Source organism: Vombatus ursinus, unplaced genomic scaffold (assembly GCF_900497805.2).
Source record: "Vombatus ursinus unplaced genomic scaffold, bare-nosed wombat genome assembly UNPS02014832.1, whole genome shotgun sequence".
NCBI classification, from domain to species: domain Eukaryota; kingdom Metazoa; phylum Chordata; class Mammalia; order Diprotodontia; family Vombatidae; genus Vombatus; species Vombatus ursinus.
Window position 1 is genome coordinate 2827313 of NW_020954610.1, and position 132881 is coordinate 2960193.

At 37.5% G+C, this 132881-nt stretch overlaps 1 protein-coding gene across 4 annotated transcripts; it reads left to right on the forward strand.

Moving 5' to 3' along the window:
* The first annotated feature begins 10493 nt into the window (after positions 1-10493).
* Positions 10494-72614, forward strand: LOC114025898 (G kinase-anchoring protein 1). 4 transcript variants are annotated; one of them, XM_027839413.1, is made up of 12 exons: positions 10494-10581; positions 11320-11455; positions 22808-23067; positions 25824-25967; positions 39972-40049; positions 42639-42771; positions 51862-51884; positions 64203-64304; positions 67668-67731; positions 68596-68666; positions 69798-69875; positions 72214-72614. In XM_027839413.1, the coding sequence occupies exons 3-12, from the start codon at positions 22852-22854 to the stop codon at positions 72259-72261; spliced, it is 957 nt and encodes a 318-aa protein (XP_027695214.1). In that variant the 5' UTR covers positions 10494-10581; positions 11320-11455; positions 22808-22851; the 3' UTR covers positions 72262-72614. The 4 variants fall into 4 exon arrangements, with proteins under 4 accessions (XP_027695214.1, XP_027695217.1, XP_027695216.1 ...); XM_027839416.1 differs by lacking the exon at positions 39972-40049; XM_027839415.1 differs by lacking the exon at positions 11320-11455 and having other exon boundaries at positions 10501-10581.
* Positions 72615-132881: the final 60267 nt, after the last annotated feature.

Here is a 132881-nt window from a genome sequence, read left to right on the forward strand (position 1 = left end):
GCAGGATTATTGCACATTCCTCTCCCCACAGTGTGTTCCAGGTGCTGTGGCTCACTTTCAGCTCTCATATATGACATTCTACCTCCTGCCTCTGAACCTTTGCAGTTTGTTTTCTCTGCCTGTCATACATTTCTTATTCACCTCCGTATTTTAGAATCTCTATCTAGCTTCTTTCTAGATTCAGCTCAAGTGCCAACTCCTACACAAGATCTCTGCTGATTACTCCAGTTGCTAGTGGTCTCTTCTCCCCCCTCCCCCACTCCATTACTCTGTATTTATCTGTACTTATGTGCGTGTGTTCCCCATAACAGAACGTAAACTCATTCCACATGCCTGTTAACATCTACTTATGTACTCCTTTTAACTAATATTCTTTTAAAAATTTTCCTGTTTTATATGTTTAATTTTATAAACATTTTTAGAAGAAACAAGATGTAAATCCTAAATAAACAGAAGAAATAAAACATTGAAACAGCTGCCCAGAAGGCTTATAACCAAATGAGTCATTTGAAGACTAAGTCTTCTAGAACATATTGAACAGCAATTATCTATGTATACATACATATTCTCCATTAAAGTCATATAATGCGAAAACAAATAGTCTCTCAAAAGGTTATGCCACCAGAATACATGACAGATTTTACACCAAGTTCGATAAACATTAGTGGACTAGGAGTCATTTGTCCAGGGATCAACCTAAGTTCAGATGGGTTCATCATCAAATGATCAAAATTTTTGACCACAACAATTCATAAAAACAACCCTTTAAATATTACTTAAGTATATTATGAAATTCAAGAAATAATCATTGGAGGCAGGATAACACTGATGCCTATATATTTTCAAGCTTTAAGTTTTCCTAGAAGAATGTGTAATAAAGATTTTTGGTTTGATGATCTAAGGAGGGAAAAAACTTATAATGTAGAAAATACCTAAACTTGGTTTCAAACTAAAATATGCTTCATTTGCATTCATTCTGACTGAAGTTTAACAAGTTATCTAAAACTGCTAAGTCCTTAACTGAAGACAAAAGTTTGATTGTTGTCAATCTGCTAAATTTTAAAATGTTAGAATTATTCATTATTCAAAAGGAACTTCAAATTCCACAGCTCAATTTTAGAGTTGTTTGGTCCAAAGCATTTTCCTAACACCACTGCTGGAAATATTTCAGCTTTTTGCCTTTATATCCCCTGTGCCTAGCACAGTAAATGGCACACAGTAGGCCCTTAAATGCTTGCTGAATGAAGTTCTCTGTCAAGGCACTTAAGCTGTGTCTATATACAAAGTGGTGTGAATAAATTGAACATAACAACTGATATTTTAGTTATGTGCTACAAAAATCAGTAGCTTCAGGGAAGTTTTCACTTTTTTGTTGGTCTTTCACGGGGTAGTTGTTAGAAAAGCATATTGTAAACTGTAAAACAGTATATAAATACGAGCTATTATTAGTTATCATTTTTAGACTCAATTCCCAGATCTCTCAAATACTACCTTTCTCATTTAACTTAAAAATATATAGAAAAAGTCTTCCATGCCTCAATTTTTCTGTTCACAAAATGAGGTTTATTTAGTGTTTATTACAAAGTCAGAGAATTATTCTACACAAATCAACTAAAGATTTATTTGCAAGAATGAAGATATAGTAAAGCCACATTAAAGAACATTCTTGACAATTTAACTGCCAGTGTCTTGGTACAGGGACTTTTTCACAGGGGAACTCCTTATACCCATTATCCCAAGTGCAGTCTCTATCCCCATGCCTATAATGCAAATGGGAGTTGGGCTGGTTTGTCCTGTTTAGCAAACTCTTCAGAAGTAGTATAAATTATTATTGTAAAAAAATATTTCTGGAGAATTATTTAAAACATTCAAGGGATACAAACTTTTCAACCACCTTCCATCACCTAAATGTCCTTTACATACAAACAGCATAAATACTAATTATTCAGTCCTTGTTCCTATTTATTAATTAGCAGGGAGTCTTACGTGACACTTCATTAGCCCATATGAGATTACACTATGCATTTTTAAAAATGTTTTTCTAAGTCACTTAAAAGTAATAAAACTTCATTTAAAAAATATTAAGCCAGGCATGGAGGAAAAAGCTTGCAAGGCTGGCTGATGGAGATTCCTTGAGCTCCAAGAAGGATAAAGTGGATGAGGAGTGGGGCTGGGGGTTCTGCACTAAATTTGGGGGTATGATGGGGACCCTTGGAAAGAGGGAGCACACCAGTCTAGGTCCAACAAGAAGGTGAAGGCTTTCCACTGATCTCCAGTGGCAACAGCAGCAACATCCATCCTGGGTGAGACAGGAAGACCCTGACTCCATCCCTCTCCCCAATTAAATTCATAATTCAAAAACGGATTCTTTATAGTCCAGATAAATAATATGTGTATAAAAATACTGTGTGTGCCTACTAAGAAGAGGCAAGAATTTGGAACGGTAGGTAAGCATTATAAATATTAATATTTTAGCAGTGGTCAGTGATGAATCCAGAACAAAAAAGAATAGAAAATTTGAAGCTGCATTGTACTTTTAAAATTTACTAAAGTTTCTTCATTTGTAAAATTAAGGGTGTAGAATATTGAACATACTGTCAGACATATCTGAAGTATTAGTTGGCTTTGATGAACTGCTTTTCTAATATTTCTTTTAAAAATCCTTTTTTTTTTTTTAAAGTGATAGATCCCTGGAATATACTTGGAAATTACTGTAGTGTAAAATTTTTTTTTTTTTAAAATAAAATGAGGGGTTTGGATTAGACTTCTAAAAAACTTTTTGACATGGGTAGGGCACTCATCAAATTTTCTGGAATTAAAAATATTTAAAAAACACTAAAGACTTAAGGGATGAGAATTTAAATAATAAGAATAAGGCTTTGGGGATAAAATTCATTATTTGGTAAAAAAAAAATTGTTGGGAAAACTGGAAAGCAGTATGGCGGAAACTGGGCACAGACTAATATTTCAAATCATTTACCAAGATAAGGTCAAAATGGATATATGACCTAAATATAAAGAGAGACATTACAAGAAAATTAGAAGAACATGGAACATTATTACTTATCAGACTTATGGATAGGTGAATAAACGATATAGAGAGCAAAGTTAGGTATAAAATGGATAATTTCAATTACATTAAATTAAAAAGGTTTTATACAAATAAAACATATGTAGCCAATATCAGAATGAAAGCAGAAAATTGGGAAAAAATTTTATAGACATTTCATTAAAGATCTCTTATTTAAAATATATAAAGAACTTTGTCAAATCTGTAAGAGTATAAGCCATTCCCTAATTGATAAATGGTCAAAGGAGGTGAACAGGTGAACAAATCAAAACAATTTATAGTCATATGGGAAAAAAATGCTCTAAATCATTATTGATTAGAGAAATACAAATTGAAACAACCTTGAGGTATCATTTTATACCTAGAAGACTGACTAAAATGATTGAAGGGGAAAGCAGCAAATGTTGGAGGGGAATGTGGAAAAATTGGGACACTAATTCATTGTTGGTGGAATTGTAAACTGATCCAACCATTTTGGAGAGCAATCTGGAATTATGCCCGAAGATTATAAAACTATGTATACACTTTGACCCAGCAATAACATTACTAGATGTTTCCAAAGATGATTAGGGAAAAAAAAAGAACCTATACGTTCTAAAATGTTTATAGCAGCTCTCTTTGTGGTGACAAAGAACCAGAAATTGCAGGGATGCCCATAGATTGGGGAATGGCTGAACAAGTTGTGGTATATGATTGTGACGGAATACTACTGTGCTAAAAGAAATGATGAGCTCAATGATCTTAGAAAAACATGGAAAGACTTGCACAAAATAATGAAGAGTGAAAGGAGCAGAACCAAGAGAATATTGTATTATACAATATTGTTTTAAGAACAACTTTGACCCAGCAAAACTGAGTATAATCCTTCAGGGTAAAAAATGGTCATTCAATGAAAGAGGGGACTTTAAAGCATTCCTGAGGAAAAGACCAGAGCGGAATATAAAATCTGACTTTTAAATACAAGACTCAAGTGAAACATGGAAGAGGTAAACAGGAAAGAGAAATCATAAGAGACTTATTAAGGTTGAACTGTTTAAATTCCTGCATGGAAAGATATTTGTAACTCATGAGTCTTTTGTTAGTATTAGAGCAGTGGGAGGGAAAAAATTATATGTATGTATAGATAGATAAATAGATAGAGGGCACAGGGTGAGTTGAAGATGAAGGGGTGATATCTGGAAAATAAAATTAAGGGGTGAGAGAGGATTATACTGGGAGAAGGAGAAAGGGAGAAGTAGAATGGGGTAAATTATCTCACATGAAACAGACAAGAAAAGGCTTTTACAGTGGAGGGGAAATGGGGGAAGGTGAGAGGGAATGAGTGAATCTTATTCTCACAGGATTTGGCTTAAGCAGGGAATAACATACACAATGGGGTATGGAAATCTATCTTACCCTACGGGAAAATAAGTGGGGAAAGGGACAAGAGAACAGGGGGTTGATAGAAGGGAGGGCAGATTGGGGGAGGGGATAATCAGAAGCAAACACTTTTGAAGAGGGACAGGGTCAAAAGAGAGAATAGAATAAATGGGGGGTAGGATAGGATGAAAGGAAATAAACTTAGTTTTTCACAACATGACTACTATGGAAGTGTTTTACATGACTACACATCTATAACCTGTATTGAGATGCTTGCCTTTTCAATGAGGGTGAGTGGGAAGGGAGGAAGGGAGAAAATTTGTAACCCAAAGTTTTAAAAACACGTTAAAAATAAAATATAAAAAATAAAAATAAAAATAAATGCTATCCACATTCAAAGAAAGAACTATGGAGTTTGAATGCAGATCAAAGCATACTATTTGCTATTTTTTTCTTCTGTTGTGTTTTGTTTCGTCTTTCTGGTAGTTCCTACTATTAGTTCTAATTCTTACAACATCACTAATGTGAAAATGTTTAATAGGAATGTATATGTATATCCCATATTAGATTGTGTACCATCTTGGGGAGGGAGGTGGGGAGGTAGGGAGGGAGGGGGAGAAAAATTTAAAACTCAAAAGCTTATGGAAGTAACTGTTGATAAATTAAAATAAATTAAAAAATTTTTTTAATTAAAAAAAGAACAACTTTGACTGTTTAAGTTATTTTGACTATTATAAATACCCAAATTAAATATAACACACATATGAAGAAGAATGCTATCTGCATCCAGAGAAAGAACTGATAAACAGAAGTATCTATAGAATAAGTTTACACATATATACCTATTTGTGTTTAACGGTAGCCATCTTTTGGGGGGAGGAGAAAAAAAGGAAAAAAAAGGAAATTTACACAGTAATTTTGTGTGGGTACATTTGAAAGGAATAGCAAGTTGTGCATAGTGAGTTTGCTGTTTTGTGTGCAAAAAACCCCCAAAAAACAGTAATAAAAGAATAATTACTCCTTACAACATTGGTCTGTTTCTTAAAACTTGAATGTTTAATACAGATTGTTATTAGCTTATGGCTTCCTAAAAACCATGGAAGTAAAACTTTAATCCTTCATCTCTGTCTTTTTATTAGTTCCCAAAATTTATGTTTAATAATAGTAAGATAGCTAACATTTATATAGCACCTATTATGTGCCAGGCACTGTGCTAAGTGCTTTACAAATATTATCTCCTTTGATCCTCAGAATAACACTGGGAGGTAGACAGGTGCTATCAGTGATCCAGATGAGGAAACTATTTACAAAAATAGGTAAGAATCAGATTATTATAATTTATATTTCTATGCCACTTTCTAGCCTTCTGGCAGTCTTACTTGTTTTCCATTTTATAACTAACATTTTTGATCAATCCACATTTACTGCTATTTGATCTCCAGCTTAGGTTTTTAATCATTTATATTTGATATGGCAGACTTAAAATTGTTAGTACTTTTACTGTCTAGGTGGTGGCAGTGGAATAAGGAGAATATGAAGTTTATAAATGAGTCTCAAACCAAAGGATGAGGAAGTCTGCCTTTTTTTTCCCATCACATAACAGTATATGGAGAGATGGTAGCTAGCTGCCTGTACTGATCAGGCTCAAAAGAAGCTCCAGAAATTTCTGCCTTAGATATTTGAAACAACAAAAGCCCCAGTTAAAATCCTTTTATTATTTGGGAAGGATAACACAATAAGCCATTATTCTCATTAGCACCTAAATTCAAATTTACTGATCAGATTATTTCTGATCCCTTAAAATCATATGGAAAGGACAGTGGCCAGGAAAATTTTGACAGGAAGTATGGTTACTCAAGAAAAATCAGTAACATGGGAAACCAGGCCTTGAAGGAATGGGAAGAATTTCAATCTGAAAATCTGCAGAAGTTGGGGGGCAGCTAGGTGGCGCAGTGGATAGAGCACCAGCCCTAAAGTCAGGAGGACCTGAGTTCAAATCTGGTCTCAGACCAAACATTTGACACTAGCTGTGTGCAAAAAAAAAATTTGCAGAAATTGGTTGGCATGTGAGAGATGGGAAAAAAAAGGGCAGGATAAAAGTAATAACAATGACAACTAGTTTCTATACAGTATATTAAAGTTTGTAAAGCATTTTTACATATATTATTTCATTTGATCCTCACAATAATCCTGCAAGCAAGCCCAATTTAATTGAAGGGAAGCAGTGTGAAATGAGGCTGGAAAGATTGGAAGTGCCAGACTACGGAAGGCCTTGAATGCCAGCCTAAGGAATTAGCATTTTTAGCCTGCCCATAATGGAGAGCCACTGTTTGGGCAGAGGAATGTGGTCAGATATATAATGGCAATATTACTTTGGCAGAGTTGTAGAAAATGGGTTTAATGATTATATTTATGCAGATAACTCCAGGATCTTTATATCTGACGTTATTTCTTTCCTGATCACTAGTCCTGTATTACCAATTGTGTACTGGCCATTTCCAACTGCATGTCCTGCAGGCAGCACAAATGCAATGTGTCCAAACCTGAATGTCCAATACCAAATCCATTATATTTTCCCCTAAACCCACCTCTTTTCCAAACTTCCCTATTTGTGTAGAGAGCACAACTATCATTCCAGTCACCCAGGTTTGCAACTTCAAAAGTCCCTACTTGTCTAATCATTTCCTTTACCCCATGTATTCAATCAGTAGCTAAGTGTCTCTCATCTGTCTACTCTCTCCAGACACCACAAGTGCCCCTTAACTCTCTTCTGGACTACTCAACAGCACCCTTATTGGTCTCATGCATCCAGTCACTCCTCTCTCCAATCCATCCTCCACACAGTTGCTAAAGAGAGTTAACCTAAAAAGCACCTCTGTCCATATCACTCCCTACTCAATATACAATGGTTCCTCATTACCTCTAAGTTCAGACATAAACTCCTCTGGTATTTAAAGGCCTTCACAACCTGGCTCCAACCTACCTTTCCAGCCTCATTCTACATTTCTCTCTTTCTCCTAGTTCGTGGTCCAGTTCACCTGGCTTTCTTGCTCTTTCTCACACACAAAACTCCATGGCCCATATTTGTGACTTTGCACTGGCTGTCCTCCTTGCCCAGAACGTAGTCCCTTATTTCTCTCAAAATTCGGCTGAGGTGCCACTTTCTCCATGAAGCCTTTTCTGATTTCCTCAACTGCTGCTAGTGACCTTCCCTCCACACATGACGTTGATTTTATTTTGAATATACTTTAAAATGTATGCTGTCTTCCATGACAGCATATAAGTTCCTTGAGGGCAGGAAGTTTCATTTTTGTCTTTGTATGCCTGCTGACTAGCACATGGTATGGGCTTAATAAATGCTTGTTGATTGATAGTGCTTCTCCCCTCAAATGACCTTGCATTTATTTATTATTATATATGTGTATATGTGTATATGTGTGTATGCCATTTCCCCCAGTAAAATATAAACTTCTTGAGGACAGGAAATGTTTTAATTTCTGTCTTGATACCTCCAGTGCCTAGCACAGTACCTGTCATGTAGTAGGTGCTTATTAAATGTTTGTTGATAAATTTATTGAGGCAGGGAAGTCAATTACGTTAGAGTTGGTATGAAAGCCTGATCTGGGATGAGGAGAAGTACAAAGGAGGATACTAAGTGTAGACCTCCTTTGGACTACCTCCCTAATTTAGCACTCAACGATTTGTAGATTGGGAGCCCTGAGGGGTGGGGGTAGGAGTAAATATCTCCAGGGTTCCAAGGCACCCTCTGGGTCTCCACTCCTAAAACTAGCTCAAAAGCCCCCATTAGCGAGCTTACCTTTAACAGTCATTTAGTTCAAAGCCAAGGCATTTACTAAAATGGCATCGTAAGAATAATAGTTACAAAACATTGACCCTCCCCATAAATGAGGTGCACTCTCCCAGGAATACACAGTCAGTGAAAGTAGTAGGCACAACTTAAGAGTACAGTAGTAGTAAGGCACACATTAGGGAACACAAGTGGGCCAAAGAAGCTTCTCTCTGAAACATAGGGTCCTTCTTGTGGTATCTTCCTCTCCCTGTACCCCCAAAGCATCTTCACTGGGCAGGTCACTCAGGTCCACTGGTTGTGGTCTTCTCTGCAGCTTAACTCTGGGCTAGTGGGGCTGGCAGATAGCCTTTTAAAAGCTACCTAGGCATAGCCAATGTTCAGCCTACCAATGCTATTCACACTTTGTAAAAAAATAACAGGAAAGGTTTGTTTTGTTTTTTGCAATTAGGTTAACACATTAACACATCCTCTTTATCTGCTCCTAACTTTCTGGCCTCACATCAAGCACCAACTCCTTCATCCCTCACTACAGAAGCAAATGTGGTGGAGTTATGAGGTAAGACTTGGCAATTGGTAGACAAGATGGATGAAGGAATGAAGAATTAAAGTTTATCCTAAGAGAATGGTAATAGTATCATTAGAAATTGGAACTAAAAAGAAGCAGATGATAAATTCAATTTTAGACATGTTGAATTTGTGGGTTAAGGAACACCACACCAGGTACTTCTAACCTCCCAGGGTTGTTTCTCAATCATGCATGATCTCAAAAATCAAACAGGCTTAGTAAAGAGTAAATTGGAAATACTGGTTTTTATGGGGAAGGTAAGAGAATAAGGGAACAAGCATTTATATAGCTCCTACTGTGTGCAGGGCACTTGTGCTAAGCTGATCCTTTTTTTTTTTTAAACAAATATCTCGGTTGATCCTTACAATAACCCTGCAAGGCAGATGCTGTTATTATTCCCATTTTACAGTTGAGGAAACAGAGGCTGACAGAGGTTAAGTGACTTGCCGTGGATCACACAGCTAGTGTCTGAGGCCGAATCTTGAACCCAGCGATCTACTCACTTCACCACCAAGAGGCCAAATCTGAAAGTTCATTTTAAGGAGCCTCAAGCTGCCTGAGTAACAATCAATTTACAGCTTGGTAATACCAATGAAAAACTTTTGTTTTTTTCCAGAGCTAGCATGACACCAGGGACAATTGGTAACGACTGGCCACATTTAAATCGCGACTTGCTTAATAATCCAACGCTAACTAGATCTTTCCAAGATGCCAGACCCTCGGCTCCCAGACCCCTGGGCAGAGTTTCTAGGGGTCACAAGCCCCCGCTACACCGGACCCCTAGACTCACTGCCTAAGCCGCAGGCAGGCTATTTCACAAGTCACCAGGCAAACACTGGTTGGCTCCCGAGTCAAGACAAATGCAAGCCTAGCTCTGCTCAAAGACACCAGTCCCAAACGCTCACTGGCCCCGGGGGGACTTAATCTTTTGTGCTTCGACCTCTCCGGCCCCACCACCCCGAAGTCGGTGGCGACACACTCTCTGTGAGCTATTTCGACCCTGCCCGGCCCCCGTAGCTCCCCTTCTCCAGCAGGTGGTTCTGGTTTTCTCCCCCAACTCCAGCCGCTCACGTCACTTGAGAACCTCTGCCCACGCGCCACCGCTGCAACCAACCGAGAAAATAAACAAACCCCGAAACGGACCGCTGGGGCGTGCGAGGCCCCTCCCCTCTGCTCCGCCCTTACTCCCCCCTCCCGCCGGCCCCCAGGTCCATCCAGCACCGACCCAGGGCAGGGGCTGCTTTGCCGCCGGTGAACCAGCCGTTCTCTCCCTGCCAGCCACGTGAAATCTCGCTCACCTCGACCCGCACAGGGCTTTTTTGTGCCCCCTCCCCCGTTTTGTCGACCCCCCCCACCCTACCCCCCGGCTCCACAGCTCGGCCTCCTCACGGCGCCCGGGACCCGTTACACACCACCCCTTCACCCCTCCGCGGCCCTGCGAAAACGCCGCGGCGCGCGCAGAGCGAGCTGGGGTGAGTGAGTGCGCGTGCCGCGCAGGGCCGAGAGGCGCCCCCCGCCCCCGCCCCCCAGCCAGCGGCGAGCTCCCCTCCCCCTCCCTCCCGGCTTCGGACCGTCTCGCGCCGCCGCCGGGCTCCGCGCGCTCTCCCGTCTCCCGTCTCCCCCGCGCCCGCGCCCCCGCCCCCTTCCCCTCCCAGTTGACTGAGGAGCCAGAAACCCAACGCCCAGCGCGGCCGGCCTCGAGGAGCCGCCGCCGCGGCCACCTAGCCGAGGAAGAGGAGGAGGACGGAGTCGGGGGAAGCCACGGAGGGGAACGCGGTGAGTTCGAGGAGCGACCCGGCCGAGTCTGGGCGAGCTGGCCGGGAGGAACCCGCCTCCCCTCAGGCCCCGCAGCCTTGCCGTCGGCCTGGGGTGAAGGGCGCCTGGGGCAGCACTCGGGGGCGGGGGCGAGGCCCGAGCTCGCCCGAAGGGATGTGGAGGCGGCCGGCCGACCCAGGCCGCCGGGGAAGCGGCGACCCCCAGCCGGCGCCTGGCCCCTTGCAGCCTTAGCCTTCTCTCATCCCCAAACTGGGGCTCGTGGAGGAGAGGGATGAATTAGGGCTTCCCTGACCTGGGGTCATTGGGGGAAGAAGGGGAAGAGAGAAGGGAGTTCTTCGGAGGTATACCCCCATTCTCCAACGCCAGACCCCCTGCCACGAGTGGGGTTGTTGCGCCCTCCCAGGGTTGTTGCTCAGTGCGTCCCCCTCGGATTGTTGCCCAGTGATCCCCCCTTTGCCGATCGTTGCCCGATGAACTCCCCTTCCCGGGGTGTTGCGTTTCGAGCCCCCTTCCTCCTTGGGCTGGGTGCCGTCCCTGGCTTCACCGGCCTGAAGATGCACGGAGACTTGGGAAGCCGAGCTCCTCACTGCAGGTGCCTCCCCCGCCTTCGTGCCTGGGCTCTCCGCGGCGGCCCTGCGAGCCACCCTACCATCCTGGGAAACTCTCCCCTGGGCAGCCCCCGGGAGGGACCGGTTTTTGATTGGTTTGCATGTTTTTTACTCATTTCTTTTTCCTCAGGTATTGAATTCTCCTTCATGCTGGGCTTAAGTCTAGCCCAGTCAGATTCTTTCCTTGCTTTGCTTTGTGCTAATAAGATTTTGGGCACCTGTTAACACCGTAGGAGTGGAAAAGTTGGCTTTTGTTCACGAATGAGGTATAGTTACTTTTTTTTGATGATGTGCTGTTTTGCCTCCCACAGTTGATTGAGTTTGACTTGGATGAAGACTTTTTTTCCCTGGAAGAAGGAAGTTCTGGAAAATTTTTGCTAGGTTTTTAGGCATCTTTAAGGGAAAAAAATACTTTTAAGTATTTCCTACCCTTTTAGGTGTTACATTCTTCTAACAGCAAATGTCCCTCAGGATCTAAATAATTATTTGACAAGACTTTGGTATAAGAAAATTATATGATATGTAGCATTTGGGCCATTAAAACATTTAATTCTAAATTAATAGGAAATTCCGTTTTCCTCCATGCATCCTCTTTCTCTTGTTAAATCCCTCAATCCTGGGTGTTTTTGATATCTAAGAAAGGTTACTAATACTGTAATAATCCAAAAAATCTTTATTAAGCTTCTCCTGTTTTCAAGGCACTGTGCTAAACCTTAAGGATGCATTTGAAGGCAAAAAAGAAAACAGTTCCTGCCTTCAAAGAGTTTGTTTTAGGCAGGCAGGATGGAAATGTATACAAATATCATACAAAAGAAATTGTGGGGGGATGAGAAATGCTCAGATGATGTCGTCTGAGCATTCCTGAAGGAAACCTCGATTTTGAAAGATGATGATGAGGGAAGTGCATTCCAGGTGTGGGAAAGTTTGATCAAATTTGCTAAGTCAGGGGACTGGTGATTGAATTTGGGAAACAGCTCCTATAGGGTGTATAGCTGGGAAGAGGATGAAATAAGGCTGGAAAAGGGTCATTGGGAGCCAAATTTAGAGCGCTAAAAGTGCCTTCAGGGCTTATTTCATACTGATCCTATGATTTTTTAAAAAATCATTTTCTTGGAGTTTTAGCTAATTTTTTTCTTTAAACAATTTATATCTTATTTTGATAGCATCTTCGTTTCTGAAAATATCCCTTCTTTACCCTGCCCAATGAGACACCTCTTGTTACAAAAAAAAAAGGGGGGGGGTTGGAAAGGCAGTTAAGCAAAATTATCCAATATATTGTTTCTGACAGTATGTATACCCATATCCATACCCATAGTTTCCTGTCTCTGCACAGAAAGGTACATTTTCCCAACTGTTGTTCAGGGCCAGATTTTTCATTATAGTTGTCCAGTGCTTTTTCCTCTCATTTTATTTCTTGTAGAAATGGATTTTAAAAAATGAATTAGTGCCTTCCACAATGTTAAAAATTATTCATTATTTGGTGGGTTTTCTCCAGCAAGTCTTTTCCAGGTATTTTCAACATGCTAGATTTTGTGCTTCACCTTTGAAAGGCTGATGTCGCTTTCGTATTGTGATGGGGCATCAGGATAGAACTTCGTGGGAGATAGAGGAATTTGGCCATAAAAAATAAACCAGAAATACTCATCTCATTTATTGTGAATCACCCATAGTAAATATCTAGCTTTCTTTTGCAACTTTGCACACTTCTAAACTTTCTCCAACATACATCTAGAATTGGATATTTCAATCTATTAATAACTCATTTTTATGGCACTTCAAAATTCACAAACATTGTCACAGCAATCTTGAAAATAAATTATTAATAAAACATATTCCAGATATATTCCAAAAGTTAAATATAAATGGATTTAGAGATTACTAATTCTATGGCTTGCTTGCCTTGGTAATTATAGTTAAAAATAATTGCTGGCATTTAAGATCTGCTAAGGGCAAGAATTTCCTAACGTTTTGACATTGACAGTCTTTAATATAGAGTAGTTAAGTGACATTCAGTAATGTGCTCAGCAGAAATAGAGGACTGGTACTCAGGTGTATGCTGGTCCCACCTCCATATTTAAATTTCTGTGCTATTTATAGTCCTCTCTAGTGTGTTTGTTTAAACATTTTATTGATATTTCTAAAAGTTGTCAGTTATTGTTTTTTTTCTTTTGTGCTCTTTCCATCTGCTTACTTGATCTTTCTTTTATACCAACCTTATCTCACATTTCTCTCCTTAATATACTTTATATTCTAGTGTAACTGTACCTAGTAGCTAGTCACAGAATTCAGCATTCATTCTCCTCACCTCTTTGCATTTAAGCATGCCCTGGATAGAGGAAATAATTCCTAGAATGCTTTAAGAACAAAGCCTTTCTTGATTCCCATGAAGTTGTTAATTTGAGAAAGAAAAGGCATTTTGGGTTTTATTTTCTTTTGTTCTTGGATTTTCCCAATAGAAAATAAGTTACTTATAGGTGTGGACTATTTTTGTCTTTGTATCCCTAGTGTCTATTACAGTTCGGTGTATATAATGAACACTTAACATTTGATAAATTTCAGTTGTACATGTGTTACACTGAACCACTAACATTTTCCTGTGCTTGCCCTTTTCAGATCTTCTCCCAAAGTCCATTTTCTTATAAGGTTAATGTAATCTTGTTGTGCTTCATTCTTTTGCTTTCACAAGAGGAAGATTATAATCTTTATTGCGGGTTGATTTCTTTGATAGACATTCTGTTGTGTTGTTTGTGATTCACTATCCCATAAGTCACAGAACAGTGCTTAGCTTGTAAATAAAATGAACATCCCTCCAAACTGTTGAACTGTATTGATTAATATGTGCTGCTGGGCAGCAGCACACTGGATCTTCAAAGGATGCTGAGCAAAAAGCCACCTGCTCCATACTTCCTTATGCACTTCATGTGCCCCTCTACTCCCAACTTTAAAGAGGCTTCTGCCATAAAGAGATGTAGAGGAGGTGACTATTCACCCCAATGGATAGTGCAGGTGTTCTGTATCCTGTATAAATTGACATTCATCTTCTTGGTTGTCAGTGACCAATGCTTTCCACCTCCTTTATTGTTCTAATTTCCAAATGGCTAATTAAACCATTTGCCACTTTTCCTTAATTTCTTTTCTTTTAGATATTCTGTTAGTTTTATACTCAGGAAAAGCCAGGCCTTTTATAAACCTTGCCAACTAATTAAAGCATACCTTTCCCTTCTACATAAAGTTCTCTAAACTTTTCACAGAGTAATCGATGTCATCTTGGCTCTTCTCAGCAGAATTTGTTGTTACTATTTGTTCAATGACTACTTCTTTGCCTGCCAAATAATTTTTGGGGGAGGCATTTGTGTTTGGAGCCATTCCAGAAGCCTGACATCTTCTGGGAGTCTAGATGGATAACCATAGCTGAAGTTTTACATTTGATACTTCAAACATATTTAGTTGTAGAGTTAGGTATGCCTATTACAATAAGGAAAGCTGTTTTTAATGTGACTTCTGCCATGATTTTATTCCTCATTTGCCTAACACAGTCATTCATGTCCTGGCTTTCTTTCCTCATAAGGCTTCAAGGAGTCATTTAATCTAAGACATGGAAATAAATTGTTTCCAACAGCGACTCTGGGGAAATGCTTTCGACCAAACAACTCTAAAATTTGCAGTCCATTTAAAATAATGAATAATTTTAGAGTTACTAAAATTTAGCACGTTGACTGCAATCAAAATATTGTCTTTCAGTTTATATTTCTTCAAGTACCTATAGCACTTAAAGAATTTTATCACTTTTTAAACAAGTCTTTTGACTTGTTAAACTTGAAGCAGAGTGAATGTATGTGAAACATATTTTAGTTGGAAAGCAAGGTTAAAAATTTTTCCACGTTGCAGATGTTCCCCCCTTCATATTATCAACCAGAAAACATGCTTCTAGGAAAACTTCAAACTTGAAAATAAAATACATGGGTGTAATACCACCCCCAAATTACCAATTCCTTGAATTTCATGTTTCAGTGATAAGATTAAATTGTAATTACCAACATCTTATATTTACTTTAGAACAGTGGCGTCAAACTCAAATAGAAATAGGGGCCACTAAAACATACATAAAAAACCCTGCCAGATATTGACTTAGATGAACATTATCTATGTTCTATTGCATTTTTATTTATTTTAAGTATTTCCTAATTACCTTTTAATCTGGTTCAAGCTTCACTGAAAAGTGTAGCTGGCAGCAGACACTACTTACTTAGACTGATATTTATGTATTTAAATGCTTCACTATTTCACCAGTGTTTGTATTCTTTTTACTGGTGCATATGGCGACCATTCTATACGTTCATAGACTGTTTTTGTGAATTGATGCAGCCAAAAAATTTTATCACCTAGTGGCCAACATTTCTGGCAACAAAACTATTTGAACTTTGTTTGATCCCTGGACAAAAGACATGTAGCTTACTAGTACGTTTCCAATTTGGTATAGGATTTGTCAAAGCTTGCATTCTGATGGTATAACCTTTTAAGAAATTATTTTCACATCATTAGAACTTTAATAGAGAATGTATGTGCGCACATATATAATTTTGTTTAATATCTGTTGGAAGTCTTAATCTCACTTGTTTATGAGTGTTTGGGGCAGCTGTTTGAATATTTTATTTCCTCTATTTAGAATTTATATCTTGTTTCTTCTCAAAAATGTATTGCTTTATAAAATTAAGTATATAAAATAGGACAATTTTTAAAAGAACAAAAACTAGTCAAAAGGAGTATACAAGTAGTTATTATTGCCAGGTACCTGGAATGAGTTATAAAAGTTGAGCAAGAATTTAGCTCTTAATTTCTTGGCAACTCAGGCCAAGAAGGAAAAGATGGGAAATGTATGCACTTCATTCTCATTTTCTGATAAAAGAGAAACACAAATTATCTGGAGGGATTTTTTTTCTAGCATTGACCTAAGGGAGAAATTTATTGTGTGGGTTCTTATGTAAGGGATACTGGATAACATCTTCAACTGATTCTGCAAAAGACACAAACATTGCTGTTTAAATCAGCCATGGTTATAGCCAACATTTTTTTTTTTTAAGCTATAGAATCTTGGCAAAAGTATTTTTGCAGAGACCTAAGGTAAACTGGGTATGTTTTTTCTGATTCTCTATCATAATATAGGGAGAGGGAAAGAACTTAGAAACTCTGGGAAAAAGAATAGTCAACATGTTCATCAGAGGCATTTCTCCTTCCCCACACCTTCCCCTGCCTCTCTTCCTCTCTTCTTTCCCCTACCTCCACTCCCTTTTCTCATCTCTCATTTTCTCCAGATGTATGAACTTAACAGTACTAGACTTCAAGCAGTTCAGAGTTGAATTATCTGAGTTACTATTGATAATATTCTCAGCTCTTGATTAAAGAATTATAAAAGTATACTGTTAATATACAGAAGGCAAATTAGGTATTCTGTTAAAAGTTTCGGAGCCTAACTTCTCTTTACACTGGTAAATATGTCTTTAGACCCAAGCATCTATAGGAACTTATTATCTGGAAGAGAGTTGGATTCTAAGTTAAAGTCACAAATCTGCTGGCAGATCCCTTTATTCATATAGAGTCGGGGAATATGTGGCATATAAGGAGGACCACATATATGGCGGCTGGCTACAAAGATTCCTACATTTAAAAGTCAATAATTTCTTCAGCCAGGACCTTGGAATTTTCTCAAGCTCTCAGATGAGACAGAGTCCTGTTCATAGAAGAGATATTTTTGGCTTAAATAATTTTATGGACAGATGTTACCAGACAACTGCCTCAATCAGAGAAGAAAGTCATTTTTCCAGTTGGACATCTGATTTCAAGTAAAACTCTTATCTTGATGGATGTGCCAAGGTTATTTAACTTAAGTACGCATCACCCACCTTCCTCCAAATAGATAAATAAAGTGATGTATTAAATATAGGTAGTTATTTAGTTTTTATCCAGGTAAGAGTTGAAAAATGCTTGCCAAATTTGGTCTTATTAATTTTGGTATGTTGCAAAAAGAGTCTGTGTAAATAGAGAGCTGTCCCAAAGCCAAGGAAGACCTGAGTTCAAGACCAGCCTCTGACATTAGATGGCTTTGTGACTGGGAAAGTCTCAACCTCTCAGTACTCTGTGCAACTCTTTATGACTGTGCAACAGGTAGCATTTTAAGTTTTACAGATTTATAAGTTTTTTACATAATTTGTTTCACTTGGTCTTAACATCTTTGTGAATTAGGTATTATAGATATTAGCTTCATTTTAGAGATGAGGAAACTGAGGCTTACAGAAATTGTGGCTTGTCTGGTCAAAAAACTAGTGTTTCAGGGGCAAGGTTTAACTTCACGATACTTAAAACTTCAAATCCAGTCTTTTTTGTATTATGTATACTTTCTCATTGTCTTCTTGGTGATGTTAAAATTATATTATTACCATAAAGGAGGATACTTCTCTTTCTGTAGCCAGAAAGTATCTGTTCAGTTAATCCAAAAGCTCTACCCAGGGAATAGAAACTCAAAAGGGACCTTAGAGATCATCTAAATCACCTTGCTAACTGTTTTTGCAATTCTGTCAACATTCCTAGGTAGTAATCTGTCTTCTACTCAAATATTTCCATGGACACGACTACCACTACCTTATCAAATGGAATGATGCATTAAAGCAGTAGTGTCAAACTCAAATAGAAATGGAACCCCTAAACCGTACATAAGGATCCCTGTGAATGTCTTTGAAAACTACATATTAATATTATCTATACTTTATCTTATTTTTATTTATTAAATATTTCCCAATTTCATTTTAATCTGGTCCTAGGATGATGTTATGAACGACATCTGGCCCATAGATTTTACACAGGCTATACACCTCTGTCTTAAAGAACTCTTTCTTTCAATTCTGAATTTTTCTTATTGTTTCTGGACCTTCTTTCTCTCTGGGCCACCAGTCATCAAGTATCATCAAGAAAACCTAGAATTGCCAAAATGCTTTTTTATATTGAGCTCTGTAGGCTCAATAATCTATGCCATGTGGACTTCCTGCTCATATGCATTGTCCAAGCCCATCTTTTATTGTACAGACAGCAACTCACATTCAGGAAGGCACTGTCTTAAAGTATGCATTCCCAAACATTCTGCTTTTGTTTATTAGGATTTACATTCATTTCAGTTTAAAGACCAGTAACTGGGAATTCCAGTACATCGTGAGATAGATTGTTGTAATTACCAGAAATCTATACCTTTATTTTGAGCCCAAATATGCTTCTTGGTAATCTGCCTACAGTTGCTTAGTAAATGTTTATTGACTGGCTGACTTCAGACTCTTTGGGACCAATCAGAACAAATCTGACCTTTATCCAAATTATAGCCTTTCAAATACTTGAAAACAGACATTGTAATGAATGAAAGAAAAAGCACTTATATATGCTAAGCACTGAGGATATAAATATAAAAGAGTCTCTGTTCTCAAGGAGCTCACTTTCTAATGGGGCAGCATCATATATAGAAGGTTTCACCTGCAAGTGAGAGGAAAAGGTCCTTTGGTCCTTACGGTGTAGCAGCAGATGGTAGTGTATCAATTTCAGTGTTGTTTCCACTGATGAAAATCATATCAGTTTCTGATGTTGAACCATTTGCTAATGCCAAGTACTCTAGTAGCAAGAATTTTTCTTTTTTGAGTCTTTAGTAATCTATTGCTGCAGAACCTACAGGAGCAGTTGTCAGCCACTTCTCTATGGGGGCTACTTCCCAGGAAGATGGCTGTAAGGATTGTGCTGGAAGCACAACAAATTATCTAGGGGACACTACTGTTCCCAAGACTTGGATTCAGGGTCCTAGGCTTTTTCTGTCAATGTCTCAGGGGGATGTTGTGGTTGAGTGGTAGTAGTGGCTCAACTTGTCTGGCAGAAATTGCCTCCTTCTTTTCCCAACTTTTGTTAGACTGCTTTGCCTGTCCTGTAGGTGATCTACCATTATGTCTTTACTCTTCCAGAGAAAACATCGGTAATTTTTTCATTTGAGCCTTATTAAGCATGGTCTTTAAGCCTTTTATCATGTATTCCAGTCTACTTGTGTTTTTTCTAAAATATGGCACACTGAACTGAATATAATATTTCAGATCTTGCTTGATCAGTCTAGAGTGTTGTAGTGGTAGTAGTAATCATACTTTTCTTGTTGTATACACTATACCTTTCTCATTCCAAAGAATCTATTAACTTTCTTGACAGGCTGCTGTGTCTCACTGATGTTCAGATAGCTAAAATATCCAAATCTCTGTCACATGAGTAATTTTCTAGCCATGCTTTCTCTCTTCTTTGTGCAATTGATTTTTTTAATTAAAGGGGAGGAATTTAACCCTGTTAAATTTCATCTTTCTAGATTTAACCATTGTTCTGGGCAGCTGATGCCATTTTGTATCTGTTTTAGCTAACTTCATGCCATTTTATTTTATTGCTATCTTGGTAAGTTTGTCACTAATAAAAATGCAGACCAGTAACCAAGAACAGACCCCTGGGGTTATCATTAGAGACTTTCTTCCAGGTTGTATTAGCCCATTAATTTTAACTTTGGGTCTATTCATTCAAAATTCTGAATCCGGGGCAGGTAGGTGGCGCAGTGGATAGAGCTCTGGCCTTGGAGTCAGGAGGACCTGAGTTCAAATTCGACCTCAGACACTTGACACTTAGTGGCTGTATGACCTTGGGCAAGTCACTTAACCCCGATTGCCTCACCAGAAAGAAAAAAGACGAAAAAAAATTCTGAATCCATTCTATTATACTATGAACTTAACTCACATTTTTCACATTTGTCAGCAGTGATTTCATTTTTGTCAAACGCTATGTTAAAATATAGGTGGTATTTCTTGTCTATGCCAGTCCTATGTTCCACTAGTCTAGTGATGCTGTCAAAAATGAAATTTAATCTATTTTTGATGAACCTGTTTGGCTCTTAGGGGATCACTGATTCCTTTTTTTTAAAGTGCTCACAATCTCTAATATATCCTAGTGTTTTGCCAAAAATGTCAAGTTTACTGATGCAGTAGTTTGAATATTGTTGTCTTTGCCTTTTGAACATTGGGACAGCATTTATCTCCAGTCTTGTGGTACCTTTTCAAAGGTCAGCAGTTTAGCAGTCATATGTACCAGTTCAGAACTACATCCAAATGTAGTTTTCTAGGTCTGGTAAATTGAATTAATTGAAAGCAGCTAGCTGTGCTATTTAATTTCCTTATTTTAGGCTTTAGTTCCCTGTTAACCACTTTGGTTTTATCCTTTCCAGTCCAAAGATGTTCTCCATGGTTAAGAAAACAAGCAAGAGAAGAGTTATTTTCCTTCTATTGTCAGGACACATCTAACCAAGACAGTTGTCTTTTTTTGATCTTTCTCTTGCTAAAATTAAAATATTTTTATTTTGGCATAAGGTTGTGTCTGACCACTCATTTTAGCAAAATTAATCAACAAATTTATACAGATTGTCTTTAGAGACAAGTAATTTAGGACAAAATTCTTAGGTCTTAAAGATCCTTAATTGTGTCTCCCTACAGAATACTTCAGAAAGGTGCAAAATGACCTAATTAAGAGATACAGCATTGTATAATGGAAGTCTGACCTTAGAGTAATAAAGACCTGGATTCCAGTCCCACGTATTTTTGGATAGTTTTCCTTTCTCAGAAATTTTTCTTGTTTCAGGACTAAATTTGCCTTTTTATGGAACTTCTGCTCCTTCTAATTCTTCTCTCTAGGGACAAGAGGAACAAATTACTTTTACTTGCATATAAAACTCAGTATATCCCTTACAGAACTCATTATTCTCTGCTGTACCTCTCCATACCACCGCCACCCTCCATGTCTCCCTCTTCCAAACTTCCCTATTTCTGGTAAGGTCACCACCATCCTTGGATTCACATGGATTTTAAACCTGAGTCAACCTCAGCTACTCATTATCCCTTACCCTATGTGTACTTGCCAAGTCTTACTGATTTTATCTCCACATTTTTCAGTTGCTTTTTTCTTCAGTCAACTAGCCATTACCCTAGTTCAGCGCCTCATCCTTTTCACCTATTACGGTAGCCTCAAAATTAGTCTTCTTCTTCCAGTCCCTCTTTCTCCATTTAATTCTCCACACACCTGTCAAAGTGATATTCCTAAAACACAGGATTGTGTGACTCCTCTGCTTGTTAAGTTCTATTGGTTTCCTGTTACTACTAGGATAAAATACAAACTTCTCTGTTGGCATTTAAAGTCTTTCACCTGGCTCCAACCTACCTTTCCAGCCATATCATACCCCTTCACATATACTTCATTACAGGGAAACTGACTTTCTTACTGTTTCTCACATATGATATTCCATTGCCATGCCTTTGTATATCTCTTCGTAAATGGAATGAGTTCCCTTCTTCTGTCTCTTAGAATCCTTTTTTTCTTTCAAAACCCAACTCATATACCACTTCTTACATGACCCTGGCTCGATCCCCCCAGCTGCTAGTGCCTCCTCAACAAATTGCTTGGTATTGATTTTTTTAATGCATTATGTATATTCTTATACTTAAGGTGTGTATATGTCTCATTTCCTTCAACCACTGCTAATACAGCCTGAACTTGAACTTCTGCACCATCCTGATTGCCCTCTTCTGGGTGTCTTTCAATATCTTTTTTACACCATGACCTGGAGCTAGGTGGCAAAATTCATAGAAGGCTAGACTCTTGGAATCAAGAAGACTGCAATTTAAATCCTGACTTAGGCACCTAATAGCGGTGTGACTCCGAGCAATTCACTTAACCTTTTGTATCTCACTGTCCCCATTTGTAAAATGGGGGTGATGGTATCTTCCCTGCCATGGCTGTTTTTGAGGATCAAATAAGATAACATATAAAGCACTTTGTTAACCTTAAAATTCCATGTAAATTCCAGCTATTATTAAGCTGTACTTTTATTAAAAGGATTTGTTCTGTAAAATTTGGATTCAGTCAAAAGGCCGCACTTAAGGATCTAGGCGGCCACATGTGGTCTCAGGGTCACAGATTTCCCACCCCTGCAGTCTAACCCGTTTATCCAAACTCTCCCCCCTCCCCACTACATACAGTATATGTGCTTACACACAAACATATCCTCACAAATGTGTATATGTGTGTGTTTGTCCAGTGACTAATACACAATTCTGTCACCCATCTTCCTAACTACAGTATTGTAAAGATGAATGACTATTAAATTATTTCAAAATTTGCAATTCTTTCCTCTTTCTAGAAATGGATAACATTTTAACATGCACTATAAGTGTTTATAAGAGAAAGCAGATCCATCTTATTTTCTAGGAATTTGGGGAGGAATGTATTTAGAAAAATATATTTGCTTCAACTCAAGACATAATTTAAATACCTACTTAAGTACAACTGTGGTAGTAACCCTTCCATACCCTAATTATTATGGCAGATGTTATGATTTTTGTTTTTAGTTTATGCTACTGTTTCATTAATTCCTTATTTTAGTGATTTCTTAATACATAACTTACGAACAGGTCTGTGTGTGTATTTTAACACTGGGCTAACTAAACTTTTGGTAAGGAAAAACAGGCTTCTTGGAGAGCATGTTACATTGATTCCTTTTATTTATCTTTCATTTTCAGGAATTATTCTCGAATAGATTTTTCTTAAGAGAGTCATCTTTACAATGGCTTCAGCTGTTATCAGTTCTGTTCCCACTACTGCTTCTCGTTTCGCCCTCTTGCAAGTAGATAGTGGCAGTGGTTCTGATTCTGAGCCTGGAAAGGGCAGAGGTCGGAATCCTGGAAAGTCCCAAACTTTGGGGAACAAACCAACCACAAATGAAAAGAAGAAAGAAAAAAGAAGAAAAAAGAAAGAACAGCAGCAGAGTGAAGCGAATGAGGTAGCATGAAAATTAACTGGTTTAAGGGGTTTTTTTTGAATTGTCTGAAGACCTGTGTCCACACACTCTTTTCCTTATTAGGGAGGACTTGACAGTTTTTCCAAAAATTATTAGTATCAGTATTAATTGCATAATAAACATCTTAAAGTAGATTTTTCACTTGGGAAAAATATAGGGAAATAGACTACCATATGGATGGGCAAAAGCATGCCTTAACTTGGGAAGAACTGGGTTCAAGTCCAGCCTTTGGACACACTAGCTTTGCAACCCTGGCAAATTACTTTTCAGCTTCACAAGCAAGTTTCTAAGACTTTAAAATTTGAGAATAGTTGCCAGTCTGTGTTAGTAGAGGAAGTTTTCTTACTGGAGGTTCTGTATATTCCCAGTGATAGGTCTGGACCACCTACGCTTCCTTCTTCCCAAAAATAACGATGGAGGGAGTTAAAAACAAACAAACATTTGACACGTGAAGATCCTTAACTAAGTTTTGTTTCATTTTAGAAAAACTAATCAAGGGGCAGCTAGGTGGCACAGTGGATACAGCACCGCCCCTGAAGTCAGGAGGACCTGAGTTCAAATCCGGTCTCAGCCCAAACACTTGACATTAGCTGTGTGATCTTGGGCAAGTCACTTAACCCCAATTGCCTTTTAAAAAAAATTAATCCAATCATTCTTTTCTTGTATTATTTTTGCTCAACTTATTATTTGAGTCTTTAAGAGTGATCTTTCTACTATAGCCACTTTTTACTATGTCTATTTAAAATGTTTTTCCCTCAGATTATTTAAGAGAGAACACTTTCTAACATTTTCTGGCCCTCATTTAGAACATTTGGATGCCCCTATACTATTGCGTTGCATGGTTGTTACTTTTGAAGTTGAGAATGTGAAGAACAGAGTGTAGGGTTATATATCTGTAGTATTGTGCCAGTCATTTTTAATTTACAGATGAAGAGAATGAGATTCAGAAATGTTAGATGACATATTGAGGGTCAAAATAAGTCACTGGGAAAACCAGGATTAAAACTTAGGTCTTCTGATATTAAAATAGTACTTTATAAAAATTGTTCTACATATCAAATAATATGATGAAAGAGATTCTACTACAACACAACTTCCTCAAACATCATTTAAATTGGAATGTTTTCATGGTATCTCAGACACACTGGCAGGAAGAACAGGATGGAAACAGGTCCACCAGCAAGGAGGATTACTTGTAGAGCTTATGCCTAAGTATGGCTATAGCATGAACCCCAGTCCATTTCAAAGGCTTTATATAGTCTCTTCTAAATCAGACTGAAAAGGAGAATGAAATTGTCAGCTGTAGCATCTGAGCCTAAGGAACTTCTTTCCTTTTCCTATAGCCACACTTACTCTGGATCCAAATTTTTTATAGTTTATGCATAATAACCTCCTTGACTGATACCTCTTTTCTCAGTCCATTCTCCCTGCCAGTCTGTCCTATATACCATGAAAATAATGCAATTAAAATATGTGAGGTAATTGCACTATAGTAGAAGGAACATACATATTTATTGTTTTCTCGGATCTTCATCAGTATCTCTCATTAGTGAGGCAGGTTGTCAGGTATTAATTTAGAGCTAGATGACTTGAGTTTGAGTTTTGGGTTTGAGTCCTGGCTTTGCTCCTGATGAATAGTTTGACCTTGACTTAATTCTTCAGAGCCTCAGTTTCTTCATCTGTCAGTTGGAAAGAATACCTAATACCTTAACTGGGTTTTTAGGATCAAATGAATAATCTGGGTAAAGCACTTGGTAAGTTATGAAATGTTATGTAAATATTATCTTAATAATGGTGTTTGGATTATCTTGAGAACTCTGCTATGGCTCTCATCCCAATTGCCTTAAAAGTCAAATGAAAATTTATGATCCTGGGTTTTTTGAAGCCTTGCATTTTTCCTCTCTTTCGCTCATCTACTTTACCTTGACTTTTAAGTGGAAATACTGTGTAATTTTATATTGACTTCAAGAATTAATTCCTCTATTCATCACATCCAGGATGTCAGTGTTCACTTTACCCAGGGTTGATCAGGTTGTTAAGCAAATTTTTGATTTGTTAACCATTTAAGAGTAACTCTTCTATGCCTTGTAGTTGTATCTTAAAATCACACAGGTTTTTCTGTTCTCCAGTCTTAATAACTTTGTACTTTTAGAATAAAAGGAATTAAAGAATTGATAAAATAGCATTATGGCATGATTATTATTTTAATTGTCATTGTCAACCCACAAATACTAGCAAATTGGGACCTACAATAATGTTTCATTATTATATTCTGCTTTTTCATTTGTAAAAATTAGATTAGATTTGTTTCAGTTCCTTCTAGGTATAAATCCTGTTAATAGTGTAATAGTTTACAGTATACTTTGAATTATGTTGTAAGACCTTGACAACAAATCTGTGAAATTAAATAGTGAAGATATTCTCTTTTTTACAGATGAGGAAGTTGGGAGTGCACACATGTAGATAAGTCATTTGCCAAATGGCACATAGCTCCTTATTAGTTTTGAAACTGGAATTGAAGTATTCTTGATGCCAAATCCAGTACTTTTACCACCTATATCTCACTACCTCTCAAAGTAACATTATTAGTGCCCACAAAGATTTTAGCAAACACAATAGTTATTTATTTGGTTTTAATAACTGATTGACTAATCAGGATAATTTAAATTTCTAGTCACCAATAACCTAGAGTTTAATTAGCTGATAGCAATACACATGCTTTGTTATTGTCCTTTCAGCTTAGAAATATTGCTTTTAAGAAGATTCCCCAGAAATCCTCCCAGGTGGTTTGTAGCTCTCAACATGAGCTTTCGTTGCCAAACCCGGTACAGAAAGACTTACAAGAAGAAAATTGGCAAGAGTGGAGACAAAGAGATGAACAGGTACAATTTTCCAGATTATTATTTTTCTTCATTCTTTGGTGGAATTACTAATGTGAATTTGTGAATTTCAAGTTAACATAGAAATGAAATGTTAACAATAACATATCTTCATCTTTACTACCACTTTGTCAATGAATAATTGTAATTATACATATTCTAATGGAATGAAGTTTTTTACAGCTTTGTATAATTCCTTAAAGTTGTGCTATTTTTTAATACCAAAATTCCATCACAGCTGCCACCATGAAGTATTATCCTCTGTATCTATATTAGATGAGTCTAATCTTTCTTTCATGTTTGAAGGAACCTATAATGAGCTCTTCCTCCTTCCCCTCTCCTAATTTTCTCTTTTCCAAGTTAAATCTCAATTTCTTATACCATTCCTTATGTGACATAGTTATGTACTTCTTGTGTCTTATCTTCCTCATTAGATTGTAAGCCCATTGTGGATAAGTGCCAAAGAAAAGCTTAGAGTGACATGAGAGATTTGAGGGGGGAGGGATGATTAATCCATAGAGGATTAAGAGAAGGCATTTCATGGAGGAAATGTCACTTGAACTTGGCTTTCAGCTTGAAGAAATGGAGGGCAAATGAATTCAAGCATGTGGGAAAATGCATCTAAAGGTGCTGAGAAAAGGAAGGAAGAGATCTGGGAATGGAAAGTAGTGTCATTTTGTTAGAATGTAGTATGTATAAGGGAACTAGTATGAAGAAAGGGTGGAAAGGTAGGAAGAAGGCACATGCTGGAAGGTTTTGAATACCAGACTGAGAAGTTTCTGCTTTAAATAATAATGGGAACCCATGAAAAGTTTTTAAATTTTTGATTAGAATAGTTATATGATAAGATGACGTGAAGTATTAGATTGATTGTAGAAAGGAAAGACTAAAGGAAGGGAGGAAAAGATGAGATTACTAGGGGAGAGAAAAAGAGTAGAAGAGAGCTTTAGTGAGTACCTCTAATTTGGGAAGTAAAAGGAGCTAGGAGAAGACAGCAATGTTCAAAAAGTGTACCAGTTTTTAATTTCTTTTTTAGGAAAGGATCAATATTTTCCATCTTGAGGGGCACTGTCTAGTATATGCAAAACAATTGTCCTCTAATATACTTCTCTCCTCAAATGGATTTCTCTGTAGACTTGTGCATGTTTTTGATATATAGTGCCTACTCCACTCCCTCTCTGTTAGATTTATTTCTACTGAAAGTATGGTCTTTCATTGCCAAATTATAATCATAACTCCTTTCCCACGAAGTCTGTAGTAAAACCGTAAGTTTTCATTAAAAATTCAAGCTCATTTTATTAACCATACTCCGTTTTGGTATATCCAGTCGTGCGTAAGATGCAGTATACCTCCAGAGCGTACCAGCAGTTAGTGACTCAAAGCTCTGAGCATCAAAAATTCTTCCAAATTTGATTTGAGGCTAGTTATATCAGTTTACCTAGGAGTATAGATAGCAAATCCAAGCACATAGTCTCTCACTGCTCTGTCAATCAAGTACTGATTCTACCAAGCAAGTAGCAGTACAACGTACATTGGAAACAAAGCATAGTGCCACAAAATAAACACAGTACACCAACTGCCTAGTCAAACATCTTTTATTTACACATATTAAATCACATTATGAGTCAACTGTTTTAAATAACTACAATCCTTCAGCACTGTAGGCAACATTGAACAGTGTAGGAATTAAATGTGTTTAAAATTATTTAATATCATTAAAATACTATTGCCAAAAAAAAGTTCCCTATAGAAGTAAGTACTTGAAACATTTCAGGATTTATATATTCACCTGAGTGTTGTTCCTCAAATTTGTTTTGTGAAGATAGGTATTGTTCTAATTGTTAGATTGTTGTTTAGGAGATGATATTCTTTTTGATGAGTTCTTCATTCAACTTGGTGAAGTTAAAGCGTATAAGCCTTTGGAGTCATCGAGAGGAGTTTAGTATCTAGTGTGGATATATGCCTACTGGCACTTTGCTTTTAAGACACAGGAACCTTAGGGGCAGCTAGGTGGCACAGTAGATAGAGCACCAGCCCTGGAGTCAGGAGGACCTGAGTTCAAATCCTGCCTCAGACACATAACACTTACTAGCTGTGTGACTTTGGGCAAGTTACTTAATCCCAATTGTATCACCAAAAAAAAAAAAGACACAGGAACCTCAAGATGGTTGGTGGGCTGGGTCTCAAAAGAGTGAACTCTTACCAGAGGAGTTGGGCCCTTTGCCCTGTCTTATTTTCTTGTCTGTCTTTGTTCAGAAGACAGACCAGCACAAAGCAGAGTAGATCTGAATTGGGGCAGGAGGGGTGCTGAAGATAATCTCTGCCTATGTGGAGTTTTCTCCTTACCAGGAGCAATTTGATAGCCACTATTTGTAGAAACACAGACGTAAACATAAGCATACACACTTGCACACAGCCTAAGATAGTAGTTATGGGTGGTCCACTGGCAGTGTTTGTGAATCCCAACTTCTGTGGAGGACAGGGCAATTTCAAATTCCCTAAGCAGCATTATCCTATAATCTAGCTTTTTAAATAGAGAAGGGAGATTGCCAGGGTAGATGGGAAGTTTTGGAGAGTAGTCTCGTAAAAACATGACTTAACAAGTTGAGACACTTGAACCTTCTAGAAACATGGGATTTTGAGCTGCAGTCCACAAACTTATTTTTTATATTTTCAGTAAACAGTTACTAAGTACCTATAATGTGCCATGTACTGTGCTCAATACTTGGGTATACAATTAATAAAAAAGACATCCCTGCCCTCAATGAGCTTGCAATCTAAAGATTTTTATAACTATTTTATATAATTTTATATATAATATATTTATATATCCTATATTTACATATATGTAATTTTAAAATTATATAATTTTATATAATTGATTTCCTTTCCTATATGTTTTGTTTTATTCATTTAAAAGCATTATTCGGTGAAGGGCTTTATATATAGGCTTTATCAGACTCCTAAAGGGATCAATGACACAAAAAAGATTAAGAACTCCTTAAGAGAAGGGGATTTTCTCATGCAGTATGCTTTATGGAGAAGGAAGGGATTCATCCACATACAGTTCTGTTCAGCATTCTATTTGGAGAACAAAGCTAGTAAGTTATTCATAGTGAAGTTTCAATGGGAAGAGATTGCTTGTTCAGCAGCCCCCAAAGTATATTTACCTTCTGGGGAAAGTCAAGATAGGGTGGTACTAATGTTAGTTGTGAACTCTGTAGATGGAAAAAAAGAGACCAAGACGTCAAAGTGTTGTTTCATAGCATCCCAGTGTGAGTTCCCTTCTTGGAGAAGTCAATGAGCTATTTGAGTACTCTATGTTTTATTGTGTGTGTCTGTATGTGGACTCTTGTGTCATTTGTATCATAAACATTTTGTAGGATGAAATAAAAGTTATCCTGTACCCAGTATATATTTGGTACTTTGTTTGTAGGGGAGGTGAAGGCCCAGGCCCCTTTTACCCATATTTGGAAAATTCAGACACATACCATGTTGTGAATATACTAGATTTTTCTAGAGAAACTGAGGTAAGAGCTTTGAGCCAAAAAAAAAAATATTTTTAGATTAGTTTTTTTCAATTAACAAGCTTTTATTTTCTCTCACTTTTACTCTTCCCTCAAAAAGAAAAATACTCTTGTATCAAATGTCCATAGTCAATCAAAACAGATTCCCACATTGGCCATGACCAGACATTTATGTCTCATTTTGCATATTGAATCCATCTGTTAGAAGGAGGGTAACATTTTTCATCTTTTGGTACTGTAGAATCATGCTCATTCATTGTGTCAGAGTTCTTAAGTCTTGCAGAATTGCTTGTCTTTACAATATTGTTGTTTGAATTGTTAATTTTGTTCTGCTCATTTTCCTTTGCATGAGTTCATTCAAGTCTTCCCAGATTTCTCTGAAACAATTCCTTTTCATCATTTCTTATGGTATAGCGTTCTATTGCATTCATCTACTATAATTTGCCCAGCTATTCCCCAGTTGATAAATATTCCTTTACCTGACAGATGCTTTAGTTTGTTTTTATCTTTTAGTGATTCAGAGCATTTTTCATGAGACTACTAATAGCTTGGATTTTTTTCATTTGAGAACTACCTGTTTATATCTTTCAGTCACAGCCAACTCTTTGTGACCCCACTTAGGGTTTTCTTGGCAAAGATACTAGAGTAGTTTACCATTTCCTTCTGCACCTCATTTTACAGAGGAGGAACTGAGACGAATAAGGTTGAGTGACTTGTCCAGGGTCACACAGCTAGTTAGTGTCTGAGACTAGATATAAACTCAGGAAGACCCATCCTCCTGACTACAGACTCAGTACTCTACCCACTGAGCCACCTAGCTCCCTCTTACATCTTTTGACCATTTACTAATTAGGGAATAGCTCTTTTTCTTATAAATTTGTATCAGTTACTTTTATCTTGGAAATGAAATTTTTATTAGAGAAAGATTTTTTGCTTGCTGCAAAGATTTTTTTTTTGCCCTAAGCATTTGGCTACAGTCAACCAAAGAGATATCATGACCTTTTTTTATTGGGGGGGAGGGGTGGGGGGGGGCAGTATCAGTCTCCAACATCAAGCTTAATTTGTGTGAACCAGGGCCTTTAGGGCCAGGGGACAGCCTGGGTCCCAGGCCACATAATGATACTGCTATTGGTTTAATTTTTTTTTCCAATGTCTTCCTTTGGAATTATGTTCTTGAGCTTTACCAACTAGATTAAAACAATTAGACTAATTAATTTTTAGTTATATTATCAGAAAATAGTTATGTACTGTATTCACCGGTTGCATACTTGAATCTGATTGCTTTTTATAAAAATAAAAACTAATCCTCAAAGAATGAAGTTTCACTTCATTAAGGATATACTAAAGAAAGCTGTAGCCTCTCAAATGCTGTTAAGTTTCCTTCTTCTTTCTGCCCCTTCCATTTCCCAAAATGTCTTGAATAAATTATACTTTTGAATGGATCAGTGCTCATTTGGAAATATAAATTTTGGCAGGTATATTTGGGGAAAAAACAGTTATGGTACTTTATACTTACAGTTAAAGCTTCCCAGTTTGTAGTGATTATCACCATTATAAGGAGAACAGAAGCAAAATAAGAGTGGAATATTTTAGATTCTCCTTATTGTTACCCATTTTAGCATTACCCTCTCTACCCCATGCAGCAGTCCTATCCCTTCTTGGTTCCTTTTCTTTTCCCCAACTCAGCTATATAAAACCTCTTTGTTCTTACCATTTATTGCTGGACTCAGCACATTCTGAGCTTTAGCATTCCTGACACTGTTCTTATAGGATCATGCTACTCATTTATATTCATCCTAAATTAGTTGCCTTTCTATACATGTCTCGTTCAGAAATAAGTTTGTCAGGGAGTTTTCTGTGCACCCATTTTTCCTCTTTGTTCTTGTGTGTTCAGAATTTCATTCTTGAGAGTTTTCTTTTTCTATTGAGCCAGCTTGCCCTGTGATAAATTAATTAATTAGCCCATGGGACCCTCTCTCTAGACCCTCCAGAATTGATTGCCCTAAAATAAAGGATGCATATCCCATTATGCCTGGCTTTCTTCTCTCTCCTTTTTTTTTTTTAAAAATCACATTCCATGATATAGTAGTCATTTACTTCCAAGGTTCCTGTCAATGCGAACGTAAGCAACAAGTGCCACGTTATTCAGAATTACCCCTTATTTTGCAGCCTTTTGAAGGATGAAATCATAGTTAAGACAGTTCACAAATATATCACCTGCTATCTTGCTTTTGGCAGAAAATAAGAGTACCAGCCCAAGTCTGTATAGTTAAAGCCTAACTTCTTTCTACAATGTTAGCCTTCCATGCCAGATTTGTGATTTGTTTTCTGAATTCCTCATCTCATTCTTCCTTTCTAGGTGATCTCTAGTGTGGTGCTTCTGTGTGTTTTTCTGGTGATCCTCACTGTTTATTGATTGTTCTCTACCATGTTGCTATGTTCAGGTTCCTAACTTTCCTCACAAGTATACATTATTAATATGCAAGGTTATTCACCCTGTTCTTTTGTCTGTTTTCTCCCTTTCGAGTATAAGTTATACTTTTAATAGCCAAATTCCAGTTTTGAGTCCCATCCTTTGCTGTCTGTGATATCTATAAAGTCAAGTTTTCTTCTGACCATTAGTTCACCCTGTTTATAACCCATACTTTGAGCATTTATATATAGACACATGAAGCCATGGATTTTGTTGTTGTTTCTGTTCTTGGCATTTGTTTCCCATTAATTACTTATCCTGTCTTCTGTTCTTCCTGTATAGTATCTACTACTCTTCATTGTATGAGGCTTCTCAGATCTATGCAGTTTTCTCCTTCCTCTTTCTGTCAATTATAATCTAGACAGGTATGGTTTTTAAGAGATGTCAGGTTCATTCCATCTCTTTACAAGAGTCCAGCATTCTTGTATTTTAATCCATGATCCAAGAATCTAAATTCAGTTCTCATATGCTATCATTTTAGCTGCCTTTTCATTTCCCAAATCTTTTTTTAAATCCCATATTTTTAATCAATATTGGTAGTGAAAATTCCTTTGTTCCAAGGTGCCTAGGACATCAAATCATTAGCAGGGCTTCCTTGGTTCTTTCTGGTGACATCATACGCCCTTCATGAATTACCAGAACTGGGGAATGGTTTTCAGTTCATAGACTCATGGATTTAGAGCTGTAAAGGACCTGGAAGTTTTTTTAATCTCCCTCTCATTTTGCAGATAAAGAAACTGAGACCCAGAGAGGTTGTGACTTGTCCAGGGGTTACAAAGGCAATAAGTGGCAGAGATTAAAATTCGTGTCTTCTGATTCCAACTACCATGCTCTTCCCATTGTACCATGAGGCATCTCAAGACTTCTCCTGAGGTTCTCTGTAATATCCCATATATAAAGTAAAAAGCAGAAAGATAGTAGACCTCTTTGTTTATATTCGGTTGATCGGTAGCTACCTCAGTGTATCCCTTGCAGGTAGTTATCAGTTATGAAACACTTCTTCCTCTGACCATTATTAGACCATTTCTCCCCTATGTATATACACCATTATTCAGGAATACGAGAAGCCTCATATCCACATAGCCAAGGCCACTTCCTCTTTATTTAATTGTGAACTCCTCAAAGCTAATCTGGATTGAAGGCATTCTTTGGATCAGCATCTATTCAGAGCCACAGTTTACAACTTCCACTGATACTGCTTTTATGCCAAACCAGAGGACACATTAATTCAAAGCAAAATCTATTAAGTTATATAGAATAACAAGATAGAACGCTCCACCTCAGCCCCCAAAGGGGCATAGCCTCCCACAGAATCATATGTTGGTGGATGAGGGAAAATATGTAGTCAGGACAATTCATTCCTCTAAGTGTACATCCTTATTAGAGCTCCTCCCTACCTCCAGAGCTGTCATTACTTGCGTCATTTGCTGGTCTGCTTGGCCTAGCTAGGATAAAGCTACTGTCCCAAAAAGGAGTGGTCACATCTAAGCCATAACCTCTGTGTTGTTCTTGCTCTCCTGTGAATTAAACCCGTAGCTATACTGAGGGAACCAGCCAGTCATTCATTCTTCCATCTATCCGGTTTTTTTCTGTCTCAGTGGCCACTCTCCTAGTCTTGCTTTTTATTCTGGTTGAGGTAAGACAATTACTCTAAACCCCCAACATGTTATGAAAATTCTCTTAGAACTTTATATAGCGTGACTGGAATCAGGAGCAAATCAGGAATCGTGGAGCAAAATGAAGCTGGTATCTTTTGTCCTTCCTTCCTGCTTCCACCAAAATCATTGCTTCCCCTACATTTCATCTATAGCTCTAAGTGATCAATGGTCCTTTTTCTTTTCTTTCCCTTACTTCTCTATGGATCATTTTCCTATCCTCCAATCTTCTCGTTTAGTGCGAATTTCCTTCTGCCTCTTTGTATCACTTCATTTTTTGAAAAAAGTGTTTCTCTTTGAAGTACTTCTTCTGTTCTTTTGAGACACATTTAGTTCTCCCTGATAACTTGGAGTGTAGAAATATATTTATCCAGCCACACAATTACACATTAATTATAACAAAAGTACATGCTAAATATCTTAGTCTTAACATATAGGAGGTTCAGGGTGGGAGTAGAGTATAAATTAGGGAAGTAGGGAAAGTTATATGGAAAAAGTGGCGTTTGAGTTAAATACTATAATAGAAATATCGCAAGGTAGTGTTGATTCTAAATGAATGATACAGACTATATATGTGCTTTATAAGTTTAGAAGGAGGAGTACTCACTGTAGATTAGCGTGATCTGGCAAGGTTTCAGAGATTGGGGGATTTGAACTGAAACTTTCAATACTGTTAGGATTTACATAGGCAAAGAAGAGAGAAAAAAAACCACCTTGGGAGTAGGGCTAGAAGAGGCTAAGCAAAGATTTGGAAGCTGAAAAGCGTAAGGTTTGTTTAGGAGATAAATGATAGGACGCAATATAAGATGAATAGTACACAAGAATAGCAGTGCTGTGGGGCACCTAGGTGGTGCAGTGGGTAGAGCACCAGCCCTGAAGTCAGGAGTACCTGGGTTCAAATCCGGCCTCAGAACAAACACTTGACACTCACTAGCTGTGTGACCCTGGGCAAGTCACTTAACCCCAGTTACCTTTAAAAAAAAAAAAAAGAATAGCAGTGCTACTAAATGAGATCAGAGGAGTGGCAGATTAGCAAATCCTCCCACCGGATTCTCCTTTGCATTTTGATATCCATTACTATAGTGGGATGGGAATGTGGTCTGCCTTTCAGTAAGAGAAATGTTCATTTAACAGTGAAGGTAGATAACTTTCTCTGTAACTTAAAGAGTTGCCACAAGTACTGAGAAACTAAGTGAGTTGGTCACTCAACTAATATATTTCACAAATATTTTTTATTAATCTGTTCCTCTGAGTACTCCTCCCATTAAGCAAATTTTAAAAATGCCTCAGTACGTATCTGTTTAATCTTGAAAACAAATCCCTACCTTAGCCATGTCTGAAAATGTGTCTCTTTATGCATTTTAATTTCACATCTCTTTCAAAAGGTGAGTGGCGTGTTTCAACCATTCTTTTGGACTCATGGTTGATCCTTGTGTTGGTCAGAGCTGTAACATCTTTCAAAGTTGCTTTTCTCTATAACATTACCATGTGTATGAGTCATTTGCCTGGTTCTTATTTCACTCTATGTAAGTTCATAAAATTTTTGCCATTTCATTTAAAATTGTCCATTTCATCATTTCTCATGCCCCAGTAATATTCTGTTATATTCATCTACCACAATTTCTTTATCCTAAATCTGACTCTGACTCTAACCTTTAGTTTCCAATTTTTTACTACCTTGAGAAGAGCTGCTATAAATGTTTTTGTACATGTAGATCCTTTTCATCTTTCTTTGATGTCTTTGGGGTATAAGCCTTGTAGTGGAATTCATTCACTCTTACTGGTAGTGATTAGTTCATATTAAGCCTCGTGACAAAATAAAGAATAAGAAAGAAGTCTGTGGCCAGAATTTCTGATGTAACACTTAACTCTTCTGTGCCAATCTTCAGACACTAAAATATGTAATAAGTGATGTAAATAGGTGAATGTTCAGGGCAATTCAGTGCTTCATTCACATACTGGAAGAGTCTTTAAATGGCAACAGGCAGTTGATTACAAATGTGTGTCTATGCATGTATACATTTTCTGGCAAGCAGTATTAATTTGTGTACTTTTGTACAGGAAAGGGCAAGTGCAAAAATTGGAAAAAATATATACTTTTACACATTATAGAAAGAATAATAGCAACCATAAATCATTAAAAGAATTGTGGCGGCCGTAGTTGAGTAGTTGCTGCCACATAAGCATACATCTCTCTTCTGTGCCTGCTTGATAATTTATAGTCAGTAGATTGAATAAAATTATATTTGTAGTCTCTATCAAGGAATCTTTAATGATTAATATATGCCTGGGAAATTGATTGTTGAGGAACTTAATAATAAAGGTGCATTTTGTGATATAATATGTCAAATCCTTTTTTTAAACAACAAGCAGCAGACAGTGGGATTTTGTAGTCTTTGTACATTTTGGTCAGTTTGGGAATTATGAAGTTATCTGCTGTGGAAAATTAATTTGTAAAAGTCTGTATTTCTCATACTTTGAAGGATACCTTTGATATAGATATAGAATTGCCATAAAATTTTTGTAGAGCTGAGAAAATAGGTATCTTTTCCTCTTTTGTATCCCTGAATGCCCTCAAAATGTGTTCCCTTTCTGTACATATTACACCACATATGCTTGGGTTACTCAACTGCTTTTCTCATCTTTGTCATTTTAAGACAGTCAATACTATTAGTGTTTCCAATAGACACATTGAACAGAAGTGCTGAATACTACATGAAATAACAGAAGCATAATAGCCTGCTAAGCAGGACTCACATCTTGTTAAATTAGCTTCCTTAAAACTTTGAGTACAGTAAAGATTCATCTTGGAGTGCAAATTAATGCAGTTGGGTTGCATTTGTGAAGGAGTTGGCATCTTCAAAAGGTTTAAGAAAGTAACTACTTAAATTCCCTTAGAAATCTTACCGGTATAGTCCTTTCTTGTTCTTGAATTGACATGCTAAAATGAACAGATTTTACAAATCATTGAACAGAGGGAGCATCAATGTAAGCATGCAGTTTTAAAATTGTGCTTCAGTATATGCTATGTCTAAAATAACTGGATCAGAATTATTGCTTAACAGATCATGTTATAAAATACAAAGATCCCTAAGGAAACTTCAAATTATATAAGTATCATTCTTCTATTATATATAATTTATGTAGTATAAGCAAAAAGATTTATAAAAATAATGCCTCCCTCAGGAATTTCTCAAATTCCCAATATTTCCCCATATCTACGTGCATGAGTGGAGGCAGTTTTAATTTTTTGCATCGACAGTGTTAAATGCTATGAATTATTATTGATAATGAGGAATGAGAAAGGGATAATTTTGAAGCTGTAATCAAAGCCATTTAGTGCTAGTTTAAAAATAGAAAAGTAGATCAGTGGAGCAGACTAGATAAATAAGAACCAGAAGCAATTAAAAGTAGAAGTCTGCTGTTTGATAAACCCAAGAATATTAAAATTTTGGGTGGAAGGTTTGACAGAAGCTGCTGAGAAAACTAGAAAGCAGTTTAACAGAAATTAGGTTTAGACCATGTATCATAATAAGCTCCATAAGCATGTACAACCTAAATAATGGTTACATCATATTTTTTAACAGAAAACTCAAGGAGGTACCTTTTACACCTATAACTTGAGGTAGAATTTGTAACCAGTTGGGGTGATAAAATATTGTATAAAATACAGAGTAGACAGTTTGAGTTATTTAAAAGGCTTTTTTTTTTTTTGTTAACAAAAGCAGTGTAGGTAGAATAAGAAGAGAAACTATCAACTGAAATGGGGGAGGGGGTTGAATCTTTGCATTAAGTATCAATAATAAGTCTGGTATCCAAAATATTGACACAAATGTAGACAATTAAGAGCCATTCTCTAATAAGAGGTCAAAGGATATGAACTAGATGCAAATTATTTGTGACCTTATGAAAACATCCTCCAAATTACTAATAATAAGAAATAGATATTAAAACAATCCTTCTCACAACTAACAAATTGGCAAAGCTGGAAAGAACCAGGAATAGTGTTGGAAAGGCTATGGGAATATATATTAATATATTGCTGGAGCTAAAATTGGGCTGTTATTTTGGGGAAAAGTTTGGAAGTATTTAAGAAAAGTCAAAAAGGGTTCATACCCTTTCACCCAGTAATTCGCTCACTAGTGAGCATGTACTCCAAGGATATCAAAGACAGAAGGAGAGATCCAATAGGTCACAATATTCATAACACTTTCTGTGGTAGCAAAGTACTGGAAACAGTGGATACCCATTAATTTGCGAATGACTGAACAAAATGATGTAAGAGTAATAGACAATTATACAGTATGAAATGATGAATAAGAAGAATTTTAGAGAAACAAGGGTAGTTCTTTGTGAACTGGTAACAGGGAAATGTAAGCGAAACCCAAAGAACAATATACACAATGACTACAGTAATATAAGTGGGAAAAAAACACTAAAAGGAAGCCAAACTGAGTAATTATACAATCTGATAATGGTTCAGAGAGAATAGTTAATAAAACATCTCTCTCCTTTCCGCAGAGAGGCAAAGACTAAGGAGGACAGACTATTGCATATGTTGTCAGAATATACAGATTACTTTCATTTAACTTTTTCTTTGTTATGAGGGAGAATTTATTTCTGGAGTTAATGGTAGTGAGGCAGTATATACCCAGAAATTTACTAAGATGTGGACATAGAAGTCTTATAAATTACTATATTTAAGAGCATTAGAAAAGGAGGCAGCTATGATGGAGTGGTGAACATGCTGAGCATGGAGTCAGGAGAACTAGATTCATATCCTGACTGACATTTTATAATCTGTATGATCTTGGGAAGGTAAATTCAACCCTCCGAGTCTCAGTTTCTTTGTAAATGGTGGTGATGATAGTTACACTACCTACTTAACAGGGTTGTTATGAAAAAAATTACTTTGAAATCCTTAACTGTAGAAATATGTTTGGGAACAATCTGGCAAGGAAGTTAATCACAGGCGATAGAGCCACAAAGGAGCATTAGAAATCATCTGGTCCAAATTTCTCATTTTAGGGATAAGAAAACTAAGGTCCAGAGGTTGGGACTTGCCCAAGGCTACACAGATATTCAGTAGAAGAGCTGGGATTACTACATACAGTTTTAGTAAAGAGAATGAAGGAAAGAGTGTAAAAAGTCCAATATATATTGAGCTCTAAGGAATTATAGAGGTAGTATGAGAGAATCACTTTCTGTATTAGATATATTCCTTAAAAATTTCTGTGCATGTTTGACACTTACTAGCTGTGTGACCTTAGGGAAGTCACTTGACCTTGACTGCCTCACGAAAAAGCAAAAAAAAAAAATTCCCGTGACTGAGATAAATACGCCTTGGACAACATAAAAACTGCTCTCTTGAATTATTTTAAGCAGTGTTTTGTATCCCCCACTACAGTCTTATTCTTATGCCTTGTAATGGGTGTAAAAGGGACTACTCATTGTCAAAGATATGCTAGTGAATTATAGTTTCTAGAAGATAATGGCCTATAGATATATGTCTCTTGCTTGTAGACCCCTGTACCCAAGTTCAGATGGGATTATCATCAAAGGGGTGATTACTGGGTGTTTTTTTTTCTGCAGTAAATGGCTAAAGACGGTGTTAGGATGTGGTAGAGTTGTGATCTGTGTTTGTAGATGAAGAAAATATCCACAATTATTCAGTTGCAGGTCTTTTGAGATAATATGCTATGTAATAAAGCTTAATAGTATCATAAATTTAGGGCTAGGAGAGGTGTGAGAGGTCATCTCATTCAGGTGAGGAAACAAACTGAGAGAAATGAAATGACCTGCCCAGGTCACAGATTAATTAAGCCAGAGGCAGGTTGTTCTCCTCTCTGTCTGTGTCATATAACCTAATCATCCTTGCTTTGAACAAAGGGTTTATTTCTAGGCTTTCTGGTTTGTTGTTTTAAATGTAATAAAGAGGTCAGGACTGTATAGCAAATTATTGATAGCCAAGGGGGGAAAGCAGATAACAAATTTGGAAGATTTTTTTTCCTTGATCAGTTTTCTTTGATAAAATAAAGGTACTTGTATTTTAGTCACATTGATTAATTAGTATAATCTTCTTGGGACAATTCTCCTCTGCTCTGTTTTTTTCCTCCCCTTACGCTTAACCTATTTGCTTCCTAATCTTGCACACATTTACCCTTTTTTTATACATTTATTATAGTGCCATGCAAATTGTAAGCATTAAATAAATGTTGGATTTACCTGGGCATTTGTTACATCGTACACATGCATATCATATATTATACACGTACGTTGAACATATTGTACAGTTTATAATGTTACTATTGACATTTGACTTAATCATAAGTCTCTCTTTCCTTACCTTCAGTTGACATCTGAAATGTTTGAAGCTGATCTTGAAAAGGCATTGTTGCTAAGCAAACTAGAATATGAAGAACACAAAAAGGTATTTACATTAATTCAGCTGCAGATTTTAGAAATGCATGTCTAATATTAAAGCGTTGGCCATCAGATTCTTAAGTTGAACTTTAAAATTTTGAGTCAGTTCTTTTATAACAAACTATTGTAGATGTTCTCATTCCTCCTAAGATGTTTAGAGAGAATGAAAAAAGGATGAATTGAACATTGTCTGTTTCTTTCAACATTGTTATTTTTAAATGAAGAAAAGAAATCTTTTACTTTTTTTTAAACTTTGTCTGCATTTTTAAATGAAGATGCGAAGTACTACACAATCAGTTTAATATAGGGACTTTAGAAAAGAGGGGAACCTTCTCTGCTGATGACCCCTTTAATTTGCAGTTAACAAAGGGCAAAGGAAACCATTTCTGACATTTTTGCCTTTGGGGCTCAGAATTTATAACTCTCACTGATCTTTAATATTAGACACTGTGTAGAGATGCTTCTTAGAGCTAATTTTTTTAAAGGAAGCTTTTAATGTGTACAGAAGTATTTTTAAAAAGAAGATTATTACTGATCAGCTTTGCTTAAATTAGAAAAAAATGCATTTCTCATTAAGTTGACCTAATTCTTCTAGGTTTTTTTTTTAAGGTTACCTTTATAAGTTTTTCTTTGAATACAGTTGACCTCCTAATAGCTTAGGGGGGCTTCTTATCCATTGCTTTTGCTGCTTGCTCTCCTTCTTACTTGCTTTTTTTTTTTTTTAATCCATTTACCTGCCCGTTCATCCTTGTATCCAGGACTAGGAAAAGAGGAAATTAAGTTCAATATAGATGATTTTTCTCTTTGGCATTTTAGAGAAAAAGGTTAAAGCTAGTAGTAAAAATGAAATTTGTTAAAAAAAAAATTTCTACTTTCATTTTCCTATCCTTTGTCCTACTAAATGTATTTACTGTAATACTTTTTGTAACTTTGATATTCAAATCTATGAAACATTTGCTAAAATAACACGAATAAGCTACTATAGCAATTTAAAATAGACTCAGATTTCCCTGAAAAGCTTCTAACTCCAATTAAGAAATAGAATTGGTAGAATATTGATTTCTTACTTTTAGATGAATAACTAAACATTGAAGTTGAAGCCTTAATTGTGTCATATGTGTGTGTTTATATATATATATATATATATAAAATATGTATTTCGTATACTAGTGAGTAAATGAATCTATAAAATATGGTCTTCCTAAGTCATTTTCATGATAGAACTGTAGGTCCAGTACTCAAATTCAGTGTTTGTAGTATGTGTAATAAGCTTTGCAGTAAAGGTCTCATTTATTGATGGCAGTGGATTTTGATAGGTAAGATGACAGTAAGGAAGGCAGTTTTTTAAGCAACAACTAGTTCAAAAGACTCAGCCATTAATTTTATAGAACTTACTATAAAAATGCATCTATATTTTATTGATTTGGGTGTTCCTGTATATGTACTGTTCCTATATACAGTTCCGGTATATCACAATCCATGTATGCTTATCCATTCTGTATGTCTTCTCCATATCCTTCCGTAAGTTCTCCGCAAAGGGTCTGCCCAATATGATGGAGGCTTTTCTTAATTTTTTGGTTTTATTTTTAAATTTAAACTACTTTTTTATTATAAACTTAATAAGTATTCACAAATGTGAACATTTCCACATACAATGAGAAACAAAAAGGATTGCATGTGAAACAGAAGTTTTGTTAACACAGTTTGAGATTTTTAAAAAGTGTTTATTAAATTTAATGCAACAAATCCATCCTTTTGGTGTTCTCCTCTGAACTTCTTTTACTTTTCTTGTGTATGTTTTTCATGTTTTATTGATGTTCTTCACTATATGTATTTTTTTGCATCTCTGTCACTACCCACTAATTCATCCATCTTCCCCAAAAGGAGCTTTTACCTGTAGCAAATAAGTGTATTCAAGCTAAGTGATGTTTGATAATGTATGTCTTGGGGTAGGTAGGTAGTGTAGTGGATGGATCACCAGCCCTAGAGTCAAGAGGACTTAAGTTCAAATCCGACTTCAGACAATTGTGACCCTCGGCAAGTCACTTAACCCAGATTGCTTCAAAAAAAAAAAAAGAAAGAAAGAAAGAAAAAAGATAATGTATGTCTCATTCTGTGCTCCCTGGCCATCACCTTTCTTCCAGAAAATGAGTGGTATGCTTCATCATCATTAGCCTTCTGAAGTCATGATTGGTCATTATATTGGTCAAAGGCCAGTATTCTTTTGAAATTGTTTTTCTTTACATTATTATAGTCATTGTGTAAATTGTTCTTTTGCCTTCCTCACTTTATCTTGATATTGAAGAAATCAATGAATGATTCATGCTGTCTACCTGTTTCTCCTTTAAGACACTGTATCAAGAAAAATACTTTTCTTTTATGCCAAATAATGCTTTGTGATTTTGGAGGATACTTTTTTTTTTCAGACAATGTATTTAAAAAAAACAATAACATTGTTGGAGTAGGAAAATTTATCTTGCAGTATTTTTCTTTCTCTTGGGAATGTAGGACTTTAGTGATAACCTAATTACAAATTGATGAATTGAATTTGAAAAGTAAAATTAGTGCATTTGTTTTTGTGCTTAATCCATCTCAGGAATATGAAAATGTTGAAAATGCTTCACCTCAATCAAAAGGTATGAATAAAAAAGAAAAAAGAAAGAATCATCAGGGGAAAGACAAACCACTCACAGTGTCACTGAAAGACTTTCAGTCGGAAGCAAATATAGGTATGCATTGTTTTATGTGAATTAAACATTCAGCGTTCAAAGTCTTGGTATTTTTAATTTCTTCTATGATTATTATATACTCTCCTGGATTACCCCAAAATATGAATTTTGTTTTCATATGAACTATTTACATTTTAGAAAACCAGTTTCCATATAAGCTAAAACCGATTTTGAAGTATTCAAATAATTTTAGTATTTATTTAAAAACAAGATGCTTTAATACATAATAGTATTTTTTTAAGTCTTTGATCTGTTCTCTTAAAAACCTTATTAAATGAAATTGAATAATGTGTTTATAAAATTTAATCTTGAGATATGTTTGTTTTTTTAATATTGAAACATGTTGCACTAGCCCAAAACAACTGTTAAATATTTCATCTTTGCTTATCAACTTCTTCCTGAAGTTGTCTTGGGATAGAACATACTAAGATAGCTAGTTTTAGAATAGAACTTACTAATAAAATCTCGTATGATATACCACCTTAATAGTGCTTAACTTTTGGCTAGTGAGTACAGAGGGTAATTGTATCACCCATTGTGGTTTTTAAGTCAAACCGAAAAAACCACATTATTTTTAATACAGGAAGTGGTAAACCCAGCATGAAAAAGATACTAGCAAATGTATTGTATTTATAAATAGAGAAATTTATTTATCTACTATTAACCTAGTCTTAAAACACAAGCATTTGTTCTGGCCTTGCTTATAATGTCACAGCAATAAACTCAGGGAAAAAATGTAGGATATTTCATAATATACCAGACTTCTAGTAAAAAGCATTATTTGCAGGCAGCACTCTGCTTGGGTGCTGAGGAAGGTACATCCCTCAAGGGGCATATAATCTGAGCATAATAAACCAGCACAGAGCAGTATGCCTCACAATATGCTGTGGTAAGTTCATTTGACAATTATAAAGCAAAGTTTTATGTGAATTTAAAGGTACATGGAAGAGGTCATTACCACCTAGGTGCTTCAACTAATTAACAAGCATTTATAAGGTGTTCACTGTGTGCCAGCACTGTAATAAGTGCTGATAGTGTAAATAAAGTAAAAAGTAGGGTCCCTGCCCTGAGGAACCTCATATTCTAAGGGAGGACACAACATATAAGCCGTTGTGTACATACAAGACATATCCAATGTAAATAGGAGATAATTCCAGAGAGAAGGCACCAGCAGGAGGCAAGGGAGGAAGGAAGACCAGGAAAGGCCTTTTGGAAAAAGTGGGGTTTGAGCTGAGTCTTAAAGGAAGTAAAAAATTCCAGGAAGCAGAGGTGAGGAGAAAGAGCGTTCCAAACATGGGGGACAGCCAGTGAAAAGGTACATAGTTGGGAGGTGAAGTGTCATGGGCAGGGAAGGCCGGTGTCCTTGGATCTTAGAATCTGTGGATTGGGGAGTAAAGAGTTAAAAGATTGGAATTGTACGAAAGGGCCAGGTTATGAAGGGCTTTGAATGCAGAGGATTTTTTATTTGGTCTTCAAAGTAGTATGATGCCAATAGAGTCTATTGAGTAAGTGGTGGGGGTAAGGTAAAGGGTTAATATTATTAGAATTGAGTTTGGGAGCTCATTTTGGCAGCTGAGGATGCCCTAGAATGGGAACTTGAGACGAGGAGACCAATCATCAGGCTGTTTCATTAGTTCAAACTTAAGGTAATGAGAACCTGCACCAGGGTGGTGGCTGTATAAGTGGAGAGAAAATAATGTATAGGAAGAATATTGTAGACACAACAAGACTTGGTGATAGATTAGATATGTCAAGTGAGTATGAGAGGATGATGCCTAGTTCGCCAGCCTGGGTCCCTGTGAAAGGTAATGATGCCCTCCACAGTAAATAAGGAAATTTGAAAGAGGGCACATTTTGTGGAAAAAATATTTGGTTCTGTGTTGGGCATGTTGAGTGATTATGCCTATGGAATATCCATTTCAGGATGTCAGAGAGAGTTGGTAATGTGAGACTTGAGGTCAGGGATGGTTATATATCTCTGAAAATCATCTGCTTAGATGTAATAATTGAGCTTGTGGGAACTGATGAGATCACCAAGGTAAAGAGAATAGGGCACGGGACAGAGCATTGAGAGACACATAGGGAAGATCTATGGGATGATAGCTAGCAGATACACAGTAGTCAGTCAGTAATCATTTATTAAGCAACTGCTATGTGCCAGGTAGGGCAGCTAGGTGACCCAGTGGACAGAGTGTTAGGTCTGGAGTCAGGAAAACTTGAGTTCAGATCCAGCCTCACTTACTAGCTCTGTGACCCTGGACAAGTCACTTAACCCTGTTTGTCTCAGTTTCCTCCTCTGTAAAGTGAGCTGGAGAAGGAAATGACAAACTACTTCCAGTATCTTTGTCAAGAAAACCCCAAATAGGGTCACGAAGAATTGATCATGACCAAAAAACATGTGCCAGGCACTGTGCTAGTAAGAACTGAGGATACAAAAAGAAGCAAAACACAGCCCCTGCTCTCCAAGAGCTCACAATCTAATAGAGAAGATAAAAGCAATAGAATTTCTTCAAATAAGTTACGTGTAGAATAAATAGGAAGGAAGGCATTAGAAATAAACAGGATTGGGAAAGGCTTCCTGTAGAAGATAAGATTTTAATTGGGACTTGAAGAAAGTCAAGGAAGCCAGTAGGCAGAGATGAGGAGTGAGAGCATTGCAAGCATGGGAGACAGAGAAATTTGCCAGGAGCTGAGAGTTGGAATATTTTGTTTATGGAACAGCAAGGGCTACAGTTTCACTGGAAAGGGAAGTTGGGGCAGGGGAAACATAATGAGTTTCATTTTGGACATGCTTAGTTTTAAATGTCTTCTAGACATCCATTTTGAGATGTCTGAAAGGCACGTGATGTGAGATTGGAGATCAGAAGAGTGATTAGGACAGGATAGGTAGGTTTGAAAATAATTAGCCCACAGATGGTAATTAAATTCATAGCAGTCAATGAGATCACCAAATGAAGTAGCATAGAAGGAGAAAAGAAAAGGGCCCAGTACAGAACCCTGAGGGATGCCTCTGGTTAGAAGGCATGCCTTGGATGAGGATCCAACAAAGGAGACAGAAGGAGTGGTCAGATAGGTAGGAGAACCAGGAGAAAGTGCTATCTGAAAAACCTAGAGAGAAGAGAGTATCACAGAGAGTGATCAACATTGTCAAAGGCTAGAGAGGCAAAGAAAAATTGAGGACTGAGAAAAGATCATTGGATTTGGCAACTAAGAAATCATTGGTAACTGGAAAGAATTGGTGGAATGATAATGTCAGAAGCCAGATTGTAAAAGGTTAAGAGAGTGAGAGAAGAGAAAGTAGAGGCACCTATGTAGATGGACTTTTCAGGGAGTTTAACTACAAAGGACAAAAGAGATAGAGGACAGCAGTTAGGAATAGAAGGACTAAGTGAATTTTTTGAGAATGAAAGAGACAAAGGCATGTTTGCAGGCAGTATGGAAGGAGCAAGTAAGACAGGAAGGATTGAAAATATCATTAGAGAGTGGGAATGACAAAGGATGCAGTCTATTGAAGGAGATGGGATGAGATAATTTGTACTAGTAGATGAGCTAGCCTTGGTAAGGAGTAAGGCCAGCTCGTTATATGAGACAGGAGTGAAGGAAGAGGGAGTATAGTAAGCACCTGATTGATATGGGATGAGGAAGAGGAGAGAAGAGATTTGGGGTTTTATTGGTAAAAATTTTTTCTGTGGAATATGGGAGAGGGAACCATGAGAGATTTGAAGATGGATGAAAAAATTTTGAAAAGCCACTATGGAGATTGGGATATTGATTTAATAAGGGAGGTGTAGTAGGATTGCTTAGCTACAGTGAGGGCCTAGTTGAGGTTGTCTATCATAAATTTGCAGACTCAAACGGAACACTTGTGTAATTTTCTGTACCTTCTTTCAGCAGCACCTGTGGGAGTGAAGTCCACAGATGTTGGGAGACACTCGATACTGAGGCTTGGCAATATGTGATCAGTGATACGTTAAGGGATCTAGAGAGTCAAGAAAAGATAACAATGTAGAGTTGCGCTGATTTACCAAGAGGTCAAAAAGGAGGAAGGAGGAGAAAGTAGCTAGTCCAGGCATGATGAGCTGGGAGAATTTTGGGGTGAAGGGATTGAAGGTCATGGTGTAGATAAAGGTCAGAGTTTGGTAAGGGAAGGCAGAAGGGAGAGGTGGAAAGCCAAGAGATTATGGTTAGATAAGAAGACTTCAGAATTATTGAATGTGAGGGGTGGTGCCTTTGTAGATGATAACAAGATTAAGGGTATGACTATCTTTGTGTGACTGAGGTTGGGTCTCCCGGAGGGGTAGGTCATGAGATGTGTGTAGATTGAAGAACTGAGTGGTTTGGGTGTTTGAGGGAAAGTGATCATGTATGTTGAATCAGCCCTGGTATGAGGGCAGGAATTGGGAAGGAGAGAAAAATTATGAATCCAGTACTAAACTCATTGAGGAAGGAACGGGAGTGACCTGGAGGTCGATAGACCACAGCTACTAGGATTTTGAATGGGTAATAGATATGAATATCATGAACTTAAAAAAAGAAGAGATTCCTGGTAACGTAGATAGTGGTAGAACCTAGAAATAGTATTGGGAAACAAGGAGTATTCCACGTTGCCTACCTCAACCAGTGAGCCCAGAGGAATGAGTAAAGGTGGAGCCAGGGAAAGCTGTGTCATCAGGGGGAAACTAGGTTTCAGTCATAGCTAGCAGATGGAAAGAATGGGAGAGGAAGAGAAGTAGGATAAAGTGAAGTTTGTTGCTTATTATATAGGCATTTCATGGGGCACAATGGAAGGGTGGGTAGTGTTTGGTTGTAATTTTGGGATGGGACTTCTGGATCACATTGAGCACTAAGATTGCGGACTAGACTTTTTCTCCAATCCCTGTGACCTCTCTAACTTCTCCAAAACAGAAATGATGCTCCAAGGATAAATTAACTTCAGCTGTTTAGGACACCCAGAATCCAAAAAGTTAAACCCAAAAAACCAGGAACTGACACTCACTTGATTGTGAGCTCACTAAGCATCCCTCCCCTATCTCCCCATGGTATTGGGATTGAAGCTTCACTAACAGACCCAAGGAAACTACACAGGCTTACAACAAAAACATCAAAATCCACCCTTACACTCTGGTTCCCCCTCCTCTTTCCAGTGCCATGGAGACCCAGGCTTCAGGCTATAGAGGTTTGCTCAGGCCTTGACAGCCATCTTGGTCTCAGCCCTTCAGTAACTAAAGCTTTCTGGGAACTGAAACCAGGAAATGCTAGCATTGTAAAGTACTACCAGTGCCTGGGAAATCAGGCTGTGATCTGCTGGTGCCTGACCAGAGAATTGAGAAACAGGAAATGGGACAGGTTAACAGAACAGGACATCACACACATGAGCGACTGTAGCAGTTCACCAAGTCTGAGAGAAAGAGCTCAGCATCCAACTGGGGCCAGTTCTGACCACCTGCAACTCATTTGGGGTACACACCTTGGTGTGTACTGTGAATTGTGTGAATGAACTGTGAATTGCCTAATGTGGGAGGATTCACTTTCTAGCCCGCAAGGAAACCACCACCAGAGGAAGTCAGAAACTGAGTGATGAGGAAAAGAAAAGGGGGGGAAGAGAGGGAGACTGAAAGTACTCAAGATTTTAGGAAGATCTTGACTATATAAACAGATAAATCAACAGGAAAAACAGTAACAACAGAAGAAATTATGGCCTCTAGACCTAGTAAAGAAGTTCAAGCATCTATGAATAAGTACTGCAAAATGAAGAAAAATGAGCAGATACTTGAAGAGACAGAAGACCGTGTGTAACATGAGAACATGGAACAACAACATGCTATTCATGAGTAGTTTAAAAGAGAAATGAGAATTATGAGAGCAGAATATATGTCCTACATAGCAAAAATAATGAGCAGAATAGAAAAACTTGAATTGTATCTTTACCAAAGGAACTTCAGGGTGGGAGGGTTAAGAGGAGTCGGAATAAGGAATTGCTTGGTAGGGGGTGGGGTTCAGACGATGACCTGTAGAGATTCAGAATCACTGGGCTTTATAGGGTATTACTCGGTGTAAGAAGATTCTTCATAGAGTCACAAGTCACTGCTCCTCAGGAGCCTGAAGACTGGACTGAGAGACAGTGGAACATAAGATAGAAGGCACACAAATCATCAGCTGAGAGGCCTCTTTCACTACTGAAGGCTGGAGATGAGGCAGAGAACTGTGCAGCAGAAGATGGGAGCCCATCTTCACTGATAACTCCTCTTTTTCTTCCCTCAAGTGACAACTGTAGGAGGAGAAGGAAGGCCTGAGTTCAAAGGGGCTGGTTGCTGTTCTTGTCACTGGAGGTTCTCTATATCTCGGTTGTGAGATCAGGGTGGCAGCAAGAAGTGGAAGTTGCCTTGTGCTGGCACAGATGGAAGTTATTCCTCTGGCCTTTAGCAGTTTTCACTTGGGACATGTGCAGCAGAAATGGAAGGCAAGAAGTCAGAAGAAGGTCTTGTTCCTTTTCACACCTGAGGCTGTAGATCAGGTGGGCACAGCAGGAAGTGGAAATAAGAACTAGTAAAGGATTTTTTAAGGATGAGGAAAACCTTGGTATGTTAGTAAGCAGAGTGGAAGAACCACTGGATGGAAAATCCTCCACTTTGGAGGACATAAATTGGTAAATCTCCAAGTATTTGAAAGCTGTCAAGTGAAAGAAAGATTAGACTTTTTTGCTCTCTCCTTTTCCTGCTCAGAAAGCAGAACTAAGGGCAATGAGTGGAAGTTGCAAAGAGAGACAAATTCAGGTGTTTTTATAAGGAAAAACTTCCTGATAGCTAATTGTTAGCTGTCCAATAGTAGAAAGCAGAATTAGTTTCCTTGGAACATTTGTTTGCAGGGGGAATGGGAGAGAAGCAGAGTTGAGACTAGACAAAACTTGTACTAGTGGTAATTTAGAAATAATTCCTGTAGTTATGGGATAGAATAGATAACCAGTAAAGTTCTTTCAAAATTGTAGATTGTGTGATTTATTTCTGCACTTGCTTTATTTTTTTATTCTGGGATCTGTACGTTTATTGGTATACCGAATTCCTAAGAAGGAAATTCTATTAATGCAACTTAAAGTATCAGGCACTGTATAATGTCTCAGATTCTGAACAGGACTGCTGCACTGTAGCACCTAGTGAAGATTTAGTGCTATTAGCTATACAGTTATTTTTTTTAATTCTGTAAAGTCATTGGTCTTTATTTTTATTTTATCTGTAAGTTCATTAATTTTAAGATTTGAGCCCAAAATCAATATTTTGAACTTTTTGGAATTTTCTCTCCATGATATTAGTGAATAAAAAGTATTTTTGAAACAGTTTGGTAATGTAACCATTAATAGTTGGCTTTTGGAGGAAGTTGACAAAAACTGTGATTTGATTTTTCTGATGTTTTCATTCCCTAGTAGTATAGTGCAGTGTAGCTTTATATGTGAGTGTGTGTGTGTGGAGACCTCTGATTTCATTGGGTATAGGGAACTCCTGGTGAGGAAATCCATTTCAGCAACTATTCTACAGCGTAGAATTAGAGAGTTATTTAGGGTACTGAATGGTTAATTGACATTCCTATTCCCAGGTTCCTATAACCAGTACATGTCAGAGGTAGGACTTTAGAAGTCTTTGATGACTAGTAGACCAGCTTTCTACTATGCCATGTTGCTTCTCTTGTAGCATTAGCTATCTCTATGCAGCTGGTGGAGAAGTAAATATAGTGCCAGGCCTAGAGTTAGGAAGACCTGAGTTCAAGTGCAGCTTCATACACTTAATAGCTATGTAACCCTCGGGCAAGTTATTTAACCTTTTTTTTGTTTCAGTTTCCTCATCTGTAAAGTGGTGTTAATAATAGTACCTACCTCCCAGAATAGCTGTGAGGATCAACTGAGATAATAATTGTAAAGCTCTTGGCACAGTGCCTTACATATAGTACATACTGTATAAATGGTAGCTATTATTATTATTGGTTTATTTTTTAATTTAAAAATAAAAATTTAAATTGATTTGAAGAGAGGGAAGTTTATTTAGGAAATTAATAATGTTATCTTGAGAAAAGAGAAAAACTGAAATATCTCTTAAAAACCGGTTTGAGATCAAACTTGCATTAATTCAGTTCAGCAAACATTTGTAAAGCAACTACAATGTGTTAGGTGCTGAGGATACAAAGATGAAAAACATGATCTTCGGTGTCTTCCAATAAGCATGACATAGAATAGATTAAGATAAAAGGAAAGAGAAGGAACCTAGATAGAGAATGTGAAAAAAAAAAAACAACTTAATCAGGAAAGTGTTAGAGAAACTGGCACCTGATGTAGGATTTGAAGGAAGGGAATTTCAGTAGACAGATGTGAAAGGAGGAGTTAGAGGAATGAGGAGTATCCTGGTTATATGTGTGAAGGTGGGAGAAGATACTTAGTGAATTCAGTTTGACTGCAACAGAACGTTCATGGAAGAGTTTATAAACTGGATGTAAGGGTAGGAAGGAGAAGGAAGTGTCAACTTTCATTAAAGCCTTGAACCTGAGTGACTATAAGAATGGTAGTGCTATCAACAAAATGAGGAAGGGACAAAAGGAGAGAAAGCCAAGTGTGAGAGAAAGAGGAGTGCAGTTTTGGACATAGTTCAAAGGGGCACAGGAGGTAGAGCGCCACCTCTGAAGTCAGGAGGATCTGCGTTCAAATGTGGCCTCAGACACTTAATAGCTGTATGGACCTGGGCAAGTCACTTAACCCTGTTTGCCTCAGCATTCTTATCTGTAAAATGAGCTGGAGAAGGAAATGGTAAACCTCTCCAGTTATTTCTGCCAAGAAAACCCCAAGTGGGGTCACAGAGTTGAACATGACTGAAACAACCCAACAACAACAGAAGAATTCAAAGGGAGCAAAGTGAACAGAGTTACAATGCAAAATTTTGGTGTGTCCCTAGATGTTTTTGGTGATGTCTCTAGACAGGTAGGAAATTCACTTTTGCGTAACTAAACCTATATGATGTTAATTTCTCTCTAATTTGGAAACCATTTAATCTTTAAAATGTAAATGTCCATTTTGTTTAGGGAATTATTATATTTTTTCTTTTTCTTTTACAGATCACCTTAGTAAAAAAACTGAGGTAAGTCTTAACTAGCTTTTGTCACAGGAAGTATTTTTCTTTTTTCTTTCTTTAAACTTTTAATATTTGATAATTTTGTGATATTACCAAATGAATCATTCATTAAATCATAGTGCTGTCTTGAATAGAACTAGCAACAGCTTTGAAGAGTTAAAAAGAATATGCTACATCTTAGTAAATATGCAAATTCATATTAATACAAAGTACCATCTGACAGCAGTCTTTTCTGTTTAGTCAGAACATACACACTTAAACACAACTCACTGGAAAAGGAAACTCACTAGGAAAGGAAAATGATAAATTTTATGTAGCCTTTTCAAACATACTGTACAGTCTCCATAGAAATGAAATTGTTTGGAAGTAAAATGTATGTCTGAAAGAAAATTTTGGAAGTTATGAAGCCAGTATGATTTTCACCATCTCAGATTAACATAATTTTCTATTCCAGAGAGCTATTTTATTGAGGTATGGCATAGTGCTTTGTTGTTTCCCTATAGCTTCTACAGACTTGGTAGGATTGGAGAGTACTACTCTTAGAAACTGTGCTCATGCTTTTAATTGAGGATAGTTTTATTTAAATAAGTTTGAATACTGAAAAAAATATCAGTGATCTTCTGAATTATTTTCAGGGAGATTATGTTATTACATTTCTACATATCTCTGTATAATATTACCAGTAGTCCTTATCGTTAGTATAGTCCCCATAGTCAGCACAAATAAGGAGTGATTTTATTATTAATGTACTTTGATTTCTGTCTGGAATAAATTTTTTTTTTATATTTCTTTTTTTACCTTGTTTAGATTATTAGGCCAAGGAAGAAAACTATAAATGATGATTATAAAACATTTTATAATTATATGTAATTATTATAAAAACACTTGTGGTTATAAAAGAACACCCAAAATTTAAAGCCTAATAATTTACCTTTTTAGCTAATCATAATTTTTAGAGCTGAGATAAAATCATACATAATTCTTTACAAGCTATTACATATCTTAGTTACCTAGATGTAATTTAAAATAATCACCTCCAGTGTTGATTCTCTTTGGAGATGGAAAATTTTGTGTATATGGAATTGGGTTATTATTTAACTTATTTTTAAGCTATTTTACAATTTGTATCACAATATCTCCCAAAATAAATCTTAATTGATATAGCCTGGAAAATAAGCAACTACCCACCGTGTTAGGCACAGGTGCTTATATTGAAGGTGAATATACCTATCCCTTGGCTATCCTTCCATTGTTTGCTAACTGAAATGTGTTCTAACAAAAAGAAAGTGGGCTGTTTAATAATAAAAATAACTTCTGTTAGATTCCTAATATGGTTGAGGGGTCAACTGAATAGTACAGTGGATAGAATGTTGGCCTTGGAGTCAGGAAGACTTATCTTCCTGAGTTCAAATCTGGCCTCAGACACTGAGTGTCTCAGTGAACCTGGGCAAGTCACTTGACCCTGTTTGCCTTAGTTTCTTCCTCTGTAAAAACAGCTGGAAAAAGAAATGACAAACTAGACCAGTAGCTTTACCAAGAAAACTCCAGATGGGGTCATGGAGAGTCAGATAGAACTGAAATCTGAACAAGAAGAAATATGATTGAAGGAACTTGGTACCTTTGAAAATTCACCCTTAATTCTCTTTTGTGAGACTATAGGAAATTAGTCAAAGGAAAAATTACATTTTTGCATATTTAATCATTTAAAATACACCATCAAGTTAAATTGATATATTTGGAGTTCTTAATTCTCTAGGACCTGAATGTTTAGATATCCATGGTACGTTATGCCCATTTCTTCAGAAATTTATCAAAGCTATTCTACATGTGCAGATGACTGTAACAAAGGGATATCACTGTTTTGTATCCTAAAACTGAACATATTGCTGTACTTTATTACCCCAGTCTGTATTATTGCAGCAGCTTCTTGGCTGAAGTTTCCCTCACTCCACGTGTTCCTCTATCTAGTTCATCCTATAAATTTCTGCCAGTTCTTCTTCAAGCAGTTTGGGTTTTTTTTGTTTTTTGTTTAACCATGTCACTTTCCTGCTTGGAAACCTTCAAAAGCTTCTTTTTGACCAATATACCAGATCTAAACTCCTTTACCTTACTTATAAGGCAGCTCATAATCTCTCCCTGCCATAACTACTCAGTCTATTTCCAAGTATTACTTTGTTTATACCCTTCCTATCAAGCTGGTTAGTCTGATCACTACTCTGCTTCCTCAGTTCTGGTCTGCCTTTTACTTTTGTTGTTTCCCTTCTCTGGCGTGACCTTTTCTTACCTTTCCACTATCTTAAATCCTGTTCCTCTCCTCAAAGTCCAACGTCTTCTGTGCACATTTCCCAGAACTCATTAATGCCCTTCTCCTTTGAATTTCTACAAGGAATGATCTGATAGGATTTTCCTTCTTGAAGAAAGGTGGACATTAAGATGGATAGGACAGTCTGGAGGATTTTCTCTTAAATATAAAGTTATTTAATCCCTTTTTTCAGCTGATATTATTAGGGTTTATTGTTAACATTGTTACAAATTGGGGTCTGCAAGTTCTGCATATGAGGACATGGTATATGTAGAAGAAATATAGAAAAGGACTTAAAAGAGGTGTATAGAAGGTATGGATGGGGTAACTTAAAGAATAAGAATGAAAAAGAAGAGTCCGTGAACGAGAAGGAGGAGGTAAGAAAGATTAGGCATAGTGCTATTTACTTTGACTAAAGACAGGGTTAGCTTTTTAAAAATTACTGTAATTTTAGTTTCATAAATACCTATCAGTTTCCCTTTAGGTAACAGTAAAAACCTTTAGAAAATTTAGAGGATTACTATTGAATTCATCAGACATTTACTAAATACTATATATCTCTGTTTACATACACATTTACATATGTGTATGCATGGTCATATGCACATGTGTGCATATGCACACATATGTACACACATGCAAACGCACATATAGATGTCTGTGTGATTGCACACGTATGCATGCGTATACGTGTGTATACACACGTATGTTTTGGGGTTGGAGGAGGTATAAAGTTTATATAAAACATTGTTCCTGTCTTCTTTGAGCTTACAGTCTTCTAAGTGTGTATAAATTACAGATAACTGGTGCTTAACATAGGTGCTTAAAAAGCAAAAAAAGTGCTGCATAAAAGCTTACAAGACATAATTGCTAGGAGAATGAGGAAAGGTTGCATGGAAGATATGACATGTTTCAGATAGATTTTTCTCTACGAAAAATTTAGGTGGAAGAAAAGGTGGTAGCAACATCAAGGGATCCTATAGAGGCGAGAGAAAGGAGGATATAGCCAATCCTGGGGGAAAAGGAAAAGGCATGAACACAAACTGGAAACCCTGCTGCATGGGTCTACAGCCATACCACTGAGCACTTAATTATATGTGGTTTTTTATTTACTATAGTTTTGTGAGTTCTGTCTCTCCAAGTAGAATGTAAGCTCAAAAACAACAACAAAATGCTGCCAGTCTTTGGTTTAGGTAGTTGTGAAGCAAGCAGTTGCTTCAGGTTGTGAACTGCCACAATAGGTAAAGTGGGCATGAGAGCTTTTGAATTTTTATCAGTAGCCTTTCCCCACAAATGTAGTATTATCCTTGATCTGACATCATTAGAAGAATATTTAGAGTACATAATTTAAATTGCTTCTTCAAAATGATTTTTATTGTTCTATTCATTATAAAATGAATATATACATAGGGAAAATTAGATTGGTGAATTGACCTTGTGTTGTCTTTCATTTTATTTGTCCTCTACTGAGAATATTGTATCAGAGTAAAATTCATTGGTGTTTCTAATTTTAGTTCTTATAGTGGACCTGGAGATGTTGGATGGAACACAACAGTATTTGTAGAAGTGGAATTATGTCTTTAGCCCTTTAAAATGATATTTTAGTACATTTTTGAAAACATTCAAATGTTAAATTATCTTAATAAATTCTATTAAACATTGACTTACTACAGAATTAGAAGGTAGAGTTTTTGAATGTAGCAACTCTTAAAATTACTTAAGTCAGACAACAGGCATTTATTTAGTACCTACAGTGTATTTATATGATGATTAAAAGGTTCTTTGGGAGGAAGAGTACTAGCAACTAGGAGGATCAGAGAAGACTTTTCATGTAGCTGTCACTTGAAGGATGACACTCCAAGAGACAGAGGTGAGGCAAGGGAGTACATTTTAGACATGGGAGCAGCCTAGTAAAAATGCACAGAGATGGGAGAGCGGGTGTCATGTATGAGAAACAGCAAGAGGGCTAGTATAGCTAGTCCTCAGAGTATATGGAAGGTGGTAATGTCAGTAAAGGCTGGAGCAGTAGGGAGGGACCAGAAGGTAAAGGATTTTAAATGTCAAACTAAGGAATGAAGGTGTAGTAGTCTCTGCTAATAGTAATAATCTCTCCAATGAAATAATAGACCTTTTGAAGTTTGAAATATCATATGGCTAAACAATTGCCTTCAGACACTTTACATTCCAAAACAACGAGGGAAGAACGTCAGTGCTTAGTGCTTATTGAGCTTTCTGTTTACTCAGTAATAAATACATAAGCCTATCAAAGACTAAGGAAAACTTTTGGTGGTGACTCAACCTTATTTGAAAACACGGGAATTCAGTGTAATTTAGGGAATAAAAGTGACTTGGCACTTAAGCCTTTTCTCACCTTTCTGTCTCCACAATAGGAAGTTAGGGGAGAAATGAAATTTACCCATATATAGACTGAAATTTCCAGCAGTGTGTAGTTGGGAAAATATTTGGAAGTTTTTCCTTAACTAAACCTGTTTTGTCTATGCATTGAAGACATCAAATTGTTTTAAAACCATATCTAAAAGATTGAAGTATTTAACTTCAGAAAACAGAAGAAGCACCAGGGGATAGCTGTAAGGCCTTTGTGTTTCTCTCTGCTTTTTCCTGAATGGCATTCTGTGCCTCCCTACCTTCTCTCCTCAGGAGGGATGTGCAAGAAAAGGAAGGAGAGAAGTGGGGGACTACTTCTATCCTTGAGCATTATGTGTTTCATTTTCTGCCCTACTTTTGGTGGGTGGGTAGTTCTATTATGTTGACCTTTATGTGTGGAATGATAGTAAATCATAATTCATTTTGGCAGGAATTGAGTTCTTCCCAGACTTTATCACATGATGGAGGATTCTTCAGTAGACTGGAAGATGATGTTCATAAAATTCTTATTAGAGAAAAGAGAAGAGAACAGCACACAGAATATAATGGAACAGATAATTGTACAGCCCATGAACACAGCCAGGCATGTAAAGTAGGAAATTCTCTTAAAAGCACAATGAACATTTTAATAATGAAATTAAAATGTGTATTTTCCAGATATAACCAATTCAGTTATAACTTTACAGAGTAAAAAATTTAGCTGTTTCAGTCCCCTTAAGTTTACCTATGTAATTTTATTTTGAAATATAGTTTACTTTAAGAAAAACATATGTACCCTGAGTTCCAGAACACAGCATACTTAAGAGTCCAGCTTTGTTACCTCCTAGCTTTGTAACCTTTGACAAATCACTCGACTTCCTGATCCTCATTTTCCTCCTCTCTACAATGGAAGTAACTATGTTTTTACTGCCCTATATCATGGTGGTTTTATGAGGATCAAATTATACCTAAAACTCTTTTAACTATAAGTATTAGCTATTTTTGCTTCCGTGAAATCTTTGCAGAAATGACTAGGGCTTGGGCTGAAGGAATTAATGGATGAAGAGAGAGGATATTGAAAAAGTGGGCTTCTCAACTACTGGTCTTTAAAACTTTTGCCACCTCCAGAGTGGAATTTACTGTGAAGGTGGCACTGACTGAGAGGTTGTGAGGGTAGTGCTAGAATTGTGGCTGAGAATGGGGCTAATAATAATTCACAGTTACGAGTTGTTGGGGTATTGCTACTTTGCTCCATTACATTGATTTTCTTTCTACTTAGCACTGAAAAAATTTAAAACCATTTCTAAATAAGCTTTCCTATGAGTTCAGTAGAAGATATCCCTGGCAATGGTCAATAACAGTCAATATAAAAGTTTATTTATACTTATGGTACAATAGCATATCTTTCATATTGACTTTTATTTACTAAGCACTAGCAGTATCTATACAAAAAGAGAAAAAAGTAAAGGCTCCTCACTTCTTATGTGAGCACTCATGTAACCGATTAGTGGATATAGGACAGGCTTTATTTAATCTTACAGAAAATGTAAAAACTACAGGAGATCCATAAGCAATCAAGATAATTCTTTTCCAGTGGGTCTTTATTTACCTAGGGACCTGGGTATCAAGGGGATGATCCAGGTTTACTCTTGCACAGAATGGATCTTTACCTTGGTTTTCCTCAGTTGCTATCTAGGATAGTTCAACCCATACCTGAAAAAATTCTTTGCTGTTTCATAATCAATAAGTTATCCAGGCTTTGCCTGAAGACCTCCAGTGAGGGAAACCCATTACCCTTCATGGGTAATACATTTTACTTTTAGACAGCTCTAATTGTTAGGAAATTTTTCTGATGACATCAAGCCAAGATTCGCCTCTTTGCAACACCTACTCACACTTCTGTTTTTGCCACATAGAACCATTCCAGTTCCTCTTCATCATTACAGTCCAGGAAATATTTGAACACAGCTTTCATATCCCTCCTTAGTCTTCTCTAGGTAGAATGTTCACAATTCTTGTAATTGATCCTCATGACATGGACGCATGTCCCTTTATCCTGCTTACCCTCTTCTGCTCTAACTCATTAATGTCCTTCTTAAACCTTTATCACTCAGAACTGAACACTACTAAAGATAATGACTAAGGCAGAGTATAATAGGACCATTATATCCTTATTCCTGGAAGTGATAACTTTTCTTCTGCCAGTCCAAGATCTGATTCACTGTTTTAGCTCCCACATCATATTGCTGATGTCATAGTGAGTTTGCAGTCTACCATGACCCCAAGAGATATTCTTCAAATAGATCTCCCCCATCTTGTAATTATGAAGTTGATTTTGTAAGACCAAATATAAGACTTCATGTTTATCCCAGTTGAATTTCAATATATTAGATTTATCTTAGTGCTGTATATTTGTGGAAGCTAATTCCTTTATCCACTGTTAGTTATTCTTCCCAGGTTTATTCATCTGTGAAAATTTGATAAACATTCCTTCTATACCTTTATCTAGCTCATTGATAAAAATATCAAACAGCACAGAACCAAGTGCGTATCTCTCCCTGGATGCTCACTCCACAGGAGACCTTCTGTCCAGTTGACAGTGAACCCTTAATAATATTTGTGTCCAGACATTCAACCAATTCCAGATCTATCTAATTGTATTATAATTTAATGAAATTTTTTCCATCTTTTCCACAAAACTAGTTGTAGTACTTAATACTTTGCCAAAATCTAGGTAAACTAAATTTGTAGCATTCCCCTTCTGCTAAGTGTGTCACCTGTCAAAAACAGAAATAAGTCTGGTGTGACTTGTTGATGAAACCATTCTGCCTCTTTTGTACCATTTCTCTACACCATTTCTTTTTCTAGATATTCTCTATCTCTTTACTAATAATGAGTTCTAGGCTTTTCTAAGGAATTGAAATCAGACCATGTGGCCTACAGTTTGAAAACTTTATTCTCTCTCTTTTTTAATTGAATCACCATTTGCCTTCTTCAGTTCTAAGACACTCTTCCATTCTTCATAATCTTTGCTTGGTCTAGGAACTCCTGGATGGCTCCACTGTTACTTTCACCTGCTGCTATCTCTGGGACCATGTGGTTTCTTTTATGCATTCGAGTAGTTATATGATACCATAGAATTCCCTACAGAGAACTGGAGTCTTTGTCCAATTAATTATCTCCTATATGTCCCTCCAGTCTCTTTTTGAAGGCCAAGTCCAAGAGTATAGCCCAGGTGTTAACGATTAGAAATGAAGAAATGCCTGTGAACTTTACCATCATAATAGGATTAAGTGGTATCTTAGAACGAGGCAAGTTCATATCTTCTTTTTGATGATGCCAGAACAAAAGCCTCATTCATCCCTGGTAATCATGTTAACATAGGGTTAACCTTACATATGGCTAATATTTTGAAACAATACCTTTAATTACTCTTGGGAATTGTGGAAGTTAGAAATGTGAAATGTAGATGAACTCCATTTTAAACAAATCTAGTATGTGAATATCCCAGTTTGCAAGACAGATTAATTAGGCATTAATATTTTGGGGTTTATGAAGTTTTCTCTTTATAAAAAGATTTATTTTAGAATTCTTTGAATAAGAAGTTCCCCTGGTATATTTCAGATACAATGTAATTTGCAAAATATTGTTTTTAACAATTTCAGAACTGTTTCAGAACACATTTGGTTAAGGTGAGGTACAGTTGGAAATTCAAGAGTACTTTAAGTGGTATTAGAGCCATATTGGGTTAATAGAGTAGAAGTCATATACTGAGATCCTAGTCTAGGGCTTCATGTAGTTAGTTATTGAGGTGACCTGAGCTTTTGAATGCTATGCCAGAAGAGCACAAGTTCTGGCAGGTACTGCAGAGCTGGAGAGGTTGCTCGTGTGTGACTGTGTATTGTCTGGAAATCAGCCTAAATTGACTTTTTTTGTCAACTTTTTAAAAAATGGGTTTTTTTGGCCATAGCCCCTAATGCCATCTACTAAAGTGTAGAAGAATTGTGTTCTGCATTGGTAGAGGAAGGGCTCTTACTGACATAATCATGGATTCTTAAAGTACTGAAGTAGTGTAAAGATGGGGGTCAGAAGTGTGTGGCATCTGTCCTTATCTTTTGAGGTCAAAACCATGTGTAGAATGATACTGTACTTTCCAGTAAAATTGTGTTGTGGTTTGTCCTTCGTTCTCGAAGAGGACCATGACATCAGGGAAATGATGACATGACTTGCAATTGGCTTTGATTTGAGTGAGGGAGGGCTATGCAAAGTCACCAGCCTCACTTTTTCCTCCAGAGCCACCTGGATCTAGTGGCCAGGTGTCTATCAGGATGACTGGAAATGGCCCAGGATGCAGTGGGCCTCCTGACTCAGAGTGAATGTGAATAGTAACTCTTTCTCTTTTGGCCAGCAACCCTGAGGCTGAGGGTCTTCTCCCAATCTGATTTTTTTTTTTTTTTATTAAAGGGGCCATCTCTTGACTCAGTTCTTAAAGAGGCCTATTCCCTGAATGGGTGTTGCCTTACTCAAAGTAAGAACCTGAAAGGACCTTAGCTTAAAAGGACCAAGGTCTCCTCCTGCATCCTGGGCCATCTCCAGTCCTGATGAGTATCTGGCCACTGGACACAGATGGCTTTGGAGGAGAAAGTGAGGCTGGTGACTTTTCACAGCCCTCTCTCAAATCAGTCAATTGCAAGTCATGCCATCAACTTCCTGATGTCATGGTCCTCTTCGAGAATGAAGAACAAACCACAATCTGTGAGTAGTTCAAACTACCTGAATGGGGACCCAGATGGCCAGTTCCAGTTGGGCAACTTGGCTCATCCTCACCTCAGGGTGTTCTGCCCAAAGGAACATAAAATTTTGATGGTCAAAAGCTAACTATTAACTTGGAGTTTACTGGCTAGATTTCTTTCTCAAAGACCAAGCCTTAAGCCCAATTCACTCTGGATCTCTTGGATTGGACCACAGTAGGTCCCTGCCCAATCACCACTTTCCAGTAAAATATTTCAATACCAAAAGAGGCAAAAAATAAAAATGCCAGATCCTTTTAAAATAACCATAACAAAATAGTTTAAACACAAGAAGAGTACAGTCTTAAGACTAGGTATGTAAAAATTTTAGAATAATAATATCTGCATCAGACAAATCATAGTTACAGGGATTAGAGCTGAAAGGAACCTTAGAAGTAATCAAGGGTGAATCCCTTCATTTTATAGATAAGGAAAATGAGGCCTAGGGAATTTAAGGGATTCATCCAAAATCATACTCAGGTAGATCGTAACAGTTTGTTTTATAAAGGTAAAAAAAAATTTTATGATGATAAGCTCTGCCATTTTGGAATTTAAGGGTAGCATTGTGATGTAAAAAAGAACAGTTGTTTTGGAATTGGGAGAATTAGACCATATGTTTAGTTGTGCCTCCAACTACCTGAGTGACCTTTGCAAATAATTTTATATCCTTATGCCTCAGTTTTCTCATAGGTGAAATAAGGTTTTGGGTCTAAAAATGATTATAAAGTGTGTCTTCTAACTCTGAATTTGAGTAGCAGTAATTAGGATTCTGATTAAGAATATTAGATACATGTTCATAGTAGAGACATTACTTCCTTGCATTTTTCTGTGGAGTTTTTAACCTTTGCAGATATTAACAAATCTGTTTAATGTATATTAGGCTTCTCCAAATACTTCGTTTTGTGGCCAGGTGTAAGGAAAAGCACTGGTATCTAAATTCAGCATTGAGTATTTTTATATATTAATGGTATCATGCTCTAAAACATCTTACTGTGTTTTTACTCCATAGATAAAGAATGCCTTTTGTAGGAAACATGAGAAAATTGAACCCTTTAGGATTTTTAGAAGTTTGGTGAGTGAAGAGCATTTACTCAGCACATCACTTTGGGATGTCTGCAGACAAGTAGTAATACTTTGCAGAGTCGTTTCCTTACTTTTTCAGAGTATGGCAGACAGTACATGAGTGAAAGGTTTTCTGACTTTAGTTTGGACAGGATGGAGAGTAGACAGCATATTTCTTGTTGCATATTCAAAAAATATCATTAAATTGGAAGTGAAGCTGAAGACAGAAGAAATGGAAAGAGAAAAGTTTAAAGAACCCAGGTAAGCATGATTTTAAAGAGTTTTCTGTAGACTTGTTTAAGGAAAACAAGTCTATAGAAAGTTTGGGTCTAAGACCCAGCTGAACCAAACCACATCATCCCAAGAGTGTTCATATATTAAACTGGAATGAAGACAACATTAAATGGAAAATGGAGCAGATGTCACTATTTTCTGTAACAATTTATTTTCATCATCAGTGGCAGTGGAACCAGCATATTTGGATTCTTAACACCTTGTTCTCTGACATACCGCACAAGGAAGTTAAAATGGCACTTGAAGTCAGAAGATTAAATCAGGAAGATGATCTGTGAACACCAAAGAAATTGTGTTGGAGGTGACAATCTTGAAGCACTGAGGAATCATTTTATAAGATATCTCAGGGTGGGAAGGATATCAAAGGAATGGAAAAATCATGGACAATAGTATCCATAACTTGAATTTGAGGAACAGAAAGGGCTGGTTATACTTTGGATATTTTTCAGTGCTTTCAACACTTCCAAGCACTTCCCTGGCACAGAGACCCATCTGTTTGACACCGATGTTCTTCTAGTGATGCTATGTGATTGTGAATCTTAGAAGACCAGTCTCTGAAAAATCAGAAGTTTCAGGAAACATGGAGAGTCATGTTGAGCAGATGTAGACTATAATATATTTCCAGTAATTCTGTAAGTCTTAGAAGTGGCATAATAAGGTCATTGAGGAGATGTATGATAAGGACAAGAATTAACAAGACTGAGGAAGTATTTGAGTGCTACAGTGGTCTGAAATATGAGAGACCTAGGAGAAGGCCTCCTGCAAACTAGCAGATCATCTGTGGAGGATGGATTATGAATGAGAATCACCTGTAATTCTGTGGAAGATGTTTAGATGCATTTTTATCTGGATTGATGGAGGGAATACCACGTAGATGTGATCATTGATTTGTTGTGCTGAAATGAAGTAAAGACATTAATTTCTAACTAAACATGATACATTAAAGAATAAGTACTATGAGAAGGGTAAGAGTAATTTTTCGGAGTTCATGAAAATGTGTTCTATTTTTATATATTCTTAAGTCACTTTCTGTAGAGATGAAATCTAAATCCAGACACAGTTTTGTTTTGGTACTATTCTTTTAAGCTCTAATGAATATGCTCTTAAGGTTGAAAAGCAAAGATAATTTTTAAAGAGAATTTTGTCAGAATTATGCATGTATTAAAAACTAAAAAGGGCTTTCTTTTAAAGGAAAAAGCAACAGTGTATTCTTAATGTGATTATTAATGATGTGTAAATATGTCAGAGATATGATTTTATGTGATACACTTGAAGTTTTAGATTGATCACGAAATTAAAATTTAGCTTATAAATGGTTATTGACATATTAACAGAGAAAGAGGGAAACCTTTGGAAATGGGAATATAGGAATTTGAATTTACTTTTGAAAAAGAAACTCAAATCAAGGCTTTCCTTTTTAGCTAAACTTCCAAAAAGGACTTTTTGAAATAAAGCATGATGGGAAATTTTTACTTCTAAAGCAATGGATTTTGTATTTGTTTTGTTTTTTAGGAGATATACTTAAAAGATGGAAGAACTGAAAGACTAAAGTTGGAACTTGAAAGGAAAGATGCTGAAATTCAGAAGTTGAAAAATAGCATCACTCAGTGGGAGGTCTGTGTTTAGTTACTATTGCAAGGTGAAATGTATTATCTATTTTTGTTATCCTAAATTTTTCCTAGTTGTAAGTAACAGTTGTTGGATTGGTAGTGATGTCCTTCTTAGCTCCAACATTATGTGTGTTTTAAAAACTGTAATCAGTGATATAATATCTGAATAGTAATCATACTTTACTACAAACCTGTTATCTCCTGGATCTAATATAAAATCTTCTTTAGCATTTAAAGTCCTGTACAAGTGGCCCTTCTTACTTTTTCAGTCTAATTATGCTTTACGTTTTTCTACCAACTCTCTGGTTCAGCTGTACTGGCCAACTGGCTATTCTTCAACATAACACTCCATCTCTTGACTTTGTGGTTTTCACTGACTGACCCTCAGGGGTGAAATTTCCTTTCTCCACACCTATGATAACCTAGCTTTCCTGTCTTCCTTCAAGATGACTTCAAACCTTTCCTTCTGCAGGAGCCCTTCCCCAGTTCTCTCTACCACTATTAGTACCTTCCTTCTGAGATTACCTGCTATATACTCTCAATAAATCTTACATATATGTAGTTATTTATATGTTGTCTCCTCCATTAGAATGAACTCCTTAAGGGTAAGTACTGTACTTTTACCTTTCCTTTTAACCCCAGTGCCTAGCATATATAAGTGCTTAATAAATTCTTATTGACTAACTTATTGACTGTGTTCCACCCCACACATCAATTTTTTCCTACCTCTAAGGCAAGGGTTCTTAACCTTTATTCTTTCATGGATCCCTGTGGCAATGTAGTGAAACCTATGGACTCTTTCTCTGAATAAAGTTTTTTTTGTTTTTTGTTTTTTGACAAGGTAATTGAAGTTAAGTGACTTGCCCAGGGTCACACAGCTAGTAAGTGTCATGTGTCTGGTCTGAGATTGGATTTGAACTTAGGTCTTCCTGACTCTAGGGCTGGTGCTCTATCTACCTGCGCCACTGCCTGCCCTTCTGAGTAAAATTTTTAAATTGCATAAAACAAAATATATAGAATTTTAAAGGAAACCAATTATATTGAAATAAAGATGTATTTTTTTCCCCATTGGAGTCCATGGACCCCATGAAATCTATCCGTAGACCCTTTGGGGAACTTTGGACTATGCAATTCCACTATGCACTGTGGAATTCCAAATGATGACTTAATTCTTTGTTTAAACTAAAATGTCCTACAGTTATAGCATTTCAATATGTCCATCCCCATCTTCAAATCTGTTTTAAGATTAATTTCTTTGGTGAAATTTTTCATGATCTTACATCATCTTTCTCATTTAGCCCTTGTGTTTGCTTGACCATATGTAAATTGTGTACTTTATACAATATTACAACTGTAATGTCTTGTATGTGCCTCTTGATCTCTTATATTTTTGTATTTGTGTTGCCTACCTCCTTAGTAATCAAAGCTTGAAGTTCAGATTTTGAGCTGGAAGGGACATTTAAGCCCGTTTCATCCAGATAGTCTGGTGAAGCCAGTGAACTTCTCAGAGCAGTGTTTTAGGTGCATAAAATAAAATATATAGGATTACAAAGGAAACCATTTTTGTGGAAATATAGTTATTGAAATATTAAAAAGACAAATCGATAGACCCTAGGTTAAGAATTGCTGATCTAAGGGGCAGCTAGGTGGTGCAGTGGATAGAGCACCAGCTCTGAAGTCAGGAGGACCTGAGTTCAAATGCAGCCTCAGACCAAACACTTGACTCTTATAGCTGTGTGACCCTGGGCAAGTCACTTAACCCTAATTGCCTTAAGAAAAAAAAAAAAAGAATTGCTGATCTGCTCCAACTCTGTACAATTCTTCTAAGGCATAATTCACAGAATTCTGCACCACAGAATCAGGAAGACTTGTGTTCAAATCCTGTTTCTGACACTATCTTTGTGACCAAATAATTCAGATGTTCTGAGCCTCAATTTCCTCATCTATAAAATGGTGATAATCGTACCAGTGTTGTGTACCTCACAGGGTTTGTTGGTTGTAAATCTCAAATGAGATAATGTATATAGAACGCATTTTCAAATTTGAAGATGGTTTGTAAATGCTAGCGTTTATTATAATTATTTATATCTACCATGGTGCCAAGTTTTTTTGCCATGCTTTTACATCTGTTATTCAGTAGATATTATTAACTAATTAACTGATCATAGAGAGAACTTGAATTTTCATTTTATATGTTAAATAACCTGTGTGTTTTTCCATATGTGTTAAGGGGAAAAAATAAATTTCTTATACAATAGTCTTTAGATGTTTAAAAAAATAGTTTCCTAAATTTATTAGTAATCTCTAGCTTTACCAGTAGAACCTGTAATAAGACTTCAACTTAAGTTTCTCCTCTAAGACAATATGTGAGAGTCCCTAGACATTTGAAAAGGGGGTCTCAGGCCTGTTTCTGTAAATTGTTATTGCATGTCAGTCACACAGGTTTCAACTTATGAACTAATTCAGGCGCTGAAATAAGTAGATAATTAGTGTGGTCTGTGTATCTGAAATAATATTGAAAATGAATTACTTTCTTGTCTGTCTTTCTTTTTGAGAATGAAGAATGAAAATCTCTTTAAGGAAAATTTTCTATTATGTTAACTTCTCTCCTTTGCCCTTATCCCTTCATTCTTCATATTGAATCATTTGTAATATTTAACATTTTTATATAGATATTATATAATAATTTTAAATCAGGGCTTCATGACTAAAGTGGAAATATGTTTAATATGATTGTACTTGTAAAGCCTGTATCAGATTGCATGCTGTCTTGGGGAGGGGAAAGAGGGAGAAAAAAATTTGGAACTCAAAAATCTTATAAAAGTGAATGTTGAAGGGGCAGCTAGGTGGCGTAGTGGATAGAGCTTCGGCCTTGGAGTCAAGAGAACCTGAATTCAAATCCAGCCTCAGACACTTGACACTTACTAGCAGTGTGACCCTGGGCAAGTCACGTAACCCTGATTGCCTCACCAAAAAGGGAAAAAAAAAACTGAATTTTGAAAACTATCTTTACATGTAATTGGAAAAAAATAAAATATTACTAAGTAAGGAAAAAAACTAAATATTGAAAACTATCTCTATATGTAATTGGAAAAAATAAAATACTATTAAGTGAGAAAAAAATAAACTAATCAAATCATAGATCCAGTGCCTATTCAAATGCAAAAAATAAATAAATAAATCAGAGCCTTAGTTGAGGACAATATACAATGTCCTGTACAAATAATTTTCATACACTTAATTTCTTCAACTGATTTATGTCCATGAGGAAGCCTAGAATTTTTAGTTCACTAGTTGCTGTAATTTGATTCACGTATTGTACTATTTACCTTTAAAACTAAACAGTCTTGTTCTCTTTGACAATTAGGCAAAATATAAAGAAGTAAAAGCAAGAAATGCTCAGTTATTGAAAATGTTACAAGAAGGTGAAAGTAAGTAATTTGTATCTTTATATGTTTTCTAGATTTAGAACAATCATATTTGGGATATTTCATATTTTTAAAATATAATTTATAAATTTAACAGTATTGACCCACAGAGAGATTCCAAAACATCATACTTAATCATTCCTGATCATTCAGCTTTTACTAGTCATGCTTGAAAGACTTCACTACCTTACAAGATAATATACACTAAATAGGATCTTTGAATTTCACTTTCTTAGAAATTATTGAACTATTACCTATAGAGAGATTCTTAAGCAGATATACTTTCTGAAGACACTGCTTCTTTTAGTTCTGAGGGAAGAGAAGCAATTGAAGGGGGTGGGCAGCCAGAGTTAAGTGACTTCTGAGTCACACAGCTAGTAAGTGTCTGAGGCTGGATTTGAACCCAGGTCTTCCTGACTCCAGGGCTGGTGCTCTATCCAGCTTCACCACCTATGTGTTCAAGAGAAGCAGTTTTTTGACCAGTGATGAACATTAATGTTTCTACACCAACAGTAAGCTCCCGTGTTTGTGGAGGATAGGCAACCATGAACCTTTAACAACAATGTGATTTGAGAGTGGATTGTTTATTCTTGTGTATGTATGAAAGAGTTTTCCTTCTGAAAATAATTTATCAATAAATTCTTGTTTTCTATCTGTCCTTGAATTTTTTGACCGTGCTGATTGGCCACGGTGCATGTGGGTAAGCTCATGAATAGTATTTTTGAACCCAGGATTAGTCTTTTGGGCAGCTTCGTCTTGACAGACATTCAGAAAACTTAAGATTTAAGAGACAGATATATCCTGACTCCTGTGCTGTGTGCTTGACAGTTTTAAGAACTCTTCTGTTTTTTTTTTCCTTTTTGTCAGTGAAAGATAAAGCAGAAATACTTCTTCAAGTTGATGAATCACAAAGTATCAAAAATGAGCTAACCCTACAGGTAAGGAAATTTGTGATATCTATTTAAAGTATAGCCGTAGTACAAATAAGGCTTTGCTGTAGGGTGCTGATATGAGTCAGGGAAGGGGTTTTGGGGGAAGAGTTTTCCTCCATGTAGTAAACACCATGTTTACCGTGCAGTCTTCTGACCCACACTTTTGAGGTTCAACTTCCCTGGATCCATTCCCACAGAGTCTTATCACCATGGTGTCCCTTTTGCAGGATCCACATTTTGCTTTAAATCTCATGGGGTTTTAGTCCCTCCATGCCTGTACAGCTACTGCCAACTTCATTTTGAATTAACGATCCTCTTTCCAGCCAGGGACAAGGGCTTCAGTGCCTCTCTCTCTCTCGGCACATCACACATCCATACCTGCAGTCAAACTTCCTTCCGTGCCACCATTGGCTACTCTGCCCTTGAAAACTATTTTTTACTCTAGAGAAAATATTCTGAACTATAGCTCTGTTAAAATATAAAATGTACATGACTAATGTGAAAATGTGTTTAACCTTCACGTGTATTGATATCACATTTCTTTCCTTCTCAAGGAAGAGGTGGGAAGGAGGGAGAGAATTTGGAGCTCAAAATTTTTAAAACTGACTGTTTACATGCAATTGGGAAATGGTTAATGAAATAATGAAATAAATAAAAATGTTAACATAAAACAGAATATACTGCACCTTAGTTTCTTTAATAGAGTGAGGGGTTGAACTGGATGGCTCTGAGGTCCCTTTCCAACCTTAAATCTGAATCTGTCCTTGGAATTACGAAGTCCTTTCACTGTCTGCTAAAAAATGAGTTGTTACGAGGTGTTTTTCTTCTGTTGAGCTCGCTATGACGTGTGTGTGTGTGTGTGTGTGTATTTGTTTAAAAATCATTCTTAGGGGCAGCTAGGTGGAGCAGTGAATAGAGCTCCAGCCTTGGAGTCAGGAGTTCAAATCCAGCCTCAGACACATGACACTTACTAGCTGTGTGACTCTGGGCAAGTCACTTAACCCCAATTGCCTCATCACAAAAGAAAAGAAAAGAAAAGAAACAAAAATCATTCCTGTCAGTCACTATTAACATTCCTTACAATAGTCATTTTTTAAAAAGGGGGACTTTTTTTCTCATCGATTGTTTGGGTTGCAGGTGACTTCACTTCATGCTGCATTAGAGCAAGAAAGATCAAAAGTGAAGGCATTACAAGCAGAATTAACAAAATATCAGGTAAGCCTGTTATGATTCTGTGGATGATTTCATGAGGATCCCAGATTGAGAGGTGGAAAGAACCTTAGAGACCATCAGTCCCAACCTCCTCATTTTACAGATGAGGAAACTGAGACATAGAGGTTAGATTGCATAGCTTAAATTTTAAGTAAGGTATCTGTGAGAAACAAATTTTGTGTGAAGGTTAAATTTTATTCATTTTACCAAATATATTACAGAATTGAATACTATCCAGATAAAAATTTAAAAATTTGCTAAGGCTATAGCTATGAATACAAGTAGAAATAACTAAGGGAACTCAGTAAGAGTCTAAGAAACATTAAAAGATTTTGCTTTCAACTCAGGAGAAAGCAGTAATGGCATTCAGAATTTTATGAAATATTTTATTTTTAAAGATGTCTGCAATATATCCCCTCAACCAAAGTCCTACTACTGTGCTAATTGTGATATAGAGGTCACCTTGGGTATTCAGAGGCCATGCCAGTGGTACAAGCTCTGTCATATATTTACCAAACTAGAAACCCATAACAGACTGTGCATCTTTATCTGAGAACCAGTCTCTAGCTGAGCTCAGAGTCTCATGGCGGTTCGTCATGGGATGAAGAATTTTTATCCAGTAGATAAATTTATAGAGGGGTATAAGCATAAGTGAAAGGAGTTCCTATACTAGTAAAATTATAGATGCTTGGAGTGTTGAAGTATATTAAGTGTAGAAGTACATTAAGTATGAAGAAATGAGGAAAGCTAAGAGTGATTTATTTTTAGCTTCCACAGATTGTTAATCTACCCACAATTCGTTACACAGCAATCATTTCCTTATCTAAAGAGTTTGTAGATAAAAGTGTATAAAGTTGGAAGAATAAAATTTTATTTTAGCCCATATTTGAGAGCTTCATAGGTGTGTGATGTGTGTATATGTGGTTTTTATTTTAAAATGTAAAAAGTATTTAAAAATCTGTTAGTAACAAAATCTTTTGGAGGAAAAAAGTGCACACTCTTTCAAATATAGTTACTGGTCAAGAAGTTAGGGGGTGGGCTGCTTCTCAACTGAGATCAGTAGCAGTGGCTTTTTGTTGGGTAGAGGAGCCTTTGTAGCCTGCAACAGCCCCACCCACTACCATTATGTAAACCCTCCCTGTAAAACTCGAGGTTGGAGCAGGCCCACCTTTTTTTACATTAGAGCTAGGTTCCTGTCCATGGCCTGGAAAGCCCAGGACCAGTGAAAATTGTGCTGCCAAGGTGCTCCCCAGGCTACAGCCCTAGCTTTGAAGTTTGCCAGCCCAGGGAGAAGGGACTGCCTTCGCCTGGGAGGCCTTGGGACAGGCACTTGATCCAGGCCTCTGCCTATAGAAAAACTGTTGCCAGTTGAGAAGCAAGGTAAGAGTTTTATGCTATATGAGCATGCACCTAGTTTGCATAAAATATACCTCACTGAGCTTTCCTTCTTATGGGGGAAGTCAATTCCATTTTTTCCCTGATTACATTACATAGATTAGTGATTCCAAATGTTTCCTTCCACAATTCACAAAGGTCTTGAGCATCTCTCATGGCTCACATCAACTTTTCTCATACCTTTCCTTTAAAAAAAGAAAAAAGCATAGTAGGATTTTCATCCATTTAAAAATTATTTGAGGGCAAAGTTTATTAGTGAATACTTCCTAAATATTCCTGAATGGTTGTTGACAAGAAGGGAACACAGAAGCAGAGCAGCAGAAAAAGAAGCAGCAATCAGACCCCAGGTGAGTGTGTAGAAAGAGTAGAAGATGCTGCCACTCCGAACAAATAGCAAGTCTGAGACTGATGTGACCCAGTAATACTTAATAATACATAGCCAACATTTTAAGAAGCATATTGCACTAAATGATTTTAAAATTAACCTTTTAACTGGAAACTAGTCTTGTTTAAAAGCCTTGAAAAGTAATTATTTCATGGCATTTTTAGACCTTAACTATTTTTCTTTTGCCTAAATCCAATTCAGTAAGGTTTTTGCTCTATGTGTAAGGGATTAAGTGTGGCTGTATTGTTTCGATTTTTTTAATCTTGATGTTGTAGAAAAGAGAAAATTTGCCCTTTAAAAATAATATAGTAGTTACGAAAGCATAGAACTTACTAAGTCATCATGGTTCAAGTTGATAAAACTGTCCCAAAAGCCACTTAAACCTGTGAAAATGTTCAACTAAAATTTTTCATAGAAAAGGTATACAAGCTCAAGTTTAAATTGAACTCAGAGAAGCTACCTTTTCCTCATACTAGAAATTTACTTAATCATGATTATTCTTAAAATGAAAATACCCAAAGAAGAAAATTCTTAAATAATTTGCTTTATTTTTCTTTACAGGGTGGCAGAAAAGGGAAAAGAAACTCCGAGTCTGACCAGTGTAGGTGATCACATTAGCCATTGAGAGATCAGCATACACACACACACACACACACACACACGCACACGCACATGCACACGCACACACACATGCACGCACACACACATGCACGCACAAACTTTTCAGGGTTTTGAAAAAATGTATATATTTAATGCTGTACAACTGCTGAACTATGCAGTTTTTGTTGGGGAAAAAAACTAAAAAGACTAATTGGTTAACCATCTAAAAATATTTCATTTTTCTGTTGGTTTAAAGTGAAAAGTAGGAAAGTAGAATTCCAGAAAAACTCAGTGATTATTTCTGTTTACTGTCCATGCTCATCACTTTAGTTTTTCATCAGTCAATAAAATTTACTCTTCCATTTGTATGTTTGATTTGTTTTTTTAAGGTCCCAGAAATGTGTGGAAGTATTAGCTTAGAGTTTATCGAGATAAACTACATTAGACCAAAGCTATGATTGCTGCTGTTTATCTGCTTGATGTTTTTATAGTTGTTTAAAATTAATTTAATACAGTAGAATGCCATTATAGTGACTCAATGTGAGACAGATTTACCCATGCCCTTGCAGGAATTATGCCCCTCAAAAGGTAACTGCTAAGTACAAGATGGGTTATGGAGATAGAGGGATACAGATAAGGCCTGGATCTGTGATTTCATTGGTCTGGAGAACTCCCAGATGAGGAAACTGCCACTATCATTGCAGCTTATCATGTTCTCAGCAACTTTGAGTCCTAAGAATCATCTGAAACCTTGAGGGGTTAAATGACTCCCCACAGTAATACAGCCAAGTGTATATTAAAGTCAGGACTTGAACTCAGATCTTCCCGGCTTTGAGGTCCACTTTATCCATCATGCCACACTGCCTGAATTCATGTTATATCTACACACGTACATACATATGTATGTAGGTGTGTATGTGTATGTATATATATACATATATATACACACATATACATATATGTATGAGAGAAAGCTGAACAAGAAATGTTAGTCTTCTTTGTCAAATTCAGTAGTTCTACTTTAATATGGCACATGAACCTATTTTGCAAAATACAATTATAAAATAAATACAAATGGCATATAAGACTACAGTCCTGGCGCTGAATAGGCCCTCAGCAGCCACCTCGTCTAATCCCCTTGTCTCACAGATTCCACAATTTAAAGCAAGAAACATTGAGTGACTTCCCTTAGGTTACATAAGTAGTAAGTGGTGAAATTGGGATAAAGGTAAAGTTAAATGGAAAGGTAATAAAAGGAGAGACAGAGTCATTATATACAGTGTGCCCCTGATGTGATCATCTTTACTCAGGAGCCATTTGCTCTTAGTAACTAATTGGCAGTGTGCTTGGGTTGCAATTCGATCCTACAATTCTTTTCTTCACATTCTCAAATTTTACAGGATAGTAGGTAGGGAAATATTAGACATGTACACAGATGGTGTAAAAATAAGTTGTACAATGCTGTGACAGTTCACAGGATGAAAGGATCAGTTTTTGGTTGATCCTTTGAATTAGGGCAAGTTGTGTGGGAAACACGGAGCTTGAGCTGGACCTTGAAGGGAGAATCATATGTAAACTGCAAGAGACTTGAGGCCTCAGGAGCAGAAAAAACAAGAGCTTAAAGGTGAGGACATGCACCGTGGAAAACTGGTTTGACTAAAGTACTGGAAATAGGAAGCAAGGAGTACTGAAATGAGGTTTAAAGAACAGATTGGGTTTAGGTCATGAAAGATTTTGACTCTCAATTTAATGAATTTGAACTTTGTGAGGCAGTAGAAGACAATATCATGAGACCTATGCATTGGAACGGTTAATGACTATTACACAGTCGTCAAGGAAAAAGGGAAATGACCAGAACAGTGTGGGAGGGAATGGAGAATGGAGAGAAGATGAATGGGAGAAAGATGGAGATAGAATTGATAGCACTTAACCATTGATTGGATATTAGGTGTCAAAGATGAGTAGAGATACTAAAGTGTGGGTTTCTGGAAAAATCAGAGTACTGTTAACAATAGGTAAGTCAGAAGAATTACCGCATTCTAGGAAAAGAAGAAGAATTTGGTTTGGGACATGCTGAATTGAATGTACTGGTAGGACACCAGCAGGCAAATAGATATTTGGAAACACATACGAAACTTGAATAAGAGCACTGAGGAATAGAGGGAGGGCCAAGAACATTCCTCCTTTCAAAATGGGTGAGGGGGAAGCAGGGAGACACTCAAAGAAGGAAAGCCACTTAATGTGGTTGGATAATGTTAAAACCATGCTAGAAGTTCAAGTCGCTACTGATTCTAAGTGCCCTTTTCTACAAAGGGATTTTGCTACCCCCAAGTTGTTGTGCTCTTCCCCCACTTCCTAAAAAAGTTTTCTTGTATTTACTTAGTATGTGTTTTGTGTTTACTTCCCCAGGTACATGTTTCCTCCAGTGAAATGTAAATAACTTTTGAGGGCTTTGTATGGCTAGTATTTAGCATAGTGCCATGCTTAATGGACTTAGTTGAATTGAATTGAACCTTAGGAAAGTCTTCATTGAAGGATGAGAGGAGGAACAGTAGAAGCTAAGAGAGGAGAGATGATCCAAAAAGAGAACATAAGGCTTCAGAAGGTCCAGGAGAATGAGAACTAAGAAAAAGCTATTACAGTTAGGGAGCTAAAGGTCACTGATAACATCTGAGAGCAGTTTCAATCAGGTATGAGGGATGAAGCCAGAATGCCAAGCATCGAGTGAAAAGTGGATGTGGCACCTTACAGACCATGAGAGAGTAACAGGATCAAGAGAATGTTTTGTGTAGGGGGCTAGAAAAGATTAAATGTTTAAAGAGGTGTAGAGATTGTAGACACAGAAAAAAAAATGAGCAGTTGAGCAGAGTCCGAGCCAGGGTAGAAGTAGAGGGGGATGAGGAGCAAGTCAAGAAGTTAGCGGGATAAGTAGGAGGACCACTTAGGAGAGAACTTGTGTTGGATACCTTATACCTTATTTCCTACGTTTCCAGGGTGAGAGTGAGGAGGCCTCAGAGTAGAGAGTTTGAGAAGAGAAGAGTGGGCAAGTTTTGAATAGCAGCTATGAAGAATTAGGTAATGGAAGAAGAATAAAATAATTGCTGAAGGTCTCTGAGGCCAAGGTGAAGTTATGTATCATGACTAACATAGAGCGCAAGTCAGAAATGAACTGGTTTGACCAAAACAAAGTGCTTTAGTCTATCTCTGCTCTCAGCTTTAATATTATCATTGAAAGTATTCTACAAGTGTAAGTGTTCTCAAAAGAAATTTGTTATCTCTGGCCCAGCAGTTCTGGATTCTCAGTATACACAGACCAAGGCTGATATTGGGTGCTTCCTCCTTAAAACTCTGGCTAATTATGCTTCCTCCCAGAGTTTTCTCTGGGAAATTTCCAGTTAAGTTTCTACATCTCACACAAGCACTGAAGGTAACAAATGGAGGAGTCTGTTGTTCAGGTACTCTTCCCACTTCAAGGAATTGCAGGTGTCCAAGCCAAGTAATTAATCCATAATCATTGACATCCTTCAGTATGATAGTTTGGGTAATCAATAGAATGTCATTAATGAATTGAAGTAATGTAAGAATTTTAATGTGAGCTCATAGACTGATTATAGAAGTAATAGTGGAAACAGCAAGTATGATCAGCATTTAACCTTGGGATTTCTTTTATGGCCTCTCATATACAGCAACTTCTACCTTTTTGAACTTGACATTACTTGCTAAAACTGTAGTGAATGTGTTTCATTGTTTCATTTCATTATAGTGAGTATGTTTCATTTTGTTCTCACCTAGCTGAAGCAACTAGTCTAATCTAATAATACTATGTACAAGGTACATAGGTACTACTAGATACTGTGTTCTACTGGGGGGGTATAGCATTTGCACAGATAAATAAAAATAATGAAAAGAGGAAGAACTAACAACTAGGAAGGTCAGGATAACCTTCCTTTGGGACAGGATTCTTAACCTTTTTCATCATGGCAAAGTATGAAGCCTATAGATTCCTTCCTAGAATGAAGTTTTCTAATGTACTGAATAATAATATGCCTAAGATTGCAAAAGAAACCAATTAAGTTGAAATATGATTATCAAAAACATTTTTTGAAGTTCATGAATTCCAGATTAGGAATCCTATTGTAGGAATGGGTACCTGAGTTGAACCTTAATAGAAGGTAAGGATTATAGGATTCAGAAGTTAGGTATTAGTATGTTGCAGACATGCAGTACAGCCAGCTCAGAGTCATGGAGGCAGGGAATAGAATTTCAGGTTTGGGGTAATAGTTTGACTGGAATATAGGGCCATATATGAAGAGGAGTAATATAGAAGCTACAGCCATATTGAAAGACTGAAATTTGTATTTTAGCCTAGAAGTAGTAAGGAGCTTTTCAGGGAAAAGAACGATGACTTGTATTTTAAAATTATTTTGACGTATTTGGAGGATTGTTTGGAGAAGAGAGAAATTGGAAGCACGGGTGAATTAAAATAGTATTGCATTGGGCAGGTAGGTGTCGCAGTGGATAGAGTTCTGGCCTTGGAGTTAGGAGGACCTGAGTTCAAATCCGGCCTCACACACTTGACACTTAGTAGCTGTGTGACCCTGGGCAAGGCATTTAACCCCCATTGCCCCCACACACACACATACACAAGGCAAAAAAAAAAAAAATCCTATTGCATTAGTTCAGGAGATGGGTAATAAGTGCCTGAATGGGGACAGTGACTATGGGAGAGTACAAGACAGATTAGAAGGAATTTATAAACCTCTATGTAAATATCAGCTAGACTTGGTAACTGATTGGGTATGGGGTGATGGGGTTAGGGAGAAGGAAGTGTAGAGGCTCAATCTTAGGTTGCTAACCTGAGTGACTGAAAGTATGTTAGTGGGGGCAGCTAGGTGGTGCAGTGGAGTTAGCACCATCCTTGGAGTCAGGAAGATCTGAATTCAAATCCGGCCACAGATACTTGACACTTGCTAGCTGTGTGACCCTGGGCAAGTCACTTAACCCCATTGCCTAGCCAAAAAAAAAAAAAGTATTTTAGTGGTTAGTAGTCCTGGTAGAAACAGAATTATGAAAGAGCGTTGGGTTTGGGTGGGATGATAATTCCATATTGGACACACAGAGTTTGAGATGCCCATAGCACATTTAGGTGCATAGTATATCAGAAAAGTTCCTTATTTGAAAGTCAGGTAACCATCATGTAGAACCAGTTTTTACTAATAAATGTCATCTAAGTATGTGTGAAACAATTAAATTATGATTTATCATTGTCATAAGACAAAACTTGCCACATTATATAGGTGGGTGTTAAAATAAAACTTCATCTCTGTTGCTATTACAAGGTAATCTATTCTTTAATTATGTACAATTTAAACTGAAGTTAATCCCAGATTCCATGATGTACTTCTTATATTCAGTCTGACCAGCACAGTTTTTCTTACCCACTGCAGGGAAAGTGGAAAATAAAAGAAGAATGTACATGGTTAATTTGTTAGTTAAAAGCCCTATTTAAAGTAGTATCTTTCTAATATTAATATATCATTATTCCCAAAGTTTCTACTAGATTATGTCCTATAAGATTATTTTCTCCTGCTTTCACTTACTTACTTCAATACACTTTCAGATTGAATAACTCTGAAATTTCCTTATCCATCTTGTCATGACCTTTTGTCATTCCATTATGTCATCTAATCTCAGTGGGGCCGTCACTACAATAGGGCAGTTCTCCATAATTGATTCTGTAACACGTTCACCACAGTAACATTACCAAACTTCTATTTTCCTGAAGCCTTACAGAACACGCCATTGCCTTCATCCAGTTGAGGATCTTTCTTTATACTTTGCTAAAAAAAAAATTAATTCCCATTCTCCTAATTTCACACCCCCCAATATCATCCTCAGGTACCCTCTTCAGTATAGTTTCTGATGACGTAATACTTCTCTACATACACCTTGATGGCATCCCTTCCCAGGTTCCCCAGCAGATTGCCCCAATTCTCTAATGTTAAGATTCTATCTACTGCCCATTTAATTGCTACCTACAAACAGCCCAAGTCTCTTCTATCCTTGAAACAGTCTAGATCCTGCTAACAGTCTCCCTAGTTACCGGCTAAACTCTGTGGAAAAGATGTCTATACTAGGTGCCTGGACTTCTATCCTCAGTCTCTTCCAAACTAGCTGCAGTCGTGCTTATGCCCTGTCATTCCGTTGAAATTGCTCCGCCTCCTCACTTCTGCCTGGTAACTCTCTTCTGATAGGTTTTGTGACACTACTCTCAGATCTCTGGATTCCTTCAAGACTTAGCTCAAACACTACTTGCTAAGGGATGCCTTTTTTGGTCCCTTGCATCACTACTATCAACTGCTAATGGGTTCCCCTTTATAGTTTACCTTCCATGAGGGACTGGTTTTGCCTTTCATTTCTATCATCAGTGCTTAACCCAGTGCTTGGCATATAGTAAATCCTTAATAAATGCTTGCTGATTAATTGATCCAGAATGGAAGCTCAGGAATGAGATTAGGGCTGGATAGATAGACCTGGGAATCTTCTGTGTAGAGATGGTGCAGTCAGACAAGTAAGAGAAAAACTAGGAAAGAACAGTCTCACAAGAATTTGCGATAGTGATATCCAGAAGAAGATGCAGTGTTGTTGACAGTGTTGAATACAAGAGAGGTCCAGAAGAATTGAGACCAAGAAAAGCACATCAGATTTGGCTGTTAAGGGAAATGGTTGGAATCTATGGGGAGTACAATTTTAGTTGAGTTAGGAGGTTCAGAAGCCAGATTATAAATCTTACCCAGGTATCTACGTCCCATATCCCTTCAATTGCCAAGTCTTGACAGTTCTGCCTCCACAGAAATTCTTGAATCTGTAACATTGCCTCCATACAATCCGTCTTCCACACAATTGCCAAAATAATCTTCTGAAGCGTACATCTGATCAGGTCAAAGCCCTACTCAAAAAATTATCAGCAACACTATTGTTTTCTACAATTACATTTCAATTTCTTCACATTGGAACCTTTCATGTGTTGACTGCAGACTTCCTTTTCAGCCTTAATTCATATTATTCTCCGTCATGCAGTCTGTTCAGTCATTTCAGTTATGTCCAACCCTTGGTGACCCCATTTCGGAGTTTTCTTGGCAGAGCTAATGGAGTGGTTTGCCCTTACTTTCTCCAGCTTATTTGACAGATGAGGAAACAGGCAAACAGGGTTAGGTGACTTGCCCAGAGTTACAGAGCTAGTATTTGATGAGGCCGGATTTGAACTTCGGGCTTCCTGACACAAGGCCCAGCACTATATCTACTGTGCCACCTAGCTGCCCAGTAGCTATTTATTCAGTCTACCTTCTAGTCAAAGTGATCTACTTACTGTTTGCCTAAAGCACCACTTTGGTGCTTTTGTCCAGGCTGCCCCCAGGACTGGACCTTTCCTCAAGGTTGAGCTCAGATACCTGTCATATAAGAAAGCTTTTCAGATTGTCCTCAGATTTCTTTGTTTTTATTTATGTATATATACAGTTGCCCCGCCATATGGAGTAAACTCCCAAAAGTCAGAGACTGTTTTGTTTTTGTCTTTGAGTTCTTGGCATACCTTGCACATAGTAGAAACTTAATTCTTCACATTTGTCATTCTGTATGGCACTCTAACATTGCATACCATTCTCATGCCACAATTAAGTAATTTCTCAATTGGCCCATGGCTTTTTCCCCCAGTTTTTTCCTATTATGAGAATGCTGCTATGAATATTTTTGTATAGATATTTTTTTTTATTGTCAGTAACCTTTTATTTGTATAAACCTTAAATAGTAGGATTACTGGGTCAAAAGGTATGAATATCTTTGTAATTTTCAATGTAAAGTTCAAATTGCTTTCTGAAATGACTAGACAAATACATAGCTCAACCAGCAGCAAGTTTGCTTGCTGGTTTTCCCATAGACAGCCCTGTTACCTTTTTGAAGGGTTCAAGGTGAAGCCTTAGTTTCATTTACATTTCTCTGATTATTAGCAATTTTGAACTTTTTTTGTGGCTAGTGATAGTTTGTTTCTTCATTCAAAAGCTGCCTTTTTATAACTTTTGACCAGAACTTGCTAGTTAGAAAATGACTCTAATGCTTATGAATTTCCGTCATTTTCCCATAGACTTCTTTGATGTCTTATTGCCAGACTTTTTACCAGCAACATTTTTTTTTTTTTGGCTAGGCAGTGGGGTTAAGTGACTTGCCCAGGGTCACACAGCTAGTGAGTGTTATGTGTCTGAGGCCGGATTTGAACTCAGGTCCTCCTGACTCCAGGGCTGGTACTCTATCCACTACAACACCTCGCTGCCCCGACCAGCAACATTTTTGCAAAGATTTTTTTCCCCACCTTTCACTTTATTCTGTATTCACTGATGACTTTACTTATGCAAAAGCTTTTTTTGTATCAGAAAGCCTTTTTTATTTGGTCATTACCTATGTTCATTTGCTTTTAATTTTTTTCTTTCTACAGTAACAAACTTTTTATAATGTTGCTTTTTACATTTAGATCACTGATTCATATCAAATTCTTTTTTGGTGTATTCTATTGAATATAAAGTTAAGAATTGAAATAGTAATTGTTTGGCCATCATTATGGTGCGTTTTATCTGTGATAAACCATCTAATGGTTTCTACTAATGGATGGTATCCTTATTATAACATCAAAGTAATTGGCACATCAGAGTAGTTCTTGAAGAATGCTAATCAATTTGTGACGTTCATTTAATAATTTTAGCCTCGTGAACTTAAAGTTCAGAAGGTTGCTTATTCATTATTAGATGTCACTACAAGGTGAGCGGTGTTGCCTTGATTATATAATCCTTGAACAGAATGATCACTTTCCACAGCATAATTGAGAGTGATAATAAGATGATAGTTTTGAAAGTCCTTTTGGGATCTCCTTCAACCCCCTCATTTTACAACTGAGAAAACTAAGGCCTAGAAAAGTTTACTGAGTTGCCTGAGTGGTAGAGGTCATAAATGTCAGAGGCAGGATTTGAACCCAGGTCCTTGATTCCAAATCTGGTGCTTTTTCCACTGTTTTTACATAGCATGCTATCCTGTTGTTATCTCCCCTGCCTTTAAAAATAAAAATGTTATTCTTTATTAGAACATGCAATGTGGAAAACATACAATTATAGAGCATGATTTAAAACAGGTAAACAACATGGGCACAATCTAGTGCCTTTTTTAATCTTTAGTCATTATCAATCATGTCATAATATTAGGCTTTATCTTGAGCTTTGGTAGAATAGTACTACTTTGTAATTTAACTTCAGTCTCTCTCAAAATCAAAAGGCTCCTGTGTGTGCATGTCCCAGAACTTGAGGATAAACAGGTGGCAGAAGTCTCTGTAAGTAGTTTTGTTTATCTGCATTCACAAGTTCATTCAACAAATTTTGTTATTTATGAAAATGACCATCCGTCATGGCCACCGGAGGTCAGATGTACTGGTAGGTTGATAAATTTAATAAAGACATAACTTTATAATTCCTTTGGCCTCACTGTTTCTAAGTTTCATGCTTTCTCTATTCAGAGACAGGGGGAAAAACATAGTAATACAGTGTTCCCTCTTATCAGTACCATGAGCTCCTTTGACTGCCTTCTACCTAAAAGATTTTCTCCCCTTAGTTACCCTTCTTATATTTTTATCCTTTTAAGGTAACTTCCTATCAAATATTTGCCATTTGTATACAATGGTGATCTTATCATACAACTGTAAAATAAACATTTCAGATCTAAACCACCTCCTTTGAAAAAGAATCGTCTTCCTTTTCAGAGATCAGAACATTTTGAAAAATAAATTTAATCAGAATTTTTAATGTAAATTTTACTTCAATTGCCTTTGACAATTAGAGGTATTCTGATAAATAGTATGAGAAAAGAGGAAAAGGTGAACCAAAATAAACGCAAAAGAGGAAATTGTTAATGACAGTAGATAGAAGTATTTGTAAAAATTAAGTTATTTACCTGTTGTTAACCCCCTCTAAAAAGTTGTTCATGTTAATTTTAATATTTTCCCATATACTTTTTCCCTTTTTTCTGATCCCTTTTGACCATCTTTATATTTATACAACATGGATTTGTTGCTTATGGCTACATAGTTGTGGTTAGTGGGTATAGTGTTCCTTTGGTTCTCCTTTCACTTTACATCTTTCCGTATGTCTTCCCATGTGTCTCTGAAGTCTTCATTTTTGTTATTTCCCAAAGGCCTATATTATCCCTTTTCATTCACATACTATAATTTGTTCCACTACCTGAGGTATTTTCCTAGAGTTTTTTGCTGCTAAACATTTTGTACAGAGGTCTTTTTTTTTTTCTTGCCAGTAATTCCCTTAAGGTATGGTTCCAGGGATAGTACTATTGGGTGAAAGGATATGCACATTTTTGTAACTCTTTGTTAGTATATAAGTGTCTGTTGATTTCCAGGAAAGATTGGACCAGTTCACAGTTACACCGGCAGTTTAATTATGTGCCTGCTTTACCATAGCCATTCCAGCTCTGAATTTCATCGTATGTTATTATCTTTGACAATTTGACCTTGATATAAGGTAGAATCTGAGTTGTTTTTATTTGCATTTTTCTAAATCAAAACTTTAGTTAAATTAAGTATAGTCTAACATTAGTGGTTCCTATAAATTAACTATTAATTAATATTGCTGTTATTACTGTTGTTATTCTTGATGGAGATATGAAAAGGGAGGTCAGGTTTTTGCAAATGATATTCTACCACTAAATACATCTTAAAACAGTACAGTTGATTGAAAGATGTTGAGAATACCAGATCTCACTGTGTGTATTATTTCCTTACTATGAAAAACATTTGATTTGTTAGAGCAAAATATAGCCTTTGTGGCTCACCCTCCAATAAGATACTTCCCATGCATATGTCAAAATCATATAAAATTACTTTAACAATGTAACGAGAGAACTGTTTTGACAACTGACTGATTACTAATATTAAATGAATACTAAAACGGTGAAATACATACTTGCAACAAATGTTCATCATTGTCATGAAGGATGTTCAGCAAAGATTCCAAACAGAATATTCTTTAAGGATAATAATAATAAAGCTCTTGATGGGCAATGAATGAATTCAGTCAGTGATAGATAGACAAAGCAGAATGGATGAGATGTACAGACTTGTTTATGGAAATGGATTTATTATGGCAATTTAGGACTAAGACATTAGACATTTTTGAAGGTTTAACCATATACTAATTGATTAGTGCAGATTATGTAAGGAATAAAGAACAGCTGTGCAAAGAGTCTACAAAGGCTTAAACATCTACCAAATTTCTAGCAAGACATGATCTAGTATCTAGAATTATGTATCAGAAACTACCTTTCATGGATTAACAAATGACAAATTCCCATACTAAAAATGGATACCTGAAAATACCTTTGAGAAATCAACCAATGAACTATTGAAACCAGAGCATTATCACCAGGAGTTGCTGGTAAATCTTTAATAACCAGCTTTCTGGGGGGGGTGGAGAATGCAAATAACACAATGTTAAGTTTAATCTTCATTTATTAACATTTGCTCCATCACTTAAGTCTAAACAATCAACAGAACAACAGATCAAGCCCTGATCTGAAGTGTTTGCCAATTCCTGAGGTATGAATTAATGTTTACACTGAAAATTTAACAATCTGGTCTCAGGAGCTAGTCTTAGCTGGCTCCAGCATACCCCTTATTTATCAGAGAACAAACTTACCTGCAATCACCTGGATATAGCATTGATGTAATAGATGTTGCCTTATCACATATTAATTTCCAACTTACATGAAAAGAAAAGCTTTTGAAATAAAGAGACCTAACAAAGAAAATCAAAAGCACATAGGAACACTATGAGGTACACATTCCCTTTCTGCTGTCTGATACCAGAATTAAGCCTCATTTCAGTGAACCTACACAAGATGAGCTTACATCCTAAAACTTTTATCCAGCTATAAAAGCAGTTATTTTATCTCACTGTGCAGTTGTTTGTATAATAGTAAACATAAAAAATGCTGGATAGTGACTTGTCCCATTATCATCTCAATTTTAACTCTACCACAAAAATGAATACTTTAATGAACTTATAGGTAGCTTTAAGGTTTTAAATCAATTTTACATACATTATTTCATCATTTGATCCTTACAAAAACCCTATGAGGTTATATTACTATAAGTATCACCTTTTGACAAAACAGGGTAAGTGAGTTGCCCATACAGCTTAATAAGTGCCTTGCAGATGACACTGCTGATTAGCTCAAACTCTGGAGCATTGTATAGCCTCTCTAATTGATATCCATGATTACTCAAAAGAATTTGATCTAAATATCCACACGTAGGAAAAGACAAGTGGAAGAAGAAAGCCTATCATTCATCTATAGGTGGAATGATAACCCATAAAGCTAGCCCATCAACACATACCTCTTAGACACTATAAATAGACAATGAGCTGGCCCTAGAATTAAACTGAGGCAAGAGAGTGAACTAGACATTTTGGAAATTGCAAGATTTTTTAGTGACACCAAGCTCTTCGCAGAAACACAGATTATTACAATATGGCTGTAAGTAATTGAACATTATATGAATTGAAGGTGAAAATCACCCAAAGGGCAATGGAAAGGCACATGATGGGTATGAGCAGGCTGCAATAACATTACAAATAAGGAATTTTGGGGGGAGTAATAGTGTAAAGGATGTTATCAGAGAAATGAATAGGAAAAAAAATGAGGTGGTCACAAAGGAAGAGCAAAGAATAAGCAATGGACATACAATAAACCACACTGGTAGGTCGCACAATACCAAGAGAACATGAAGAATTGCTCTCAGGATGCTGGGTGCACCCTCTGTGGTGGATTTATGGGAGTACATGGACAAAATTTGCATATGAGGAGCAGGCACAAAACTTGTTTCAATTACTAATAAATGAATGCTAAAACAATGAGTTAATGGTTTCCACAAGTGTTCACCACTGTCATAAAGGATTTTCAGCAGAGACTCCAAATAGAATAAATATTCCTTATGGATGATAAAAATAAGGCGCTTGATGGGCAACATACACATGAATTCAGCTGATATAGACAAAGAATGAATCTTTGGAGAAAAGAGACGTATCAATGAGATCACAAATCCATTGGACCTTTATGGTTTATGGGAATGGGAGGAAAACAGCAAAGATAAAATATAGAAATTTAGCACAAGAATTTTAACTTTTATAGAATAAATTTGTAATGTTTATGAATTCTCTCTTTGAAATTGCTCGGCATGGGATATAATTACAGTAACATTTACATAACGTCATAGTCTTATCCTGTTATTTTAAAGACGAATTTGTTAGTCTAGGATGAGGAGGAGCCATTGTACCAAAATATTTGTTGTAAAGAATTCACTGTAATTGATTAACAAAGTAATTAGCATGGTCCATCCAGTGAAGTGTGGAAATAACTTCATTACATCAAACTTTATTTTTCCTTTATTGTAAAGGGATAAGATTTTTACTGCTTATTTTTTATTTTAGTACTTTAGGGATACAAGTGCTAGCAGTTGTATTGTGCCATATTGTTTTTTTGGTGGCAGCTTTCCAATTGTAACCTTTTTTCCCTTTCCAACAACACTTGTACATCCATTATTGGGATTATCTTCAAGTTCCTACTGTTAAATGAAATGTTTTCCCCATTGCATGTTTGTTGATTAAAAGACTTGCTTTCCTTGAATGTTTTCTATCTCTTCCCGATAATCCATACTTTTCTATTCAAAATTGACTGCCATCTTCTAAAATAACAGACATTAATTTATTACTATCAGGTGGAAGTGAGAAAAATGTCTCCTTCATAGTTTTTAACCATCTTATTAATACACATTTCTATGAAGCTAAGTTATTTTATCCCTAAGCTACATTGATGGATTTAGAGGTGGTTTGTGGGTCCTAACAATGTCTAGCTTTGTTCTCCTTGCTAGGGGGTACTAACAGTGTTTGAAAATTAGTGTCATTACAATAGCACCTGGATCACATCATGCTATTTGATCCAGGTCAACTTTTCCCTATTGCTATAAATTGCCATGGCTACTACAAATTCAGCAAGTAAGGTTGCTCTAGTTAATGCACGCTTCCTATCAGATAATTTTTGTTACATTAATAGAACACTATGCTTTTAGGTAATAAGAATACCCGTTTTTATCAAGTCAGTCCTGGACCACATGGCTTTTTCTCAAGTTACAAAAGGTCCTTTACTAAAAGCAGGAAATTGGCTGTTATTACAGGAAATGGTTTCTTTGCAGTAATCACCTAGTTCTTCCTAAAAATGACTTTTGTAACATCTTCTTCATATGCTTCTTAATCTTTTTCACCATCATATTTTTGAGTGTCATTCTCTAGAATTAGTTCTTTTTATTCAAGGTGGCCCATGGTGGGAGGGAGGGGTCAACTTAAATAGAGATGCTTTGAAAAGAGCAGTCTGTCTCTAGCTCTTGAGTTGACACCATTTATGTTGCAGTCAATGATTACTTCAATGACTAATATTCACTTTGGCCAGAAGAGAGCCAGATGAAAGTAATGCCCTACTAGTATAGCTGGCAGCTTTCATCAAGTCAACAAATGTTAAGGTGCCTACTATGTGCCCATTACCATGCTCAAAGGCAAAAATAGTGTGAGCTCAAGGAGCTCACAGTCTAATGGGGGAGAGACAACATGAAAACAATTATATACAAACAAAATATTATGCAGAATAAATTAGAGGTAGTCTCAGGAGGAAGGCACTAACACCAAGGGAAATCAGGAAAGGTTTCTTTGCAGAGAGTGAGCCCATCTGGAACCTGAAAGAAGCCAGGAAACCAGGAGGTATAGATAAGGAGAAAGTGAATTCCAGGCACAGAGGATACCTAGTCCAGAGGTGGAGTGTTTTGGTAAGAAAGAGCAAGGGTACCTGTGACACTGGATCACAGAGTACATGGAGGGTTCCAAGGTATGTAAGACTAGAAAGGTAGGAAGGAGGTAGATCATGAAGACTTTAAATAGAGGATTTTATTTTTGATCCTAGAGATAATAGCCTCTAGAGTTTACTGAACGGGCGAGAAAGGTACAATGTGTGACATGGTCAGACCTGTGTTTTAGAAAGATCACTTGGATAGTGGAGTGGAAAGTGAACTGGAGAGGGAGAGACTTAAGGCAGGAAGACCAACCAGAAGGCTATTACCTTCTAAAGGTAAACAATTTTCCCTCTAGTGATCCAGCAAATTCTTTATTACTTGATGAGCAGTTCTTTTTCACTTGTTTCCTTTGATATTTTTTAAAAGCAAGAAACCAATACAAAATGTAAATATGAAAAACTTCAAAGGTTTAATGATTTTTATGGAATTTTAGAGATTGAAGGGAAAGATCTACGCCAACTCCAAAATTTTATAGACAAAGTAAACTATGGTCAAGAGAGATTAGATGACTTAACCAAATTCAATTGGTGGCAGAGCCGGATTAAGAACTTGGCTCTCCTGAATTTCAGTTCAGTGCTCATCATATCACCTTGCCTTTGATAATGATGATCACATCAGAGGCATTCTATTTCCACTGAGGGCTGAATGAGAGGAAATACAGGAAGATAATTTACTTGGCCTTGAGAGTGATTGACAACATTAGAAGAGATGATCCAATGCACAGCACAGCTTGTCACTAGAGATTTTAAATGTTTTGGCCATGAGTCTTCAACCTCTTTATCTCTAAATATCACTTGTAGAATCAAGACCACACCAAGGTATCAGACAAGCCTAAAATGTTTTCAGGGAAAAAGGAAAAAGTGGAAGAAGAAATAATGAAGGGTGCACATGATTGGGAGTGTTAAAGTGCCATCACTAATTGTATCAGCCACCACATTCATTTTTACCAGTGCCATAGGCTGCTGATTTGGGGGCAAAAAACATTTCATGGTCCCTTAAATGAATCTGGGGAGGCTACATTTTTGATGGTGAGTTTTTTTAAGTCTTAATTTGATTCAATAAATAGGACTACTTAGAAGTACTTTGTTGTTTACTAGAGATTCTTTTGATAAGGTAACTATACATTAAGGATTGTATAATCTATGAATGCCGTTGTCTTTATGAAAATTCAGGCTTCTTAATTCTTAACCTGAATTTTTAAAGTAGACTAACAATTTTTGTTTTCATTGCTTAATATTCAGTCATTTCTGTTAGTATTGACTTTCATTCCCTCTGTCCTATTTGGGGGCAGATTAGAATCAGTGTAGGGAACTCAATGGTATGGAAATTTCTTCCACCAATATAGATCAGCAATTACCTATAACTTACAGTCTAAGGAAATTGCCCGGCCTACTGAGAAGTGACTTACCCAAGGTCACACAGTGAGTATGTATCAGGTACAAGACTTGAATCCTAGGTCTTTACAACTGCAAATCCAACTTCCTATCCACTTACATCATGCTGCTATTTTTTGACCTAAGTATTGAAGAAAAATGCAGTAAGTTTTTGTTGCCATTTGAGGTTTTGATTACATATTATTCTGGCCAAAAATCTCGTGTTAAATATATTAATCTTATTAATGTCTATTTCTCATCATGGTTGGGATGCCCATTCCAAAAAAAGGGTTCCTACTCTGGATATAGGCAGGCCAGGTTCAGTCCTGAGGGAGCCTGACCCAAAATCAAGGGTAGTAGACCTTTTTCTTTCTTTCTGTAGCTCATTATGTCCCCACACCAGAGTTATGGGGAAAAAATCCTAAATCTTCTAGAAAGTTATACATTACAAAATAGTAGATCTAAGATACAGAGTTGCTGTTTCCTCTATCACAAAAGAAATGCTTAAAACACAAAAAACTCATGAGCATGTATTAATAGTAAAAACTTAAAACTTTGGGGAATATTAAATGGTATTTCACTTTCATGTTTGACCTATCTGTACAACTCACAGATCCCAGAGCCCAGTACTGCACAACTTGCCCTTCAGCTGGGCTGCTTCAGAAGCCTCCTGCAATGGTACTCTTTCTCCTCTGAAAAGCACAGCAGTGGCAGCAATCACTTGCCTCTAGCAGTCAGCTCCAAACTCCAGAACTGCCAAAATCTTGTGCTCACTAGGCAGCCACCAGGAGTGGAAATGCCCATCTTTCGTTTGCTGTTTGACTACCTATGCTTGGAAAAAGGAGCACAAGCAGCCATGGATTTGAGGTCTAGCCTCAGGTACACCCAGGGAAGCACATGTTCCCACTGTCCTGCGTGGCTCCATAGCTCCTGGGGCAGGGGGAGGGGAGAGAAATCCCTTCCCCATCATTTGTGGGAAGTCCATGAGAGAGCTGGCACTGCTTGTGCTAACAGAAAGCTTTCCCCAAAAAAAGACTGGTAGCTGGCTCTGGTTGATCCTTATGGCTCACAGAGCTCTTCTTGATTCAATTGCTTTTTGACCCAGCCACCACCTCCCCCCCAAATCACAGGAACTAAGGGATCAATCAGAACCCCTGACAATATCCTACTTTGGGGGAGTAATGATATCAGAAAAGTGTTCACAGGATCTCTAAAAAGCAGTTAGCAAAAATGGCATCTGCATGAAACAAGTTACCTAATCATTTTAATTCAGTTGAAGTCTAAAAAATAAAGATGCTATGGCATTATTACCCCATTAGTGTCAGAGGTAGAATTTGAACTCAGGTCTTCCAAATCCTAGGATCCACACTATCCCCTACACTAACTACTGCATCCGGGACCGTTGCCAGTTGTCCTGACTTTTGTGCTGCCAGTGGGCTTTGATGACTCCGGAAGAGAGAGTGAGACTGAAAACTCTGCAACTCTGCCTCACAAATCCAATTCATACATGAGTCAAGATATCACCTCTTGATGTCATAGATCTTCTTCAGAGCAAAGGATGAGCAGCAACAATAGCATTAGTATAATGTCATAATTTGGGTTTTGACTCCCTCCCTCCCTTATTTTCAAGGCCTTAAATCATATAGCATAAGGTGTTAGGAGCCCAAAGGACATACTAAGCTATGTGTGAATCTTTGAGACAAGGGATTGTATTAGAATAAGGAAAGCATAGTAGGTACCCAATAGTTACATAATTTTGTAGGAAAATAAGTGAATTCTTACCCACATTTGAAAAGTACACATTTTAGTAGGTGTGAACCAATAAAGTCAATGTTCTAAGGGGAAAAAAAAAACACCTCTGATTTAATCTATTTCAACAAGTGTATGGAAAATCTCTTTTCTTATAACTAATTTGTTAAATAATAAAGCCATTAATGGCTTCCCCGTGTAATAAATAAAGTGAAACTCTACTGGCCCAAAGAAACCAGAAAACTCCCCCTTTTAAGCCTTCTTTCCCTTAATAACCTTTTTCTCCACCTGGTCCTCTGAAAGAAAAAAAAAACCCACCCTTTTTATAATGAAAAAAAAATCTGACATCAAAATTCTGAGCTAAAGAGTTATGTGATTTGACAGGACTCGAAATTTGGCATTTTAAGGGATTCCTATACAATAGGAGAGAGGGAGGAGATGGAGAAAGGAATGAATTTGAAGTTTTCTTCATCCCCAGGGCAACTGCATCAAAAGTGTTCTGAAAGGTCTTTCAAAAATCAAAACAAAACAAAACAAAAACCAGGCAACACATTCCTAGGAGGAAAGCAAATGTAAACTTTTTCTTTTTTAAGGTTTTTTAAAGCTTAGAATCTTTAAGTCCATGTGAAACAGGGCAGTTAAGAATCTTCATGCTGCAAATTTTTTTTATAAGTGAATATAGTGTTCCCGTGAATCTACCTGCTCTGCTATTACCATTGTCAATTTTTCCCTTGTTCTATTACATTCCTCTTGAGAGTATAATGGAGATATTAGAACATTAGAGCTAGAAAACACCTTACAAATCACCTTGTCTAACCCCCTCATTTTACAGCTGAGGCAACTGACACTCATTGTTCATGGGACTACAGAATGATTTTCTACCTAACTGATGTTAGCCTCTGCTAGCTTTTCTCTTTCGTTTTATGTTACAGGTAGAAGAACATCAGAGAATCACTCAAGTGTTAGGACATTTTTGCTTTTAAGTTAAGTCAACAAGTATTAAGTGCTTACTATGTGCAGAAGCAGCTAGATGGCTCAGTGGATAGAGCACTGGGTTAGAGCACAGTGGATGGAGTCCAACACGACTGAATAACATGTGTTGGACTGGTAATACAAGCAGAAAGAAAGATAGTCCCTGCCCTCCAGGAGCTTAAATTATAATGAGGAAAGATTACACATAAAAGTACCCTGTGCATTGAGTGAAGTGGGTGAGTGGGGACATGATGGTGAAAATCAAGGGAGTCAAGAGTGGAGCATGGGGACGAATGAAGACAGGGTTGGCCTGGATGTTTTCCTTAAAATGGAGGTTGTGGGGGAAAGCAACCAATCAGAGGAAGGGGGCACAGGGTCTGAGTATTCTTAGTCTGAGAAATCTAGGGGTAGAGTGAATTTCCAGGATGAGGAGGCTTCTGTGGCATGACAGAAAAAGTCCTGAAAATCAGGAGTAGAGCCTGAAGTGCAATTATTTTTCTTTTTTTTTTAAATTATTTTTCTTAATAAAAAAATTTATTTTGAGTATTGTATGTCATGGGAAGGATGAAATACACTCCATATGGCATTGAAGGACTGAACTAAAACTCTTTAGTGAAAAGGAGTCAGATTTTGGCTTTCTATAAGAGTCAAATCAATCAAAGCTGTCCAGCAACGGGAAAAGACTGCCTCTGGAACACCATTAGAGTTGTTCAAAAAGAAGTTGTATCTACTACTTGTTGAAGTGGATATTATAGAGGGAATTCTTACATCAAGTAAGGATGGGCAGAATAACCGTTATGGTCCTTTTCATCTCTTGGGATTTTATGACCTTCCTGGCCTTTTTACCCTTGTTTTGTAGATTCTTCACTTAGAGAAGTCATTTCACCTTTCTGTGCCTTAGTTTCCTCATCTGTCAAATGACAGAGTTGGACTACATGATCTCTATGGATCCCTTCTGGCCCTAATATTCTATAGTTTCTGGTACAATGGAATGAGAGGGCAATTATTTAGCAGGGTTCTCCTATTCCCTTCCCACTCTCCAGGGATAAGTTTTCCCTAAAAGAACCCCCAGAGACCTTATTGACTCCTGCCTCCTTTGATGCAGCCTCCTTGTCACTTAAGGGCATAAAAAGTCCCACAAACATGAAGTCAGACTACTCAGGCATCACCACACCTTACCCTACTAATCATTAGTTCCTTTCCATATGGAGATGAGTAGGACTGTGACTTTAGAAGCTAGGTGCCACTATATCTGTGTGGCATACCCTTATTAAGGCTAAGTAAACCTCCTTTTGCTACTGATTAGTGGCTTAATGACTACCTCATTTTTGCCCAAAATCGTATGTTTTCTAACAGGGTGCCTCCAGCAAACCCACCCTGCCAAATGGAAACAGTACAACTATGGAGTCAGATAATCTGATTTCAAATTTGGATTCTGCCACTAACTACCTCGGTGAACTTGGACAAATTAATTGATTTATCTGAGTCTCAGTGTCCTCATCTGTAAAATGAGGGAATTGGACTGGATCAGGAGTTTTTAACCTGGGATCCATGGAAGTGATTTATAGATAAATATATCCGCACAGGGACTCCATGAACTTGCATGAAAAAGAAAAACCTTTATTTCTGAATTTAAAAAAAATATTCTGAGAAAGAGTCAAGAATCTTCACCAGACTGCTGACGGAGTCCATGACATTAAAAAAAAAAATTAGAACCCCTGTTCTAGAGGATCTCTGAAGATCATTCTAGCTCTGAATCTGTGTCACTTTGATAATGACTACTGATATTAAAAGGTAGATACTGCAATATTTGGGGAGGGGGGTGGGGATTAAGGAAATCAATTAATCTGATCCAGGGCAACCATACACAGAATTACAGATCACATGAGATAAAATGTAAAGCACTTCCCAAACCTGAAAGCACTTACATAAATGCTAACTATTATTATTAAATTGGTCTGGAAGATATTGAATAATTTGAGTAGCTCTGTGCTTTCTGTGAACCAAAAATAAGGAAGCTATAGTATGACCCATATTTGTTCCCAGGAAATCAGACAGACAAGGATATTTGTTATGATTAGGAGAAATGAATCAAAAAGGACTGTTACTCATATGGTGTTGAGGGAGAGTTGTGTTCATTTTTCAATTGTGTCCGACTCTTGGTGATCCCGTTTGGGGTTTTCTTGGCAAAGATGATGGAGTGGTTTATTATTTCCTTCTCCAAATCATTTTACAGATGAGAAAACTGAGGCAAACAGAGGGAAGTGACTTGTCCAGCGTCACACAGCTAATAAGTGCCTGAGGCCAGATTTGAACTCAAGAAGATGGCTCTTCCTGACTACAGGCCCTGGCACTTTATCCACTGAACCACCTCCCTGCCCAAGGAAGAGTTACTAAAATCTTTCTGTATTATTTATTCTCTATCATCAATAACTGGTTTAGTGACTTATTGAATCAGATCCCCAAAATGAGTCTTAACCAGTTCTGGCAAATATGATTTATATGTTATGTACATCAGAGGGAATAGTACCACTAAAATAACCTGGAAGGAAAGATTTTTGTATCTTTAAAAAAAAGCCAAATCTTTATATCAATATCTCTCTGAGAAAATTACCATACTTTTGAACTCATAAAGCCTTGTAGGTGTGTTTATTGTCCTAGAAGACATTAAATCCATTTTGTATTCTCAAGCTATCTGATCTCTCATTTGAACTTTTCTGATGAATTAAAAAATTGAATTTAAAAAAAAGGTCCCTTGAACTCAGTAATAGAATTTTAAAGATTTTTTTTTTAAGTGTGTGGGGGGAGAGCTCTTAGAGCATAAATATATTAGTATTAGGAATGCCAAAAATGTAAGAATTTGAAGTACTGAGTAATGGATTATGAAGATTGCAGTATCAAAAAGAAATTTTTGGACATAAACTTGTTTTTTTTCATGTCTCTATTCTGATGAACTCAGGGTTCTCTAACAAATTTTCCTATGAAGATTTTCAAGCATTTTAAAGATGATAAATAAGCTAACAGTTCAAACAGGATAACTGAAGTGGAGAGGAAACCCAGGAAAGTGACGAGGAGAAGCATGTGTAGAAAAATCAGTTGCTCTAGAATGAGAATTGGGTTCAAATTACCTTGGACATGCCATTTAATCTCCATCAGCCTCAGTTTCCTCAGCTTTAAAATGGATCAGTTGGAGAAAGGTTCCCCTCTGGCTCTAGACTTATGATCCTATATGTAAATAGGAGAAACAGAGAGGCTACAGAAGTATTGGCATGCTTTATTGAGAGACTATACAATTAGGCTGTAGCTTAATAATGACAGTAATTTTTAATTTTTTTGGCAATTGGGGTTAAGTGACTTGCCCAGGGTCACACAACTAGTAAGTGTCAAGTGTTTAGTCTGAGGCTGGATTTGAAGTCCTTCTGACTTCAGGGCTGGTGCTCTATCCACTGCGCCACCTAGCTGCCCCTATGACAATAATTTTTAAATAGTCTCATATGTGGAAGAGTCATTATCATTGATACAGCTTCCATACACTCTCACTTAAGTACAACAAAATTTCATTTGTTCTGCATTCATAGTATCTTGGATGTTGAGCTAGAAGGAACCTCCAAGGAGTCCAATTGCCTGACTTTACAGATAAGAAAAAATGAGATGCAGATAGGAAAAGTGACTTGCCTAAGGTCACTTAGGTAGTAGCTATCAGAGGTGAGATTTGAACCCAGAGTCCTCTTGGTTAAGAGCCCATGTTCTTTCTGCTGTACTTCTTTTCACTTCCTTCACATTGTCTCCATTTACCATGTATAAAAATATAGAGACAGAATCAGTTTCTGCTCTTTTCTTTCATGTTAAATTAAGAATATTTGAGGGACAGCAGCCTTTCCCTTTCTTTACATATATATAGATCTGATGATCATAGTCACTCTCCTATTCAAAATCCTTCAAGGACTTTCCTTCGCTAGCAAATAATAATTCAAACTCCTCTGTGGGGCATTTAAAACCCTCCACAATTTGATGCCATCCTACCTTTTCAGTTATCACATTCTACTTCTCTTCAAATACACTTTACTCCAGACTTGGCTGCCAGAAGTAGGAAGGAAAGCTACACAAATGTTCTGTTCAACCTCCAACTACACTTTTTTTTTGTTGAGCAGAGAGAACAGTTTACTAAACCACCTAGAATTAGCCATCCTAAGAACTAGATTTTTTTTTTGCCGTTAATTATACAGTAGCAACATTTATTTCAAAACTTGTATGTAAAAGATGTTTCTTCAGGCCAGATGATTTGATATAGAAATCAAGCCCATCATAATTCCCCCCCACACCCAATAGTCCTTTCTACATCAAGTGCAATCAGAAATTTGTACAACGTGAATATCTGCTTCTAAAACAAAGTTACAAATTAAGTGAAAACAAAATACATAAAATCAGCTGAATTATTGTCCTGATCACCTGGAGCTTTTCTCTTTAGCCTCTTTCTAATGCAGTTTGCGGTTACTAGGAACCCCAAGATGTCAGGGTACAGGGTGGTGTCTGCCTAGAATGAATTCACACACTCAAACCTTCCAGACAAATGACAACATTTATTGTAACGCCAATAGAGGCTGGTAGGGTTCCTAGTGAACCTGCAATTTAATGAGGGTAAGACTGATGCTTACATACAAAAAAAGGACAGTGAAAGGATTTAGGTGGGATTAAGGAGTGGTAAATAGTCTGGGATTGGCCAGATGCAATGGTGAAAGGACTTCAAGTAGGCTAATTGGGTGATCTAGACAGGATTAAGGAGTGGTGGGTATATGCAAGTGGTCTGGAGTGGGACCAGAGCAGCGACAGTGAAAAAGAAAGCTAATCAGGTGATCTTGGTGGGCTGGGGCTGGGCCTTGTGTGGAGGCCCTCGTAATCTGAGCTGCTGAAATGTATGGGAAAATTCAGGGACTGAATTGCTTTTAAAGACATGGTCTTTTCGTTTTAGGAGTACAGGTCCCATCACCCCATCATTTCCACCCTTTTTCTTTTTGCCTGGCCATGAATTTCTCAGTATTTTGCTTGTAATGTGCAGTCTTGCAATGTTGTAAGGATTTGCTACTGATGGTTTGAGGTACTTTGGAATACTATAAGTGCAAATGAAAGAATAACGCAGCATTACGTCTTCATTAAACTTACCTTATTGTGGTGGGGAGGTAAGCCTAGGTTATTTCAAGCTGTGGCAGATTCAGCAGGCTGGAGTACAGAACTAATGAAGGCCTATGTAGCTTTTGCCCTAGAACCAACCTAGCTCTATCAGAGAAAGTAAATTTTAAAAAATTTTTTGGTTTGTTTTTTAAACCAAATAATTGATGAAGACCTGCTGCTAAGGTATGATGCTAGCAGGAATACACCAAAGACACTCTGATCCCCTTCCCTGATCCCCTCAGTAATTAATTTTTCCCTTGGATTTCATATGGTATTTTTTTGTGTGCAACATCTTTCTCCCCAACCTCCTCCCCCACCTTATTTGCCCAATTTACATAGCCACTGGCAGGGTGGGTCCCAAAAAGAGGTGGTTGCTATTTGAGTTCTAGGGGTAGCCCTATGGGTATCTATACTCCTAAACACTTCATGAATCCCACCTGTTGAGGTTTAGGGGTTTAGGGGTGCTGGGACCCCAAAATCATGACATGTGGGTCCTCCCCGAAAGAATTTGGCCCAAGCCTTGTTTCAGCCAAAGAAAAGGTTTATTAGAACATCTGTCATATTGGGCAGACTCTTAAGGAATCTGAATGCTAGTGAGCTGTTAGCTAGATAGTAAGAATCTGAGCAGTGACTAGATTTTAAGAATCTGAGCATCTTAATGAAGACAATATGGATCTTATATACAGAAAGACTATAGGAGGGATCTAGGAGTGGCCAAGTAGTCTATGAGGTAATAGAACTCCGGCGACCTGGACCACCTGGCCAAGGGAGAATGGAGCCTAGACAGGATTAAGGGTGGGGAAGTGGCCTGGGACCATAGGAAGGTCAAACAATGGAGGGCTAGGCTAGATTAAGGGTAACAGAGAATTGGGAAGTTGGATGTAGGCAATAACAAAAGGCCAGTTGATGGGATTATAGCCACAGGCAAACACAAGAGATTTGGCCATGTGGGAAAGTCCAGGGTTTTCCCTTTTTGGGGTCTAGATCCCAACCCCATCACACCAATGGGTTTTCCCTTGACAATTAACCAGTAGACTCAATTAATTCTTTAGCAAAGACCTTGACTCAAATAGTATTAGCAAAAATTATAGTTACAACACTTTCCCTAGCATTAGGGGCTGTCCCACAAATACACCTAAGAACTCTGCAGCACTCCAGCTGAAAAGACTACAGGACATTCCAGCTGAAGACAGTGAAGTACCAGCCAGCCAATCCAGTGGCTGAAGGTAAAAGAAGCTGCTCATTCTTCAATGAGTCCGGGAGGCAAGTGGGCTCATCTTAGAGTCAAATTTAGAGCATGTCCTAGTGTGGCTGATCAGATCAATATGAACTGGGAAGACTACCACAAGTCAGGCATAAACAGTCCATGTGAACATTTGGAGTGGAAATGTCTCTAAATTTGCATATCTCATGTTTCTTTTAAGCTACTGTGATTCTGCTTCATTCGTAGAGTACAACACCTTCTTTGATGTGGGCATACCATGCTGGGAAGTCCTTTGCCAGCTTCTCCCATGTCATGCAGTCAATTCCAAAATACTTCAGAGAGGCCTTGAGAGTGTCCTTGTATCACTTCTGACCACCACTTGAGCATTTTCTATACAAAGACAAAACAAAACAGTTCTTGCCCACAAGAAGCTTATATTCTAATGGGTGAGATGTTCACTAACCATCTCTTTAATAATCCAGTTTAGAATTTTCCCAGGAATTGAAGTTAAGTTCCCAGACCTATAGTTTGCAGATTCTATTAATTTACCTTTCTTGAAAACTGGGCCCACACTTACCTTTCCCTAGTTTAACATTCCTCTTCCTTTCTTAGTAATCTTGCAATATCGCCAACAATGACTCAGCAGTCACACCCATTAGTTTTTTTCATTTCCCAGATCATCTGAGCTTGGCTTGAATTCACCAAGGGAAGTAAGTGCTCTTATATTGCTACTTATCTTGGGAGTAACTCTCCATCGGTAATTTTTGTTTTATCCTCTCCAGACCAAAGACCATTGTCTTTGCCAGAGAAAACAGAAATAAAATTAGAGTTAAACTCTAGTGGTCACCATTCAAGTGGTCAGTTAGTCAGTCAGTCAACAAGCATGTAAGTATTTACTATATTCCAGGCACTATGCAAAGCACTAAAGATATGAAGAAAAGCAAAAGCCAGTCTATTCTTTCAAGCAGTGTACATTTTAACAAGAGAGACAACACATAAAGAGCTAGGTACATATAAGCTCTATACAAAGTAGATGGAAACAGTGGTCCTACCCCTTCTTTTATTCTCTTCCCCAGTATAGAACACCCCCCCAAAAAAAACCCACCAAACTCATAGCTTTCCTCATTAACCTCAGTTAATCTGCATCTTTGGGTTCCTCTTCTGTCAGAGGAGACTAGGCCACACCCTCAGATACTAGTCTTGCTTCCAACTTTAAAAAAAAAATCTAAGTTGGCTGATGAGTTCTTGGTGTGCTCATATTGGTCTCTATAGACAGTTCTCTTTTTCTTCTTCATCAGAATTATTTCTCTTACAACTTCAGAATTTCATTATTGAGAGTTACCCATTTCTGCTTGGCTGTCTGACCCTGTAGAATTGTAGCCTATGGAATTTTACCTGTTCTTTCTTTAATCCCTTTGAAATCTTTTCTTCCCAAATTTCTTAGGAGCAGTGTCAGCCTATCCCTGTTGTTGTTCTCCTTTGTCACAAACTCTAAGATGGAGTGTTTACTTCCACTGTGAAGCCAACCTTGACCACCCCTCTCTCTACCTCCCAGCTAGACATGTTCCATCCATCTATGAATCTCACATGCCACTCTGTTTGACCTGGGGTATGTAGTGATGTATTGATGGCAGTGATGTATCAATGTAGTGATGGCATTGCTAGGTGGTATGTTGGCTGGTCAGACAGGTTGGTCACTGCCTTTTACTTGCCCTCACCTTCATGTGGACAGCACCCCTCTTTCCCAGCCATTCCCTCTATCTTCCCTTTTGAGCTGAACTTTCTCTGTAGTCACTTCCTCAGTTTTCTTTGTCAGGAGGAATAGTTTTTCTTTCAAATATGGCCCAAGAAGACACTGAAAAATAAACGTGGCCAACATGAGGTCTTGTAGTAGCTAGGCGGTACAGTGGATAGAATGCTGAGCCTGAAGTCAGGAAGACCTGAGTTCAAATCCAGATTCACCCACTTCCTAGCTGTGTGATCCTGGGCAAATCACTTAATTTCTGTGTACCTCAATTTCCTCAACTGTAAATTGCTGTTAATAAGAGCATCTACTTCTCAAGGTTGTGATAATATTTGTAAAATGCTTAGCACAATGCCTGGTATATAGTAAGTGCTTAACAAATGATTATGACTTCCCTCCCCTCTCATACTAGTTCCAGCTAGTCACAATCCTTCCCCCAACCATAACCTAGTGGCCTCTTCCCTCAATGTGTATGGCCCAGTATCCTACCTCATTGGTTAACAATCTTCTTAATATCCCACTGACACTGTCCATGGTCCTTGATCCAAACAGTCGTTCATGGTATTCAGAGAATCCCTCGAAATTAGCTGGCTATCATTCCCTAATGGATAAATGGTCAAAGGATGTAAATAGGCAATTTTCAAAGGAAGAAAAGTCCAAGCTATCAAGAACTATATGAAAAAGTGCTCCATCACTATTTTATTATTCAGTTGTTGCAGTTATATCTGACTTTTCATGACCCTATTTGGGATTTTCTTGGCAAAGATACTAGAGTGGTTTGCCATTTCCTTCTCATTTTACAGATGAGGAAACTGAGATAAGCATGGTTGTGACTTGCCCAGACTCACACAGCTAGTAAGTGTGTGAGGCTAGATTTGAACTCAGGCCTTCCTGATTCCAGTCCCAGCACTCTATCCTGTGCCGCATAGTTGCCCTCATTAATTTTAGAGAAATGAAAGCAACCTTAAGTTCCACCTCTCACCCATCAGACTGCCAAAGATGACAAAGGAGAAAAATTATAAATGGTGCAGAGGCTGTGGGAAAATAGGCACAGTAGTACAATGTAAATGGAACTGTGAATTAGTCTAACCATTCTGGAAAGCAATTTGGAAATATGCCCCCCATAGTTACTAAATTGTACATACTCTGCAACCCAGCTATACCACTACTAGACCTATGCCCCAAAGAGATATACAAAAATATTTATGACAGTTCTTTTCATAGTAATGAAAAATTAGAAACTAAAAGAGTGTCCTGTTATTGGGGAATAGCTAAATAAAGTGTGGTACGTGATGTAATGGAATATTATTGTATCATAAGAAAAGATGAAATGAATAGTTTCAGTAATGACTGGGAAGACTATGAATTAGTGCAGAGTTGAAACTAAACAGAACTAGGAGAACAATTCATACAATGACAACAACAGCCTTTGACATTGTTGATAACCCTCTTCTGGATACTCTCTTCTTTCTAGGTTTTCATTTCACTGCTCTCTCTCTATGCATATTATTGTGGGTAGGGCCAAGTGAAAACCCTGAGAATTACCCAAACCATCCCATATAGTTAACACCAAACAATATCCGGTTCCCAGGTAGGGGGGAGGTGTAAGAGATATTTCTTTTCTAGTGACAGAGATGAAGGAAGTTAGAGTATTTCATTATAGCATCTCCCCTTACAACAATTGTGTGCTTCCTATAAGAAAGGCACATGGCATCCGGCAGTTTACAGTGGACTCCAGGGAGCTGACCAAAGTCATCATACCTATCACTACAGCTGTTCCTGACCTTGTCAGTGTTGTAAACCAAATAGCCCAGGCCTGGGATGAGTGCTATGGGATTACTGACTTCACCAATGCTTCTTTCTCTAGTCCTGTTGATGGGGTTGGGATCTGGACCCCAGAAAGGAAAAACCCTGGACTTTCCTACATGGCCAAATCTCTGAGGCTATAATCCCATCAACTGGTCTTTCATTGTGGCTACACCCAATCTCCCCTCCATTGTCTTACCTCCCTTTGGTCCCTGGTCATTTCCCACCCTTAATCCTAGCGAGGCTCCATTCTCCCTGGGCCATGAGGTCCAGGTCCCAGGAGTTCTGTTCACCCCTGTTTACTGGCCACTCCCAGGTCCCTCCCACAGTCTTTCTGTATATAAGGTCTACCTTGTCTCCATTAAGATGCTTAGATTCTTATAGTCTAGCCACTGCTCAGATTCTTATAATCTAACCAATAAACCAACAACTCTTACTAATGTTCAGACTCCTTAAGAGTCTGCCCAATATGGTGGCTGTTCTAATAAACCTTGTCTTTGGCTGAAAGAAGGCTTGGGTCAAATTCTTTCGGGCAGGACCTGTGTGTTGTGATTTTGGGGTCCCAGCACCCCTGAACCTCTAAACCACATCACTGTGGCTAAGTCTAGTCAGTTTGCTAAGACTAGAGCAGCTTGCTTTTCGCTTGGGAAGGAGTCCAGTGTAGCTTCACTATCCTGCCCTAGAGCTACCTGAACTCTCCCTCATTCAGTTCAATGCAGTCATTTTTCAGTTGTGTCCACGCTTTATGATTCTATTTGGGGTTTTCTCAGAAAAGATACTACAGTGGTTTGCCACTTCCTTTTCTAGTTCATTTATGAGGAATTGAGAGAAACAGGGTTAAATGACTTGCTCAGGGAAACAGCTAGTAAGTGTTTGAAGCCAAATTTGAACTTGGGTCTTCCTGACTCCAGGTGTGGCACTCTATTCACTGTGTCACCTACCTGCCCTGACTTCCCCTTATGCTGTCACATTATGGTAAGAGCCGTGAAAGAAATTTTCCTTCATAAGGGCATGGATGTAGACCACTGCATCATTGACGTGGTTGACCAGGCTAGATGAATCCACAGTGACAGAAGTCCAATATTAAATGGTTGGCCATATGAGAGTCAAAAAGTAGAAAATCAACCCTAAAAAATAAATCTAAGGTCCAGTCACTCAGGAAAGTTTTGGGAAATACATGGGTGGTGAAAACCCAGAGGAGTCCAAGCACAATCCAGAATAAGCTCCTAATCTTTCTTTCCCCAAGGCCTACACTACCTAGATGCCTCTAGATAAGACATTCCATCTCCATTGTTAGGAATATTTGAGCAAAGGGAGGTGAGATGACTACTTACTGAGGTTATTGCTAAAGGGATTATTCTGTTTCCCCAAAAGGGGTTGGTTCAGATTCCTCCCAATTCTGATTTTTTGTGGCTATCATTCTTTTATTATACCAGTCTAGTAATCCTATTTTTTTAAAGAAAGAAATGAGATTAGTTTTTCAGTAACGTTAAGAGAAGCTCCTTTCAAGAATAAATACTCCTACTATCTCTTTCATAGAAAGGAATTTCTGTAATAGAAGCTTAATCTTTTTTGAGGGGGGCTCGCTAGGCAATGGGATTAAGTGACTTGACCAGGGTCACACAGCTAGTAAAGTGTCAAGTGTCTGAGGTCGGATTTGAACTCAGGTCTTCCTGACTCCAGGGCTGGTGCTCTAACCACTGCGCCACCTAGCTGCCCCAATAGAAGCTTAATCTTAAAAAGAAGATGCAGAAAACCAGAGGTGAAGAGATTATTTGCTTTCAGTACACCCCAAACAACAGAAACGTAGAAGTGAATACATGCAACAGGCAAAGACAGTAACAGGAACAGAGTGACAACAGAGGGAACAATAAGAGACTTTTTTCTAAATGTACATAAGGAGATAGAGGTGAAGGCTGAAATCTGGTAGAGGTAACAATTGATAATCATTTAAGATCAATTGAGCCCCAATAAGGGCCAAAAACTGAATTAATTTTTTCTCTCTAAGTGAGCTAAGAATGTAGCAGGTCCACAAATGTTACACAATGCACATGTTTTCAGACTTTTGTAATATATCAATCAATTATACTAGCTTTTTTTCCTCTCCAAAAAATACCATTTGTCATATGGGATGGCTCTCTGGGACAGGGAGGGAGAATTATACATGAGATACTATGGTAATGTAAGAAATAGAAAATATCTACCCAATGAAAAGGAGCATGATCTTTCAGGGGAGCAGATGGATATTCAGTGAAATAGGGATCTTCCAAACTTTCCTGATAAAAAGACCAGAGCTCAACAGAAAATTTTATCTTCAAATACAAGACTCAAGAGAGACATAAAAAGGTAAACAGGATAGAAAAAAACAACATGTTATTAATAAGGGCAAATTGTTTACATCCCTACAAGGGAAGATGACACTTGGAACCCTTGAGAACTGTATTGTTATTATACCATGTTAAAGGGGTATACATAAAGGGGGTGGGTATAATTTGACTTTGATGTAATGATAAAAAAATCTAATCAAACGTGTTAAATGGATCCAAATAAGTGGATTAATCTGATCTAACTAAGAAAATGTACTGAGAGAAAAGGAAAGGAGGAGACAGACTAGGGTAAATTACATTGCAGGAAAAAGCACAAAAACCTATTACAGCAGAGGGAAAGAAGGAGGGGAGATGAGCATTGTTTGAACCTTACCCTCATCCCATTTGGCTCAAGAAGGGAATAACATAATCACTTAGGTACTAATATTGATAGACTTAACCCTTCTCAGCAATAGAAGGATCTAAGACATCTCCAAAGGCCTCATGATAGAAAATACTATCCAGTCCAAAGAAAGAACTATGGAGTTTGAATGCAGATAGAAGCATACTATTTGCTATTTTTCTTTCTTGTTGTGTTTTGTTTCCTCTTTCTGGTGGTTCCTCCTATTGGTTCTTATTCTTCCTTACAACATCACTAATGTAAAAATATGTTTAAAAAGAATGTATATGTATAGCCTATATCAGATTGTGTGCAGTCTTGGGGAGGGAGATAAGGAGGGAGGGAGAGAAAAATTTAAAACTCAAAAGCTTATGGAAGTGATTGTTGATAAATCAAAATAAATTAATTTTAAAAAAAGAAAAGAATAAAAGAAATAGAAAATATCAATAAAAACATTTAAAATTTTAAAAAGAAGTAAAAGAACCCCAAAAAATTTAAAAGAAGATGCAATTATTTTTCACAAATATAACTTCTCTCCCCATGACAAAGCATATGATGTTAATACCTTGTATGCACATTGCATTATTTTTTGATATGCTTAAAGTGTTTTAAAGGCAGCATAAAAGTTATGAGACTTTAAAATGTAGTACTAAGGTACTTTGTGGACTGTTTGACTGTAGTTCTGCACGAAGGCTGGAGAATGGAGGAAATAGACTCTTAAGGTAATTTTTAGTCCTGTGACTACTTGATTTCTGGAACGTCATCTGTTCTCCTGGGGAAGAAGGGAAAGTGAAAGTACTATAGTAGTAGTAGTGGTGGTGGTGGTGGTGGTGGTGGTGGCGGTAGTTGTAGTAGTCATAGTCATAGTTGTAATAGCATTTACATATAAATTTAAGGTTTGCAAAATGCCTTATCACATTTGATTCTCACAACAATCCTGGAAGGCAGGTGTTATTATCAGCCTCATGTTACAGATGAGGAAGCTGAAGAAGATACAGTTTGCCCAGGATCACATAGCTAGTAAGTGTTTGAGGCAGGATTTGAACAGGCTTCTTTTTTTTCCCCCACTTTTTTTTTTTTTTGCACGAGGCAATTGGGGTTAAGTGACTTGCCCAGGGTCACACAGCTAGTAAGTGTTAAGTGTCTGAGGCCAGATTTGAACTCAGGTCCTTCTGACTCCAGGGCCTGTGCTCTATCCACTGTGCCACTTAGCTGCCCCTAAACATGCTTCTTGACTCCAGGCTTATTTACATACACTACACACACACATACCACACACCCCTGTCAGTTTATACACATATGCATAATAATATTGTTATTTATAAAACTACTCAACAAGAAAACATCTGGTATTTTTCAAGGAGATCTGAAACAAAGACAGCTTATAACAGTTTAGAAATGAAATGTCAGTTGGATAATTGATATTTTTCAAGTAGTCACAGGACTGATGCCAATTGTATGAACTGTAATTTGACGGCTCTCTAGAATTATATCTTCCTAGCTCCAAATCCAGCATTCTACCCACTGGGCCACCTAGCAGGGAAAAAGGCACTATGGGAAATAGGTGAACAAGGACAATATTGATTTAGGTTTAATAGATCCCATCATTGGCAATTATATAACACTTAAATTAGTAATTTTATTTATTTATTTAGGGAGGTAATTGAGGTTAAGTGACTTGCCCAGGATCACAAAGCTAGTAAGTATTTGAGGCTGCATTTGAACTCAAGTCCTCCTGATTCCAGGGCCAGTGCTCTATCTACCCCACCACTTAGCTGCCCCCCAACAGCAAATTTATAACAAATTTGCAGTCCTACAATCTACCAGAATTAAGAGACCTTACACAGGAAAAAGGATGCTCCATCCCAGTTTTCCAGGACTCAGCTCTGTCCTAAGATTGAAATATGTGATAACCAGCTAATTCATTAGGATTTAGTGAACTGTTCTCTCAGACACCCAATACAGAATGTCTATTTTATCATTCTCAAGAACTATCCCATCTGTATTAAAGCTTCTGTGCCTAGAGAGTGGTATCATGTGATAGTCATACTAATACCTTTATTTTAACCACTCAAATGGATTTGTAATCTCATTTATTTGTATGTTCACTCCACCAGATATAGACTGCAACCCATCCTTGCCTATCTATCCTGTGTGACCCATGGTTTAGTGTAGTTGATAGGTCATCAGACTTGGAGACAGGAAGGTCTGGGATCACATTCCTAGCTATGTGACCATGGGCAAGGCCCTTAACTTCTCTGTACCTGGGTTTCCTCATGTATTTAATGAGGGGATTATACTCAATAGCCTCTAAAATCCCTTATAGTTCTGGATCTATGATCCTATAATCTTGTCTAGGTCCTCCCATAAGTTTGCCATATGAGATCCATTCAACATACTGAAAGTCCTTTTCAATTTCCCTTGACATCATTTTTTTATTAATTTATTTTGATTTATCAACAATCACTTCCATAAGCTTTTAAGTTTCAAATTTTTCTCCCCCTCCCTCCCCACCTTTTTCCCCCAGATGGCGTGCAGTCTGATATAGGCTATACATATACATTCCTATTAAACATATTTTCACATTAATGATGTTGTAAGGAAGAATTAGAACCAATAAGAGGAACCACCAGAAAGAGGAAACAAAACAAAACAGAAGAAAAAAAAATAGCAAATAGTATGCTTCTACCTGCATTCAAATTTTATAGTTCTTTCTTTGGATGTGGATAGCATTTTCCATCATGAGACCTTTGGAGATGTCTTAGATCCTTGCATTGCTGAGAAGGGCAAACTAAGTCTATCAACATTAGTCATCACACAAGGTGGTTGTTACTGTGTACAAAGTTCTCCTGGTTCTGCTCTCTTCACTCAGCATCAGACCATACAAGTCTTTCCAGGTTTTTCTGAAGTCTACCTTTTCATCATTTCTTATAGCACAATAGTATTCCATTACATTCATATACCACAACTTGTTCAGCCATTCCCCAATTGATGGTCATCCTCTCAATTTCCAATTCTTTGCCACCATAAAAAGAGCTGCTACAAATATTTTTGTACATGTGGATTCTTTTCCCATTTGTATGATCTCTTTGAGATACAGCCCTAGAAATGCTATCGCTGGGTCAAAGGGTATGCACATTTTTATAGCCCTTTGGGCATAGTTCCAAATTGCTCTCCAAAATGGTTGGATCATTTGACAACTCCAGCCACAATGCATTAGTGTTCCAATTTTCCCACATCTTCTCCAACATTTATCATTTTCCTGTTTTGTCATGTTGGCCAATCTGATAGGTATGATGTGGTACCTCAGAATTGTTTTGATTTGCATTTCTCTAATCAATAGTGATTTAGAGCATTTTTTCATATGACTAAAGATGGCTTTAATTTCTTCATCTGAAAACTGCCTGTTAATATCCTTTGAACATTTATCAATTGGGGAATGACTTGTATTCTTATAAATTTGACTTAATTCTCTCTATATATATTTAGAAATGAAACCCTTATCAGAGAGACTGGTTGTAAAAATTCTCTCCCAATTTTCTACTTTCCTTCTAATCTTGGTTGCATTGACTTTGTTTGTGCAAAAACTTTTCAATTTAATGTAATCAAAATTATCTATTTTGCATTTTATAATGTTCTCTATCTCCTGTTTGGTCATGAATTCTTCTGTTCTCCATAAATCTGATAGATAAACTGTTCCTTGCTCTCCCAGTTTGCTTATACTATCAGCCTTTATATCTAAATCATGAACCCATTTTGACTTTATTTTGGTATATAGTGTGAGATTTTAGTCTATGTCTAATTTCTGCCATACTGTTTTCCAGTTTTCCCAGAAGTTTTTTGACATCATTTTTTTTAAAAGAGGCAATCAGGGTTAAGTGACTTGCCCAGGGCCACACAGCTAGTAAGTGTCTGAGGTGGGATTTGAACTCAGGTCCTCTTGACTCCAGGGCCAGTGTTCTATCCACTGCACCACCTAATTATCCCTCAATTTCCCTTGACATCATAAGGATACCAGGTCTATCCTTTGGCTACCATTTCTCATCCTCACCACATGACTACCTCACAACAGTCTTGACAACTGAGAAATATTACCCAGAAATTCCTAGTTTTCTTCTTTGTATCAAGGCTTCCTACACTGAACTGGAGACCAGATGATGTACAATTATTTTCCTATGTATGTTTCTACTAGATTTTTTCCAGATTTACATTAATTGCAAATTGAAGTGTAGATTATAAATAAAATTTTCAGTGTCTTCTAAAACCTTCTGAGGGCACTTTTACTTCCTGAAGTATGCATGGTCAATCAAAACTGATATTCTCTTGCAGTGAAAATTGCTGGGAATTTTTAATTGTTTTATCTAAGGAGTTAACCACAGTTTCTCGTAAGAGTTCAATTCAGCAAAATATCTCTGCTATGAAGAAGAAATTTCAGAGAAGAAAAACAGTCACCCAAAGAGGGAGATAGCTTCAAAGAGCATGACCCATTGCACCAGAAAAGCTGTGGACTCAAGAAAGGACTTCCAGTGCATGAAGTACAAGGAGTTGGAGTTACCTTTGCCATATATGAATCTTACACATATGCCCCACGGTACTCTACTTTGTACCAATTGTTCTTACTCAGTAAATACCTTTGATACAGCTTAAAAAAAAATTTCAGAGAGATATTCTCTGTGTGTATTCATTGTTGAACCCCCATACTTGGAACTGTTTTAAGCTTATTTCATTTTTTTGGGGAGTGGGGTGGGGTAGAAGAGGCAATCAGGACTTGCCCAGATTCACCCAGCTAGTAAGTGTCTAAGGACAAGTCCTCCTGACTCCAAGGACAGTGCTTCATCTACTGTGCCACCTAGCTGCCCCTTTAGCTCATTTCTGAATAAATGCTTGTTGAATTGACTTGATTTGATGCTTAAGCATAATAGGCTGTTCATTTGATGAGATTGGGATCTGGACCCCAGAAGGGAAAAATCCTGGACTCTCCGACCTGGCCAAATCTCTGGCACTCCCCTGGGAAATGAAGGGGTTTACCTTTGCCCCTTTTCCATTTTGCCCCTTTTCAAAAGGAATTTGGCTCCTTTGTTTACAATTCCCAGAAAAACCTTAAAACTTTTAGATTCTCTCTCTGAAATCTTATTCAAATGTGCTTTCCTTCCTGGCCCTGAAAAGAACCTGGCTTCTGTTTGTCTTTCTTTATTTCCATTTGAAAGCAAACTTCCTCCCTTTCAGCTCCCTTCATTATCTATTCTTATTGTCTATTACCTTCCAAAGGGACCCAACCAACCCCCCTTCCTCTGGCCACCCTTAATCCTAGCTAGGCGCCACGAGGTCCAGGACCCAGGAGTTCTGTTCACCCCAGCTTACTAGCCACTCCCATCCAGATCTCCTTAGACCCCTCCTCCTGTCACTCCAAACTGCTTGGCCACTCCTAAATCCCTCCCACAGTCTTTCTGTACTTCAGACTCACCTTTGCCCCATTCTGATGCTGGGAATTTCTCATGCCTAGAGGCTGAGCTGTTCCCAAGCCTGCTTGTCCTCACATGGCCTATCCACCCCAGCCCCCATTCAGAGGCTGAGACTGCCTTAAACTTGCTAGTCCTTACTAGGGTCACCTGGCCTCCTTAGCTCCCAGCCCCCATTTAGATCACTGATGTTTGGGTTCCTTGGGAGTCTGGCCTATATACTTTAATAAACTTTTTCTCTGGCTGGAAGAAGATCTGGGTTGAATTCTTTCAGGCAGATCTGTGCCGCGACCTGGGGCTTTTCCCCAGCACCCCAAAACCTCCCGCAGTCTTGGGGTGCCTCTGTGCATCTAGGAGTACCCCAAAACCCCTACCCCTCTTCACGTTGACCCCTTACCAGATGAGTTGACCTGAGGATAGGTGGAGAAAACAACCACCTACCATGGTCTGATTTCCAGGACACTGGGAGAAGCCTCTTTGAACCCTCCAACATAGCCTCTGTTCACTGATACCTGAAATGCCTTTCACAGGGAACAAAGTCTTTCATTCCACAATTAGAAATAAAGCTTTTAATGCAAATATTGTCAGGACAGGTAACATTGAATTAACTCACACATTGAATTAAACTCACACTAAAGTGTTAGTCACTGAAATAAGATACTCCTTCCATAGACAAAGTTTCAATAAGGGGAGGGAGGAGGAGAATAGAAAGACATTTGGTGTCTGGAATGTGTATGTGTGAGAAGAAGGGGACACCATGGAGACAGAAAGCTATACAGAAAAGTAAAGCTAGGAAACTTTTAAGGCAAATGTAGATTGTTGAATAAATGAATAAAAAAGCTTCTGTTCAGCACTTAGGACATGCAAGGTATTGGGGATGCAAATACAAAACTAAAACTATCACTTCCCTCAAGGAGGAAACAGAGAGAGGAGGGAAGGGTACTGTATTTGACTCTGGGAAGACACAAGGATGGTTGGTAGGCAGTCAACTGACCTGCTCTTTCCAGAAGCACAATTTTGTTGAGGAGTTGCCCATTGGTTAAAAACAAGATAAACAGTTCCCAGAGGGCACCTAATTTCCATCTACATTTTTCATGCATTTTGCTGATGTAGGTACATCCATATTATCCACTCTCAGCTCCTTCTGTCTATTCTAGACATTTCACTAGTCTACAGAAGGTTTTTTCTGCTTGAGAGGCAGTCAGGAGCAGAAAGAAAAGAAAAAGAAAAAGACCTTTAAGGTGAATCCAGCTCTGGAATCTTTTCTTCGAATCTCAGAAAGAAATGAAAGGGAAGGCTTTCCTTTCCCCTTCTGACCCTGAATGACTCAGAGAAGGGAGAGGGCTTATCTTTTCAGTGACTCTTGGCCCCTCCAGATAACTGCTCTAATTTATTCAAAGTACCTTAGGAAGATAAGACTTCTTGAAGCTTATTAATAATGTTGTAGTTAGAAAGAGAGTCTCTAGATACAAAACTGCACCTTCAGAAAAATCAGATCATATTTATGATATAGGGAGAACAGAATTTTCCAAAGAAAATGACATTTTATGTTTGGTTGTGGCTGATGATACCAATAAACAGGTGATCAGTGATGAGGATGAGATCTAGACCCCAAAAAGGAAAAACCCTGGACTTGCCTACATAGCCAAATCTCTGGAGTTCTGCTGAGGCTATAATCTCATCAGCTGGCCTTTCATTGTGGCTAAACCCAGTCTCCCAATTCTGTTACCCTTAACCTAGCCTAGCCCTCCATTGTCTTACCTCCCTATGGCCTTGGTCCACTTCCCACCCTTAATCCTAGCTAGGCTCCATTCTCCTTTGGTCATGTGATCCAGGTCCCTGGCATTCCATTAGCTCCCTCCGAAAACTACTTGGCCACTCCTAGATCCCTCCTAGATTTTTCTGTATATAAGGTCCATCTTGTCTCCATTAAGGTGCTCAGATTCTTACAATCTAGCCACTAGCTCACTAATGTTCAGATTCCTTAAGAGTCTGCCCAATATGGTGGATCCTTAATAAACTTTGTCTTTGACTGAAAGAAGGCTTGGGTTGAATTCTTTTGGACAAGACCCATGTGTTGTGATTTTGGGGTCCTGGCACCCCTAAACCCCTAAACCTCAACAGTCAACATTGAATTCATCTTTGTGTTACAGGATCCATGACCCTTATAGAATTACCACCAACTTGTTATAAGGCTACAAGTCTTTACCCTGGATCATTTCTGAAGTTCAACGTGGTTCCAGAGACCACAGGGACAACTTCTGAAGAATCAGATCTGGTGAAGTCTCAGATCAGATAATTTATCGCAACTGAGGTTCCCACTCAAGGCCTGGGCAGTCTTCTTGACTGATAACCACTTAGAGGGCAAGTTGGTTTGAAAATAGTACAGATGGCAAGTTTTTTCAACCCAGAAGGAGCAAAATTCCTATTTGGTTGACTAGAACCCAAGAGGAAAGATTTTAATTTCAATTTATCTGATCCTATATGCAAACCAAGTAGAATGTAAGTAATGATGAAAACCAAATATATGTATAAGTTTTTAGTTTTGCTTAATATATTGGTATCTTTACATACATGAATCTTATTAAGAGATCTAATATCTACTAAGCAGTTTAAGTATGAAAAGCTAAGATCTAAATTCAAATTAATTTGCATTAGAGTTCGGTTCTATTCATAGTTAGGGCTCTCATGATTTGACTCATCAGAACTCAATCTTTTAAAGAAATATATTGACATCTTTTGTTTTTATATATGGAAATTAATTTTCTCATTGTTTTTGGCCTTTCCATTCAAACTGTCATAGTGATAGTGTATATTGTTTTCCTGAGCTCTCCTTACTTCACTTAACATCAATTCATATGTCTTCCCAGACTTGTCTCTGTTCTTCATAATTATTATGTTTTATGGACAGAGTAATATTCCATTCACAAGTTATATATAAGTAATATATCTATGTATGTATGTATGTATGTACTACAATTTGTTTATCCATTCCCTAATTGATGGGCATGAACTTTAATTCCAGCTTAATTCACTTCAGTACAATGAAGATCTTGACACAAAGAGGTTGATTCTAAATAGGTCAGCAATTCTGACGCTTGGTCCCTGCTCCTGGGAGAGAAGACAACTGGTGTTTGCAGGGACATTGTGCACTGGATTACCATGTGGTTGGGAGCAGAAATTTTTCCTTTGGCTGTGCAGTCAGCAAGGTTTTTAAAACATTAGTAGGAAAAAAAAAACAGCAGCAACAACTACTTACTGAGCAGTCTCTCACAGTCATGTATTCAATTTTGGGGAGTGAAGGACTCCTTTACTCACAACGGTTGACCTTATTCAATGAGGTCCCTCTCCACCCTTCCCTTAGGCCATTTTCCCTGAGAAATAGGCTTGCTCCTTTGCCCTTGTTCTAAGTATAAGGAGGAGAGTCCTGGCCCTAAGTTCTTGAGAGATAGGACTCTCGAGCCCAGAATTTCAGGCTTATATTGCAGGCAACCTAGTAGGGAAGTCCTGAGATACTAGAGTCTGAGAAAACTGGCCCAAAAAGGCTTTGGATTTGAACTTGGCGGGACTAATGCTATGTAGGAACAGAGCTAAACTTTGAGCCTAATATCCCTCTCTTCAGATACAGAGATAGTATAAGGAGGAATTATTCCCTTCTCCCCTTCATTCTTCTTGGGGAGGTGAAATGTTTGAAGCTATATTTTTGAAGCAAATATTCCTTTGTGAAAGTTAATCTGACAGGGGCAGCTAGGTGGCGCAGTGGATACAGCACCGGCCCTAGAGTCAGGAGGACCTGAGTTCAAACCCGGCCTTAGACACTTGACACTAGCTGTGTGACCCTGGGCAAGTCACTTAACCCCACTGCCTAGTCAAAAAAAAAAGTTAATCTGATAGTTGTTAAATGGGATTGGGGTGCTGATCACTGGCCCCCTAAAATGGGCAGAACGCAATCGATGATATCTCAAGCCAATGACTGAGAACAGAGAGGCTACCCCAAATTCCGTCAGAGTACCAGAAAACCCTGGGGGCCTGGAGAGAGGGAGGATGTAACAGACCTGTTTCTCAGACAGTGGGCCTAAAGCAAATCCACATTGCATTTATATAACTACATGCTATCTCTCCTGATAGAAAAATGTAAGCTACTTGAAAGGAAGGACTGTTTCATTTCATCTTTGTTTCTCTGGAGTCTAGAACAATGCCTGGCACATAATAGGCATTGATTACTGATTGATTGATAAGATTAGGAAACTGGACCAAGGGCAGCACAGATGTTGCCACAATGAGATGTCTTCTTCATCATATTTTTTTTTTCAGGCAGTACAGATTCTGCTTTGGGGAGAAAATGCAAAATTTAACCTGTTTTAACTGAATGATTATCGATTGAAATAATCTAAATGGTTCAAACTGGAACTAATGATACTCATTCTCTTGTACAACTTGCATACCAGAGCAGTGCATGTAAGATTACATTTGGTAAGCCACTTAAATTTTTTTCCCTCAACTCTTATGACCTTTTTGTGTATTCAGTGTCCTCACCCTTGCTCTCCCTTGGCTTCTCTGTTAACTAGGTTAGGTACTGGTATAATTAATGACAGATAACACAGGCCTGAGGGCAAGTCTTAGATTTATTGCAGAGGTGGTGTAACCTAACTTGGCTGTGATCATAGATACCTTGTGAGGAAATGTTTTCCTAGTTTGAGCCAAGCTCAATTTCAATCTCAGAAGATTATATTCCTGCAAATACAATCTTCATGGATCCTTTCAACTGAGAGAGCAGAATACAAAACTATTTTATTTGGAATCTGTTTCAAACATGTTATCATCTCCAGAGAAATTGCTGTCATACAAGAGGCCTGTAAACCTCAAATAGTCCATGAGCATCTTTTGGGTAGTCTGTGAGGATAGCAAAAGCAAACTCAATGTAAAGTAAGAAAGGATTTAGCGTAGGTATATGTTGTTCAGTCATTTCAGCTGTGTCTGACTCTTCATGACCCCATTTGGGTTTTTCTTGGCAAAGATATTGGAGTGGTTTGCCATTTCCTTTTCCAGCTCATTTTGCAGATTTGGAAACTGAGGCAAACAGGGTGAAGTGACTTGCCCAGAGTCACAGCAAGTGTCTGAGGCCAGATTTGAACTCAGGTCTTCCTGACTCCAGGCCTAGCATTCTATCCTCCCACCATAGGTATATAGCTGCCCTGTAGGTATATAGATGATTCAATTAAGAGGCAATTAAGTGGTGATGTTGAGGTCTAGGGGTTTAGGGGTCCTGGGACCACAAAATCACATTACTCAGGTCCTGCCCTGATGAATTTGACCCAAGTTTTCTTTCAGTCAAAGACAAGGTTTATTAAAGATCCGCCATATTGGCCAGACTCTTAAGGAATCTGAACATTTATGAGCTATTGGCTAGATTGTCTATACTGGCCTGATGGCCCTGGGTTATTCTCATCCTTGATCTCATCCAGACACCATTCAACCTCCCAGACACTACCATCGAGCTTCTCCCAGGACCCTCCCCCAGTCACCCTAGCTTCAAGATCCTCCCTAAACTCCTCCTCCAGTCACCCCAGCTTACTGTTCACTCCCATCAAGACATCTTTTCTCCTAGCCCCTCCTCCAGTGATCCTAAACTGCTTGGCCACTCCTAGATCCCTCCCATAGTCTTTCTGTATATAAGATCCATCCTGGCTGCCATTTAGGGGCTGAGATTTCCTCATGCATGCCCGTCACAAATGGGCAGATTCCTTAAAAATCTGGCCTATGTGGCTCATCTTTAACAAATCTTTTCTTTGGCTGAAAGAAGGCTTGGGTCAAATTCTTTCGGATAGGACCTGCACGTCGTGATTTTGGGCTCCCAGCACCCCTAGCATCTAAACCTCAGCAGCGTTGGGTGTCAAAGAGGAGAAAAGGACCCAGACAATTTAATATCATAAAAATCAAAACCCCACATAGAAAAAGGGAAATCAAAATTTTGAATATTCCCTACCTGCAGGTTGATCAACCTGTAAGAATACTGTTCTTCACTGTTTTAAACTAAATCTCAAGTCCCTGTGAATCTCTGACAGAAATTCCAAAAAACTCTTGTCCTAAATATTCCTGGGAATTCCATAGCAACAGAACAGCTGTCAAGGTCACAAGGATATCCTTTACATGCAACTGATTTCATAACATCAGTAGGAGAAAAAAATCAAAGGAAGGAAAACCTAGTTTATAGATGTCACAACATGTGAAATGGTTGGTGAATTTGGGGGAGGTTGTTATGTCTTGACAATAATTGAGCAGCTCTGCCAAATAAATGAGTCTTAGATCTGGCAGTTTTATGGGGACTTCAGAAGGCTTGAAAGTTTCAGACAGCTTACATAGAGTATCAGCTACATTGCCCTTCTTTCTGAATGTCTTCCCTAAATACACAGGTAGAACTAGAATGGGCTGTATGGAGTGTTCAGGGAGGACTAGCACCTCTGGCGGGAGGGCTTGCTGAGCCCTTTTTCCAGGCTGCTCATACACCTTTGGTGTTCAACTGTCACCCAACTCTCGCCTGTGATTCAAAAAAACTGTAACATTCACAGCAGCCACACCCCGAGTGAAGTAACTGACAGACCTCACGCCCATTGGTGAGTTGGGGGTATGCCTGCCCCAAGAATATGAAGACTTCACCTGATGGAATATAGGTGGTTGAGAACAACCTGTCCCAACAGCTGCGAAGGCGGCTGGAGCAGGCACTGTGGAGCGCTTTGAGCTTGGTCAGGCGTTGAAGACACCAAGGTCATCTGCTGCATCCCAGGCCATCACAGACTTTTTTTTGTCTCGCCACTGGACTTCAATGACTCTGGAAGAGACAGTGAGGCTGATGACTTTGTGCAACTCTGCCTCACTTAAATCCAATTCACTCAGGAGTCAAGACATCACCTACTCATCATGATGTCATTGGTCTTCTCTGAAAACAAAAAAATGAACAAGAACCAGGGCAGTGTTTGTTGAAAAGGGTCAGTTTGCTGCATGCTTTGTTTGATCCAGGAACTACTCCGTTCCTTTGTCATGGTCATTCCTGCCTGGTCTCATTTTAGAAGCTCTTATTACTGGCTGAGGAATCTCCCAGAAACCTCCTCTTCTCCTCACTGTGGGCATTCTCCTAGTATGCCTGGCTTGAACATGCATCTTCTGCCGTTAGCATTCTAGAAAATGAAGTCTTTTCCTATGAAGGCTAGGTCTGCTACTATGTAATATTAGGAAGCTTATGCAAACACAAAAATTACATAAGTAATAATCACAATAACTGGCATTTATATATTGCTTTAACATTTGCAAGGTGTTTTACAAATATTATCTCATTTTATACTCACAACAACCCTGCAAGGCAGATGCTATTATTTTCCCCATTTTACAGATAAGGGAACTGAGGTAGATAGAAGTCAAAGTAACCTTCCAGATGCTTTATCATGGCATAAAGGTGACCCTGGGTTCACAAGGGTTATGCTAATACAGCACGAGCTTTGTAATTCATGCCATGCTAGAAAGGCTTATTGACATACTGTATATGTCTACTATCTAAAGAGTGGCCTAACTAAGCTTACCTCTAGGTTGGCTACCAGGTGATTTTTTTTTTTTTTTGGCCATAGCAACTCATGAAAAATCACCTATAAAAGCAAGGAGGAATTATGAGCTATGTTGGTAGAAAGAGCACCCATTCTGACAGAGTCAGTATGCTGCAATGAAAAACACACTGGCTCTAGCATCAAAGGGCCTGGGTTCAAATCCAGCCTAGGGTGCTCACTACCTGTGAGCTTGGGTAACAGTGGAAGTACTGGAATGAGAGGACCTGGGTTCTGTCCCAGTTCTGCTTGTGTGATCTTGGACAAGTCATTCAATCCCCCTTGGCCTCAGCTTCTTCATCAGGGAAATAAAAAGGTTGGATTAGATAGTTTCTGAGATCTTTTCCAGCTCTATAGCTATGAGCTGGTAAAATGAAATCGCAGATCTAAAGCAGGCTTAGTCCACCCGCGATTATGCTTAAGTAACAATCAGATCTCTTCCCCAGCCCTTTAGACCTCCCAGAGATCTAATATGAACCTACCCTGCCCCTCTGCCAGGGAAGGGTCTAGGACCAAGCAAACACAATGTCAGGTTGGATTTTTATTTTCTCTGAGCAGTTTCACATCAATCTTTATGAAAAGTCTAGAAAATAAACTGGTAACAACTATTAATCTTTTTCTCTAGTAGACCCTAAATTGAATTTGAAAAGTTTAAGTGACCAGCTTAACATGGAAATGAATAAATACATCTCAATCTAATTTGGCTTATTACTAGATCAGATTAGGTTCTAATAAAATATCTTCTTTCTCTGATCCCTTAAAAAATAAAGAATAAAGGTGAAATATGACTCTGGGTTTGATAATTGAGCTAAATATTTCTTCAAACCCTGGGTTTGTTGGTTTTTAAGCTCAGTTTCTATAGGTCACGGTGTAGTGGGTTCCTCAAATTGAAAAATGAATGGAATGAAGTCTATAGTGAAGTATTATAAAAGACCCCACTAGAAATGAAGGATAGAAACTGAATACCTGTTGAGAAAGGTTATTGGTTTTTGTTCATTACAAAAGATAACTTTTCAGGTACATACATCAGTTATTTTGCAAAAGGTACATATTCCCAGTGATCTCTTGGTTCTGCTCATTTCACTCTTCATAATTTCATGTAAGTCCCTTTATGTTTTTCCAACTTGCTCATCATTTCTTACAACTCAGTTGTATCCCATCACAATCATGTACCACAACTTATTCAGCCATGTCTCAGTGGATGGGTATCCCCTCGAATTTCCATTTCTTTGCCGCCACAAAGAGAGCTGCTATAAATATCTTAGAACTCATAAGTTCTTTTCCTTTTTCCCTGATTACTTCGGGAAATAGACATAATGGTGGAATTGCTGAGTCAAAGGGTATGCACAGTTTTATAACTCTTTGGGCATAATTCTGGATTGCTCTCCAAAATGGTTGGATCAGTTCATAGTTCCATCAACATGACTAATATGAAAATCTGTTTTACATGATTACAAACATATAACCTATATCACATTACATGTCATGTTAGGGAGTGGGGAGAAAAAGAAGGGAGGGAGAAAATTCAGAACTCAAAATTGTATATAAAAAAAGAATGGGTGTCTTTACATGTAATTGAAAAAAATAAAATAAATAATATTTAAAATGAACTACCCTAGTAATGATAACATTCATAAGAGTTACAAAAATCATTTTTTCATATAAGAAGTAAACAGTTTAACCTTATTAGATTCCTTATAATTAAATTAGTCTTTCATGTTTATCTTCTTATGTTTCTCCTGATTTTTGTAAATCAGAATTTCCATGCAGTTCTGGTCTTTTCCTTAAGAATACTTGAAAGTCCTTTAGTTAATTAAATATCCATTTTTTTCCTTCAGGATTACATTCAGCTTTGCTGGGTAGGTTGTTTTTGGTTGCAAATCCAGTTCCTTTGCTCTTCAAAATATTATATTCTACACTTCTAGTCTTTTAATGTAGAAGCTAATGAAATGTTCCACATTCTTTTCTATTTCTTCCATAATTTTGATTTTGTTTTGATATATCTTGGTGTCATATGAAGTCATTAGTTTCCCCTTGGCCAGTTCTAATTTTTTTTGTTTTTATTAATTTATTTTGATTTATCAACAATCACTTCCATAAGCTTTTGAGTTTTAAATTTTTCTCCCCCTTCCTCCCCACCTCCCTCTCTAAGACAGGGTGCAATCTGATATAGGCTATACATATAGATTCCTATTAAACATATTTTCACATTAGTGATATTGTAAGGAAGAATTAGAACCAATATGAGGAACCACAAGAAAGAGAAAACAAAACAAAACAGAAGAAAAAAAATAGCAAATAGTATGCTTCTATCTGCATTCAAACTCCATAATTCTTTCTTTGGATGTGGATAGCATTTTCCATCATGAGACCTTTGGAGATGTCTTAGATCCTTGCATTGCTGAGAAGGGCTAAATCTATCAATGTTAGTCATCGAACAACATGGCTGTTACTGTGTACAACGTTCTCCTGGTTCTGCTCACTTCACTCAGCATCAGACCATACAAGTCTTTCCAAATGCTCATCATTTCTTATAGCACAGTAGTATTCCATTACATTCATATATCACAACTTTTTCAGTCATTCCCCAACTGATGGGCATCCTCTCAATTTCCAATTCTTTTCCACCACAAAAAGAGCTGCTATAAATATTTTTGCACATGTGGGTCCTTTTCCCATTTGTATGATCTCTTTGGGATACAGCCCTAGAAGTGCTATTGCTGGGTCAAAAGGTATGAGCATTTTTGTAGCCCTTTGAGTATAGTTCCAAGTTGCTCTCCAGAATGATTGGATCAGTTTGAAATTCCACTAACAATGTGTTAGTGTTCCAATTTTCCCACATCTTCTCCAGTATTTATTATTTTCCTGTTTTGTTATGGTAGCCAATCTGATAGGTGTGATGTGGCACTTCAGAGTTGTTTTAATTTGCATTTCTCTAATCAATAGAGATATAGGGCATTTTTTCATATGATTTCTTCATCTGAAAACTGCCTATTCGTATCTTTTGACCATTTATCAATTGGGGAATGATTTGTATTCTTATAAATTCGACTCAGTTCTCTATATACTTTAGAAACGAGGCCTTTATCAAAGACACTGGTTGTAAAAATTCTTTCCCAGTTTTCTGCTTCCCTCTTAATCTTAGTTGCATTTGCTTGGTTTGTGCAAAAACTTTTCAATTTAATGTAATCAAAATTATCCATTTTGCATTTCACAATGTTCTCTCTCTGTTGTTTGGTCATGAATTCTTCTGTTCTCCACAAAACTGACAGGTAGACCATTCCTTGCTCTCCCAGTTTGCTTATAGCATCAGCCTTTATATCTAAATCATGAACCCATTTTGACTTTTTTTGGTATATGGTATGAGATTTTGGTCTACGCCTAGTTTTTGCCATACTCTTTTTCAGTTTTCCCAGCAGTTTTTGTCAAATAGTGAGTTATTATCCCAGAAGCTGGGGTCTTTGGGTTTATCAAATAGTAGATTACCATAGCCATTGACTACTGTTTCTTGCATACCTAACCTATTCCACTGATCCACCACTCTATTTCTTAGCCAGTACCAAGTAGTTTTGACGATTGCTGCTTTTATAATACAATTTTAAGATCTGGAATGGCTAGGCCACCTTTCCCTGCATTTCTTTTCATTAGTTCCCTTGATATTCTGGAACTTTCGTTCTTCCAAATGAATCTTGTTATTATTTTTTCTAGCTCTATATAATAATTTTTTGGTAGTTTGGTTGGTATACCACTGAATAAGTAAACCGTTTTAGGTAGAATTGTCATTTTTTTTATATTAGCTTGGCCTACCCATTAGCAACTGATATTTTTCCAATTATTTAGATCTGACTTTATTTATGTGAAAAGTGTTTTGTAATTGTGTTCATATAGTTCCTGGGTTTGTTTCAGTAGGTAGACTCCTAAATATTTTATAAAGTCTACAGTAACTTTAAATGGAATTTCTCTTTCTATCTCTTGCTGTTGGGCTTTGTTGGTAATATATAGAAATGCAGATGATTTATGTGGGTTTATTTTATAGCCTGTAACTTTGCTAATGTTTGTTTATTATTTCAAGTAGTTTTTTACTTGATTCTCTAGGATTCTCTAAGTATATCATCATATCATCTGCAAAGAGTGATAGCTTTGTTTCTTCTTTGCCTATTCTAATACTTTCAATTTCTTTTTCTTCTCTTATTGCTAATGCTAACGTTTCCAGTATGATGTTGAACAGTGGTGATAATGGACATCCTAGATTCACCCCCAATCTTATTGGAAATGCTTCTAGCTTGTCCCCATTACATATGATACTTGCTGAAGGTTTTAGGTAGATACAACTTATTATTTTAAGGAAGACTCCATTTATTTCCATGCTCTCTAGTGTTTTTAATAGGAATGGATGTTGTATTTTGTCAGAAGCTTTTTCTGCATCTATAGAGATGATCATGTGGTTTCTGTTAGTTTTGTTGTTGATATGATCAATTTTGCTGATAGTTTCCCTAATATTGAACCTTTTACACCTCTCTTATCAACTTACTATCCCACCCTTTACAGCAGCTTTTCCAAACCTTTTCATCCTTCCTCAACCCTCCCGTTGCTCCTCCGTCTCCCAACTTCTCAGCTGGGAATCTTTCCTTTTATTTTACAGAAAATATTGAAGGCATTTGCTGTGAGCTTCCTCTTCTCCCCTCTGCCTCATCTCCGATCATCCAGATGTCTTCTGCTACTGTCTCCTTCTTCACCTGTCCCACATGAAAAGGTAGTCCACTCCTCCATTTGCAAAAGCAATTCCATTTCATCCTATCTCCTCCCACAGTTTGCTTCCTCTGTCATTCTTACACTATTGTTTATTTTCAGTCTCTCCCTTTCTTACTAGCTCTTTTTCTCCTGTCAACAAACATGGCTACGTCTCCATCCTCAAAAAATTCTGCTCCTTCCTTCCCTGCTAACTATTGTCCTCTATCTCCCTTACCCTTTGTGGCTAAACTCCTTGAAAAGGCCTTCTATAATAGGTACCTCACATTTTCTCTTCTCACTCATGTCTTAACCCCTTACAACACAGCTTTTGACATCATTTCACCAACACTACTCTCTCCAAAGTTATCAATGATCTCTTATTGCCAAATCAAATGGCTTTTTCTCAGTTCTCATTCTTCTTGACCTCTCTGAAGCCTTTGACACTGTTAATCACCCTCTTCTCCTTGATAGTATCTTCTCTCTAGAGTTTTGGAATACTACTCTCTTCTGGTTCTTTTCCTATTTATCAGACCATATTAGTCACACTGTGAAAGAAGAAACAATTTTTTTTTAAGAAGAAACAGTTTGCAAAAGGAAAAAAACATGAAAAAATAAAGAAAGTGAAAATAGTATGCTTTGATCCGCATTCAGACACCATCAGTTCTTTCTCAGTTGCTTTTGGTGGATCCTCATGCAGGCTATGTCTTCTAATCATAGGTATCCCACAGGATTCTGTCCTGGTCCTTCTTTCCTTCTTCCCCTACATTCTTTCACCTGGTGATCTCAGCAGCTTCCATGGATTTAATCACCATCTCTATGCTGATAATTCTCAAATCTACTTGTACTTCCCTGATCTCTCCGCTGACCTTCAATCTCATATTTCCAACTACCTTACAAGACATCTCAAACCAGTTGTTCAGTAGACATCTTTAACTCAACATGTCCAAAACAGAGCTCATTATCTTTCCCCCAACTCCTCTCCACTTCCTCTCTTTTCTACTACTGCAGAGGACAGCACAGTCCCTCAGGCTCACAACCTAAGAGTCATCCTGGACTCTTCACTATCATATGAAGTGGAGCTGTCGTTGTTATGAAATGCAGTGGAAATATTAGTATTGGGAATCCTGATAATATCAGGGTTTTTTTTCCTCTAAGTAATCCTAATAATATGGGAATACCTTCTTTGACTCTTGCTGTATCCAAAGCTATTTATAATAAGCCACAGAGTTGCCATATAACAATAAGCAATAGAGAGGCAGCATGGTGGAGTAAATACAGAGCCAGCCTTGGAGTTGGGAAAACTTTGGTTCAAGTCCCACCTCTGACACAAACTAATCAAGTTATTTAACCTCTGCATGATGCTCCAGGCATATTTCTAAGACTATAAGTTGCAGAACAGGAACAGGCATTTGTAGAGGGACTTTGCTTATTTGGAACTCCCTATACCCATAAAAGTACTCGTCCAAACTGAAGAAAATTTTGCCAAAGGGTTCCGTTACATATTATTAATTTACAAATTGATTTAGCTTAATACAATAAAAGATACAAACTAGAAAGTGAAATATAAAATAAATAATGTCTCCCATTGATACACATTATTATTTCTGAGATGTTTTATCTTGTGAATAGAAGATAACTATGCTAAAGTGGAAGAGGCACTGGATTTGGATCCAGTTCAGATTCAATTTTGCCATTTACTAGCTATAAAACATTAGGTGTCACTCCATTTCTTTGAGCCTCAGTTTTCTTATCTGTAAAATGGTTTTTGTGGTGATTTCACCTTTTTTGCTATTTTGTTGATTTGATTTTTTGCCTTTTTTTATCCTATTGGATAAAGATTTTATCATGTTTATAATCTTTTTTTTAAATCATTTTTTAACCAGTTAGTTTTATTTATTGTTCCTATGGTTGCCAGATTATTTATTTCTAGTCTAATTTTTAATATCTCTTCTTTTCTGCTTATTTTAAGTGTGTTTATTAATTGGTTATTTTTTTTTTTTTACTAGGCAATGGGGTTAAGTAACTTGCCCAGGGTCACACAGCTAGTAAGTGTTATGTGTCTGAGGTCAGATTTGAACTCAGGTCCTCCTGAATCTAGGGCCGGTTCTCTAGCCACTGCACCACCTAACTGCCCTTTATTTGGTTAATTTTAAAACACATATTCAGTACATTAATTGTTTTTTTAAAATTTATTAATGTAAGGATGTTATTATTCCCCTCACCCCCTCCCAAGATTGCTTTAGCTACATCCTAGAAATTTTGGATTTTTTTCCCATTTTCATTTTCTTTCACACAATTATTGTTTCCATGATTTATTCTTTGACTCACTCATTAGTTAGGATTTCATTGTTAAGTCTCCATTTAGGTCTGTGTCATTTGTTTATGCTCGTTTAACTAATTACTATTTTTATTGCCTTATGGTCCATATAGGATGAATTTACTATTTCTTCTTTTTTATATTTGTTTGAAATGTCTGATAGATGGTCAGTTTTTGTAAAAGCTCCAGGTGGTTTATTTATGCTTTAGAGGTTCCAGTTTAGAAGACTCCATAGATCTTTTAGCTTTAACTTCTCCAGAATTTTTGTTCAATTCTTTATTTTCTCTTTGTTTATCTTTCTGTTAGATTTATTTGCAACTGAAAGGACATGGAAATATCCTGCCACTACTGTAGTATCATCTATGTCTTGCAGTTCAGTTAATGTTTCCTTTATGAATTTAGATGCTAAGGCATTTGGAACATATAAGTTAAATACTGATACTTATGTGTTGCCTATGGTTTCTTTTATAGCACAATGTAGTTTCTGCTTATGTTCAGTCTTTAACTTAGTTTTCTTCCCTCCTGAGAGTTTTGATAAATTGTCTTTTTTCCTTATATTCCCCTATTGCTCACTTTTTGACTCCTTTCATTCAATGGTGGTTTCCCTGGGGGGCTAGACCTCAACTCTATCTCAACCAACTCCAATACTAGGCAATTCATGTTTCATTAGTCTCACTCTCTGCCTTAAGTGGTTTCTGGGGGTCAGAACTGTTTTTTTTCCTTTCAGGCTTAGTAGAGTGCCACATGGCCACAGTCATGTGTACTGCTCCAGTTTCTTGTGTTCCTCAGTTGTCTGGTTGAACTCCTTTGCACTACAGGACAAGCTTCTATCTTTTGGTTTAGTTTTTCTTGGCACTGAGAGCAGAGTTGAGTTTTATTGCAGATGTGTGGACTGGATTATGCAGCTCTGCTGGAACATGGTGGGCAGTTGGGGAGAGGGTGCTGAATGAGTTTGTTAGGAATTAAGGATTATCCTTCTTTGCTGTTCATTCATTGGATTATTACCTTGTCAGGGTATTTGTTGTCCTAGATCACGGAGACAGATGAAATTGCTTTATCTCTTGCATGTAATTCCTGTTTTGGAGAGTTCATGAGGTTTGGAGGAAATATCTAGTCTGCATCTTGTGAGTCACATGACCTGAAAATCTCCTGTTTGGTAAAATGGGGATAACAACACCTTCATTGCCTATCTCATAGGATGTTGTGAGAATAAAATAATAAAATTAAGGCCCTTTCTATGCCATAAAGCAATATATAAAAATCAGCTACTGCTACTGTTTTTCTGATTTTCACTTTCCAGTGGCTTCTTAAACTTTGTTTTGGTGTGTGATAAGACTATTCAGACATTGATGAAGGGGTTGAAAGCGTGGGCATCAGATGATATAGCTCTCATCTGGATCTCCTGAACTCACAAGCTTACTTGGACACTTCCATCACATACTTGCCTAAGATAAGAAAACACAAACACAAAGAGACAGAGATAGCTGAGTGCTCACAGTTATGAAGGCCAGGTGGGTAAGAGGGTGACTTCTTTTCCCTCCCCCTCCCCCTGCCCCCACCTCACTTGGTTCTTTGGGAGTGAGCTCAAAACAAGTCTTCCACTTCAATTTTAAGTAAAAAGAGGGCAAGTAGGAGAGATGGGTAGGTTACTCCCTTTTGCATGCACATTGAGTTCTGGTTCAACTGTCAATTGGGAAATCATTCAGTCATCACACAGTAAAAAAAATGCCTGATTCATCATGGGCAAGAAGTGGGTTCATCATAAACTTCCCTGTGGTAGCCTGGATTGGAACCAGGCAGGGGATAGCTATGAATGCTCTAAGAACCAGCCCCCACAGGCCAGCCCACTTCTATTTTATAGGCAAGGACTTCACAATGCTTTTTTTTTTTTTTCAATGGTAGCTTCAGCTCCAAGTCACACAATAATGTATTGCCAACCTCTGCAGGACAATTGTTAGAAATAACTTCATTCCTTATCCTAGATTAGATAAAATTAGAGATGAAATCAGGGATTTACTAGAATCTTAAGAGGGAAAAGTTGAGGAACCTGACACCATACAGCATTAAGTAAAAAAGCTTCATTTAATGTAAATTGCAGCAATTCTACCAGGATATTAAAACAATCCTAAAACAAAATGGCTAACAGCAAGGAGGTCTTCGTCGCTAGATCTCAGAGTACTTGGAAAAGAGTGAGATGTAAGAAGATTGGGAAGATGGAAGAGGTGGGATTGGAACAGGTGATGAAGGGCTTTGAATCCCAAACAGAGGATGTTATAATTGATCCTGGAGGTAAATAGGGAGTCACTGGAGCTGATCAAATAGGTCAGTGAAATGGTCAGACCAGTGCTTTTCTTTTCACAAAACACCTTAAGGCATTTGTAAATGAATGAATGAATGATTGAATGAAGAGAGTATTAAGGGCTTCCTATGTGCTAAGCACCATGCTAAAGGCTGGGATACAAATAGAAGAAAGCCCTTGTTCACAGGGAACTCACTCTCTAATTAAGGAAAAAAGTCCAAGTGGGAGAGTCAGCTGCAGTGCAGATGGGAAAAACCCTGTGTCCAAGTTGATGAGAGTAACAGTGTCCCTAGAAGTCCTCCTAAAGTGGGAATAGTTTGCCTTATCCTCTTTGCTTATTTGGTTATAGTATATGAGCTTGGAATATATTAGGGATGTAACATTTGTTCACATGATGTACAATTATTTGTACCAAAAAGCCTAAGGATGAAAATAGAATTCATTTCCTAATTTTTTTTTAAATGGAGTCCAGATGCAGATATCTTTATAGTTTGTCATATTCTTAGTTAAAGGTGGCTTGACCAAAGCATTGACTAAGGAATGTTCAAGAAATGAATGGAATAATGAAATCTTAAAGTAAAAAACATCTTAAAGGAGAGGACTGACAAGAGTGATTCTAACACATATATAAGTAGCTACATTTACTAAAGGAAATGCCAATTAGGTAATCACTTATCCTTGAGGTACCTTTAAAACAATTTATTATATAAATAATTATTAGTACATTTTAAGAAATGTTAAGAACAGCTAAAAAAAATAACAATTCCCCTAAGTGGGAAGCAGCTGGAAATTTTTGAGTAGGCAGGTGACATAAATTGCAAAATATTTGTTCATCTCATGACACTTAGCAATATGTCAATATGTCACCATGTATTATAATGGCCTGTGTATGCATCTTCTCTTCCTAGATGGATTGTAAGGTCCAAGAGAAGAGACTGTACTCTGTATTTTACTATAGCCCCCTACAATAATTTGGCCTTCCTCAATAAATGACTGATTTAATTCTTTTGTGATTTGTTCATTTCCTGATTAATTTGATTTGGTAGGATGGATTTTTACATATTAGGTTTCATAAAGTTGGATATGGTTATATTTATTTCTATGAAATCCCCAAATATGTATAATTTGTGTAGTTACAAAATCCGTGCATCAATACAGTATAGACCCTCATTTGTAGGGGATTGTTAAGGGAATCGTCCTTTGGAAAGATGTGTGGTAGAACAATGAAGTAGATGGCCTTTGAAGAGATAACACAACTTCTTGTCACTGCACAAGGGGCCTTGCATGTAGCATGGTAGATGAATAATAAATGCTTGCTGAATTGAATTTAAATGACTTTGTTTTGGATATGTATATGCAATAGTATATTTTTCTTTAAGGCCCTTTAGACATATTTCTAACTTCACAAAATCCTTGCAAGCTAGGCTATTGAAATTTTTTAAAATAAAAAATCCGAAAGAGAAAAACAGATGAAAATTAAACATAATGCATTTTTTTTTTTGGGCAATTGGGGTTAAGTGACTTGCCCAGGGTCACATAGCTAGTAAGTGTGAAGTGTTTTGGTCTGAGGCTGGATTTGAACTCAGGTACTCCTGACTTCAGGGCCGGTGCTCTATCCACAAACATAATGCATTTTTCAAGAGAATGATAGCAAAAACAACTGTAAGAAAAAAAAAATGAGTACTGAGATTAGCTCTGAATTGTTACTGCCTTTGTTACCACTCTATTATGAGTTGGCAATGGTACAGAATTTCTACTCCATCCAAAATGCTTAGTAAAAGGAAGTAGTATTGTAGAAAAGCTTTGGACTGGTATTCAAGTATTCAGAAGACCTTGGTTCTAGTCTAGTTTTGTGACTAATATGTACGACCTTGGGCAAATCATTTAACATCCTTGGACTTTAATTTCCACACCTGTAGAGTAGGAATAGAGAATCTTTAAAGTTCCATCCAGCTTTGTGATTTTATGATATATTTGGAAACCCTAGAAATACAACAATGGTAACAAACATTGCTACCATCATCACCATATTCTGATTCTATATTTTGTTTGGATTTAAAGTCAATTAAATAAGTGGTAGACTAGCAAGAAGTGATCAGTCCCTAGTTTGTGCCTTCTGTTTGATTCAGAGTCTAGATCATTGCAGAGAACATAGAATGACAGCTATCTATAGTTAGCAAGGGATGCTCAGTTAGAACGAGGGATGCAATAGTTAGAAAGGGGTGCTATAAGATGATTTAGCCAAAATATTTTCCATATTTATGTCGAAGATTTGTCAATCTATATTTGCAGAAATCCCAACCTTCTTCCTGTAGCTTTCCAGCTTTATTGCAATTCAATTCAACAAACATTTATTGAGTACCTAGTATGTGCAAAGCACTATGCCTGGTGCTAAGAGACACATCAAGATCAATAAACATGATTTAGTGCCTTGAATGTAGAAGGACATTCAATAAATATTGATCAATTGATTTCCTCATAGGACTGGACCTCTGATGAGGCAGAAACAGCTCAAATCAAAAGGAGAGCAAATAATAGTTTATACTTTCCAACACATTGCTATCATTCTTTTATGTCTCCCTATTACCTACTCTCATATTCCAAAAGGGCTCTGCAGTACTTTTATGATATTGCTACAGTGATCATGATTTAGAACATAATAACTAGCTGCCTTCAGCAGGCATGGATAGCTTAGGAATAGAAATATGTACTCTATGCTTGGGGTTAAATATGGAGTGTCTGTCTTTATTTTGGAATTGGTTAGTTACTCTTTGTAAATTATATTAAAATTTTTCTGTCAGACATACTAAAGGCAAATTGACTCATCTCTGTGGAGCATATGAGGGAACCTGGGGGAGTTCCCTCCCAGGGACTGAATTCAAAGGTCTTACCTCAGAACCTATTGCCATGAATAGAGGTTGTACTTTTCTTGTTCAGCATAACCAAATCAACTCTGAAGATACTATACCTTAGCCTTAGCCTCTGTTATCATGTTCCACACAGTTTTCTCATGATTGCTGTTTAGTGACTCCATTTGGGGTTTTCTTGGCAAAGATATTGGAGTGGCTTGCCATTTCCTTCTCCAGCTTATTTGACAGAAGAGGTAAATGAGGCAAACAGGGTCAAGTGACTCGCCTAAGGTCACACAGGTAGTGTCTGAGGCCAGATTTGAACTCATGAAGATGAATCTTCTTGATTCCAAGCCCAGTACTCTATCCACTGTGCCACTTAGATGCACTCACATGAGGAGATTGGACTAGATAATCCCCAGGAGAGGATGAGGGCCATGTAGATGGTAGCAGATTGTAACATGCGGTAGAAGAACCTACTGTTCTCTGTCTGTGACTCCCAGTACAATCTAAGAAAACATGTTTTGTTTTGTTTTTTTCCCTACCAAGGGCCAGGACAGGTAAGGCCCGCCATTGACAACAAGGATACCCCACTTCCTCCTCTCCCACAACCTTCTTCTTCCTTTACCATCTCTGGACCCAAGGGGATAAGGCCAACCCCTCTCTGAGACTAAATTTGAAAGCCTCCTCACCCTGAAAACTACTACCCTATTGCTATGTGTGGAAATAGTATTTACTCTTCCTTCACTGAGCTGCCTGAGAAAAATACCTTCTGAAACCATTAAATACTCAGATACCAAGACAACCAACATACCAGGTCCAAAGGGTACATATTGCACATACGGGTCTATGTTTATGGTATCTTCTGCATATATATTATCTTCTACCATCTTGGAATAAGACTAAATAGGAATGGTTAGTTCCCTGAGGACCTGATTGCCAGTTATTTATAATGTCTAGTTGACTGGTCTTTTCTTCCTCATCTCACTTCCCTGCTCATTGGTGTTTAGCTAAAGAATAAGGTGGTACCACTCTGTTATTAGGGGACTTTAGAGGTTGGGAGCTCCAATCAATTAGTACTAAATATAGGGAAACTTGCCCTATGAATAGCAAAATCCCACCACCCAGTGAATCTGAGTAACCATCTGATGAGGTGAAAACCCCCTTCCCCTGCATCCATTCTCCTCTCTCTCATCCCCATCTGACTTAGCTCTGTCCTAACTCTAGTCTCCTTCCATCTCTCTCCTCCCCTCCTCTTCCATTATGTACTCTGCAATCCCAGTTCTATCATTAAGTAATTGCCCTTCATCCTTCATCTTAGACTATTTTCTTTCACCCTCTTTCCATTTTCCTGAACTCATACAAACCTGGCTCTCTCTGAAAGATACCATTTCCTGGCCACCCTTTCTAGTATTAAAAAAGAAGATAAAAAAAAGTTAGCAGTACTAATCAATACATCAATTAAACATGATAGTATATGAATTGCTCTATAGTCCTCACTTCTGTAAAAAAAAGGAAGGAAAATGCATTCTTACATCTCGTCTTTGGTGCCAAGATTGGTTATTATAAAAATACAGTCTAGTTTTGGTTTTTACTGTTTTTCTTTCCATTTACATTGTTGTAGTCATTATGTATATTGTTTTCCTGGTTCAACTTATTTTATGTTAGTTCAAATAAGTCTTCAATGCCTAACATATTCATTGTTTAATGTTAATGTTAAACTCAGGTCTTCCTGATCCCAAGCCCGACATTCTATCCATTATACATATTCACTGTCTCCAAGTAATCTTCTATTATGTAATTTCTTTTTTTTTAATTTGTTATTTGTTTTTTGCTAGGCAATGGGGCTAAGAGACTTGCCCAGGGTCACACAGTGTCAAGTGTCTGAGGCTGGATTTGAACTCAGGTCCTCCATCCACTGTGCCACCTAACTGCCCCTCTATTATGTAATTTCAAACCACTTCCCAGAATGATTGGATAAGTTCACAGTTCCACCAAATAGTACACTAGTTAGTGCTTGTCTTTCCATAGCTCCACCACTGACTATTCCCATCTTTTTTCATCTATGCTCTGTGGAGCCTCATCCCAGCACTCACTTTCACAGATGAGTCTCAAGCTCCAAAAGTAAGTCTTCAACTCTACCTGAAGGGTCTACACAACTAAGGAATCAAGAGTTATTGTCTAATACTTAGCCCCTTGCTGGTGTGCTTTCCCCTAGGATTACCAGTTGAGAATCATTTAGTCAGCCAGCCTTAAGTAGCTTTTAGAAAAGGATTATTTACTAAGGTGCTACACTAAAAAAGTTGGTATGTAATTCACTCTCCCACAAGTACATACAAAATCCAGAATAAAGTGAGGTCAATCTTTGAAAGCATATGTGGCAAAGGGTAACTCAGTATTTGGTTGCTACAAGTTTTTCCCTCCTTTTCTGGGGTGCTCAAGAAATTTTCTTTAAGCATGGTGAATCCCCAAGCATTTGTCTTAGCTTCCTGATACAGATGCAGCTAGGACACCTATGGGAAGATGAGAAGTTCAAATCCTCTGAACCTTTTGAAGCTCACAAGGTCCTCCTCTGGTCAAATTCTGGGGGGATACTCAGGCTAAACCTGGGGCCAAGACTTCTTCCATCCTTCCCCTTTCTGCATAAGAGGATCTTTTCCATGGGTTTTAACTGTCATGTTTGCTTTAAGCTTCAGAACTTACCTCTTCTCAACTATCTTGATAATATGTAGACAGTCTCTAGGGTGTGGCCAATCCTCAGCCTATCCAAATAATTCTTGAGCATCCTCATTCCAGTTTAAAGGCCTTTTCAGACTTAGGCTAAGGCCTGTGATTGAACTTGATTGATTGGGCTTTCTGTCATTTACTTTAAATGTGGTGGGGTTGGGTCAATAGATCACCTCATCCTTACATTTGACAATTTGCTTGGATGAGCTGAAATCTCAAGGTTGCTTTAATTTGCATTTGTCTTATTAGAGATTTGGAACAGTCTTTCATTTGGTTGTAAATATTCTTAAGTTACTCTTTTAAGAAGTGTGTTCCTATCCTTTGAACACATATCAATTGGAAAATGGCTTTTAGTCATATTTCTGTTAGTTGCCTATAGTTAGTTGTCTGTAACATTGGATATCAGACACTTATTAGACATATTTGATGAAAAGATTTTTTTCCTTCTCATTCAGCTATTTCTTTTCTTCAGTTCACTAAATGTTTCTGAAGTGCCTACTCTGTGCCAGACACCGTACTAAGCAATGGGGGATACAAAGAAAAAGAAAGGCAAGTGCCTATCCTTAAGAACCTTACAATCCAATGGAGGAAGACAATATACACAAAAGGAAGCTGGAAGGGGTGTGTGTGTGTGTGTGTGTGTGTGTGTGTGTGTGTGTGTGCGAGAGAGAGAGAGAGAGAGAGAGAGAGAGAGAGAGAGAGAGAGAGAGACACCATGACAACAGGGGGTATCTTGTTCCATGAAGCTTAAACCAAGTACAGTTGCAGATAGAAAGTGGAATCCACCTCCACTAGCATCCTGCACTGTACCATCCTGCTGCAATCCTGGTTCCAAGGTCACCATGGATTATATTCTTTGTTGAGTGCATAAGACCGGGGACAACACAGAACAGAAACACCTGTCCCCCATCCTCCTTCTGAGAGCAAGGATAAAAGAGAGGGAGGAGTAAGAGAGTTCTTCCTCTCAGGTCAGTTCATAGCTTGTGAG

Coding starts and splice junctions, on each gene's coding strand:
- LOC114025898 (XM_027839417.1), top strand. CDS start 22,852: ATGGCTTCAGCTGTTATCAGTTCTGTTCCCACTACTGCTTCTCGTTTC. Junction 57,158..64,202: donor AACACAGCCAGGCATGTAAA/GTAGGAAATTCT, acceptor TTTGTTTTTTAG/GAGATATACTTAAAAGATGG. Junction 69,876..72,213: donor CAGAATTAACAAAATATCAG/GTAAGCCTGTTA, acceptor TTTTCTTTACAG/GGTGGCAGAAAAGGGAAAAG.